The following is a 121,896-nucleotide window of genomic DNA, read 5'->3' as shown; positions in this document are numbered from 1 at the left end:
ATGGGGGAGATAACTTGAGGGCAGGGGTTTGGGGGTATAGGAACCAGAACTGAGGGTTCAGCAGGAGGTTTGGTGATCTGAGCGCAATCCGAGGGTGGAGATTCTCTGGTGTGGGAGAGGTGGCTCTGGGAAGATGGGGGAGGATTGGGACCCAAAGCTGGGTTGGAAGTCTGATGCCTGGGCTCTAGGTGAGTTCCTGAGACCTAGGGAGGTCTCGGGGAGGGAGTGACCCTGGAAGGAAAGAGGAAGCGGGTCTCAGATTTTCTTAGATCAGTTTCTCCAAGTTCCTCCTCTCATCTTGGCTCGGGGCCCGCCACTCGCCTTTCCCAGAACAGACCCCGCTTCTGAAGTGCAGTGTTTCACCATCGGGCAGCTCCTATTCCTGTGAGTGAACTCTCCCTCTCCGCCCACTTCTCCCGCATCCCACTGTCGCCTCACTCCTCCCGAGAGGCTACTCTCGGACACGCACAGGTTGCCTTCGCCCCGCCCCTCCAAGATAGGCCCCTCCCCCTACCCGGGCCACGCCTCTTCGTAGACCGTGCCCCCCGCCCCTTCCCTGGCCCACCAATCTCTCGTCCCTCCTCAGACCCATGCCTGCACCTCTTCCCAGACTCCGCCCCTTTCCCCAGGCCCCGCCCCTCCTGTCCCAGAGCAGTACCGGCTCCTGCCTTTGCCCCCCCGCCCATTCTCAGACCCCGCCCCCTCCCGGGCCAGGACCCGCTCCCTTCTCAGACCCGGCCCCGCCCCTCGCCTAGGGCCCCGCCCTTCCGCAGAGCAGGCCCCGCCCCACCCCCCGCGATTTGGTCTCCCGAGCCGGCGCGCGCGGTTCCCGTCACTAGCACGCGCGGTGGCGGCGGCGGGAAGATGGCGGAGTCCGGCGGCAGCGGTGGCGCTGGTGGCGGCGGCTTTGGCGCCGGTCCGGGCCCCGAGCGCCCGAGCAGGTGAGACCCAGCCCGCAGGGTGGACCTGCACCTGCCCCAGGGCAAGAGTGGCCTATGAGGAGTCCTGGGGGTCCTGAGAGGTGCGGGATGGCTTGGACCAGCTCGAGGATCTTTACGGGGGCTGCGGGCTTTAGGTGGCCATGGAGTACTGGGGGGACTGAGGGCTATTCATGGGGCATTTGATGGCGGCTTGGGGGCCCCCGGACCTCCAGGCATCTGCATGTGTCCTTAGGGGCCAGAGAGGGCTTTGAGGGACATGGAGATCTGAAGGGAATCCCAGGGGTTCCTGATTGTGATATGGCCATGAGTAACTGAGGATGCCAAGAGGTCTGGGAGGCAGGGAGGTCCTGAGTAGGGGCCATAGGCAATCTTGCAGTTGTTGAGGCTGTCCTGGGGACTGTGAAGAGGGGACTGGGGGAGCTTGGAGGGCTGAGGCCCAGGGCTTCCTGGAGGGTGCTGAAGGACCCTGAGGTTTCTAAGAACCTGAGGTCCTGAGGTCCTGAGAACGTGCTGAGGGGATTTGGGGTGGGTGAGGACTGTAGAAGGTTGGGAGTAGGAGGTGCAAGTGAACCTGAGGGCCTGAAAGAGACCCAAGGGATCTGGGAGAATCTGAAAGTGGAAGCTGGTGGTCCCAGTGAGTTCTGATGGGCAGGGAGGGGTCTGGGGGTTCTGGAGATCCTAAGGGGCTGAAGTGGGTCTTGGGAAGCCTGAGAATGGTTTAAAAAGCCTGAAGGTTTTTTAAAAAAATGTATGAGGAGGGTCCATCTTGGGGCTCCTCCCTCTAATCCTCTTGGGGTGTAAATTCCCACTCCCTAGGGCAAAAAACTTGAAGCAAGGTCTTGCCCTCAGATCATGGTGGAAGAATTCACCCCTTTTGGTCTGAGAGAGGCCCCCTTTATCTTTGGCCGAGTCCTAAGAATGGTTGTTTGAACCCCAGAATTGGCATAGTAACTGAAGGTATTTATATGCATTGTTCTGGGTTCTCAGAGGGAAAGAACACCTGTGTTACGATGCAAGACCTTCCTCTGTCTTTCCATTGCCCAAGGCCAGCATGGTCTAGATCTCTTCATCCAGGCCCACCAGGACAGCCTACTACCATTGGCTGGCCGAGCAAGTAATTTGGCCTTTTTCTCGCTTGTGAGCTTATGGGAGCAAATAATTTCAGCCAATGTGATAAATGATAAAGTGGTTAATACTGGTGTGTTACAGAGTCAGTCCTCGTTGTGGGGACCTGGGTGCTTGAGTTGGGCTTTAGAGGCCTGTAGTGGGGAGCAGGGAGAAATCAGTAGATTTGGGAAGACATTCTGGGGGGTAGAGTGGATAGGACTTGGTGACCAGCAGGAGGTGGCATGTAATGGACAGATAAGAGGTAACATGAACCCTAGTCCCTGCTTTGGGCCCTGAGTAAAGATAACCTGGGGCAAAACCAAGGTATAATTAGTAACATGCTGTACAGTTCACTCATTTTACCTGAACAGCTCATTGAGTTTTAATAATTTATAGAGTTATATATCCATGAACACAATCCAAGTTTTCAGAAGGTGTCCATCACCACAATGAATTCCTTCAAGCCCCTTGCAGTCAATCCTTCTCCCAGCTGTGGCCCCAGGTACACTCTGATCTGCTGTCACTCCCTGTAGTTTTGTCTTTTTAGAAATTTTATATGAATGGAATCATGTAATATTTAGCTTCTTGTGTCTGGCTTCTGTCTCCTAACAGAACATTTTTGAAGTTTCATATGTGTCACAAGTATCAGAAGTTCATTCTTTTTCACTGCTGCCTAGTATTCCATTGTACTGATGGACATGATTTGTTTGTCCATTTACTGGCTGATGGACATTTGAGTGGTTTCCATTTTGACAATTGCAAATAAAGTTGTGGTGAACATCTGGGTATGCGTCTTTGTGTGGACATACACATTCTTTTTTTAAAAAAATTTTCTTAAAAACATTTATTTTTATTTGTTTGACTACAGTGGGCCTTAGTTGCAGCATGCGGGATGTTTTAGTTGTGACGTGGGATGTAGTTCCCTGACCAGGGATGGAACCCAGCCTCCTTGCCTTGAGAGGGTAGAGTCTTAGCCTGTGGGCCACCAGGAAAGTCCCTGTGTGGACATACACTTTCATCCTCTAGGAGTGGAATGTCTGGGTCCTATGGTAGGTGCAGGGTTAAGTATTTTTTTCTTTTTCTTCAAGGTAAAATGGGTCTTTTATTTATTTGTACTTAAACTTATAAACCAACCAGTCAGACTAGGACTATTATTATCATGATGTGCCAAAATACAGAACATCTTTCCACAAATACTAGAGTGATGAACAAATAGGAGTGGTAATAAAACAGAGCAAAATGGCAGAGGAATCCATGAAGCACTCTGTGGTGCAGCCCTTCACCTTAACAACTGAGGTCCTTGACAAGCAGGGCCTTTGTATCCCAGAAAAATGTAAAAAATAGTTCATCACATCTTTGTACTTTTGTTTCCTTTTTTTGAGATTAGATTAAAAAGTACAGAATGCTTCACAAATTTGAGTGTCATCCTTGTTCAGGAGCCATGTGAATTTCAATATTGTTCCAGTTTTAGTACATGTGTTACCAAAGCAGCTCTTGTAGGTTTAAGGAACTGCCAAGTTGTTTTCCAGAGTGGCTGCACCCTGACTGTACTCCTCCCAGCGATGTGCAAGAGTTCCAGTTGCTCCCAATACCTGACATAGCCAGTCTTTAATTTTAGCCATTCTAAGTGTACGTTGGTATCTTATTTTGGTTTTATTTGCATATCCTTATTAACTCATGATGTGGGATATCTTTTCTTGGTCTCAGTGGCCACGCAGGTCTTTGATAAAGTGTCTTTTCCAGTCTTTTGTTCATTGTTTCCTTGGCTTGTCTTCTTGACTTGGACTTCTTTTCGTGTTCTGGATACAAGTCCTTTATCAGATGTACTATTTGCAACTATTGTCTCCCAGCCTGTAGCTTGCCTTTTTGTGTTTTTAATGGTATCTCTTATCGGGCAAAAGTTTTATCATCTTGAGGAGGTCTCCTTTATCTAGTTCTGCATTATGGATCTTGTTTCTAGTTTCATATCTAAGAAATTTTTTCTAAACAGAGGCATTTTCTTTTTTTTTTTAATGTTTACTTGTTTGGCTGTGCTGGGTCATAGTTGCAGCACGTGGAATCGTTGGTCCTTCATTATGGCACACAGGCTCTTTTAGTCAAACTGGGCCCCCTGCATGGGGAGTGCAGTGGCATAGCCATTGGACCACCAGGGAAGTCCTGGAGGCATTTTCTTTTTAAAAATATTTATTTATTTAATTTTGGATGTTAAAGAACCTTCAGGCTTAGTTGCTCTGGGGCATGGGGGATCTTAGTTGCCCAACCAGGGATTGAACCCACACCCCCTGCATTGGAAGGCGCAGTCTTAGCCACTGGACCACCAGGTGAGTCCCCTGGAGTCATTTTATTAAAAGATATCTCCCTCATCTCTCAGATGTTCATTTGCCTCCTACCATCCATCCCAATGAAAAATCTGTTGTCTGGAGCAGCTGACGCGGGGAGGGTCTTATCCCTTAGATGCTCGTGCGGGAAAAGAGCAAGAATCCTTCATATGGTGAGATGGAGATCAGAATTGGAGAGAGATTGCACACAAGATTCTCCCAAGGATCCTTCTGAGATGTAGAGGCCCTTGTAGGGTTGGTCATTTATTCATTCCTTCATTTATTCCAAACCAACCATACCAGTACATGACCTGCCTGTACCTCATACCTCTTCATCCTTCCATTCTAAGATCATGGCCCCTTAGAGGCACCTGCCTGACTCCCCTGAGCTCAGCTAACCCCGGGAACACTTTTTCTGGTCACTTTGTTGTGTTGGCTTTTTGGGGTAAAATTTATGTAACATAAAACTCACCAGTTTAAAGTGTACCATTCAGTGGTATCCAGCATATTCACAGTGTTGTGCAACCATCACCTCTGTCTAGTTCCAGAACACCTCCATCAGCCGAAAAGGACATCTTTTTCCCATTAGCAGTGGGTTGCAGTTCATTCACAAGGTCGTATGTATAAGTACTTCATTTCTTTTTATGGCTGTGTACCATTCCATTGTGTGGACATATTTTGTTTATCCACTTACTAGGTGGAAGGACGTTTAGGTTGGTTCCACCTTTTGGCTGGTTTGGATAATGCTGCTGTGCACATGCATATACAGGTTTTTGCCTGAACACCTGTGTTCACTTCTTTGGGGGTCTGTACCAGAAGTGGAATTGCTGGGTCCTGCGGCTGCTGTGTGTCCTGGAACGTGCACTCACCACCCAACACTACTTGGTGTGCTTGTTAGTGGACATGCCTTGAGGGTGGAGAACATGTCTGTCTTGTCCACTCTTGGTCTTATATGCCTGGAGCAGGGGCAGCCCAGAGGAAGGAAGTGTTCAAAAAATATGGTTGGGAGGGAGGGATGGGGCGGGACGAATGGATAAATGAGTGGAGTGTGGAAAAGCTCTCTAGGGCTTGCAGTCTGGCTGGTTGAAGTCCCTACTAGGTGGTCACATCCGTCCCTTGTCTTCTTGGGGAGACTTGTGAGGCTGCCAAGGACTGGGGGGAGGCTGGCCCTGTCTGTGAGGGTGGTTGGTTTCCCAGCCTTCCAGGTGGTGCCTGCATCTGCCTTGTTGTCCCGTGAAGGGTTTTGTCACTTGGCCAGGGGTGGGGGCGGTTCCTGTGTTTCCCTTAGCCCTTCCAACAGTCCCACAACTCGGAGAACTGTCCTTAGGAGTGATGGCGTTCCCCCCTCCACCCAGCAACACCCCCAGCATTACGTAACTTGTTTGTTCCGAGTTCACTTTTCTGCAACCAGTGGGGAGGAAAAAGAAAGAGAAAAGCTTATTCTCTTTCCTTCCTATCTCGAGGGATCAACAAAAAAACCCGTTGCCTAGTAGAGATGGTCGTTAATGACCAAGCCGAACCTCCAGGATGGACAGAGCGTGGCCGCCTTAGCTGGGGGCTTGCTGAGGGGATCCTAGCTCAGCCTTGGATCCTAGCTCCAAGGCTCCGTCACACCAACGATCCTTGTTCTGCGGCAGCCCCCCTCCCAGCTCCACCTCAGGCCTGTGACGGGAGTCTAGACTCCTAGAGAGAGAGGACGTTTGTGGGGTGTTGTGAGAAGGAGGGGGACTCTCCTGGGAGTTGCACCACCACAACTAAAATCCCGTTGCTGTGAGGAACCCGGCTGGCTTATTCAGGAGGAGCCTTCTCGCCACAGAGGCTCTGCAGATGCTGGGCCTTTGGCGTTCCTCTTTCCTCAGCCCGTCTTTCCTACAGGTGTCTGGATGGGGCCCGGTCTCCCTGACTCACGCGGCTTCTGGGGGACAAGGCAGAAGCATCTGTAGAGGGCCACGCCAGCCACAGCTGTTTCCCTGGGAAGCCATACCTGGGGTACCGCGAGAGTGGGTTTGGCACGGTTCAGTTGCGGCATCTGCTCCTGGCTTGGTGGCTTTTGCTTGTTTAAACGTCCTTCACCAGCCCTCTCTGGGTGCTCCCTAGATCTTCTCCACATATCCCCAAGGCTCTGGGAGAGCCAGCCCCCCCAACCCCTGTGTGAAAGACTGGAGATCATTTGGCCTTCTGAGAAGGTTCTTGTTCCTTTGGCCTCGTCATCTTTTCAGCTGAGAGGGAGAGGCAGGAGTCTGACCCTCCAGGGACAGGGGCTCCTAGGAGTTCTGGGAATGTGGCAGCGTCAGGCACCTCGTGAGACCCGCTTGCTTGTTGCCTGCCTTGGGCATGTCTGCAACCCTCTGGGTGTTAGCGCCTTCATTTGGGAAGTGTTCAAGGGCACCCGGCATATTGCACGTGTGTGTGTGAGTGTGCAGGTGGCAGGGTTGTCCTGCAGTCCTCGTGCCGTTAGCATTCTGTGCACGGCCCACGTGGCCACAAAGGGACCCTGGGGTGTTTGCTGGTTTTGTTACTGAGCCGGGGTGGCAGGTTGGGAAGAGAAAGCTGGTCTCTTAGTCTAGGCTGCCACACAGAATGTCATAGACTGGGTGGCTTTTAAGCAGCGGAGATTTATTTCTCAAAGTTCTGGAGCCTGAGAAGTCCAAGATCAAGGTGCCGACAGATTTGGTGTCTGGAGAGGCCACTTCCTGGTTCATAGACACAGTTTCCTTGCTGTGCTCTACGCCGTTCTCTGGGGTCACTTTATAAGGGCACTAATCCCATTCATGAGGGCCTCGTACTCATGACCTAATTAATTACCCCCCAAAGGCCCTGCCTTCTGATACCATCACATTAGACCATCACATAGGTCTCAACATATGAATTTTCAGTCTTTGGTAGTTGGCTTGAGCAGTTTGAAGGACACTCATATGTTTACTTGGTGGCCACGTAGCAGGGTCAGTGGGAGAACGGAACGCGTCAAGTCTGAGCTGCTTCTGCAGCAGCACGAGTGCAGATGGCACCACGTGAGCCTACCACTGGAAACAGAGTGGAGCCTGAGCTGGTGGGCCTTGGCAGAGTACAAGGGTGGGGGCAGTTGAGTCTGGAGCGAGGGAGGGAACGCGGAGCTGGAGGCGTGCAGGGCCGCCTCTGAGAGTGAGGCGCCCTTTCCTCACCTTCTGGCCGGCAGGGTCCCTTGAGCTCATGAAGTGAAATAGCTCTGAACACTGCACACTTCGCCCCGAATTGTGCAGCCCGATTATCTCACAGCTGGACCGCTTCCAGCCGGTAGCTGCAACCCCCAGGGGACAGCCTTCTCGTCGGCCATTCTTATGGGGTAGGAAGGTTTTATTAGCCTCCGCTATCATTGTGCCGTCTCTAGGGAGCGGGCTCAGTATCCTTAACTTTCCTTAACTGGTTATTTTTTTATTACTGATCCTCATGGGAGAGCTCAGTGAGGCCAGGTCGGAGGTTTGTGCCTGTCTCCCCGCCCACTTTAAGGAGGGGCTTCTCTGCACTCCCGCCCTGTGGTCTTTGGGCATGTTTCAGGCTCGGGGTTGAAGGCCCTGGAGAAGGGAGCAGGGAGGGCGGCTTCTCAGCACGCCCAGTTCCTTTCTCTTGCGGACAGCACTCAGCACTCATCTGGCGCCTGTTTGTTCTGCCGGCAGTCATCACCTGCCTCCTGTGTCCCCACCGCTTTGTGTGGTGTTGGACATACGGGCCCCTGGACAGAGGGTGTGGGCCCATGTGGGTTGCTCACACCCCAGCATGTGGAACTCTTGGGCCATCATTTCCCCACGGTTGCCATAAATGATCCCGAGGCCGAGTTGGAGATTCCTGTCTTCTCCAGAAGGTTCTGGGAACCCCCTTACAAATGAGGTGGACCAGAGGCTCAAGGTTAGGGCCATCAGCTTGGGGGAAGGGAGGCTCCGGAGGTGGACTGTTTTCTGGGTACAGGCAAGTGGCACGTGTAGATTCTAAAGGTGGAGGAGCCTGGCTTGTTAGGGTTCCTGAGGGCAGAGAGGAACTGGAGAGGGTGAGAGGGAGGAGGGGGAGACAGAGGCACGGGCGTAGGGTTAGGGTGAGGGGGTGCCTGGGTCAGATTCATGTTTCGGAAGGATCCTTCTGGCGAGAGATGAGCCAAGGCGGGAGGCCGTGGAGATGGTGAGTTGTGAATGGGTTTGGGGAGGATTCAAGGTGGAAAGTCTTGTGTGACATGCTGACCCACGGTGACAGCCAGGCGGGGCATCACCAGTTCTCAGGCTTCTGCCATGGACCAAGGAGTGAGTGCTGAGGGGTACCCCTCAGGCAGGAGGAGGCCCCACTTGGCTTGAGAGTCTCTGCTGTCTGAGAGCAACCGGAGGAGGCAGGGAGCAGAGACAGACATCTGGCCTGGATGGCTCAAGGTCCCCCCCCCCTCTCCTGGAAAGTCCTCACACCTCTCCTTGCTCAAGGGCTTCTGCTCTCCCACCAACCAGGACCTGGTCCTTCCCAGTTTGGTTCCCGCCTCCACTCTGACCTCCTCCTTAAGAGCACTCACCAGGCATGCACTGATTTGCTCTTTCTTCCTTTAATCTATTGACACACGGTGATGTTTCCACCTTTGAGCCACATCTAGTTCCGGCCCTTTCTTCCACCTTCTCCTCATCCTGCCCTGAGCCCCCACTGACTTGCCCTCCTGCTTCCTGTCCCCCGACTCCCGCTGGTGGCACCCTCCCAAGGCGGGCATCAGACTGGGCTGCTCCCTTGCCTGACACCTGCCAGGGGCTTCCTAACTCTCAGAACAATGTCAGAACAAAGTCCACTTCTCCACGTGAGCCCCTTGGCCCCTGCCACTGCTCCCCAGACTTCCAGAGCTTGCGTCTCCAACCGCACACTGGCACCCCTCCTGGCCTTTGACCTCGCCCTCCCTTGGCTGGAGTGACCTGTCCCAGGGCTTTGCACAGCTCCAGGGTTGCCTCCTCGGGGCCTGGCCACTCTGCCCACTGTGACCCCGCTGCCTGCCCCTTTGTTCTCTGGCCCTTGCTTGTGGTCCATTCTGTGTCCCCTGGAATGTGCGCTCCCTGAGGGCAGGGCTTCATGGTGGAGGCCCTGATACAGCCTAGCAGGTATTCTCCCCACAGTCTGCGATGGACTTGCCAGAGGAGCTGGCCTGACTGGAGGCTCCTGGAACAGCCCTCCACTCCGGCTGAGCCAGGATCACTCTGCTTCTCCTGATTTGAGTTAATGGCAGGAATGTTGTTGTTCAGTCGCTCAGTCGTGTCCGACTCTTTGCGACCCCATGGACTGCAGCGGGCCGGGCTTCCCTGTCCTCCACTATCCCCCGGAGTTCGCTCAGACTCATGTCTGTTGGGTCGGTGGCGCCATGGTTCAGGCAGAGAAACAGAAAGTCACGGGCGTGCGGTCAGGGAATCCGCCTCCATTAGAGAGCAGCCAGTGGGCAGTACCCTTGTGCATGTGCTTCATGGGGTTCACGGCCAGAGTCACAGTGCTGCGCTGAAGACGAGAAAACGTCCCGCCGCTCTCCGTGTCCAGCTGCCTGCAGGGGGAAGTGGGGGGCTGGGGCCCTCCTCCTCCTCCTCCTGTGGTAGCCGCTCCACAGCTGTGCAGACGGCTCTTAACACTTGTTAACCCCGAGTCTCCAGTCCCTTCCTCCTCCCCCGCCCCTCCCCGTCTCCCTCCAGAGAGCGCTGCTCAGGACTCTCACAGCTCATCCCCCCATGGCCAGGAGAGCGTTTCCCTAACATTCCTCTGCGGAGTGGGTTTTGGGGCGCATCCAGGGTGATTTCAGACCCCTCGCCGAGCAGCCCAGCCGTTGAGCTCTTCCCGTGGACCACCTCGCCACACACTGAAAATATTGTGATTCGGGAGGAAGTAACCGGCACCTGGGGGGAATCACAGACCTTTCCTGTGAGGGAAGCAGCTTCCGGAATTGAACACACTCGGCCTGGAGGAAATCTTGAGGGGTGGACCTCTGGGCTTTTAAAGGCCTCAAGGGGGGGTCACCCGAGGATCGAGCGCCGAAGACGTTTTCTGACGCCACAACTGCAAAATTCCACAGGGGTCAAAGACAGACGGGATCCGAGCGGGGCTGGGCTGGGCTGGGCTGGATATCCGGAGAGCTTGCCTCTCAAAGGGATGTTAGAATTTGAAACAGTCTGCTGGAGGAAGCGGGAGCAGGCAGACATGGTCACCCAGAATCTTCCACGGCTGGAGCTAAGAGTGGGGCATCTGGGGGGGTGGTGACAAAGTGCCCACGAAGCAGCAGGCATCTAGGGGGCCCACTGTAGACCCTGAGGCAGACTCCACTTAAAAAACTTCCAGGACTGTCATCGAAAGCCATAACTGTGTGCTTGCCGTGGTGGAGTCTGGTCCCGGAGGGCTTCTTGTGGTCTTTTTTCTCCCCGCTGCTGTCATGCGAGGGGTAATGGCAGCCCCTGTGCCCGTAAGGTGGGGAGGCTGGGAACAAGTGTTTATGCTCCACGTGAGTCACTTGCAGAAGCTCTGAGTGGTGTTTTCCCTGCTGAGGTTGATGGCATCGGGCGGCCCTGCAGCTCCGGCCTTAGGCATGCTTTCCGCAGTTTAGCGTTTAGAGTTGCTGAACTTTCACAGAAGGGGCACGGGGAGCTTGCTGACCTTGGCTGTGTCCTTCCAGGCAGGCGGGGCTTGGGCTGTCTGTTTGGTCACCGCTCACTGGCCCGCAGAGCTGCGAGGCATTCTCGCCTCCACTCCCAGGGCAGGAAAGCTGTGTGCATGGCAGGGAGAGATGGTAGCTGGAAAAGTGTTGACTCCACAGTGGTTTTTCCAGAGGCTCGTCTGGAGTTCAAGCCCCGGATTTGGAACTTCTGACATCAAAGGCCCCCGTTGGTTTCAGGAGCCAAAACCTCAGCTCACTGCCTTCAGTTAAAAAATAAAAGCTCATCGTTCATGTAAAAAATAAGTTCAGGGAGAATTCCAGTTTTAGGTACATTACATACAGGCCTCAGATGATTCCCCTGCAATCTGTGTCTCCCGTCCCTCAGCTCTCTGACTTCCTTCCTGGTTGGGCAAGGTGACTTTGCTTCCCACCATCCTGGCAACCCTAGGGGGAAGACAGCCTTCCATCCTGGTGGCTGCAGCGAAAGTCCCAGGGAAGGCTCTGATTGGGTCAGATGGGTCACACCCCCTCTCCTGGGACCAGGCTGGGTCCTGGGAGGCTCTGGTTGGCCAGGGTGGGTTGTGAGTCTCCCTTTTCAGCTCAGGGGTGGGTCTGCTTATCCTTACCGCTGGGGCTGAGAGTGAAGGAGGAAATCAGGGGTTCCTTATTAGAGGAAGGAAGGGATATTGCACTCCCCCACCCCAAATGAAGATATTCATGATTGGCCCCTTTTCTTGCCTAAGTCTATGCTGCTATTAGAAGATCCTTGCTGAGCCATACCTGTATCTTTGTCTGCTTGTATATGACCTAGCATCACTGGGCATGAGCATGTGCCATTTGGCAGAACTGTCCCTTTCAGAGCCTCACACCTTCCCTGCCAGGGGAGGCAGCTGGGCTGGGTCCTGAGATGTTGGAATTTTCAGTGCTGGAATCTCACGGGATTTCCCAGCAGTGTTCTGGGGCCAGGCAGTCTTGTGCCTACTTGCCTGATGTGTAGAGGGAAGAGGTTGTGCTCATTCATGTGGCCACATCTCCAAGCCCAGGGCAGCAGGGATAATGTGGGGGGATGGGGACTTACTGGGATCAGCCTCTTGTCAGTGGGTGGGAACAAAACAAGTGAAGCTTCAGCCCGAGATCTGCTTATTAGCCACCCTTTCCGCCCCTGGCATGGGGGCCCTGGCTGAGCTTTGAGGGGTCGTGGAGGCTGTAGGGAGCCCTGCCCAGGCCGTGAGGGCAAGGAAAGCCTTGGGGGAGACCTTCTCCTTCGAGAAGGCTTGGAAGGGTGGATGCTGGAGGAGCGTGGCAGAGCTGGTGGGCTGGAGAGTGCAGCATGGGGAGGAAGGGTGGAGGGGACGGAAGGAGCTGGCTGTTTGCTCAGGGCATAGCATGAGCAAAGTGTGCAGGTACGACATCCCAGAGAAAAGCCTGCTGAGGGCTTCCTGGTTGAGCCCAGTCAAGGATAACATACCCGTTCCCAGGAGTTGGACCAGGGGGTTGAGTGGAGGGGATAGCAGCAGGTATATGGGACAGGCAGAGATGGGAGTCAGGCCCCAGCCACTGCTGCCACCTAGCAGCCGTCTACCTGCCCCCTTACCCATTCATCATCTATCCGTCCGTCCATCTCTCCATCTAGCCAGCCTTCCACCCACCCACCCTTCCATCCACTCATCCATCCAGCCATCTATCCATCTGCTCGTTCGTCTAATTAATCTACCACGTCCCTCATTATCTATCATCCATCTACCCATCTATCCATCCATCCATGCACTCAGCCATCCGGCCATCTAATCAACAGGCATGACCGAGCTCTGAACACATGCTGGGCACGGTGCCAGGTGCTGGAACACAGCAGGAGACAGAGCCCACCTTGCCCTGCCTGTTGAGACTCCTGACTCAGACTGGAGGAGACAGACAGACTGGAAACGGATGGTTTACTGGATGGTGTGATGGGCAGGCAAGACAAAAAGAGCTGGGTTGGGGGGTCAGAGTGGTGTGCAGGCTTGGGTGGGGCTTTGCTACTGGTGACCTGGCAGAGTGGGGTTCCCCCCTCATAACAGCTGGGGAGTTAACAGGCTCGTCCACCCCCTTGCCCCGGCTGCCACCCAGGAGCTGTGTTCTGCCCTCCTTGGTGTCTGGCTCCACATGCACCTCCTGGCTCGGCCTTCCTGGTGAGTGGTCCCTGCTCTCCAAGCCTCAGTTTCCCATCTGCATCATGGAGATGATCAGGGGGCCATCCACCTGGGGCTGCAGAGAGGCTGACACTGACCTCTTATGTGCCGTGTAGCCTTGGGTGGGTGCTTGAACCTCTCTGTGCCTCAATGTCCCTATCTATAAGATGGGGCAGTCGTGGTGGATCCCTCTCCAGGCTGCCCACCAAGAGATGAGCTGGGACCCGGGTCGGCACTTCTCCAGCCTGCATAGAGTGGGTGCTTGCTTGCCAGGAGGGGGAGGGGGGTACCTTGTAGGTAGAGTGCTTGCTGCTGGTGAGGGAAGGGGGTGGTCTATGTGTCGCCTTGAGAAGTTGCTGAAGTTGGGCCGGTCAGGGATTGAGGAACTGCTGCCCACAGGGTTCTTTTGTCCATCAGCAGTGGCTAGACCCCACGCGTCCTGGGCTCCCTGCGGCAGCACTGAGAGGCTGGGCTGAGGCCAGAGGGCCTGAGCAGGAGGCACAGCGGGACTTGGGGGGCCCTGCACGCACTGTGGCCCTGAGGAGCAAAGCGTGGGGAGCCGCAGGGAGTCACCTTGAACGTCGGCGTCGCCTGCTGCTGGTGGGAGAGTGGGCCGTGTCTGTGGGGCTCTCGGCCACACCCCAGTGAGTGCCGGGGGAGTGCAGGGACCCACGCAGTGTGTCCCTGCCACAGAAGGGCAGGAGGACGGTGCTGGCAGCACGTTCCCCTCAGCCTGGAACAGAGCCAGCACCGAGTGAGGCCGTCTGGCGCCAGGCTCTGCGTGGGATCTCGCCAGGGTCTCTCGAGGCTGGTGACTTGTGGGGCCGCACAGACCCCCACCTCTGCTCCAAGCCCCTGGAAATTTGCTTCTTTTTACTTGCCTGGGTCTTTGGGAGGAGTCATGATGGTTCTTTTGCGGTGGACGTGGGTTCTAGAACCCATCTGCCTGCCCAGCCACGGGCTCAACCCCCAGCCTTCCTGGCTGTCACGTGAGGGCCCTCAAGGGTCACCAGTCCCAGGTGCCCGCAGGTTGCCTGGTTCCCTCCTGCCCGCACGCCCCAGCAGCGCCTCTCTTCTGTCACCTCAGCGCTGTCCCGCAGGCATGGGCAGGGAGGAGCCACGGACAGACGTGGCGGGGGTGGCCCTGCACGCTGATGCCCTGAAGGCCAGGTGGGCAGGTGTGGCCTGGCACTGCTTTGCGGGGCTCAGGGCGAGCATCTCTGGGGGTGCCGTGCTCCCAAGCTGAGCTCACAGGGGCCCCAGTTGTGCCCATGGCCTGGCTCTTGGAGGAGGCAGAACAGGTGGGAAGCCGTGATGAGTCTCTGCCCCTGCCTGGCCCGCCTGGCCTCCCGCAGGGTGCACAGATCCGCCTTGGCACTGGGCATCCTGATTGGAATTACAGCAGAAGATGTAGGAAATAACGAGCATGATGACCAGCAGGGAGAAATAAACAACATAACTGCTAATGCTGTGGAGAGCGCCCAGGCTCAGGGGCACATGGGGTCTTGGGCCCTGGCCAGATTTTCTTTCTCTCTGGATCTCTGTCCCCGCACCGTCTCTCTCAGCGGTTTGGCATCCCGGCCTGCTGGGACACTGCTTTCAGGACCTTCATCTGCTCCTGGGTTCTCCACTTGTCCACCCAGCAGCCCTGCTCCTTGGTCCGCTGCCCAAAGAGGCTGGGGCTCCAGCTCTGCCAGAGGACCGCAGGCTGCCCCTTACTGCGGGCCTGCGGCTGCCTGGGGGTGAGGCGGGCGGAGCTGGCCTGGGGCGAGTGGTCCCAGGAGGGAAGGAACTGACGTTAGCATGGGGGCCGCAGGCCAGCCTGCGCGTCTGAGGGCTGCTGCCAGGTGCCAAAACACGGTGACTCCATCCTTCGGGCTGGGGGCGCAGGACCCAGAGCTGTGAAATATTGTGGTAACCACAGCAACAGCAGCTTGCGAGTGTCTGCCTTTGGGGGCCATGTGGGACCCTGGCTCAGACGCACCTTTTATCCGTGGCGCTGCGACCCCAGGGGTCAGCACAGTGGCCTTGGCCGAGTCAGCAGTTGCAGAGGAGCAGGAAGTGGGAGCAGCCTGCAGATGTGGGGGTGGGGGGCACTCTGGGCCTCAGTTTCACCATCTTGAAGAGGACACTTGCCACACTGCCCTCCTGGGCTGTGCCCATGTGCTCTGTCAACGAGCCTGCTGTGTGAGGAGTCAAGCGGGCAGGAGAAGCGAGCCAGAGAAGCTTCCAGTATGGCTGGACAGGAGGCCAGGGGTGGTGGTGTGAGAGCCAGGCCAGAGAAGTGGCAGGCGGGTAGCCGATGCTTCTCCGTCCACAGCCCAGCCCCGTCCCCAACCCCCATCCCCCTCTCTGGTCTCTGTCCCCCATCTCTGGGTCTCTCTTTCTCTCTGGGTCTCTGTTCCCCCATTTCTGGGGCTCTCTCTTTCTCTCTGGTTGCTTTCTCTCTCCCTGGTCTCTGTCTTCTACTCTGGGTCTCTTTCTGGTCTCTGTCTCTCTCTGGGTCTCTCTCTCTCTCTCTCTGGCCTCTGTCTCTCTCTCTGTGTTTCTGACTCCCTCTCGGGGTCTCTGGCCCCCTGTGTCCCCCCCCAAGTGCAGCGTCTTCCTGCTGCTGTACCCAGGACCCTGGGGCGGAGTGGCCTGGAACTCCCTGGTACTGCGTCGGCCGGGGCGCGAGCCAACCAGCTGTGCTGCGCTGCTGCGCTCCATCGAGCCACATGGACAATAAAACCAAAATTGGCTTTGAAAGTGGAAGTGCTCTCCGTTTTGAGGGGAAGTGAGGGAATTTGCATGTCAGAACAGTATGTTAAAGGGGCAATACCGTCAGACTCTGTTCTGGCCTGAGTTTTGGGCTCCATGTGGGGGTGGGAAAGGATTTTACAAAACCCCAAAGAAATGTTTCCATGAAATTCTTTCTTGTTCTTGCCTCTTCTTTCTCTCTCTCTCTTTTTTTTTTCGGACATTCCAATGAAAAGAACTTTCCGGGGCTTCAGATCTCTCCTGTGAGCTTGGGAAACCGATCGTGGAGACCAGGGCCAGCAGGCGGGTGAGGGCAGGAGGTGGGGAGCACCCACCGTGCCGAGTGCTGCTCCTCACAGCTCTCAGTGCCCCCGGGGGGCCCGTCACTGTTCACGTGGCCCCGCACCTCACACGGCCGCCCCTCACTAGGCCATTCTGCCTTGGACTTGGGTCCCCTCAAAGCAGGTTCTGAGGCAATGGCTCTAGCCCATGGTGTATTTTGGGGTGTCGACCTCATGAACAACTAAGGAGGAAGGAAGGAGCCCATGCAGGGGGTGCTAGCCAGGATCTGGTGACGGTGCGGGCGGTGGGCTTGGCCGGCTGGGGAGGCCCTGGGATCCTGCCATGGGTGTCCTGGGGGGGCTTCCCCCACGCAGTCCCACCAGCCATCAGCCCTGGGCAGGGACACCCTTAGGGAGGCAGCCGCCGTGTCCCGTGTCATGCCTGGGCCTGCACATGCCCGAGGGCGCCCGATGACAGTGCCAGGGGGACATGGTGTGCGGGCTGGGGTCGGGACAGCAGGGGGCATGCCCTCCGTGGCCAGATCCAGGCTGAGGGTGCAGCCGGGGTGGCCTGCAGAGACGCCCTGACCCGGCTGCTGACGCACTGGCTCCGATGACTCAGCACGGGTGACCGTGGCTCGGGTGGCTGTCTGGAGGCTCGGACCAGCTCAAGGCCTGCCGCCGCCGCCTTCCTGGGGGCCGTGGCCCCACCTCGCCGCCGCCCCCTGTCTGGGCCGGCCTGAGTAACGGGCCTTCCCTTAGTCATCGGGCCCAGGCTCCGGCCCTCCCTCCTCCTGCTGCCCACCTCCGCCCAGCCACGCCTGCCTGTCTGTCCAGGCCGGCTGCCTCTCTCCCTCCCCGAGCTCCCCAGAGGCTGCGAGGTGTGTGTGGGGGTAGATGTCAGGGCTTCAGAGACAGTTGTCCCATTTCTGAGATGGGAGGAGGAAAACGGCCTCCTGAGGTGCTGGGCGCCTTGCTGGCGGCACATGGAGGCGGGCCTGGGGAGGGCGAGGCATGCACAGAGAGGGGCTGCTTCCTGCCCACGTGGCGCAGCGTAGGCTCCACACCCTGTAAGGGCAGTGCTCTGGGCTTGGTAGGGGTGTTCTGGGCTGGGGTGCCCTAAACCCCACATTGTTGTTGTTGCTTAGTTCCTCAGTTGTGGCCGACTCTTTGCGACCCCATGGACTGTAGCCCGCCAGGCTTCCCTGTCCATGGGGTTTCCCAGGCAAGAATACTGGAGGGTGTTGCCATTTCCTTCTCCAGGAGATCTTCCTGACCCAGGGATCAAACCTGCATCTTCTGTATTGGCAAGCGGATTCTTTACCTCTGAACCACCAGGGAAGCCCTATAGGAGCTTTTTAATGCTCAGAGTATGCACGGCCTCCATGCTCAGCTGGAGGGCAGCCCTTTGTACTCTCTTAAAGGGTATTTAGTTTGTTTCCCATCTCCAGCCCCCAGTGAATATCCTCAACACATCTCTCAACTTGCGCAAGTAAGTGTATCTCAGAAAAATCCCGGAAGCAGACTTGCTAGGTTGAGAAGATGAGCCATTAGAATTTTGCTAGGTCTCTCAAACTACCTTCCTGGGTGTTGACCCATTTCAAACTCCATCTGGAAATAGACAGGAGTGTCTGCTGACAGATGGCCTGCCTGATGACTCTGTCCACCTGAGGGGCGAAGCCAGTCCTTTGGCAAGCACACTTTTCTTATCATAAGTGAAGCTGGCTCTGAGGTCCTTCCAACGAGATGTGCTTCCTTTCCCATGAACCGTCAGCCCACAACCTTTGCACATCTTTCTGTGATATTGCTGGCTTTGTATTGATTTCTTGGTGCTCTTTATATATTAAGGACCACAGTAAATATATACTCAGGGACCAAGCAGCCCCAGGGTGAAGTTACCTCAGGTGTGAGATTTTTCTTCTGGTGAAAACACGCATGGGTGTACCAGTTCCCAGGGCTCAGTGGACACAGGAAATCCTCCCACCTTGCCTCACACTCTCAGAGGAACTTCGAAGAAAAAACTAAGGCCGGCTAAAAGCAAAATGGCAAAGGCTGGGTAGTGGGAGTGTAAAAATGTGTGAGGCGAGGTGTCCGTGGAGAGGCCAGCCAGGCTCAGTTGGCACCTGCCATGAGCCAGTGCTCTGTGGGTGGTTCCAAGCTTCAAGTTCCCAAGCACTTGGCCCCATTCAAAGGCCGGCAGGCAGCTTGTAGGGGTGGTGGCAGGGTGCAGCCCCCCACTGGGCCTGGCCAGCCCAAAGTGAAGCTGGGGAAAATAGGGAGTCTGCCATCCCTCGTTTCCTGGGAGGTGATGGGGGCCCGGGAGCCTCTTGGCAGCCCTCTGCCCCATTTGAGAGCTGAGAAAAATCAAGACTCAGAGGACTGAGGAATGTGCCTGAGTCGCGTGGCTGGCAGGTAGCAGGGCGGCCTCGGAGTCCTGCCCTCTGCGCCTCACTCCAGGTGCCGGGGCCTGGAGTGGCAGATGCTGGGTGCAGCCCAGCAGGCTTTTAGAGTGGGTCTGGCTGAGATGAGCTCCCGGGCTCTGGGTCCTGGCCCCGCGCTCCAGACACTGCCCAGGGCCAGGCTCCAGTTGGATGACTAGGAGGCCCTGGCAGTGCGTGTGGCGTGCTGGTGCCACCTGCACGTCACCTTTCACCCCGCAGCCCCGCTGTGCACACTGAGTGGCGTCTGTGCAGAGTGGCTCTGCCGTCCCCGGGGTCACCCAGACCAGCAGAGTGTGCGTCGACATCTTAACACCGTCCCTGGTTTGAGGTGGGCCTCTTCTCCACCGCCGGGCCCCAGGAGGGAGGTTCCCACCAGCCGTCTCTGATCCTAGGCCGCTGTGCTGTGCAGGGAAGATGGGGGCGCCTGGCCCCAGGCAGGAGGAGGCCCGTTGCGGGCTGGAAGGTGACCCCACACAGGGATGGCCCTGATGGAAGCCAGGCTATAGGGCCAACACCCAGGATGCTACCAACCCCTCTGCTCCCAGGGAGAGGCTGGGCGCCCCTGTCTAACCTCAGGGGTGGCAGAGCTGGGAGGAGAAGAAGCTGAGGACATCTCCACTTTCTGGCCTCTGCCCCTCTCTTTTCCCAGCTCCTGTTCCCTCCCACGGGACACTGACATGCCTGTTCTGGATAATTTGACCATGTTGGGCCCCCGTTTCCCTGACTGTGTGCCTGGCAAGGGCCGGCTGCTCTGTCTCATTCATACTGTGTCCTCCCAGCCTTGGGAGGGGGCCATGGGGCTGACAGAAAGCCCTGAGGATCTCGGGATGGACCCGAGCACCTCAAGGATACTTGGAGGCTCCTGTGGGACACAGTGTTGGCTTTGGCGATCCAGAGCCCATTGTGGAGTGTCGGCGAGAGGACACAGTGAGACCCTGTCCCTGGAGATGTCCTGGCCAGGGGATGGGTGCAGTTTGAGGTCCTCTGAATCCCGAGGATCCGTAATCTTCAGAATGGGGGTCACTCGCGGGTCTTGGGAAACCAAGAGAACAGAGACTTGGGTCCTAGCAGTGGCCCGTCCAGGAAGGATAGCCTGGATGCAGCAGCACTGGGGAGAGGCGGGGGGGCATCTGAGGTGGGCGTCCACTCCATTTAGCCAGGCTAGAGACTCATGGTCCTCCTGGGCCCCTTTCCTTCCCTCCTTCCACAGTCTGCACACCCAGCCTCCAGCTCCGGTTCCTGGTGCCACTGGCCCCCTGGCCTCTCCGGCGCAGATGCTCTGAGTCGCACGCGTTCCTGCCTCCGGGGACAGGACGGCTTTCCACTCAGTGCAGGTGGTGTCCCCCGACACATCCCCACACCTTTGGAGTCCTGAGCACCTTGCAGGTCTGTGGGCAGCGCTCAGGGCCCTGCAGCCCCTCTGCCCATTGACTTAGTTCACCTCCTTTCTTGAGGCTTCTAGAAGGGCCACTGAGGTGGGCAGCTTGTGTGAGTCGGGGACCTCCTGTCGGCAGCAACTGAATGCCGTGTGCTTGACCCCTGGTTGGGGAGCTGGTGGGCAGTGGGAGCCAAGAAGCCTTCTTTCTCCTCCTGCATTCTTGGAAAGACCAGTGCCCACATTCCTGGCCCTCATTTGTGGGCAGGCGTCCGTCCCAGGAATGGGAAAGCACGTTCCAGAGAGCTGGAGGCCATGGGGAGTGAGCAGAGGACTGGGGACGCTGGCCTTTGCCTGGGTTGGGGGGTGCTGGGAGAGTCCTGGGAAGGTTATTGACTCCATGGAGGCTGAGGGGCATGTGCCTTTCTTTCTTTTTTATAAGTTTGGAGTTTTTAAAAATATGTATGTATTTATTTGACTGCGCCGGGTCTTAGTTGCGGCATGCAGGATCTCCGATCTTCCTTGCAGCACGTGACAGGTGAACTTTCTTTTAGTTGTGGCATGCAGGCCTACTTCCCTGACCAGGGATCAACGTGGGCCCCCTGCATTGGGAGCTCAAAGTCTTAGCCAGGGAAGTCCAGGCCTTGTCTGTTTCTGTTGCATTTGGAGATGAAGTGATACATTAGGGCCTCCTAAACTCTTATTTTTTTTTTTTTACTTTACTGTTGTTTAGTTGTTAAATTGTGTCTGACTCTTTTGAGACTCCATAGACTGCAGCCCTCCAGGCTCCTCTGTCCGTGGGATTTCCCAGGCAAGAATACTGGAGTGGGTTGCCATTTCCTTCTCTATAAACTCTTCATTTATTGATGCATTTCTGCAAAAGTTTTCCAAGATGAAATAGCAAAGGGGACAGTGGCTAGGAGGTAGGGGATGAAGGGGAATGAGTAGGAACAATAGGGACTGAGCCACAGAGGACCTCGTGTACTGTGAGGCCCTGAAGGTCATGGCTCATTTCACACAGGCCCTGAGAAGGCTCCAAGGACCTTGAGTTTTGTTTTGTTTTTTGGGGTGAAGTTCACGTAACATAAAAGTCCCCATTTTCAAGTGTATAATTCAGTGGCATTTAGTGCTTTGACAGTGTTGTGCAACCATCATGTCTTTCTGGTTCCAGAACATTTTCATCACCCCAAAGGGAACCCTGGATGGGCAGTCACTCCCCACCCTCCACCCCCAGCCCCTGGCAACCACTGATCTGCTTTCTGTCTGTGGATTTCTGGACAATTCATATAAATGGAATCATGCAACATGTGACCTTTTGTGTCTGGCTTCTTTCACTTAGCCTGAGGTCTTCAAGTTTCTTCCCTATGGTAGCCTGAATCAGCTCCATTCTTTGTCATGACTGAGTAATATTCCATCACATGCATACACATTTCATTTATTCATTCATCCACTGGTGGGCATTTGGGTTGTGGCCACCCCTCTCCTTTTCAAAACTTTATTTTTATTGTAAGACAGCCTTTGCCTTGTGCATCCTCATTTTGATGGGATGTGCCAGAATGTGTCTTCCTTCTCCCATCCCCCTAGCAAGCTGCCCCCACAGGTAAATCCATCTTCTTGAAGGGAGTTATACTTGGTTTTATTGCTTCTTTATATTGGCCCCAGGGTGACAGGAAGATCCCATGCAACCTGCTGTTTCCTCGGGTTCAGTCCTCCTGTGTCCTCCACAGCCCTGGGGCCATGAGGTTGGGACGCCCCAGTTGGTCCAGTGATCAGAACTCCACGCTCCCACTGGAGGGGGCCCGAGTTTGATCCCTGGTCTGAGCAGGCAAATGGCTACAGGAAGCAGAGTAGTGGTGACTGGGGGCTGGGGAAGGGGGCTGGGGGGTGACTGGCAATGGGTATGGGTCTGCTTTCACCTTGCTGATAGCCGTGATGGTTGCATAACTTTGTGAGTGGAGTTTATGCCACTGAATTGTACACTGCAAAATGATGACTGTTATATGAATCTCACCTCAATTAGAAAGAAAAGGATATGTGGGAGCCTCTGTGGGTCTTGCATGAAACCTCGCCTATTTCATAGGTGACAGTTGGAGTCTGTACATGTGCCTCCGCTGCCAAGGCCAGCCAGCGGGCAGGTGGCAGTCATCACTGGGACCCAGGTCCGGCTTCCGCTTCTCGGGGATGGGTTCTGGCAACTTCACCTCCACCCAGGGGCAGCTTCCTGCCAAGCCTGCTCAGGGCCCCTGGGTGGAGAGCAGATGGCTCCACGGCCGCTCAGCTGCCTGCCCACCTCTGCTCCCTCACAGCATGGCTGACAAGAACGGGGCCCTCAAGTGCACCTTCTCGGCCCCCGGCCACAGCACCAGCCTCCTGCAGGGCCTCGCCACGCTCCGCGCCCAGGGCCAGCTCCTGGACGTCGTGCTCACCGTCAACCGAGAGACCTTCCATGCGCACAAGGTGGTCCTGGCTGCCTGCAGCGACTACTTCAGGTGTGCAGGGCCCCGGGGTGGAGTGGGGGCACCGCCCGTCCCAGAGGGACCATCCCAGGGCTGTGCCTCCAGCTGCATCCAGCCCAGGATGGCTTTGAGGGAAAGAGGCTGAGGTTCGCCCATCTCTGGATTTAGAGAGAAGCCAGATGTCCAGTAAGCCCACAGGTTTTACCAGGTTTGCTGCTTGTTCAACCCTGGGGGACACGGAGCAGACAAGCCGGGCATGCCTGGGGGCAGAGGTGGGAGCCCGCTTAGCAGCTTGTGCCCTGCGAAGGTGGCAGGGCGCCATTGGGTTTTCATCCTGTCTGATGCCTGCTTGTGCCTAATGCTGTTCTGGGCCTTGGAAATTTGGTGGTGATCAAAGGCACGAGTTCTGCCCTTGCAAGCCTGTGTGCAGGCCGGGGGATGGATGGTAGACCTAGTCGGCAGCCCCTGTGGGTACCAGGCTCTGTCCAAGACGCCGTGTTATGAGTGAGGCCTTGCTGGGTGTCCGGGTCTCTCTGCCCAAAGACTCTTTCCTGAAGAGCTCGGCTGGGCAGGGGAGTGAGGGTCCCACCCAACCATTCTCACCCGTGGGAAGCTATCACAGCTCAGGGACAGTCTCCCTCATTCCCTCAGTGACCAACTGGTCAGCTTCCTCCTGCCGCCTGAGAGAGCTGGGGTGCCACTTGGGGGTGGTTCTTCAGCCCCACTTTGCCGGCCGTCTCTCAGAGTCCCAGCCCAGGTGCCCACCCTGGGTCTCATGGTCCTTGCAACTGGGGTGCCTTGCCTGGTGCGCCCCCTGGCTGCTCGCCCCATGGTCTCACAGAGGCCGTTCTGGGGAGCTGGAGCAGCCAAGCCATCTGGGGCGCCGCTTCTATTTTTATTCTGGATTTGGGGACGGGCGGGCCGGCCGAGCCAGAAATGCCCTTTAAAGGCTCCTCTGCGCTGGCACTGCAGTCCGAGAGGCCTTAAAAGGCAACGCTCCCTCCCATCGCCGTGATCACTTCTGCCTTCGATGGGCTGATGGGACTCGTGGGGACAAGAAGAAGCGGGGTCTGGGGGCTGGTGGAGTGCTGCTGCCAAGGGTTGGGTGGTGATTAGTCGGTGGCCCCCAGCTGCCCCCAGCTCGGCTGTCTCTGCTCCTGGCCTGAGCTGGGCCCACCCAGCAGGGGACTAGGGGATGCGCATCTGCCAGGCGGTGTCTGAAGTTCTCCCCTCAGGCGGCTGTCACGAATGTGTGCTGATGGGAGTTACAACTCTGATGAGGTGCCAGCTGGTCCCATGAAAGGACCCTGCCACTCTCCATCTTCTAGAACTTGCCAGGAGCCCTGAGCAGGCACTGGGGTTCTCACCCCTCTTCCTGGTAGGGGACCCTCTGGAGCCTTGTGGGGCTGGGACCCAGGGCCCGTGTGTCTCACCAGCACTCACGTGAACACCGCTTCTCGGGACAGAAGCGCGTGGCTGACAGAGCCGGGGTCACTTGCTGCTGGGGTGGGGCTCACAATGGACTGGTGTTCCTTTAGGCCATTCTCAGGGGGCTTCCCTGATCACCTAGGCCTCTGGAGATGGCACGGACTCTAGCATAGCTTCCTGACGGGCCCTCTGACCTGGGGACCCTCACCCTCTCCAACCCCTGTGACAGTGACCCAAGACCCAGGCTGGGGAAGGTGGAGCCTCCTGCCCTGGTGGGCCAGGCTGTCCGTGAACCATGGTGCATACTGCCTTGGGAGACCTTGCTTTGTCTCCGGAACTTGCCGTGGGGGAGCTCTCCCAGGGCTGGGTGTTAAGGTGGGCCAGGGGAACCTGTCCTCAGTCAGTTCAGTCGCTCAGTCGTGTCTGACTCTTTGTGACCCCATGGACTGCAGCACCCCAGGCCTCCCTGTCCATCACCAACTCCCGGAGCTTATTCAAACTGACGTCCATTGAGTTGGGGATGCCATCCAACCATCTCATCCTCTGTTGTCCCCTTCTCCTCCTGCCTTCAATCTTTCCCAGCATCAGGGTCTTTTCCAATGAGTCAGTTCTTTGCATCAGGTGGCCAAAGTATTGGAGTTTCAGCTTCAGCATCAGTCCTTCCGATGAAAGTCCTGTCCTCAGAGTCAAAGCCAAACCCAAGATTTGGTCTCCTCTTGGGGAACTGCACCCACCCCGCAGCACACAACCCATGGTCTTCACCCTCTGAGTCCTTGGGCCCTAGCACTGCTAACCTCTGGGTTAGGCTGGCAGGGCCCCTCGTGGGGAGCTGCCGTTTGTAGGAAGATACGTGACTAGGGGGTAGATTAAAAATCTTTCTTTTCCTTTCTGTGTGTCTTTGATGAACATCCAGCCTGCTTTCCCCCAACTGGTCATGCTCTGCTTGCAGTGTCCGGGGTGTAGGGGGCCAGGCCTTCCTGGGCAGCACACAGCCCCTGGCTGGCCTGAGGCCCCACGCTGTGTTTCCGACCTTCAGGGCCATGTTCACGGGTGGCATGCGGGAGGCGAGCCAGGACGTCATTGAGCTGAAGGGCGTGTCGGCCCGCGGCCTGAGGCACATCATCGACTTCGCCTACAGCGCTGAGGTGACCCTGGACCTGGACTGCGTGCAGGACGTGCTGGGCGCCGCCGTGTTCCTGCAGATGCTGCCCGTGGTGGAGCTGTGCGAGGAGTTCCTCAAGGCCGCCATGAGCGTCGAGACCTGCCTGCACATCGGCCACATGGCCACCACCTTCAGCCTGGCCTCGCTCAAGGAATCGGTGGATGCCTTCACCTTCCGGCACTTCCTGCAGATAGCCGAGGAGGAGGACTTCCTGCACCTGCCGCTCGAGCGCCTGGTCTTTTTCCTGCAGAGCAACCGGCTGCAGAGCTGCGCTGAGATTGACCTGTTCCGGGCGGCCGTGCGCTGGCTGCAGCATGACCCAGCCCGGCGCCTGCGTGCCAGCCATGTGCTCTGCCACATCCGCTTCCCACTCATGCGGTCCTCGGACCTGGTGGACAGCGTGCAGACGCTGGACATCATGGTGGAGGACGTGCTGTGCCGCCAATACCTGCTGGAGGCTTTCAGCTACCAAGTGCTGCCCTTCCGGCAGCACGAGATGCAGTCGTCACGCACCGCCGTGCGCTCAGACGTGCCCTCGCTGGTGGCCTTCGGGGGCACCCCGTACACCGACAGTGACCGTTCCGTCAGCAGCAAGGTGTACCAGCTGCCCGAGCCGGGCGCCCGCCACTTCCGTGAGCTGACGGAGATGGAGGTGGGCTGCAGCCACACGTGCGTGGCGGTGCTGGACAACTTCGTGTATGTGGCCGGGGGCCAGCACCTGCAGTACCGCAGTGGTGAGGGCGCCGTGGACGCCTGCTACCGCTACGACCCCCACCTCAACCGCTGGCTGCGCCTGCAAGCCATGCAGGAGAGCCGGATCCAGTTCCAGCTGAACGTGCTGTGCGGCATGGTGTACGCCACGGGCGGGCGCAACCGGGCCGGCAGCCTGGCCTCAGTGGAGCGGTACTGCCCGCGGCGCAACGAGTGGGGCTACGCCTGCTCGCTCAAGCGCCGCACGTGGGGCCACGCGGGCGCCTCGGTGGGGGGCCGCCTGTACATCTCGGGTGGCTACGGCATCTCGGTGGAGGACAAGAAGGCCCTGCACTGCTACGACCCCGAGGCCGACCAGTGGGAGTTCAAGGCGCCCATGAGCGAGCCCCGAGTGCTCCACGCCATGGTGGGCGCCGGCGGCCGCATCTACGCTCTCGGCGGCCGCATGGACCACGTGGACCGCTGCTTCGACGTGCTGGCCGTGGAGTACTATGTGCCCGAGACAGACCAGTGGACCAGCGTCACCCCCATGCGGGCCGGCCAGTCCGAGGCTGGCTGCTGCCTGCTGGACAGGAAGATCTACATTGTCGGGGGCTACAACTGGCGTCTCAACAACGTGACTGGCCTCGTGCAGGTGTACAACACCGAGACGGACGAGTGGGAGCGCGACCTGCACTTTCCCGAGTCCTTTGCCGGCATTGCCTGTGCCCCCGTGCTGCTGCCCCGGGCCGGGCCCCGCAGGTAGCTCCCCGGACCCCGGTTACCGGCTTGGCTGTCTGCTGTTTCTGCCAGGGGCTCGGTGGGCGCGGGTCCCCGCAGAGAACTGGGCCACCCTACCCCTGGGCCGGCCTCCTGGGGCCTGCCATGTGGGTCCGGCACCCTCTGCGCCCCTGCTTCCTTCCTGAAGCAGATTCTGGCTCCACGCCCTCAGGGGGAGCCTGCCAGCAGCGTGGCTGATGTGCTGTGGCCGCCAGCTCACACCCAATGCGGTTTTCTTGCCCACCTCGTATTCCCCCTGGTGGGTGGGAGTTGGGGTCTCCCCTCTCTCCCCTCCCTCTGCCTGGAGGTCTGAGACGTTCAGATGTGAACTCATTTGATCCTCCAATTCCCCCCCACCCTCTCTGAGTTGCATGTGTCTTTTTTTAAAAAAACACACCCCAGATCTCTGTGACACACAGGAGCAGGAGCGGTGGCTGGGAGGTGCCTGACTGAGGCACCACCTGACTGGGGCCAGAAGGGCATGTTTCTGCCTCCCCAGTGAGCCCGAGCTGCTGAGTGGGAGGGGCCCAGTGCTCATCTCCATTCCTGACCTGGGTCCTGGCACCTTCAGGGTGTGTGATCGTCTGCTTTCAGGAGGGAAAACCACAGCCACCTCCCAGAGGTGGTCCTTAGGGGCCTTAGGCCTTCCACTTGGCTCTGGGTGACGTGCAGGGCTGTAACAAGAATGGGGGTGAGGCTCCTCGTCCCCGGCCCTGTCCCATGAATGAGCGGGGACGCTGGCCTCGGAATCTCACAGCGCATCCGAATTCTGCAGGCCTGTCCCGTGATTTTAGTTCTGCCCCTTTCTAGCCCTCTGCTCCCCCACCCCCACCCTCTGTGCAGGTTGACGTGCCACCAGGCCTGTGCCCACTTGGTGCGGGGAGTCAGGCAGGCTGTGAGGCTGCTCCCTGCGAGGGATTTGTGGCATCTGTGGCCACGTTTGTTTTGGAGTCTAAACCTCAAAACCTTTTTTTTCGTTTGGTTCTCTTTTGCTTTTTCTTAAGAGGCCAGCACTGCTGTCTTATAAACGAGATTTGTACCCTCGGGGCAACTTAAAGTGTCTCTTCTGCTGCTAATGGACGATTGATGTCGTGTCTCTGTGACCCTCGCACCATGTGAAGAATTAACCTCAGACCTTAGCAGACGTCATCGCCTATTTTCCTTATATTTAATAAAAATGTTATGGTAAAAAGATGGAGTGGGCCCAGTGTTGAGCTTGTGGGGCGTGATGGCTCGCAGGTTCCTCGTGGCCTTGCGTGTCTGGGGCTTCTCTCCCCACTCCCCGTTTTCCAGCCTTGCAGAGGAGCAGGACCAGCCTTCGGCTCAGAGCCGGGGGGCAGTGGGCTTCCCAGGTGGGGCAGTGGCAAAGAACTCGCCTGCCCGTGCAGGAGATGCAGGAGACGTAGGTTTGATCCCTGTCGGGAAAATCCCTGGAGGAGGAAATGGCAGCCTGCTCCAGGATTCTTGCCTGGAGAATCCCATGGACAGAGGCTGCCTGGAGGGCTATAGTCCATGGGGTCTCAGAGTCGGACACAACTGAGCAGATGTGGGCGTGCAGCCAGGACTCCCACTTCCAGTGGGGAAGACAGAGGGCAAACCCGGCCCAGGAGGGGCAGCCTTGGAGAGACTCTGTCCATGTTGCTCCTTGTGCCTGTGGCCCAGCCCCCTGCCATCAGCCAGCCCCAGAGCTCCTGGCGGTTCTGTTTCCATCCACTCAGTCGCAGGACTCCAGGGTGGGCAGCCAGGAGCCCTCACCCCAGAGGCTGGGATAGGGGAGAAGCAGGGCGGGTCCTCAAGGAATGATCGTGTGGGCCCCAGAGCTCCGTGAATTGCCCCTAGTCCCAGCTCCTATAGCAGGCCTTGCTGCAAACCCCACTGCTGCATTGTGGAGAATGTAGTTTTCTGACAGCCTTCTGAAAGGGCCGGCTTCTGGGATCACCCTCAAAATGTATCCACAGGCCTGGTTCTCCTGTGCCATGGCCATCAGGGTCCGGGGGTGAAGCTGAGTCTGTGTAGGGGTCAGGGGACAGGGTTGAAATAGAAACTTGATTGGGAACCTGTAATGAGTCCACACTGCCAGTGGCGTAGAAAAGAGCAGCCCTCGGGGATTTACCAGAACATTCCAGCCCTTTCTCATCCCCACCCCCCAACCTGAGCTTCCCCCAAAGAGAACCCTTCCTTGCTAGAGGCACGGCCCCTTCAGGGGGGCAGGGAGAAGCCTTTGCCAGCTTCAAGTCCCCCCTAGCTCAGCTCACACCTTAGAACATCTTGTCCCCAGCGAGCTGGCAGGGGTGCCGGCACGGAGCAGGGGGTGGGCTGGGGGGCTGCCGTATCTAACCGGGTCGATTGTGCATAACCGTCTGGGCTGGTTCATGGAATGTTCCGGGGCCCCCTGCCCCTCCCTCTCCACACCCACCCACGGACCCCCCCATCCCCAAAGAAAGGAAAATTATTTTTCGTATTGTAAACTTTAAACACGAAAAAGCTGTTTTTAATTTAGCAGAAACTGGCTTGAGTCTTCACTCTCATGCACATTTGCGTTCTTCAGAGAGAGGCGGCACATGCGTGCACATAGGCACGCAGACCCTCACACGCACACCTGCACGCAGGCATCTGAGACGCTCATCCACGTGGTCCTGCTCACGCCCACAGGTAGCCTGGCTCCTAGGCTTGTGCGGTGCACCCACGTGCTCGCTCGCGCAGTTACACACGCGCTCCAGGACCAGCCTGACTCTCCTCCACACAGCACCATGCAGAGGTCTGGAGCTCATCACCCCGTCACCTCCTTCACCTTTCGCCCAGCGCAGCTCGGGCACGTAGGGACTGAGTGTGTGGAGATCCCCTCGGCTTCCAGATGTCCTGCTTCCCCGCCGTGGCCCTGGATGCGGCCGGCAGGAGCCTCCCTCCGCACCTGGGCTTGGGCTGTGGGAAAACGCCCTCTCCCGGGACGGTGGGATGGAGGCCCGAGAGAGGGAGGCCAAGTGTGACTTCTGGGGCCTCACAGTGAGCGAGGGCCAAGGGGGCCTCCGGGGAGCCGTGTGAGGTGGGAATCTGCCCCAGACCTGGCTAGCTTGGAAACGCGCCCCTGGCTTCATCTCTGAGAACGCAGCCCCAGCTCCTCTGTTCTCACGGGCTCTGGAGAGTTTGCTTCTCATGGTGGAGCCTCAGCGCACGGGTTTTATTAGGGGCACCTGGCCATGGATCCCGAGAGGCAAGCCTGAACGTTTGTTTCACAAATGAGAGCTTTGGGGGCGGGGAGGTAGGAGCAGAGCCTATCCGGCTCCAGCATCCATGGGCACGATGGGCCTACAGACCCTCGGGGCAAGAGGGCCATGAAACCGTGCTGCTGCCCACAACAAAGGCCCAGCTTAGTTCTTGGGACTGACCCGTGCTTGTTGCCATCCTACCAGTAGAGCCACGATTTGGTGCCCAGCCTCGGGGGTTAATTTAGCATTTGGCTGAGCCATTCTTGGCAACGTCTTTTGTGGGGTTGTTCTCGATCTGGGCATGTTTCCCAGTTCTGGCCAGCAAGTTTTAAGGGGAAGTCTGGGGTGGGGGTTTCTGGACATAGGAGAAGTGCTGTTGCCCCCCTCCCTCCCTTATTATTTCCTACAAGGACACAATGCCAGGAGCTTCTGCAGCCATCTTGTGGCCATGAGGAGCAAGTTAAGACACACACAGAAAGGCTGCCTCCCAGAGCCCTGAAATCATGGGGGCACCAGTCCCACCCTGGAACCTCTAACCTCCAGACTTCTTTTTATGAGAAATCACAGTGTCTGTGTTGCTTAAGATACTGGTGGTCAGATATTCTGATAATTGTAATTCAAACAGTTCCAAAATTATAAGTGTAACAGATGCTGGGGTTTCCCCATCTTATGTAAGTCAAGGTTTTAATTTGCAAGTAACAAAAACTGGCCAACTTAAATAGCAAGAACGTGCATTGGAATGCCGTTCAGTTCCTCACAAAAGTGGCAGGAAGGCTGGAAAACCAGGCTCAGAAAATGGTAGAAATCAAGAAGGCGAGGGTGATCAGCTGAAATCAAGCCAGGAAACTGTTGGTGAGGTCATTCCTCCCACCGCCACAGAATCCAGATGCCTCAAATGGCACTGCCACTGGCACTCCGCCATAGCTGCCCCTGGAAACCAGATGCCCCTGCCCCAGTGCTGTTTCTTTCCATCACTTGGAAACATGCTGTTGGTCCAGCCCATGTCCTGTTCCAATGCATTAGCTGCCCGGGGGTAGGGAAAGTTAATACATCAGTGTATTAGTCAGCTACTGCTGCTGAGTAACGAGCAAGCCCAACTCTCAATGGCATACAAACGTAAATATTTTTTCATATATCTGTGACTCAGCTTGAGGGCAGGGTGTCTGTTCTGGGCTTCCCTTGGCTGGGCAGCTCTGCTTCCAAGTGCAAGACTGTGGAGTAACTGGGATGCTCAACTCCACCTGCCTTGCATCCTCCTGGGACCAACAGCTTGTTAATCTATGTTCTCCTCCTACAGTGGTGCCAGCGGACAAGTGGGATCAGGTGAGGCCTCCTAAGACCCAAATTCAGAACTCTTGTGCTGTCACTTCTACCCATATTCCTTTGGCCAAAGCAGATAATGTGGCCAAAGTCAAAATCGGGGTTGGAGAAATATCCCCCACCTTGTGCAGTGCAGGAGGAATGCACAGCAGGGTGGCGCAGGGCAGTAGAACATGGAGACGGATGAGAAGCGGAGGCCTGTTATTTGATTGATCATACCACTGGCTTTAAACATTCTTTGCAATTCTGTGATGCTTTCAAACTGTGGTTCTGGAGACGACTCTTGAGAGTCCCTTGGACAGCAAGGAGATCAAACCAGTCAATCCTAAAGGAAATCAACCCTGAATATTCATTAGAAGGACTGATGCTGAAGCTACAATATTTTGGCCACCTGATATGAAGAGCCGACTCATTGGAAAAACCCTGATGCTGGGAAAGATTGAGGGCAGGAGGAGAAGCGGGTGACAGAGGAAGAGATGGTTGGATGGCATCACCGACTCAATGGATATGAGTTTGAGCAAATTCAGGGAGATAGTGAAGGACAGGGAAGCCTGGCATGCTGCAGTCCGGGTTGCAGAGTTGAACACGACTGAGTAACTGAACAACAGCCATTGGCTTTGGAGCCTCTATTGTCAGTGGGGGACTAAATTCCCATGATGGAGACTCCCCAGCCTCCAGATGCTGGGCCACCAGAAAGAAAAGTCAGCTGTATCTCTTCTGCAGACACTATCCCTGAGAAGGTGGGGAACCCTCCTCTTTTACTGTTGAGTAGATTGGGGCTGTAAGTGTCCCGAGCTTTTGGACAACGGAGGGGAGCTCTGTGTGGGGAGTTCGGCCGGAGCTCACCCAAGCCTCAGGGCATTGTGGGGTCACTGCCCCAGATATCCCTTCAGCATGGTGGTTACAGCAGGGACTGGACTGCTAGCGCTCCTCCCGCCCCACCATGCCCCAGAGCCATCCCCGTGGGCCCCTGCCGCTCCCTAACTCCAGCCTTCTCAGCAGCCCGCCCTGCCCTGCCTTCCACCCCTCACTCAGCCTGGGGTGGGAGGCCGAGAGGCCTGGGTCCTCATCTAACCTCTTACTCAGTTGCGTAAGGAGTGAGCTCCACGTCTGATGTTTCTGACTTCCCACCACGTTCTTCCCTTTCGCTTCATAATCAAACCTGGCTCCTGCTCTGCTTTTCAGAACTGTCTGAGGAGGGCCCGGTTTGGAAGTCAAAGACAGGCCCTGGATGGTTTTCCTCTTTGTCTTCCTGCTCCAAATGGCCTGAGTTCACCTTCAGCAATGTGGGTACCCCAGATTGACTAAGATTCCATATAAGGCAGTGCAGAAAAGCAAGCCATGAAAACTAACATTTCGAGGTAGGGTTTTGCTTCCCTAACAGTGACTGAATGCTTGCAAGGAAGCAGGCTCTGGGCTAAGTGCTTTACATGCATTATCTATTTAATCTTCCCAAGAAACTACTCTTGATGCCAAAAGCTCAGCTCCTCTACCACCAGTGCTGAATTGAATCTCCGAGACAGAGTTTTAGGTGAAGTAGAAAAGGAGAGCTTTATTACTTTGCCAGGCAAAGGGGGACACAGTGGGCTCCTGCCTTGAAAATCTACATGTCCCCACTTAGGATAGTGAGAAGTTTTACAGCAATGGTTCAAAGAGGGCGTGATCAGCTTGCGGACATTCTTCTGAGGAGTTGGTTGTGAGGTGAGTGGGAGTCAGCACCATCAGCCTTCAGGTTCCAACTGGTCTGGGGTCTGCATGCTCGAGGGCAGCATACCATCGTCTGCTGTTAGCTTCTCCCACCTGGAAGGGGTTTCAGTATCTGCAAAACAGTTCCAAAGAGGGACTTCTGTGGTGGCCCAGTGGTTAGGAATCTGCCTGCCAATGCGGGGGACATAGGTTCGATCCCTGGTCAGGGAGAACCCCACATGCTGTGAAGCAGCTAAGCCCATGCACCATACCTACTGAGCCCGTGAGCCTAGGGCTCATGCTCTGCAGCAAGAGAAGCCACCACAATGAAGAGTAGCCCCTGCTTGCTGCAAGGAGAGGAAGCCTGTGTGCAGCAATGAAGACCCAGTGCAGCCAATAAAGAAGGAAAGAGAGAGAGACCCTAGAGAGCTCCCTTACTCCTTCTGCCATACACATTGCAGCAAAAACAGACAAACTAAAACCCAGCTCAAACGTATGGTTGTGTGTATCCCTTCAAGGGGAGCCAGGACCTTGCCCCAAGCCTGTACTGTTTCCTCCCCCCACTCTTTGGTGGCGTCACACTGCATACGGGATCTTAGTTCCCCAACCAGGGATTGAACCCACTCTGAGCAGTGTCTTAATCTGGACCCCCAGGAAGTCCCTGCACAACTGTTTCTCTTGACTCTTTCTCCCTTGCCTTGCATCCCCTCCCTTTCCTAATTAACATGTGCTTGAATCTGCCTGTTGGAACTCAGGGGAGGTCATGCAGACTGAATGAAGCCTATTTCCTGTAATCAGACAAACGGGGGTCACAGAAAGACTTTTGTGTACAGGAGCCCCACAGGACCCTACTTGGTTTCTGAGGAGCGCAATTATCCACATTTCACACGGGAGGTCAGCAAGGCTCAGAGAGGTGAAGTCACTTGCCCGTTGTCACACAGTTGGAGAAGGGCTTGGGCCACACAGAAATGCTCAGGAACTTAGGTTTTAATTCAGCTTGTATCTAGAAGCTGTATGTTGAGAGGTGCTATGGTGTGGATGCAGGGGAAAGGGCATTCTGGGCAGGAAGACAGCCTGTGCAGAGGCCCTGAGGCAAGATCAGCAAAGCTGGATGGAGAGCACGAGAAAGGGAAGGGTGGGAGAGGAAGCTGGCAGAGAAAAAAGGCGGCCAGGCAGTTATGGAGCATAGGAGAGAAAACTGTTTCATGGAGGCAGCAAGAAGTAGCTTATTTGACTTGCCTCTGAGCTTACATTCAGATGTGTTCTGTAACTCAAGTGGAGCTTCTTAACAATGGGATACTCCTGATCCCTTTGGGTCAGGGCTGGCTGGAGAAGGATCCATGGCTGTGTGAGTCTAAAGGAAGGAACAGGTCTGCTTTGGGGTCAGGAATGGCTTTCTGGAGAAGGGGACATTTGAGGTGGGTTTTGAGGGACAGATAGGAGTTTCCTAGTCAGAAAACGAATCATTCAACAAACACTTCCTAATGCCCTCACTCTGCCTAGTTTTCTGTTAGCCCCGGGAATCCAGGGAAACAGAATGAACACAGATGAATATAAAATGCAGCCTAAAGTGCTCAGAGCCATCCACAAAGAACAAGCTTTAGGAGTAGTGAATTGGGTGTGTCTGTGTTCTTTCTGCGTCCCACAGGAAATTCAAGCCCTGGAGCGTATTAGCTGGGTGAACATGCTTTTAGCTTCCAATTTCTGCTCAGTCTATAGGGGCGTAGACAGTACCCGAAGACATAGCTGGCTTCAGAGAATGTGATGTTCCTGGGTCGTGAGACGCACATCCAAGGGAGGGTACGCTGTAGATAGGGCCCTCGGGGAGGGTCTGTCAGAAGAGAGCCCTGAAAGATGAGAAGGTGCCAGCCGTGAAAGGACCTGGGGAGAGAGCAGTGTGGGCAGAGGCAACAGCGCATGCAAAGATCTGGAGGTGGAACGGCACAGAAGCTGGGGTGGCTGGAGTGAAGGGCCAGGGTGTGCAAGGACCCCGCGGGCCACTGGGAAGAGGGTGGACTTTTTTCCCCCTTGAATGTGATATGGAGCATGTGATCCACCCTGCTTTACAAAGACCATGAGCTGCTCCAGAAGTCCCGCCCGGGCCACACTGCGTGGTGGAAACTGCCTTTGATGAAGGGAGAAAGTGAAAACGTCAGGGCTGGGTTCTGCCTGGGTCACCAGACACCCTGGCCTCACCCTCCTCGGGGCTGGGGGTCAGTGGAGTGGGAGGAGGGCTTGGGTCACTGTCCGGCCATTGCGCAATAAGCAGCCTGTGGCTCCCTCTGACTCATCACTAGGGTTTCGGATGGATCAAGTTACCGCCGGGGTGTGGGGTAAATGGGGGTGAGGAGGGCATGCACAGGCCCCTCACCTCTGCCCTGTAGGCATGGCCCCTTGCTGTGGCTGCTGTTAGTCCCCAAATCTTTTCTCTTGCATCTTTCTGTGCAGAAACAGGCTTAATACAGCCATATGTAAGTGATCAGGGTAACCAGCATTTTTTGAACACTTATTATGAGCCAGGCAGTTGACACATGTTAACCTCATTTAAACCTTACAAAACCTGGTGTAGAGAAGGAAGCTGATCTCTGCTGTCAGGTCTGAGTTCTAGTCCTGGTCTGGCACTTAACTTGCTACGGGCAGCTGCTGTCCCTGCTCTCTGTCACTATTTCCTCTCCAACCTCACAAGATGGTGGCAGGAACAAGAAGTCACATATAAATAGAATGCCCAGCCCCTTATCTGACTCCCAGAAGCTCCAGTCTCAGTGCTATGGAGAGAAGATGGATTTCAGATCGACTTCAGTATAAAAGAGAACGGGTACTTCCCTGATGGCTCAGTGGTTAAGAATCCACCTTCCAATTCAGGGGACTGGGTTTGATCCCTGGTGAGGGAACTAAGATCCCACATGCTACGGAGCAAATGAGCCTTTATGTCACAACTACTGAACTTACATGCTTTGGTGACTGTGCACCACAATAAAGAACCTGTGGTCAGCAATGAGACCCAGTGCAGCCTTAAAAAAAAAAAAAGAGAGAGAGAGAAAGAGTTATTGGTTCATATAACTGAAAAGGCAGGAGCATCTAGCTTCAGGAATAGCTAGATGCAGGAATTCAGACAGGGTCTCTCCCTCTGGTCCTGTTTGCTTTTGTGTGGGTTCACTCTCAGGTCACCTCCCTCTGTCTCTGTTTTTCTGTTTTATTTATTTATTTACTTTCGGCTGTGATGGGTCTTCACTGCCGTGCGGGCCTTTTCTCTAGTTGCGGTGAGCAGGGGATGCTCTGTTGCAGTGCGCAGGCTTCTCTGCACTGGCTTCTCTGGTTGCAGAGCTCAGGCTCCAGAGCACAGGCTCAATAGTTGCGGAGCCTGAGCTTTGCTGCTCTGTGGCATGTGGCATCTTCCAGGACCAGGGATCGAACCCGTGTCTCCTGCACTGGCAGGCAGATCCTTTACCACTGAGCCACCAGGGAAGCCCCGCCCTCTCTCTCTCCTTTGCTTTTGTCTGTACTTGTGGTGTGCTGCTTACAGGATAGTTCCCTAACCAGCGCTTGAACCCAGGCTGTTCAAGTGAAAGCACGGAATCCTAACCACCAGACCACCAGGGAAATCCCCAGGCCTCCTCTCTTCAAGTAGTGACCTAGAGCTCTGCAGTGAAAGTGAAAGTCACTCAGTCGTGTCCGACTGTTTGCAACCCTATGGACTATACAGTCCGTGGAATTCTCCAGGCCAGGATACTGGAGTGGGTAGCCTTTCCCTCCTCCAGGGGATCTTCCCAACCCAGGGATCGAACCCAGGTCTCCCACATTGCAGGCGGATTCTTTACCGTCTGAGCCACCAGGGAAGCCCAGGGGTCTGTGTTATCCTTCAGATCAGCTACCCAAGCAAAGACAGTGCTTCTCTTTCCCATGCTTCAAACAAAAATTCCAGACTTGTATCTCACTGGGAAAACTGGGGCACGTGCCTACCCTCATCCAATCATGATGGTCAGAGCAGTGGCTCTGATGATGGGCCAAGACTTTCAAATTTTAGGGGGAGACTTTGTAGGGAGAGTGAGCCATGAGACCAACTCTACCACAAATCAGGGACTGAAAGTTAGGAAGTGAAGGGCAGTTGGTTGTCAATACCCCAGATAGGGGGCAGATACTTAGTAGGCAAAAAGGCCAGAAGTCTAAGACAGTGCTCAAAACAGTATGAACAAGAAGGATAAAAAGAGCAATGAGGACTTGCCCAGTGGTCCAGTGGATAAGACACTGAGCTTACAACGCAGGGGGTCTGGGTTCGATCCTTGGTCAGAGAACTAGATCCTACATGCTGCAAAGAAGACCTGGTGCAGCCAAATAAATAAAAATAAATACTAAAAACAGAGCAGTGGCAGTCCCCAGTTCAGTTCAGTCCCTCAGTCGTGTCCGACTCTGCGACCCCATGGACTGCAGCACGCCAGGCTTCCCTGTCCATCACCACCTCTTGGAACTTGCTCAGACTCATGTCCATCAAATTGGTGATGCCATCCAACCTTCTCATCCTCTGTCATCCCCTTCTCCTGCCTTCAATCTTTCCCAGCATCAGGGTCTTTTCCAAGGAGTCCGTTCTTCGCATCAGGGGGCCAAAGTATAGGAGCTTCAGCTTCAGTATCAGTCCTTCCAATGAATATTCAGGATTGATTTCCTTTAGGATGGACTGGTTGGATCTCCTTGCAGTCCAAGGGACTCTCAAGTCTTCTTCAACACCACAGTTCAAAAGCATCAGTTCTTAGGACATGTGCTTGTTTCCTCCTGCTAGAACTCCAAAATTACAACTCGCTGCTGAACAACCATTGAGAGGAAAATGTTGGATCCCACCAAAAAAGATACCCCATGTCCAAGGGCAAAGGAGAAGGCCCAGCAAGATGGTAGGAGGGGCGAAGTTGCATTTAGAATCAAACCCCATACCCACCAGAGATGCTCAGAGGGCCCAAAGAAAACCTTGTGAGCACCAGGTCCTAGAGACCCCACAGAGACTGAGCCAGACCTGTGTTTGAGTATCCTGTGGAATTACAGGTCAGCAGGGGCCTGCCGGGTGCAGCAGACCTGAAACACATGGCATGTGGCATAAGCCCTCTTAGAGGAGGTCACCATTAACCCCACCAAAGAGCCACCGAGCAGACGACCCACAGACTGCAGAACAATTACACCAAAGAAATTCTTGCAGAGTTAAGAAAGTTCCAGAACCCACAACAGAGTTCCCAACCTGGGGATCTCGTAAAGGGACTGAGAACTCCCAGAAAATTTGTCTTTGGAGACCGGTGGGATTTGACCACAGAACTTACACAGATCTAGGGAAACACACTCTTGGAGGGCACAAACAAAAGTGACCCCAAAAAAGACAGACCCAGACTTGCCTGTGAGTGTCCAGGAGTCTCTGGCAGAGGCGTGGGTTGGCGGTGGCCTGCTGCAGGGTCGGGGCCACTGAGTGCAGCAATGCATGCATGAGACCTTCTGGAGGAGGTGCCATTATCTTCATCACCTCCACCATAGTTTGGTCTCAGGTCAAACAACAGGGAGGGAACACAGCCCCGTTTTTCAACAGAAAATTGGATTAAAGATTTACTGAGCATGGCCCGGCCCATCAGAAAAAGACCCAGTTTCGACCCCCCACAGTCAGTCTCTCCCATCAGGAAGCTTCCATAAGCTTCTCATCCTTGTCAGAGGGCGGACAGAATGAAAACCACAGTCACAGAAAACTAACCAAACTGATCACATGGACCACAGCCTTGTCTAACTCAATGAAACTATGAGCCATGCCATGTAGGGCCGCCCAAGACGGACGGGTCATAGTGGAGAGTTCTGACAAAATGTGGTCCACTGGAGAAGGGAATGGCAAACCACTTCAGTATTTTTGCCTTGAGAACCCCATTAACAGTATGAAATGGCAGTCCCCAGAACACTCCAAATTAAGATGTGTATGTGTATGTATTTAATGTGGACATTTCATTAAAATGCTACCAGATGTAAATAAAAGCATGTTTGGAAAACGTTGGTGTCCCCCTATGATTTCCATCAGTGTCCCCTCCAGCCATCCCTCGCCCTGGTAAAAAGTGTGCTTGTTATAAAATTACAGGTACCCCAAATTCTGCTGGCTGCCCCTCCTGATTTCTGCCCTGCCCATGCCCTAGATGGGCCCTAGAAATCCCTAGAGCCTCCTGAATATAAACTTTCGACATTGGTGGTTTTGGTCCCTCTGCTTGGGTAGGAACAAGTAGATGTCAGAGTCCCCCCCTCCCTAGGTCTCCCCCCACCCCAAGGTCATTGGGGAGACTCTGCTCTCCCTTTCACTGCTGGGTCTGGGCGGGGTTTCTGGACCTGTCCTTTAGCACCTGATGAAAAAGCTGGACTTCCTTGAGTAAAACTGGACTGGAGAAATTCACAGAGAGGAGGCCGAAGCTCTGTAGTTCCAGTTTTCCGAGCTTAAGGATCCAGAGAACAGGGACTGGAGAGGGAATAGGAATAGGGAAAGAAAGGTGTTAAGGATGACACTGGGATTTGGGGTTGGTGACTGACCACACCCCCCAAACTATGGTGGCCACAGGAGCCTCCTTTCCTAACATCATTCTCCTCTATCTGAAAGTGGCTCAGCTGCGTACGACTCTTTGAACCCCATGGACTATACGGTCCATGGAATTCTCCAGGCCAGAATACTGGAGTGGGTAGCCTTTTCCTTCTGCAAGGGATCTTCCCAATCCAGGGATCGAACCCAGGTCTCCCGCTTTGCAGACGGATTCTTCACCAGCTGAGCCACAAGGGAAGCCCACTCTTCTCTTTATCCATTACTAGTTTTATTTTCCACATCACATTTCTCTCCATCTGAAAAGTTTTTGGGTCATTTGTTGGTGGGTTTTGTTCCGCTCTCCTCGACTGTGCACCCTATGAGGGCAGGGACCACGTCTCCTTGCTCATGCCGTTTCCCCAATATGCTTGGCATACATAGGCATTCAATAAATGAATGAATGCATGCATGGATGAGCAATGCCCTGAACTGGTGTCTGAGCTGAACTGGTCCGAGCCGAGGCTCAGCCTCGAGAGCTACCTGTCCTTGGAGTGGGTGCTTGCTCCAACCTGGTGACCTGGAAGGATCTGCCTCGAGGAGTCACTCTCTTGGGGGGGTCCAGGGCCCCAGTCCGCTCCCGGACCATGGCCAACAGCCAGACAGCCGCTGTCCAGCGGGCCAGGAGACGGCTCACTGCGCCTGCGCCGAAGTCCTCGCCCGCCCTCTCCTACCTCCCCTTCTGGCCTCTGAGCTTGCCGCCGGAGCGCGCGCATGCGCCATCGCCCCCGCGTCGCGCGCCTCTCCTGTGCGCACGCGCCGCTCTCACGCTCGCCGATGCGCCTGCGCACTGCCCGCCGCCCGCGGGTCTGGTCGGCGCTTGCGTGGAGGCACCGGCGAGTGGGGGGGCGAGGAGGTGGAGGAGGAGGAGGAGGAGGAGGAGGCGGCGGCGAGAAGATGGCGACTTCGAACAATCCGCGGAAATTCAGCGAGAAGATCGCGCTGCACAACCAGAAGCAAGCGGAGGAGACAGCGGCTTTCGAGGAGGTCATGAAGGACCTGAGCCTGACGCGGGCCGCGCGGGTAAGGGGGCTTCCCTCGTCGACCCCTCTGGGCCGGAGAGGGAGGGAGGGGGCGCATGTCCCGCGCGTGCACGGGGCGGGGGGCGCGCGGCGGGGGCGGGGCGCGCGGCGGGGGCGGGGCTTGGCACGGCCCAAGGAGACAGGTGTCCCCACGCCCCGGGCGTCGTGGGCGGGGACAGGTGCCCCCACATCATCGATACCTGAAGGGGTACAGGTGTCTCTCCATCGCCGCTACCTGAAGTGGGGGACAGGTGTCACTACATCGCGGTTACCTGTATGAGCAGGAGCCTCTGCATCATTACTAGTTGGAGGAAACAGGTGCCACTACATCATTATTACCTGAGGGCGAAGGTGTCCCCACATTGCTACCTGATAGGTGCTTTTGTATCACTGCTCCCTAGGGGAGTGATACTGAGGTGCTTGAACTGGGTGCTGCTTGCAAGCGTCACTGTTACCTGGGAAGCTGGGATAGGTGCTCCTGTATCATTGGTACCTGAAGGGGACAGCTGCCCCCTCACCCTTGCTCCCCGAAAGGACAGGTGTCTCCACATCATTGTCATCTGTGCACTCACTCCCTGAGTGCTGGGGGAAGGACAGATGCCCCTACTTGCAGACCTGAGGTGGGATAGGTGTTTCTCCCTTCTGGATATCTGAGGGAAAGGTCTGGCGCCTCGCGTGTGGGGACCTGAGTGGGGTCAGGAAGGCCGATTGGACTCAGTCTTGGAGCTTGGAGTGGCGACAGCTGCCCCTTCCCCAATGCAGCCCATATGGTGGGGACCAGGTGTTGTTCCTCCCACAAGGACAAGGGACAGCTGGCCACAGATGGCCCCTGGCCCCTCAGGACCGGCGTGGAGGGACAGTTCTTCGTCAGATGGCAGGTGCATTTGGTGTGCAGGGGCAGGCCAGATGGCCTGCCAGCCTCGCCTGGGGAGCCGCTGTGGGCCTGGAGCAGGGGCTTGGTCGTGGCTGGGCTCAGGGGCCTGGCTCTCCTTCTGGGCCTCAGCTTTCTGGCGACCGCCACAAAGTGCAGACTCCTTGGGTCTCGGTGGCCTCCTTTGTGGAATGTGTCTTGCAAGCCCTTCCTGGTGGTTGAGGGAGGGGAGCATGCTTTGCACAGGTGGCAGTAAATCTCTGCTTTGATCCTGTGGAGGGATGGGACCTCCATGCTGCACCCTGGGGCCTTGGGGAGGGGTTGAGTGGGAACTACAGACACCTGCTTCACTGGTTTCTGGATTTGGCATCTGAGTTGACTGTCCTTGGGCTTCCCTGCTGGCTCAGATGGTAAAGAATCTACCTGCAATGCAGGAGACCTGGGTTCGATTCCTCGGTCGGGAAGATCCCCTGAAGGGAATGGCTATCCACTCCAGTATTCTTGCCTGGAGAATCTCATGGACCGAGGAGCCTGGCAGGCTACAGTCCATGGGGTTAGAAAGAGGCGGACCCGGCTGAGCAACTAACATGTGACCCTTCTAGGCAGATCCACTGTACCTTTGTGATGTGAGCCTCAGTCTTTGATTCCTCGGGTGGGATTTGGGGGTGATGTTATTTTTTTTTTAATAAGTTGCTTGTTTCTCTTTGAGATCATGACCTTAAGACTAAAATGTGTATCTCTATTTCCATGCATTTATTCAGCACCTATCAATTGGGTGCTCTCTGTCGGGCAGGTCCTGCCTGGCCCTGCTCCAGGATGTGACTGGTGAATGAATGAATGACAGTGTGCAACCTGAGTGTCCTCCATGCGTCAAGATTTCTAAGGATAGGAGCGTCCACTTTATCTTGTCTCCAGCATGCAGTGCGTCCTAGGGTGCAGTAGGTGTCCAGTGTATGTGGTATGACAGGAAGAAGGGGCTACACTGATTTGTGGCAGTCTTCAGGTTTCAGCTGTAAGGTTGGAAATGAATTATCGTTGAAAACATTTCTTTAAAATAACAGGTTTTTCAAGATATAGTTTGTGTATCATATAATTCACTTATTTGAAGTGTATGGTTCAGTGGTTTTTAGTATATTTACAGAGTTGTGCCATCATCACCGCTGTCTAATTTCGGAGCGTTATCATCACCCCCATAAGAAGCTCCTCACCCATTAGCAGTCACTTTTCACTTGCTGCTCCCCCAGCCCCCTTGCAGCCACCAACTTTTCTGTTTTTGTGGATTTACCTGTTCTGGACATTTCAGATAAATGGAATCACACCAGATGTGGCCTTGTGGATCTGCTTTCTTTCATTCAGTGTTATGTTTCTGAGTTTCATCCACATTTTAGCATTATTGGGAAACTTCTTTCCTTTTTATGTGCTAAGTCGCTTCAGTTCTGTCTGACTCTTTGCGACCGTAGCCCGCCAGGCTCTTCTGTCCGTGGGATTCTCTAGGCAAGCATACTGGAGTGGGTTGCCATGTCCTCCTCTTCCCTTTTTACGGCTGAGTAGTATTCCTGGGTGTGGACAGACCACATTTGTTTATCCATTTATTGGTTGATGGATTTAGAGATTCTGAAATATAAGTTTATTTTGGCTGCACTGGGGGTTCGTTGGGGCCTGAGGGCTCTCTAGTTGTGGTGTGCGGACTTTGTTGCCCCATGGCACGTGGGATCTTAGTTCTCTGGCCAGGGATTGAACTCACAGCCCCTGTATTGGAAGATGGCTTCTTAACCACTGGACCATCCGGGAAGTCCCTAGAAAAGCTTTTTTAAGATTTGCAGACAGCAGTTCCCTTGGCCCCTGGTAACCATTTCCCATCTCTCTGTTGGCCTCCTTTACATTGGAAGTTGGGGAGGTGGGGTGGGCTTGGGCCCTGGGCAGAGGTAAGCTTATACTAGATTTTTACAAACAGAGCAGTGCTATGTTGGGGGTAGTTCTGTCCTAGGGGACATTGGGCAGTGACATTTCTGGTTGTCTCGACTGGGCAAAGAGCTGCTACTGGCGTCTGGTGGGTAGAGAGCAGGGGTGCCGCTCAGCACCCCACAATGCACGGACAGTGATCTGGCCGCAGCTGTCAGCAGTGCCAGGGCCGAGAAGCCTTTGGTTTGGAGGAAACTCTGTGTGGGCAGGGGAGTGCGAGCTACGTACCTGGGCAGATAGTTCAAAACTCTGCACCCACCGTGGGTGGGCCATTGCCTGTGCCTGAGACTGGGCTGGGCAGGCTGGTTCCCACCCATTCCCGCGACTGCCTGTGGCGCGGTACAGCTGCAGCGTGTGGCGCAGGGGAGCTGGCCTGCTTGGGGCGGGTCTCCTGCTGTGCACCCCCCGTGGCCGCAGCCTGCCGTGCTGCCTCCACCTGGGTCAGCGCCAGGAGCTGCCCCGCGCCTGCAGACGGGCGGGGCGCGGCGCAGCTGGGGCCTCCTCTCTTGGTCAGCCCGTCCGCTCCCGGAGCGAGTGGCACCACTTGTGTTGACCCCAAGGGCTAGGTCGGGTCGGGGGACGGGGAGTGAGGTCCACTTGCGAGTAGCAGGGTAGAGGGGTGAGTGCATGAACCTTCCTTCCTCATCCTTGGACTTGGGCAGCCTGATGTGCAGGGAGGGCTGTGACACTCTACTGTGTGACTTAGTGCGGGTTTCTTAACTTCTCTGGGCCTCAGATTCCTGATCTGTGCTTACTGCACAAAATGACATTTTTACTTGCCCAGCATATCCCAGAGACAGTGCTGGGTTCTAGGGTGGTTGCTGTTCAGTAGCTAAGTCATGTCCAGTTCTCTGTGACCCCAAGGACTGCAGCACACCAGGGTTCCTTGTCTTTCACTAGTCTCCACTATCTACACTCGTGTTCATTGAGTCGGTGATGCCATCCAACCATCTCATCCTCTGTCCCCCCCTTCTTCTCCTGCCTTCAGTCTTTCCCAGCATCAGGGTCTTTTCCAAGGAGTCAGCTCTTTACATCACGTGGCTAAAATATTGGCGCTTCAGCTTCCAGTGAATATTCAGGGTTGATTTCCTTTAGGATTGACTGGTATGATCTCCTTGCTGTCCAAGGGACTCTCCAGGAGTCTTCCCCAGCACCACAGTGGGGCCAGCAGCATATTGAGGCACATGAGGACCATGTGCTTGGAGAGGCAGCATGGTTTTAGCATGGGACAGGAGAGACTTGCTCCAATAAACAAGGCAGATGCTCTCAGAGAGAAGCAAATCCATGTGCTAGGAATGGCTAGGGCGGGAGGCTGACGCTTGGACAGTGAGACAGAGCCCCCCATGCCGGGGAGGGTTGTCCCTTGGGAGGGAGGCAGGTGCAGAGACCCAGAGGTGAGAAGGGCTTGGAACAGTTGAAGCTGCATGTTGAGAGACAGGAGAGATGAAACTGGCCCCTGAACGAGGAGCCCTGGGAAGATTTGTGATGGTCAGCGGCCTGATCCTTTGCTTGTTTTTGTAGCAGTTTTATTGAGATATCATTCCTAATATGTTCCGACCAGTCATTGAAGCTGTACCATCCACTGGTTTTTACCATATAAAGAGAGTTGTATAACCATCACTTGTCGACTTTAGAACGTTTTCATCACCCCAGAGAGAAACCCCGTCCCTGGGACCTCGCTGGCTTTCCATTGGTTGGGACTCCACACTTCCAATGTGGGGGGCACAGTTCAGTCCCTGGTCGGGAAACTAGGATCCCACATGCTGCTTGGCACAGCCGAAAAGGGAAAATAACAATGAGAATAAAAAAAAAAGAAAGCTCCATCCCCACTGGCAGTCACTCCCCAAGCCCCTGGCGACCACTGATCTGTTCTCCATCCCTTTGGGTTTGCATGTCCTGGACATTTCAGAGAAATGGAATCATGCAAGATGTGGCTTTATGTGTCTGATGTCTCAGACATAAACTCAGCATGTTTCTGAGGTTCATCCATGTTGTGGGGCATATCAGTCCTTCCTTCCCTTTTAAAAAATAGTGGTAAAACATGCAAAATATACATTTACCGTCTTAGCCGTCGTGAACAGTTCGGTGGTGTTATGTGCTTTCTCCACCATCTGTTGCTTTATTAGTCTTTTAAAAAAAATTATCCATCTCTGGCCGCACTGGGTCCTCGCTGCGGAGTGTGGCTTCTTGCTGTGGTGGTTTCTCTTGTTTTGCAGCCTGGGCTCTAGGCACGGGCCTTCAGGAGTTGTGGTGCACGGGCCTAGTTGCTCCGCAGCATGTGGGATCTTCCGGGACCAGGGATCAGACCCGTGTGCCCTGCATTGGCAGGCGAATTCTTTACCCCTGGGCCACCAGGGAAGCCCTGCTTCAGTCCTCTTTAAGGTGAATAATACTCCATTGTGTGGAGACGCCATGTTTTGAGCATCCATTCGTTCATCAGGGGACGCTTGGGTTGTTCCTGCCTTTTTGGCCATTGTGAGTAGCGCCGCCATGGGCGTTCCCGTCCGATCGCCTGTATAGACGTAGGTCCTCCTTTCCGTTGGGTGTCTGTACCACGGGGTAGAGTTGCTCACTCAAGTGGTAACTCTCCATTTGATCATTTAAGGGTGCTTCGTGTCTTGCAAAGATGGCCAAGAGCTGAACAGGCAGGAGAGGTGAGAAGGGAAGCAGGCAGATGGTGAGAGGCCGCTGGTAGCCTCGGGTTGGAGAATGGAGAAGTTGGCCATGGCAGTGACCCAGAACAGTGGGTATTAGTGATATTTTGGCAGCAGAGGTGACTGAATGTGTGGGTGGATCGGATGTGGGAGGTGAGGGCAGGGGATGTGGGCAAGTCGCCCAGTTGCCAGCGGCTCAGGACACAGGAGGCTCTGCCTGTGACCGATCACTGAACATCCCGGGGAGCAGCGCCTGGGCCAGAAAAAGCCTGCCTGCAAAGCAATCCACGGGGACCCGGCTGGGGCCACTGGCTCTTGTGCCGAAGGCGGGCGTTCTCTGGGTCCTACCCTGTAACGGGGGTGGCTCTGCACAGGCTGTTGGGAAACCAGGCCCCTGGGCCTCAGCCACCGCGCAGTGGTGTCTTGGGTTAGCTGAGTGTAGAGGCCGCCCCCAGTCCTGGCCTCCGTCCTGGCTTTGGCACTGTTTGCCTCTGTGCCGGCTGCTTCGAGTGTCTGGTGCCATCTGCAGCCTTGACACACACACGCATGCACGCAGGACTCGCCGAGCTGCTCTGTGGAGAGGATGGGATGCACCATCGCCCGCCTCCAGAAGGCCGCGGCAGTCTCCTTGCTCTCCAGCTTGTGAGCTGCCTGCCCAATAGGGGGTGGAATGGGGGCCTTGAAGAAGATAGGCCCCATCCTGCCCTCCAGAACGTGTGAAGTGAAGTGTTAGTCACTCAGTCGTGGCCGATTCTTTGTGACCCCATGGACTATATAGCCTGCCAGGCTCCAGTGTCCATGGGATTCTCCAGGCAAGAATACTGGAGTGGGTTGCCATGCCCTCCTCCATGGGATCGTCCTGACCCAGGGATGGAACCCATGTCTCCTGCATTGCAGGAGGATTCTTTACTGTCTGAGCCACCGGCAGAGCCCAGTAACCTGTGAGTATGACCGATTTCTGAAAAAAGCCTCTGCAGATATGAGTCGAATAAGGATCTTTAGATGAGCTTGTCCTGAATTTAGGGTGATCGGATGACTGGCACCCTCAGGAAAAGAGGAGAAGACACAGACTCACTTGGGAGAGGCCGTGCATGATGGAGGCAGAGATTGGACTGTTGCAGCCATGAGCCAAGGATGCGTGGAGCCCCCAGAAGCTGAAAGAGGCAAGACAGGATCCTCCAGAGGGATTGTGGCCCTGCTGACACCTCAATTCTGGGTGTCTGGCCTCCAGAATTGTGTAAAAATAAATTTCTTTTGTTTTATGCCCCTGCCTTCTCCCCATTGGCAGTCATTTATGATGGCAGCCCCAGGACACTTTCCCCTGGGCTGCAGAGTCTGAGTACCTTGCGGAAGCTGCCTTGAGGCAGTGGGCCTTAGGGGTCACCTGCAGATGTGCATGCTTGTCTTTCTCTGGCAGCTCACTTGGTCATGTTTTCCTCAAGGCCTCAAGTGGACCCGTCATTTCACCCATTGTCAGGCACTGGGGCCTCTCACTCTGAACTGGGCCTGGCAGTGACAGGGGACAAGCCGGAAAGACAACAGCAGGAGCATGGGCCCTAGGGCAGGAGGGGGTGTCGAGTGGCAGGTGGGATCTTAGTTCCCTGACCGGGCATTGAACCTGTGCCCTCTGCATTGGAAGAGTGGAGTCTTAACTGCTGGACAGGCAGGGAAGTCCCAGGAGAGGGCATCTTGTTGTCAGGAAGCTGACCAAGAGTGCAGTCAGAGTGTGGTAGGGGATGGGAATTCCCTGGCAGTTCAGTGGTTACGACTCTATGAGCTTTCACTGCTAAGGGCCTGGGTTCAATCCCTGGTCGGGGAACTAAGATCCTGCAAGCTGCCCAGCATAGCCAAAAAAATAAATATACATATATATATTAGAGTGTGGCAAGGGTGCAGGATGAGGATTTTGGGTGGGTGGGTCACGTTTGCTCTTTGCAGGCTTGGTTCTTGCTCCACGCTGGGCACTGGGTGGTTTTTGCTCACCCCCTCTCGCCCCCACTGCCAGCCCATGGAGTAGAGGTGTCTTCTTTGCCTGTGGGTCAGTGGGGCCACTGAGGCCCAGAGCTGCATCCCAGTTGGGAAGAGACAGGACTGGTGTTCAGCCCTGGGATGAGCATGTATGATATGTCTGAAACAAAGAATTAAGAACACACACTGGAACCTTCTGTTGCTCACCAGAGTCTACTTGGCCCCACTTGGGCCATGGTTTCTCTGGACGATGACTCAGTTTCTCCAGCCACACCCACATTTCTCTTTTGACTTGATCCCTGGAATCCATATTTCCTGCCATTAGTTGTCCTTGCCTTGGAGGCAGCAGCCTTGGGACACTGTCACATACACCTCTGTGCAAGGCCTGCGGCTCTTCTCCCCGTGAAGGCTACAGTCCAGATCAGGCTGGTTGCCAAAGTCTCTGTGGCCGACACGGGACACACTTATAGATAAGTTTGTCCACGGGACACACTTATAGATAAGTTTGTCCAGTGGTCATTTGGAAGGAGGCTGTCTTTGGGGAGCCCTGGTTCTGATCTGACCTTTCCACTCACACATCCTCGGGGGACTGATGAGTGGCCCTGCCCGTCTGGGGTCCTGTATAGAGAACCCTTCCGAAGCTCATGGCCAGCCCAGGCCCTCAGAACTGTGCAGAGTAGTGACTTTTTTTTTTTTTAATAAAAACTAAAACAAAACAAAACTGTAGTGGCCCTTGCCTTCTTCTTTTTAAATACGTATATATTTTTAATTTAGTTAGTTGGCTGCGCCGGGTCCTAGTCGTGGCACTGGGATCCTCAGTCTTTGTTGTGGCACCTGGGATCTTTAACTGTGGCGTGTGAGCTCTTCGTTGTGGCATCGAACTCAGGCCCCCTGCACTGGGAGTTCCGCATCTTAGCCAGGGGACCACCAGGGAAGTCCCAGAGTGACCTTTAAAAAAAAAAAAATCCTGAAAAAAAATCCAGGTGAAATTCACATGAAATGAACCACTTTAATGTACATTTCGGTGGCATCTAGGACATTCACAGTGTTGTGCAGCCATCACCTCTTTCTAGTTCCAGAACATTCCCGTCACCCCAGAAGGAAATCCCGTCCCCATGAGCAGTCACTCCCCACCCTCCCCTCCCCCAATCTGCCTTCTGTCTCTGTGGATTGGCCCTCTTGCATGTAAATGAGTCGTTACAGCACGTGGCTTTTCCTTTCTGGCTTCTTCACTCGGCGTGATGCTTCTGAGGTTTACCCACACTGTAGCTTGTGTCGGAGGGTCATTCCTTCCCGTGGTCACGTGATCATTCAGCCATGTGGGTGGACCACCCTTAGTGTGTGGGTTACCTGTTAGTGGGTTTGCGGGCTGTTTCCACTTTCTCGCTGTCACGAATGGTGCTGCTGTGAACGTGTGTGTGTGTAAGTGTTTGCACAAGCCCCTGTTTTTACCTCGTGGGCATATGCCTGGAAGTGGGATTGCCTGGCTTATTGATTGACTAGGTGGTAGCCGCAGGTCAGGATGTGTAGTGCTAGGAGGACCCCTGTGCTGGGGGTAATCCAGGAATGCTTCCTGGACCTGCAGTAGCTGTGGAACCAGACGTGTCTGTGGCTGGGTGAGGGTCAGGCACAGGCGCCCAGGGCCTAGTTCCAAGGCCAGGCCACCTTCTCATTTCCTTGACTGGGACCCACTGTTAGAAATCTGTGTTTCAGGACATACCGGCAGCCACTACCAAACATACAATTGACACAGTTTTCTCCAAGGAGCCCAGCCCTCCCTGTGTGTATGGAAAATTAATATAATCGGGTCCCTTCTGTTTATTATAAAATGCCAGCAGGGACCTACTAAATTGATTTAATAACCTGTTGATCCAGGGTTCAACAAGCTATGCCTGTTTTTTGTAAAGAAAGTTTTATTAGAACATGGGCACGCCCATTCATTTATGCCTTGTTTGTGGCCGTAGAATCATTGCGGTGGAGGCCGCGGAGGCCTGTTGACCCGAGGAGGTGCAGATAGCCACCATGTGTCCCTTCAGAGGAGTTTGTCGGCCCTGGGCCAATGAGTCTCACCCACAGTTTGAGCCCCACTGACCTAGAGCGACAAGGAAGGTTGAGAAGGCGGTGGGCAGTGGTTCTGCCACTCTCGGGGGTTGCTGAACCACCTCAGAGCTAAAGGATGCGGATTCCTGGGCTCCCCCAAGATCCTGTTTCTGCAGGTTCTGGTGGGGCCCTGAGTTCTGAGTGGGATCTGAGGACCCTGCCACTCAGGCCTTGCTGGGAGGCCCAGGCAGCGGGCTCACCAGGGCTTTGCCAGGCCTCCATCGCATGGGAGAGCGGGCTGTCTGGCCTCGGTGAGTGCTGTGGTGGTCACTTGGTCCATGCGGCCAGGGAGGGTCTGCCGTCACTCCCTAAGGCTGGCCTGGGCGTGGTGTCGGCGCCTCTCCTTGACACCGCGGGCCTTCTGGTCCTGGTTGGGGTTACAGGGTTGCTCAGGTTGCTCCGGGCCCAAGCGGGCCCGCTGCGGATGTCATAGAAGGCTGTATGCTGGCCCTCTGCTGTCGTTGGCACCGGGAGCATCCCAGTTTCAGCTTGGTGGTATGGTCTCCCTTCCGTGTGGTCCATGAGAGGGTCGGGATGCAGAGTCCTTGGTGTTGGGCATTTCTTTTTAAACAGGGACCTTTTGGAAAACGTCATGTGCCTGTCAGGGCTGGGGTCTGGCCTGGGGAGACTGGCTGGACGCAGTGGTGTGTGTGCTAACCGCTCAGTCGTGTCTAACTCTGTGCGACCCCGTGGACCGTAGCCTGCCAGGCTCCTCTGTCCATGGGGGTCTCCAGGCAAGAATACTGGAGTGGGTTGCCATTTCCTTCTTCAGGGGAATCTTCCCGACCCAGGGATGGAGCCCAGGTCTCCTACATGGAAGGCAGATCCTTTACCGTCTGAGCCACCAGGGAAGCCCAGTAAGAGCTCACTGGTGGGGGGCATAGAAACGGGTCCCACAGGGTGCGCGCCCCGGCCGTCTCTGCCTCGGGGCTTTTGGTCACATTTGGGGACGTTTCGGGTTGTCACGGCTCGGGGCAGGGTATGCACGTGGCCCATGGTGGGTGGAGGCCGGGGGCGCCGCTCTGCACTGGGCAGCACCCACGAGGCCCCTGATGTCAGCAGCGCTCAGGCGGAGAAGCCCTGCTCCTGTGCCCCCCATGCCAGGGCTGTGCAGGCGCGAAGGGGTTGGCAGAGGCCCCTGGTTCCCTGAGGTGCACACCCCAAACCTGGCGCCCTGACAACACCTAGGTGACCGATGGCCTCCTCCTGGGTTTATGGAGCGGCTCAGGGAGCGAAGGTCACAGAGCATTAGAGGCGGGAGAGCTGGGATCTGACCCCAGTCGGACAGACCCAGGCCCCAAATGTTTTCTTTTTTTTTTTGGCCACATCTTGCGGCATGTGGGATCCTAGTTCCTCGATCAGGAATCACTTATCCCCACCCCCTTACATTGGGAGCACAGTCCCAACCCCTGGACTGCCAGGGAAGTCCCCCACCCCCTTACACGTTTTCTCCTGTCTCATGTGGCTCCGGGTGTTGGCCCACTGGTCCGGGCAGGGCAGAACCTTTCAGGCTGCTGGAACCCTGTGTGTGGAGGGGACGGCTGGGGACTCTGCATGGGCAGAGGGCCTGGGCAGAAGGCAGGGGCGAGGGGGAAGAGGACCCCAGGCCAGGCCCTGAGGGTGGGCCATGGAGTGTTATGGGAGTTTCCAGCAGGATGGCGACGTGAGTGACACGAAGGTGTGGGAGTGTCAGGGGCCAGACTTGCTGGAGCCCGGACGTGAATGCCTAGCAACTTGTCGAGGTCCCTCCGAGATGAGCCCGTGGTTTCCCCTGGCACACAGAGGAGGAGCCAGGGCCTGGCAGGGCACTGGGCAGTTTGCTGGGTGTGGAGGTGCTGGGATTGACCCTGGGTCTGAATCCGGGGCTCACATTTTTCTTAAGGCAGCCATTGAAGACTCTTGTCCAAGGCTGAGCTTTGAGTCATATCCATCTGTTGAGGACCATGGAGGTTTCCCCTGGTTTTTTGCAAATCAGGGGTTCATTGTGTTCCCGAGGAGGAAGCCCCAGCTATACTTGATTTCCATCTGGCAAATAATAAATATTGACTCTGACTCCTCGGCCCGGGAGGCTCGTGGGGGCTCCCTGTGCCTGTCCTGCTCTGCGTCTGTCTCCGTGGCCCCTGCAGCAAGGAGGGGGTGCAGCACCCTGGACTTGGTCATGGTGAGGACAGAGGGATGGCCAGTTTGGGCCAGTTCAGAGGAAATAATGGGGGCTTCCGTCTGTGGCTCAGCAGTAGAGAATCTGCCTGCAGTGCAGGAGATGCGGGTTTGATCCCTGCATTGGGAAGACCCCCTAGAGAAGGGAATGGCACCCCACTCCAGTACTCTTGCCTGGGAAATCCCATGGACAGAGGAGCCTGGCAAAGCTACAGTCCATGGGGTTGCAGAGAGTTGGACATGACTTAGTGACTAACCAACAACAAAAGAGATAATGAAGACAGGGTTTATTCAGAGGTGAGCAGCACGGAGGGTGAGGTGGGGCCTCTCCGGCGTGATGGGGGAGCCGAGGAGAAAGGGGGGGATGGGGAGCCTCAGCTCACCTTGGAGCACGTTGGATGGGTTTCCCCACATTTCTGGCTGGAGTGTCTCTGACCCCCTCTCCTCGCCTCCCTCCCTCCACCACATCCAGCCCTGTCCCAGAGCAGGGGTCTGCCCTGGGGTCTCCCGGGGGTCCGCCCTGCCCCGGCCAGGTGTGGCTCTGCTGCTGCTGGCTGGCTGGGGGTCCAGGTGTGCAAACACGGAAGCCACGCGTGCCTCGTGGGCCAAGGATTCAGAGAGAGTCAATATTTATTATTCGCCAGATGGAAGTGAAGCGTAGCCAGGGCTTCCTCCTCAGGGTTCTCAGCTGGGCACGGAGGAGAGAAAACGCCTGGGATGGCGGTGGCGAGGGTGCGCGGTGGGCATGCCGCTGGGTGTCTTCCTGCCTCTCCCGGGTGAGTTTGGACCTGGGGGTCTCTGGGAGTCACGGTGCTGTCTGCCTCCCGGGATTGTGGTGACACTGAGCTGGGTTAACCCGTGGAGCGTGTCTGGAATGGGACTTGCACATCGGCCCTCGCTGTCGCTGAGATTCTGGAGGCGTGTGTGCGGGGAGCGCGTGGCAGCACCCACCGGGCACCGGGTGGTCCAAAGACAGGCATGCAGGAGGCGCTTGGCTCGTGCTCAGCAGGTGCTCTGCAGGCAGTAGTGGACAGCCGACAGGCACATAGCAGGCCCTTGGCAGGCGCACAGGGTGTGCCCAGCAGGTGCCCAGCAGGCTGCAGGCAGATAGACTCAGCCGGCCCCGAGTGGGGACTCCACAGGCACTGAGCAGACGCTGGACTGTGGCCTCTCCGAGGGCAGGCCTATCACTAGTTCATTCTGGAATCTTCTCGGTGCAGCTGTCCTCTGAAAGGGCCACTTTCCACCACACCGTCCAGCTTCTCCCCTTACGTTGTGGGAATGTGGCGTGAGGTCCTGTTTCCCCCGGGGAATGTCTGTGTACCAAGGTGAGGGGCCACGGAGCCAGGCGGATAGTGAAGTCTTCCCGGAACTCCAGTGTTTCTGCACAGTTTGAGGGAGAAACCTGGAGTTTGTGTTGACCGTGTACGATGTGTTAGGGGTGGACTGGCAGACCCCCGTGGGTGCTGGAGGGAGGGCCTGGGGCAGTGTGGTGCCTGTTTGACCCTGGGTCGGGGGACATGGGATGCATGGGCCCCCAGTGAGGTCTCCATGCAGGGGCCAGGGCCTGGACTGGAAAGTCGATGCATTCAGTCAGTAGTCACTGAGCACCTACTTAGTACTGAGCCCTGGGGATACCCGACAGAACAAGTCACCTGGGATCCCTGCCCTCGGGAGGAACCATGCCAGCAGCTAGCCGGTCCCCGCCCTGAGGTCACGGCTGTGCGAGGGAAATGGGCTGGGGGTGGGGGGGCCCTCTGGGGGAGATGGCATTCGGGCTGAGCCACAGGGCACAGGAGTGAACCGTGGAGGTGGGGGAGGCGTGTGAGGCCCGTTGTTAGGGAGAGTCTGGCCCAGCTGCGGGCGATGTGTCATGAGCCCCCGTGATGGGTCAGAGTCTGGCGGCGGGGTGCTGCAGGAAGGCGGCGAGCAGGGCAGTGACATGTGATGTAGTTTTAGCCAAGACCCCTCCAGCCACCAGATGGGGACAGGCCTGAGGAGAGTGAGGGCAGGGGCTGCAGGGGCCTGGGAGGGTACTGTGTGCTAGGGATGAACACCCAGCTCCTTTCAGACCAGAACTTGCTGACTTGGCAAAGTTCTTTCACCCAAGAATCAGGAAGCTGATTCCCAAGGGGGCTGACGGGGGAGGTTTATATGAAATCGCTTTCACTTCATGTTCTGGTGGCCCCCTGTAATGAGGAAAGGCATTTCCACAACAGATAAGAGACTTGAGTCCTAATTTCATATGTGAAATTCCTTCCTCTCTGTTGGGCGGTCCCATGCTGATAGCCCAGAGCTCACAAGGGTTTCATCCCAAAGCCGGGGCCTGGCCTCCTCTCCAGAGCGGTGAGTCTCTGCTGTGGACGATCTTTTCCCCCAATGGCTGTGTAGCATTTGAGCCTCCATCCCTGGGTCCAGCCTGGGAGTTCGGTGGTCCCTCCTGAGCTGCCCTGCTCCTGCAAGGATGGTCACCCAGGGAGAAGCTCCAGGAGAGTTTTTGCAGACTGCCCTTCCTGGCCAGCTGGGCTTGCAGGGATGCACCCTGTCGTGTTTTTTGTTTCTTTTTGTAAATAAAAAAAATAAATTGTTTATATATCAAAACTTTGATGAGAATTGAAAACAGAAAACCCTGAGCACTCTGTTTGCCTCTGTGCATCTGACGCAGCTCACCTGGGCGCAGAGGGTGGTTGGGTGCGTGCCAGCTGGTCCTTCGCCCGGAAATCTCAGGGAGGAAGTGTTGGCCTAGCCAGGCAGAGTGCCCAGGGCTGGCTCTGCAGGGCTGGCTAGTCCTCGGGCTGGGGACACGGGGAGGTGGCGCATGCCCCACCAAGACCGAGAGCCGTCCGCCCTACCGGAGCCCCTGAGGGGCTGCGGTGTCCTGGTCCAGGCCGACTGAAGAGCCTCTTCCACTTTAGAGGTCAAGTTCAGTGTTTCTCAAGTGACTTGGAGAGACAAAAACTTGGGCGGCCCTCCTCCATGGGTCCTTTTGTACCTGGGAGCCCTGTGCTGTTTTGATCGCTTCTGTTGTCCCAGGCAGGAGGGCTTTGATGGCTGTAATTAGGATGGGAGCAGCTCATTACATCATCACAGACTCAGTGCACAGCCTCCAGAGAGATTTATGGGCCCAGCGGCCTCGGTGCTGGGGAGATGCTCATTTTGTCCCTGTAGGCTCAGCGCATGCAGATGAAGGAGCCCTGAGGGTCAGTAACAGGGGCCTGCAGGGATGGAGGGGGTCACTTGTGCCCAAGGGCCCATTTTCTCCTTCCCCATGCAAGGCTAAAGTGGCTTTTCTTGTGGCTCAGAGCCCTGTCTCTGCTGGCTTCCCCCAGATGACACCTCCTCTTGTGCCTCAGTTTCCCCCATGTAGACTTGTACAGGTTGGATGACGTGCCCACCCGAAGCACTTGACCTCACACCTCGTGGGCACCAGGGTGACCTGGGGGGCAGCTGTGGGGGCAGGGTCTTGCCCTTTGCCCCCACATGCCCTGACTAGACACGTGACAGGCGCCAAGAAACAGCTGAGAAACTGTCTATTCAGTTTTGTTGGGGCTGGAGCATTCATTTTTTTTCACTTTTGAGAGAGTCTGATTTTGTGTTGTTTATTTTTAAAGGATTTGTTTATTGATCTGCGTCAGGGCTTAGTTGGTCCATGGCATGTGGGATCTTAGTTTCCTGACCAGAGATCAAACCCCAGACCCATGCATTGCCAGGTGGATTCTGTGTCTACAGCTTTACTTTTGGCTGCGCTGGGTCGTCCTTGCAGTGCACAGGCACTCTCTAGTTGCGGCGAGCGGGGGCTGCTCTTGGTTGCGGCGCACCGGCCTCTGGTTGCGGTGCTTCTCTTGTTGCGGAGCATGGACGCTTGGGCCTCAGTGGTTGCAACTCTCAGGCTCCAGCACATGGGCTCAGGAGCTGTGGTACACAGGCTCGGTTGCCTTGTGGCACACGGGGTCTTCCCGGACTGAGGATCGAACTCCATGTCCCCTGCATTGGCAGGCGGATTCTTAACCACTAGAGCAGCAGGGAGGTCCTCTGTTCTCATATTAAACACTTTCTGTCTCTATGAATTTGACTACTCTAGAGACCTCATGTAAGTGGACTGACTCGGAATGCTTGTCTGTTTTTGTGACTGGCTTGTTTTCACTTAGCATAATGTCCTCAAAGTTCATCCGTGGTGTAGTACTGTGTGTCAGAATTTCCTTTCTTTTTAAAGTTGAATAATACTTCATTGCATGAATGAACCTCATTTGTTTATCCGTTCATTCTTCAGTGGACACTTGGGTCGCTTGCACCTTTTGGCCATGGTGTGAAATGCTGCTGTGAACACGAATGTACAAATGTCTGCTCCCATTTTGAGGGGTTATATGCCCAAAAGCAGGATCACTGAATAATGTGGTCACGCGATGTTTAGTTTTTTGAAGAACCTCCATACTGTTTTCCACAGGGGCTGTGCCTTCCTGCCAGCAGGGGGTTCCAGTTGTTTCGCGTCCTCACCACCACTTTTTGTTTCGCAGCTTTTGATTACAGCCATCCTGTGGGTGTGAGGTGGCGTCTCACTGTGGTTTTGATCTGCGTTTCCCTAATGATTAGCAGCGCTGAACATCTTTTCACGCACATGTTGGCCATTTGTACGTTTTCTTTGGAGAGAGATCTATTTGGGTCCTTTGCCCATTTTTTTTTATGTGAGTTTTAAACGGACAGCATTTTCGTTCATTCCTGTGCTCGCTGCAGAGCGACCCGCAGCACAGGTCTGGCTGCCGTTCGTCGCCACACAGTTGGTCCTTTCACCTATTTGTCCGCCCCAGCCCCTTTTCCCTCTGGAAATTGCTGATCATTTCTCTGTGAGTTTTTGTTTTGTTTGTTCATTTTTTTTTTTTTTAAGATTCCAGATACGCGTGAAATCATACAGTATTTGTTTTTTTTCCATCTGACTCATTTAACATAGCATAACACTCATATCCATCTATGTTGTCTCAAATGGTGAGACTTCATTCTTATGGCTGAGTCGTGCTGTGTACATATAAATACATATATATAAAACATTTTCTTTATCCATTTTTCCATCAATGGGCACTCAGAGTGTTCCCATATCTTGGCCATTGTAAATAGTGCGGAAATGAACATAAGAGGGCGTATATCTTTTCAAATTCTTTGTGTGTGTGTTACTTTGCCCATTTTTGAATTAAGTTGTTTTTTGCTGTTGAGTTTTTAGAGTTCCATGTATATATTCTGAATATTAATCCCTTATCAGATACTTGATTTGCAAGCATTTTCTCACATTCCATGGGAATGGGGCCTTTTCACTCCATCGATGGTGTCCTTTGATACACAAATGTTTTCAATTTTGGCGAAGTCCAATTTATATATATTTTTCTTTTGTTGACTGTGCTTTTGGTGTCATAGCCAAGAAGTCATTGCCAAATCTAACGTTATGAGACTCTCTGTTTTCTTCGGAGTCTTAGCTTTTATAGTTTTTGTTATAAAGTTATAGTTTTATAGTTTTAGCTTTAGGTCTGGAATCCATGTTGAGTTAATTTCTGTATATGATATAAGAATTGGTTTAGCCTCGTTTTTTTTTTGCATGTGAACATCCAGTTTTCCCAGCACCATTTGTTGAAAAGACTGTTCTTTCCTTATTGAACGTTCTTGGCAACTTTGTCAAAAATCATTTGACCGTATACGCGAGAGCTTATTTCTGGGCTCTCTCTTCCGTTCCGTTGGTGAATATGTCTTTATGTCAGTATCACACTCTCTTGGTTGTTGTAGCTTTGCAGCAAGTTTAAAAATCAGGAGACTTCCCTGGTGGTCCAGGGGCTAAGACTGTTGTTCCCAATGCAGGGGGTCTGGGTTAGATCCCTGGTCAGGGAACTAGATCCCACGTGCCGCATCTAAAGATTTCTCATCAGCAGTGAAGGTCAAAGACCCCTCACGCCGCAACTAAGACCTAAAGCGGCCAAACGAACAAATGTGTGTGTGTGTTACCCACTCAGCCGTGTCCGACTGTTGGCGACCCCATGGACCAGCCCACCAGGCTCCTTTGTCCATGGGATTCTCCAGGCAAGAATAATACTGAAGTAGGTAGCTGTTCCCTTCTCCAGGGAATCTTCCTGACCCAGGGGTTGAACCCAGGTCTCCTTCATTGCAGGCGGAGTCTCTACTATCTGAGGCACCAGGGAAGCCCCAAATAAATAAATAATTCTTAAAAAAAAAAATCAGGAAGTGTGAGTTCTCCAACTTTGTTCTTTTTAAAGATGCTCTTGGCTATTTGGGGTCTCTTGAGATTCCATATGAATGTTACAGTGGATTTTTCTATTTCTGCCAAAAACATTGTTGAGATTTTTATACGGGTTGCATTGACTCTGAAGGTTGCTTTGGGTATCGTTGCCATCCTAACGATATGAAGTTCTACTCCCCTTCTGCCGGCTGTGTGACCCAGGACAATCACATAACTGGCCCCTGTCAGTTTCTCCATCAACCCCCCTCAGATGTGCTGTGGAGGGGGTCAACCCTGTCAGTGTGTGAATAGCCATTAGGACTGTTTCTGCACACACTGTGCCTGCCAATTGCCCTGAGGAGCTACTGACTGAGAGGGAGCAGAGGTTACTAGAACATGAGGCCAAGCCAGGAGGGCTGCCTGGAGGAGGAGAGCTCTGTGGTAGGACAGGAAGTGGGTAGGGAGTGACTGTCTGAGAGGAGGAGGAACGGCATGTCCTGAGGCATGGAGGTGTGGAGGGGGATTGCCTGGAACATGACCATGGTGAGAGGGAGGTTTGGGGGCCCAGGAGCTGTGGCAGAGAAGTGACCACCAGGCCAGCCACAGCTGGGAGGCCGAAGAGAAGAACACGACCGCCCTCGGGTTTCTGGCTGCTGCACGGGAAAGGTCATGGTGTCGTCTGCCAGAGGCAGGAGGCGTGGGGGAGTGGAATGGAGTGTCTCGGGGGACGCGAGCCTGGTGAGGGGTGCTTGGGGTGGAGGAGGGTCCCGTGAGCATCACGAAGAGCATTCTGCAGGACCGGGTGGCACGCTGGTGTTGCCAGCTGACTCGGCATCCAGGGCCTCCCCAGATGGGGCGACCCGTGAGAAGCAGGGGCCCTGAGTCCTTAAAAAGTCATGTGGGAGGGAGCTGGGAGGAGACCGTAGGCTGGAGGCTGGGGGAGGAGTGAAGCAAGGCGGAGGAGGTCCCCTCGCAAGGGCAGCCACGGGCATCAGGCTGGAGAGGTGACCCTCCCCCATCCATAGGCCTGCTCTGAGCCTGCATGGTGCTGGAGGTGCTAGGCCCCAGCTGCTCCTGGTGTAGGGGGCCACGTGGGGCTCAGTGGTGCCCTGAGTGAAGTTTGCCCAGGGAGTGGGTGAGGGCTCCCCTAGCAGAGGTCACAACAGCTGCAGAGGCTTGGCATGGGGGGAGGGTACACTTGAGAAGGTGGGGACCAAGGAGACAGGATCCTGAGAGCGCCCGTCCTGGCCTCGTGCTCCTGAAGGCACGTGGGACTTCATCCTGAGGGCGGTGGCAGGAAGCCTGCAGTGAGGGGCACAGCCGCTGGAGCAGGGGACCGGCAGGTGACTGGCCTGGAGACCCCTGGAGCACCTTCCTTCTTTCTTTCAATTTATTTTTATTTACTTGCTTTATTTGGCTGCTCCAGGTCTTAGTTGGGCTTCCCCAGTGGCTCAGCGGTAAAGAATCCGCCTGCAATGAGGGAGCCGCAGGTTCGCTCCTTGGGTTGGGAAGATCCTCAGGAGGAGGGCATGGCAGCTCACTCCACTCATTCCGGTATTCTTTCCTGGAGAAGCGCGTGGACAGAGGAGCCTGGAGGGCTGCTGTCCGTAGGGTCACAGAGTCGGATATGATGAAGTGACTTGGCGTGCAAACATGTGGGTCTTAGTTGTGGTATGAAGGATCTAGTTCCCTGACCAGGGGTGGAACCCGGGCCCCCTCCATCAGGAGCTCCGAGTCTTAGCTACTGGAGCACCAGGGAACTCCAGGGGCCCCTGTCATAATTGTTCAAGGAGCAGTCGCGTGGCCTGAGTTGGGATCTGGGTGGGAAGGAAGGAGATGTTGGGAGGAAGGCTGGCCAGCACCTGCATGGGGAGATGAGCAGGACAGACAGAAAGAGCCTGGTGGCCAGCCAGGGGTTCTGGGTGAAAACTGGGGGGCGCCCATTTGCCTGTTGACACCCGGCTGGGACCTGCTGGGAAGCTGCAAGTGCACCCAGGGGTGCCAGCTGCGGGCGCTTGGTCCCTGGGCAGGTGAGTGTCCGGGTCCCGCCTGCCCTGGGCAGTTTTTCTCCTGCCTCCACGACCTCTCATCTGTCCACATGTCGCCGTGGGCCCCGTCCTGGAAGGGGGCTGGGGTTGGGGGTCTGAGGCCCTCCTGCCCTGTGCCCTGCCTGCCATGGCAGGCCGGTCTGCTCGCCCCTCACCTGCCTGACTGACTCCTCTGTCCGTCTCCTCCCTGCCTGGCACTCTGCAAGGGGAGACAGCTCAAGTCATGGCTTTATTTGTTTATTTAAAAATCTTAATTTATTTTCTGGCTGCGCCACATCTCAGCTGCAGCCTGTGAACTCTCGGTTGGAATCTGCAAATTCTTAGTTGCGATGTGTGGGATCCAGTTCCCTGACCAGGGATCGAACCTGAGCCCCTCTGTCGGGAGCGTGGATATTAGTCCCCGGACCACCAGGGAAGTCCCAGGTCACTGGCTTCATTTAGTACTGCTTGTGGCTTCTCGTCACACTCAGAGTGGGATCCCGTGAGGCTCCGAGCCCTCCTCCCCCACCGGCTCGCTCAGGCCTGGCCTGTCCCCGTGTTCCCTTTCACACTGCCCCCCCCCCTTCATGCTCACCCTGACCCCAGGACCTTTGCACTCGCTGGGCCTCCTGCCTAGAGTGCTCCTCCCAGCTCCAGTGTCACCTCCTTGGCCACCTGCTCCCCCCACCCCCGCCCCACTTCCTGCTTGTTTTCTGCAGGCCACCCCTCGTTCAGAAGTTCTCAGCCTCTGCCCAGCCCAGGGCCAGGAGTCCCCCAGGACCTCTTTATGTTGATGAGTGAGCGCGTGAACCACAGAGTTCTTCCCAGGCAGCTTCCCTGCCTGTCACCTTTCCAGTACCCTTGTTCGACGGGCTCCCCGTATTTCCAGCTGCCTGCTTGGGCCTCCTGTTTTGCAGGCCCCGGGCAGTGCCTGGTGGACCCTCCCAGTGGGCTCTCCCCCAGGAACCCCTGGCTCTTGAGCAGACATGGACCTGGGCCTGGTTGCTGGCCTCTTGTCTTTGCCACTGTCCCCTCCCTGGGGCCTTGCCGACCTCCCGGTGTCCACTCTGGCTGGAGCCACTAGTGGTTAAATGCTGGACAGGCAGCAGTGGATTTCCAGGGGTTTGGCTCAGGGTGAGGCCTGCATTCCGGGCCTCGCCTGGCCCACCTGCAGCCTCCTATCTCTGTACCTTCTTGCCCCAGTTGGCCTGGTTCTGGGGTGGGGTGGGGTCTTCCTCCCTCCAGGCCTTGGGTCAGTCCGTGCAGCTGCTGAGCTGGAGGGAAGGACAGCAGGGACAAGCTGGACTTGGCAGCCCGGGTCTGCAGCCAAGTGGGTGACCTCAGGCTGGCTGACCCCTGAGAACCCAGGCTCACACGTGGGGCGTGAGGGGGCCCATGCTGCCCCACGTCCCGGTGCGGGGAAGTGACGGGGCCCATGCTGCCCCACGTCCCGGTGTGGGGAACGGCCCTACACTGGCTGATAATGAATCGTGAGCCAGAGTCCAGACCCCAAGTTGTTGGCGCTTTCAGCGTTTCAGGAGGAGCCAGCAAATATCTGATGTTTAAGTTAATTTCAAAACCAAAATTTAGAAGTTGGCCAGTACTTTGCATTTTTTGAAATGCTTCTTAGACCCCAGGAAGGCCGCAGCTGTGGCCGTGGTGCTGCTGCCTGCCAGGTCACAGGCTCTGACGTGGGCCGAGGTGCCCCAACTCCTGGAGTGGGTGCCCAGCAGGTCAACCGTGGGCTGCCCTGAGACGGGGCAAGCCGTGGCCAAGAAGCCGCGTGGCCCAGGGTCTCCGATCGGCAGCCTGTGTTTCTCTTCTGTGCACACGTGTGGGACCGTGGTGGGACCGTGTGGCTTCCCAGTTACATGACTCTGCTCTGGGCTGCGCCGTGGTCCTTGGTGACCACCTCCCTCCCCTCCGTGGTCCTGCAGGCGGGGGGTCGGGACAGGCGCCTCTGGGTCTCATCCACCGCTCACCTCCTGACTAACGTTCCTTTTGCTCATTGCCAGAGCCTTGGGAACGCTTTTCTTCTCTCTTGTGTATTGTTTGATTGTGGTGAAAGTCACATCACGTGAAATTTACCATTTTAGAGCACACAGTTCAGTGGCATTCAGCACATTCGCGTTCATGCAGCCGCCACCTCTGTCTGTCTGGTTCTAGAATGTTTCATTACTGCAGAAAGAGACCCGTCCCCAAGAGAGACACCCTCTCCTCCTTCCCCTCGTCCCCCAGCAACCACTAATCTGCTTTCTGTCTCTGTGGATTTGCCTGTTTTGGACACTTCATATAAGTGAAATCCTACGGTACGTGGCCTTTTGTGTCTGGCTTCTGTCATTGTTTTCTTTAAAATTTTTTTTTAATTGAGGTGACACTGGTTTATAACCTTACGTAAGTTTAATGTGTACAACATTATATTCCTATTTCTGCCTTCCCCTGTAGTTTGTGAACCTGCAGAAATTTAGTTACCGTCCAGTGGGTTGATTCCCGTTACCCGTGTCTCCCTCCCCACTCCCTTCCTCTCTGGTAACCCCTGCTCTGCTCTCTGTATCTGTTTGGTTTTTGTTTGGTTATTTATTTATTTTATATTCCACGTGAGAGTGAAGTCATATGGTATTGGTCTTTCTCCATCTGGCGTATTTCACTTAGCATCATATCCTTAAGGTCCGTCCGTACTGTTTCAGATGACCGCATTTCCTTCTTTTTTGTGGCTGGGTAGTATTCTGTTGTATGCATACACCACAGCTTTTTTTATTCATTCATTCGCTTGTTGATGGGAGCTTAGGTTGTCTGTATGTCGTGGCTGTTGTAACACTGCAGTGAACTTACAGTGTGGACATGTACGTGTATCTTTATTAACTGAAGTGTGGTTGACTTACAGCATTGTGTTCGCTTCAGGTGTACAGCACGGTGGTTCAGTTAAATTTCATACACTGAATTAGTGCTTTCAGATTCTTTGGATAAATGCCCAGAAGTGGAATAGCTGGATCATAAGGTGCTTTTACTCTTAATTTTAAAGAATATTTTTATTTATAGGCTCGGCTGCGCCGGGTCTCAGTTGTGTCACACACTCCTCCGTCTTCGTTGCGGTGTGCGAGGTTTTTTAGTGGAGCTCTTAGAATCTAGTTCCCTGACCAGGGATCGAACCCAGGCCCCCTGCGTTGGGAATCCTAGCCACTGGACCAGAAGGGAAGTCCCTATTCTTAAATTTTTTTTTAAAGAAACCTCCATACCGTTTTTCATAGCGGCCGTACCAGCTTACCCTGTACAGTGCCTGAGGGTGCCCTTCTCCCCGCATCCTGGCCAGCACTTTTCATTTCTTGCCTTTTTGATGATAACCATTCCGACACGCGTGAGATGAGATCTCACTGCAGTTTTGCATTTCCAGAGCTGGTGATGGACAGGGAGGCCTGGAGTGCTGTGATTCATGGGGTCGCAAAGAGTTGGACACGACTGAGCGACTGAACTGAACTGAATGGTTAGGGATGTTGACCATCTTCGCATGGCCTGTTGGTCATCGGTGTGTCTTCTTTGGAGAAACATCTGTCCTGCTGCCCGGCCCATTTTGAAACTGGGCTCCTTTTGCTTTTGTTGTTGTTGATGTTGTTGTTTTGCTGTTGTGTGAGTTCCTTATGTGTTTTGGATATTAACCCCTTAGCAGATACACTGTTTGCAAGCGTCTCTTCCCATTCTGCGGGCCATCTCTTTGTCTTGTTGATGGTTTCCTGTGCTGGGCATAAATGTTTTAGTCTCCCGTAGTCCCATTTGCTTATTTTTGCTTTTGTTTCCCTTGTCTATCTAGAGACATAGCTGGAAAAGTACTGCTAAGACTGATATCGCAGAGTGTACTGCCTATGTTTTCTTCCAGGAATTTTATGGTTTCAGGTTGTACATTTAAGTCTTTAATCCACTTGGAGATGATATTTTGTGTATGGTATGAAATGGTGGTCTGTTTTCTGCATGTGGCTGTCCAGTTTTCCCAGCACCATTTATGGAAGAGACTATCCTTTCTCCATTGTATCTTCTTTGCCCTTTTGTCTTTTTTTAGACATTACATTTTTTTTTAATTAGTTTACTATTGGCTGTGCTGGGTCCTTGTCGCCGCGTGCCGGCTTCCTCTGGTTGTGGCAGGTGGGGTGTGCACAGGCCTCGCACTGCGGCGGCTTCTCTTACCGTGTGGCCCTGGCTCTAGAGCGCGTGGGCTTCCCTGTTGTGCGCGAGCTTAGTTGCCCTGCGGTATGTGGAATCTTTCTGGGCCAGGGATCGAACCCCTGTCTCCTGCCTTGGCAGGTGACTCCTTAACCACTGGACCCCCAGGGAAGTCCCGCTCCTTTGTCTTGATTGTTCATACACGCCAGGGTTTGATTCTGGGCTCTCACTTCTGTTCCGCTGGACTGTGTATCTGTTTTTCTGCCAGTGCGGCGACATGGTGTTTCTGAGTTTACAGCGTGGTGTGGCGTGTGTTAGTGCTCTTCCGCAGCACGGGTGAGTTGAATTTGTTTCTCCTGTCACCGGTCAGTGGCCGCGTGTGTTGTTTGCGCCTTTTGGTGATCGAGACTGGTGCTGCTCTGAACATGGATGTACAAACTTCTGTTTCAACACCTGAGCTCTGATCTTTGGGTCATGTGGTAATTCTCTTTCATTTTTGAGGACCCACCAGACCGTCTTCCAAGAGCCAGTTGGTTTTGCAAAGCACCCTCTCCATGTTCTCTGTTGCACCCTAGCTTGGGAGCTATTTTATATTATTTTATATTGTGGAGGTTTGAGGTGTTTGCTTGCAGCTCTGTAACTGTGAGGCTCACTGCTAGTTTCTCCTAGCTCAGTGTCTGGGGGCTCGTTGCAGGCTGGGATTCCTGCCTTAGTCCATCTGGAATGTTCCATTTTTATGTGAAGACATAAAGGCCCAGAGATGTTGCATAACACACCAGGCACAGAGCCCCAGGGCGTGGGCCAGAGCGGGGAACCCCTTCATGCACACCTAACTGCAAGCCCAGGGAGGTGCTCCTGGACGCCCGTGCAGCGCTGCCTGCGAGTGTGGAAACCCACCCTGAAAATAGCAGCCACGTGCCTCCAGTGGGCAGCCCATGCTGCCTGCCTCCCCTTACTCCCAGGCCCACCCAGAGGCAGCAGACTAGCAATGCTCACTGGGGTTCACACAGTAACCCCCTCTGGTCCCCAGGCAAGCCACACATACCTGGGAAGCAGGGAGAAGGAAGGGGTCAGGGGTGCTCCAGAAATCACAGGCATCATATTGGCTCCATCTTTAGGAAGGTGGCCTAGGGCCTGTGCAGACACGGTGGGGTCTGGGCAGCTTCACAGTGCGGACCTGGAACAAGTTCAAAGCGAAACTGATATTCTGTGAGCAAACAGGAGCAGCCTCTCCTCCCCTGGTCGTGTTACTGCTGGCGGGCCTGTCCCACACGCAGCAGAAGGGTCTCTGCAGAGCTTTTGTGTTCAGGATGGTGGGTTAGGAATAGGGTGTTGTTCGCGCATCTGGAAGGCGGAGATGGCCTCGGGGGCACCCCCTGCAGGCTGCCTCCTGTTGCCTGCACCTCCATGCTCCCCTCAGTGCCTCTCTAGGGCCTTTCCTGCTGCTGCTGGGCTCTGGTGCCTTTATTCTCCCGCTGGAGGTGACCTTGGGGGGCCCCTGAGAGTCTCCAGGAGAGTCCAGGTGCTGCGTTTAGTAGCCTCCTGTTGCTGTTCAGTTGCTCAGTCGTGTCCAGTTGTTTGTGACCCCATGAACTGTGGTATGCCAGGGCTCCCTGTCCTTCAGCACCTCCCAGAGCATGCTCAAACTCATGTCCATTGAGTCAGTGATGCCATCCAACTGTCTTGTCCCGTCATCCCCTTCAGGTTTCTTGGGGCCACCACAAGAAATAACCACAAACCTGGTGGCTTAAAACAGCAGGAACTTATTCTCTCACAGTTCTGGAGTTCTGGAGGCCAAAAGTCCAAAACCAAGATGGTACTCAGGTTGGTTCCTTCTTTGGGCTCTAGAGGAGGATCCTTCCTGTCGGTTCCAGCTTCTGGGGGCGTCAGGAGTTCTTTGGCTTGTGGCCACAGCTTTCCAAACAGCATCTCCTGCTTTCACATCCCCTTCTCTGTGTCTGTGTTCTTTCCTCTCTTGCTCTCTCTTTTTTAAAACATTTGTTTGTTTGACTGCCTTGGGTCCTGGTTGCAGCATGCAGGATCTAATTCCCTGACCAGGGATCGAACCTGGGCCCCCTGAATTGGGATTGCGGAATCTTAGCCACTGGACCACCAGGGAAGCCCTCCCTGTTCTCTTATGGGGACTGCCGTCACTGTTTTAGGGTCCACCCCACTCCAACATGACTTCATTTTCACTTGACGACATCTGTAATGACCCCGTTTTCAAACAAGGTCACGTTCCAGGTATGTGGGTTAGGACTTGGACATCTTTTTAAGGGACACAGTTCAACCCACAGTGTGTGTGTGTGTGTGTGTGTGTGTGTGTGTGTTTGTGTGTGTGTGTGTGTGTGAAGTCGCTTCAGTCGTGTCCAACTCTTCGCTACCCTCTGTCCCCTCTGTCCATGGGATCCTCTAGGCAAGAATTCTGGAGTGGGTTGCCATGCCCTTCTCCAGGGGATCTTCCTGACCCAAAGATCGAACCTGTGTCTTTTTCGTCTCCTGAATTGACAAGCGGGTTCTTTACCAGTAGCACCATCGGGGACGCCCTCAGCCCACAATGGAAGATAAGGAATATATGAATGTGGCTTAAAGACCAACACCACAGTGAAGACCCTGGACCCAAATGCAGAGCCCTGGGGGCCACACCTGTGCTCGCATCCTTTTCACATCTAGGGTATTTTCCTATCCAGGATAAAGTGCTGTTTATGTGTGCAGATAGACCCCCAGGGCTGGCCTTCCTCTGAGTTGGCTAAAGGGCAAGTGTGCCCTGCTCTTCCCACCCTGCTCAGTGCTGTAGTAAGTTCCCTGGTTGAGTTTGGCGTGGGTTGGTGTTCCCTCCTGCTGCGTTTTGCGATTTGCTGCTGTTTGGAGCTCCATTTGCATTCTCAGCTTGAGGCCTGTGCAACTGAGCTGGTGGGAGTGGTGACCCCAAGGGCCAAGCCCCCTGCTGGCCTGTGGGTGGGGAGATCCTGGGGGCTCCCAGCAACCTCTGGGGGCTCCACTGTGTGCAGAGCGCCCACTCCCACCTTCACGGGAGCAGGACCCGGGGCTGAGGGTCAGTGCTGGAGGTGGTGCTGACCCATGGCTCCCGCAGAGCGGGGGGCAGGGGCAGGTGTGTAGGGGCAGTGCCCACGTGCTGGGAGAGGTTGTTGCCCAAGGTCAGTGTCAGAGGCCGGGTGAGGAAAGGCACTCTAGGCCCTACCTGCTCGGGGTGGGCAGTTTGGCGTGACTCTGGTGTCCCCCTGCACAGAGGCTCGGGGGCTGCAGGGTTGATTTGGGGCCCCAAGCAGGAAGCTTCAGCATTTGTGGGACCAGAGGTGGGGGGGTACTTGGAGCTGGGTGTGGACAGAGGAGGTGAGGGAAGGGGAGGCGGGGAGTGGCAGGGCCTGGCGTGCTGTTGCTGCAGGTGTGGGAGCGAGATGGGGCGTGTCTCAGGTGCAGTCCTGGTGGGAGGGGTGTGAGTGTGTGCACAGGTCCGTGTGCACCAGTTGGTGAGCGCACACGTGTGTGGATGGGTGGGCACACGTGAGTAGTGTGGGTGAGTGTGCATGCACGTGTATGCATTCAGTGCTGGGTGTTTGTGGGTGCATTTCTGTGAGCCTGTGCATGCAGATGTGCGTACCTGCTTCTGCACACATGTGAGTGAAACACGTGTTTGTCTCACCTGGATGATTGTGCGGCCCTTCTGGGAGGGGGGCGGGCACTGGGCTGGAAGTCGTGAATGTGGGAGGCTTTGAGGGAATCCTGATAAGCGTGAGATGGAGGCTGAGAAGACGCTGCTGGATTTGGGACTTGGGGGTCCAAGTGGGCTTCAGTCAGGGGCCAAGGGGAGGGCTCCTGCCTCTTCCCAGCCTCTGAGGGGTGGCCCTGGGGGCCAAGCGTGGCCCTAGGGCCCGGCTCCGGTCTTCTCGGGACGGTGACGAGGATCAGGGCTGCAGCCCCATGCCACGTGCAGGGGTGGGGCCATGGCCGACTCCCGAGTCCAGCGGCTGGCCTGGCCTTGCCCTCGTCAGCAGCCCCCTGTGACCCCAGGGGGCTTGGAGGCCTGCAGACTCTCCTCCTGTCCTGGGCCCAGTAAAGGAGGCAGGGCCAAGGGTTGGGCCAGAAGCAGATCAGGACTCTGAGGTGAGGCTGGGCTTCTGGGAGGAGGGGGCTTGGCCTGTGACCCCACCCAGGTTGGGGCACAGCTCTTCTCAGAGCTGGGGGGTTGAGCATGGACAGGAGGAGGGGCTGGACAGACAAAGGTTCCGAGGGGAGAGGCACGTGGCCATCCCAGGAAGCAGAAAGAAGACCCTGGTGGCGGGGCAGGGAGAAGGTGGCATGGCGGGGCCAGGCCTGTGACAGGTTCAGGGTCCATTTTCATGGACTGATTGATTATTGGTGATTTTGCATAATGTAAGATTAGCCATCTTCAAGAGAACAGTTGGATGGCTTTTAGTGTATTCACGGTGCAGCCACCACCTTCTAGTCCGGAAGCATTCCCATCACCCCAGGAGGAAACCCCAGCCCCCTGAGCGGTCCCCCCGACCCCCTGCCCCAGCCCCAGGCAGCCGCTGATCTGCTTTCTGTGTCTGTGGGTTTGCCTGTTCTGGACATTTCATATGAATGGACTCAGACACTACGTGGGCTTCGAAGGCTAGCTGCTTTTCACTCAGCATGGTGTTTTCGAAGTCCACTCGCGTCGTAGCCTGTGTCAGCGCCCTCGCTCCTTTTACGGCTGAGTGATAGTCCATCGTGTGGATGACCCTGTTTTGTTTATCCGTTTTCTCATCCGTGCACCCGGGAGTTGCTGCCACCTTTTTGGCCGTCGTGAACACGTGTGTGCAAGCGTCAGTCTTCGTTTGACTGGGGTGTGTGCCAGGGAGTAGAACAGCTGCCTCCCGTGGTAACTCTTTTTTAGCTTGTCCAGGAGCCGCCGAACCGGGGTCGGCTTTGATTTCTAAATGGGATGGCAACCTACTGGCGTGTTTAAAACAGGAGCGTGACGCGGTTTGAACTGAATTAAAGCAGGAAAGAAAGGTGCTCTTGGTGGCAGTGATGCAGGGGGGCTCCGGGTGGGGGGTTGGGGAGGAGCTGGTGGGGCGTCCTGGTGTGGGGGGATGTGGGCGGGGGCTGGGGCGGGGGTGCGCAGGGGCCCTGCTGGGGACGCCGCTGGGGCTTGCTCCTGGAAGCGACAGGGGGAGAGGGACAGAAGCCGTGGAGACTTCCTGCTCCCTGTCCACCCCCGCCTCCTCGGCCTGCACTCAGGCCTCTCCAGCCCGTTGCGGCCGCCTCTCTGGCCTGACCATCTCATGACCTCCCCATCGTGTCTGCCTGCCCAGTTGCTTGTCCCCACAAGCTTGAGGGGGACCCTTGTCACCTTTCTGGGCCTGTGTCTTTGCGGTCTTCTCCCTGGAGGGCATGGCCCCTGGACACCACGTCCGCCAGGCCAAGAGTGTGGCCTGAGGGCAGTGGGGCAGTCCCGGGGCTGACCCTGCCCATTTTCTTGGGTGGAGTGGGTGCCACCCAGGGGCCTGCTGGCGGCTGGAGGTCTTAGGGGCTCAGGCAGGGCCCGAGGGGCACCGGGTGGGCCTGCAGAGGTCCAGGATCTTGCCTCCCGGACCACACAGCGACATGGAGTGTTGTTATGTAACTCCAGAGTTGTGCTATGTCTAAAAAAATGGAGCATAAAAGCTATTTTGGGCCCGTGGTAATGAGGGCATCTTGCTTTTGTCTTATCTTCCTGTGGCCCCTGCCATCCTGGGCGGGGAGGCAACGTTGAAGGAGCTGCTTGGGGGAGGCAGTTTCAACCCAGAACCCGAGTTCTGCATGGAAGCCATTTTCAGAAGTCATTTGTTTGGCATCGGCCCGAAGCAGCTGCTGGCGGCTTGCCCTGCGGCGCCCGGGATCCGGGTACTGACCCCCACGGCGTGCAGAAGGCCGCGCTCTCCCCTGCAACCAGGGCCCCACTGCCCCGAAGCGGCTGAGGCACCTGTGATAAACTCAGCCTGAGGTTTTCATGGCAGACTGGGCAAAGGCAGGCGCGGGACCCATCGTGGCCCATCCGAGTGTAAAGTCAGGCTCTTCTCCACACCTGGGCCGAGGGGCTGCTTGCTGAGAGGCAGCCCCGGTCTCCAGGGGCCGGCATCCCGGCTGGGGGTTTGTGTCCTCCTGTTGGTGATGAGATTTAAGGTTAAACTGCAGGACTTTTCTGGTGGTCGGGTGGCTAAGACGCCACACTCCCAGTGTAGGAGACCCCGGTTCAGTCCCTGGTCAGGGAATTAGATCCTGCAGGCCACAGCAAAAGATCCTGTGTGCTGCCGCTAAGAGCCAGTGCAGCCAAATAAATGATAGCTATTGTAAAAGATTCAGTTGCAAAGGGTCCATTTTTCCGGCTACAAACAGAGACACGTGTTCACATGTTCTGGATGCAATGTGCGTTCAGGGTCAAGGTGAAGAAGCTCTGAGTTCCAGAGTCCTCTCTCTCTCTCCGTGTACAGCACACGTGCACGAGTGGAACCTCAGCCTTATCTGGGTGCGTTTATGATAGCCTTGGGGCTGTTATAACAGAGCACTACCACCCAGGTGAATCAAGTGCAGAAATGGATCCTCTCGCGGTTCTGGAGGCCAGAGGTCCCAAGCAGGGCGTGGGCAGGACTGTGCTCCTTGCGAAGGTTCTTAATTGGGGGATCATTCTCGCCCGGTCCAGCTGCTGGCGCCGTCAACGTTCCTGTGTTGTGACTGCGTCACCCCAGCCTCTCCGTCTCCACACGGCCTGGCCCCTCGTGTGTCTGTGTCACTTCTCATCTCGCAGAGACACCAGTTTGAGACTGTTCCTGGCGGTCCAGTGGTTGGGACGCCGCACTTCCACTGCAGGGGATTTTGCGTTCAATCCCAGGTTGGGGAGCTAAGATCCTACATGCTGCACAGCGCAGCCAAAAAAATTTTTTTTAATGGGAAAAAAAAAAAAGGATTCTGGGACTTCCCTGGTGGTTGGATCCCCGATTGGGGAGCTGAGATCCTACATGTCAAAAAAAAGAAGACATCTGTCATCGGATTAGGGCTTATCCGACTCAAGTATGACCACACTCTAACTGAGGACATCTGCAGTGGCCCTGTCTCCAGACAAGGTCACGTTCCCAGGTTTCCAACATTAGGTTGCAGACGCGTGTTTCAAACCGTTGGTCCACAGTCGTGTCCAGCTCTGTTGGACACTACCCAATGGACTGTACCGCCAGGCTCCTCCGTCCATGGGATTCTCCAGGCAAGAGTACTAGAGTGGGCGCCCAGCCCTCTTCCAGGGAATCTTCCTGACCCAGTGAACCCAGGTCTCCTGCATTGCAGATGGATTCTTTATAATATGAGCCACCAGGGAAGCCTGTATATTTGGGGGACGGGGGACACAATTCAGTTCATAGCAGCCCTCCACCAGGTAGGTCCACTGGCTCTTGGTGAGGTCCCAGTTTCCTGAGAGGTACAGTGACGTTGCCTGTCCTTACAGTCAAGTGCTGGGGGCGTCTGGGTCCCAGTGAGGCCGAGGGTGCCCAGGGGTGAGTGGGGTCTTCTGTCTTTGGGCACAGAGCTGGGGGTCTGTGTGCGTGTGCTGTGGACCCCTGGTGTCCCTGTGCAGGCTCGCCGTGTCCCAGCACGAGGTGCTTCCCTGTGAGAACCATCCTGACCCCTCCTCCATCCTGCCAGGGAGGCACGCCCAGCCCCATGCTGTGGATGAGCAGACTGAGGCTGAGAGATTATGCATTTGCCTGTGGTCTCTTGGCTGGAGCATGGCAGCCCACAGGTTTGGGGCATGAGGGGATTGGCACAGAAACAGGCTGTCAGCCTTATGACAACCCTCGTGGGGTAAGCTGAATGGTGTCCTCCGAACACGTATGTCCAAGTCCTAACCCCTGGAACATGTGACTATGACCTTCGGAAAAAGGATCCTAGGAGGTGTGACTGTGTCAGAGATCTTAGGATCGTCCGGAGTTGAGGGGGCCCTGAATCCAGTGACTAGTGTCTTTTTAAGAAGGCCATGTGAGGGTGGAGGCAGAGATGGGTGCGATGGATCCATAAGCCAGGGAACACCAAGGACTGCCAGCAGCTGTCGGTTTTTAAACTGAGGTGAAGTTCACAAAACATAAAATTCACTTGTTTTTTTTTTTTGCTGCACTGCGCAGCCTGTAACATCTTAGCTCCCCAAACAGAGGTGGAACCTGTGCGCCTTGCAGAGGAAGTGCTGAGTCTCGACCACTGGACTGCCAGGGAAATCCCCAAATTCACCATTTTTAAGTGAATAAAACGGCATTTAGTAAATGCACAGTGTTGGATGGCTGTCACATCTGTCTAGTTCCAGAACATTTTTATCATCTCAGAGGGAAACCCGGCCCCTGTTAGCAGTTGATTGTTGCTCCCCACACCCCTCTGGCAGGTCCTGGTAACTGCGGATCTGTTTTCTGTCTCTCTGGATTCACTGCCCCGGACGTTGCATGGAAGTGGAGTCTCGCACGCTGCGGCCTTCCGCGTCTGTCTGCTTTCACTCAGCCTGCTGGGAAGGTTCATCCTCGTCACGTCCCGTGTCAGCGCGTCAGGCTTGTTTATGACTGAGTAGTATTCCATGGGGCGGCTGGAGCACGTCTGTTTTTATCCCTTCTTCGGGTCGGTTGTGTCCACTTTCTGGCAGTTGTGAGCAGTGCATCTGCCCTTAAGTCTCCCCACTCCTGGCTCCGTCCTCCACGGTGCTCCTGCCCCTTGGAGCTCAGGAAGTACCCGTGGCGAGGAATGGAGGAGAAAGCCCCTGGGAAGGGCGGGCGTGCACGTTGCTGGGGTCGTCAGGTGCGGAGCTGGGTCTGGGCCTGGCTTGCCTGACCTCCTGGGACATGTGGCAGCGCCCTCCTGACAGTTTCAAGTGTCAGGAGTTCCTGGCGGTGTCGGGTTCAGGGCAGTGCTCCCAGCAGTGGGCTTGGTGCCTGCTGTATGGAGGAGCCCGTGGGGAGCTCTGGAAGGCCAGGGGCGCGTGCTCGTCCGCTTTGTCTCTTGCCTCAGGGCCCTTTGTGGCTGGCGGTGTGCGGGGGTGGGGTGGGTGTCCTAGAGAGCCCTGTGCCCTGGATGGTCAGAGGGGCCTGTGAGCAGGAGGCGGGTGGTGCCTGATGGAGCTAGATGGTTTCCTCCTGGTCTCTGTCCCCTCGGAGCCCCCCAGGAGTCAGGTTGTGAGTCATTGCACCCAGGGTGATAGGTCCAGCGTGGCCCAGAGGGAAGCCCGGCAGGCATGTGGGCACCCTGGCCACATCATCAGGGCCCCCTTGTCCCCTGGCAGAGTGAGAGCCCGAGGTGACAGAGCAGTGACAGCTGTTAGACTGAGGTGGGCATATGTGGCATGCTGATCTTTGGGCTGGCTGGAGTTCAGGTTCATTTTCAAGTTGAAAGAAAGAGGTAATTGGTCACCATCTGTGCGTAGGGGAGGGGCTCAAGGTCTGCCCCCGCACACACCCCCCCCTCCCCCAACCCGGCCTCCCCTGGGAGCAGGAGATGCCTGCGCCTGTCCTGACTTGGGCCGGCCGTGGCTCCTAGTGTCGTGGGGCTGCTGAAGCAGGTTCTGCACGCTGGGGGGCTTAAGCCAGCAGTTTATTCCCTCACAGCCCTGGAGGCCGAAAGCCTGAAATCAAGGTGTCAGCAGGCGCGTGGTTCCCTCTGAAGGTCTGGGGGAGGAGTTCTCTGGCTTCGTCCAGCTTCTGGTGGCTCCATCACTCCTTGGTTTTGACTGCATCTCCCCGGTCTCGGCCTCTTCTCCCTGAGACCTGCTCCTGGTGTGTCTCCTCTTCTGTCTCCGCGTTTGTTGGCCGTGCGGGGTCTTAGCTCTTCTGTCTCCGTGTTTGTTGGCCGTGCGGGGTCTTAGCTCTTCTGTCTCCGCGTTTGTTGGCCGTGCGGGGTCTTAGCTCTTCTGTCTCTGCATTTGTTGGCCGTGCGGGTCTTAGTTGTGGCAGGTGGGATCTAGTTCCCTGACCAGGGATCGAACCCAGGCCCCCCTGCACTGGGAGCACGGAGTCTTAGCCACGGGACCACGAGGGAAGCGCCATCCTCTTCTGTCTCTTGTAAGAACGCTGGCTGTTGGATTTAGGGCCCACCTGGATAATGCAGGAAGACCTCTCCATCCCAAGGTACTTAATTCCATCTCTAAAGACCCTCTTCCCAAATGAGGTCAGAGTCTCCGGTTTCTGGGGTGAGGATGGGAACTTAAGTTTCTAGGGGCACAAGTGGGGCCGCCACCTGTGCCCAAGCTGACCTGCGTCGGGGGCTGAGGCCACACCTGGCTGGGATGCGGGAAGATGCCACTTAGGTCTTGCTGTTACCATCTGTCTCCGCTGCCCTTGTCACTTAGGGGCTTCTGACCCTAGTGCCCACCCAGCATCCCCTCACATCACCCCAGCACGCTTGCTCCTCCCACAGCCTTCTGGGGGGCCTGCCTGGAGCTGGAGGTGCCCCCCTGCGCCCTCCAAGGACACCGGGCAGGCGTCTGTGAGCTGCCACTTGTGTGTGAGGTCACGCTGGCCGGGGCTGGAGCTCTCAGGGGCTGCCGCTGCGGGGCCGAGTTCAGTGTGGGGCTCACGGGAACACAGGACCGTGTGACTTTGGGGTCAGAGAGTGGCCCCACCCCCTCAACTTCATCTTTAATCTTTAGTTTTTTAAAAATAAGTATATTTATTGTCACTTTGAAAAACATTTACTTAGTTCTTTATTTGGCTGCGCCAAGTCACAGTTCCAGCATGTGGAATCTAGTTCGCTGACCAGGGATTGAACCCCGGCCCCCTGCACTGGGATTGTGGAGTCTTAGCCACTGCACCACCAGTGATGCCCCCCAAGTTCACATCTAACCAGAAACTGTGAGTGGTACCTTGTTTGGAAACAGGGTCTCTGCCCCTCTCGTCCCGTCCAGAGGGAAAACGAGGAAATGAGTGGTGCTGCCGTTCTCTTGCCCTGTGACAGTGCTTCCCAGCCGCTCTTGGCCTGAACTCCCAGGTCTTTATTAATTATTAGCCCACTAGTTCATTCTCGGGCTTCCTCGACGGCTCGGTGGTAAAGAACCCGCCTGCCAGTGCAAGAGACGTGGGTTCGATCCCTGGGTGGGGAAGATCCCCTGGAGGAGGAAATGGCACCCCGCTGCAGTCCTCTTACCTGGGAAGTCCCATGGACGGAGGAGCCTAGCAGGCCACAGTCGACGGGGTTGCAAAGAGCCAGACACGACTTGGTGACTCAACAACGAAGACAACAAAGAACCTCATCAGGTCAGCGTGAGGCCATCCTGGAACGGGGTGGGCCCTGAATCCAGGGACGGGTCCTTAGAGGAAGGTAGAGCAGAGTCACACAGGGAGAAGTCCTGTGAAGACAGAGGCAGAGATCAGGGTGACCTGGCTCCAAGCCCGGGGGCAGCAGGGACTGCTGAAAGCCCCCCGAAGCAGGAGAGGGGCCTGGGGCAGATTCTCTGTCCTGAAGGGTCCCACCCCGCTCACACCTTGAATTACGACTCGTGGCTTCCGGAACGCTGAGGGAGTACACTCCTGTTTTTTAGGCCACCCCGTCTGTGGCCATTTGTTAGGTCTGCCCCAGGAAGCTTGTGTCGTGCCTCAGAGGAGGGGGTAGACATAGAGGGCCCTGGGGTCAGGGTTCCCGCCCCCATAGACGCCCCCCTCCCACTGGGCCCTGCCGCCCAGTGCGGCCACCAGGGCTCGGGAGCAGGCACTGTCCGGAGTGCCCCCCTCTTTCTGTCCTTTTGTTGTTAGTTACCAGGCAAGGAACTTTATCAACCTTGTTCCAAACTTCATTCCCAGGCTTCTTCAGCTTTAGTTGCGCGGAACGAATTGTGGATCAGCAAAACCAGAAGAGAACTGCAATGTCTAAGGGATTTGAACTTAAAAATATCAGAAATCTAGATCTTATCAGCTCCAGAAATTGAGTTATGTTAGTTAGACCACAATCAGAATAGAAACGGGCAGCTCTTCAAGCCTGATCTGCTTTCGAAATGCTCTCCATTCTACTGGTCTCACTCTGGGAAGCCCCTCTGGCCTCCAGTCTCCCTCCCACCCAGCCCCGAGGCCTCCCCCAGACCCTCCGGCTGGGCCAGGGCCGAGTAGCCCCCATGGAGGCGAGAGAGCTTGCTGAGGTCACAGGTGCAACCGGTGCACTTGGCCGTCTGGGAGGGGCCTCAGCTCAGTGTGTGCGGGGCTCGGCCGCCTGCCTTGGGGGCTGCTCAGCCAGGTACTGGGGACGTGGTGCCCGGACAGATGGGCTCGGGGACGGCGCTCACGTGTAGGTCCTCCTGGGCCTGTGGGGTAGTCGGCCTCCTCTCCCACGGACACCGGGCTGTGGAAGCAGGGAGAAGCGTCTCCAGTTGTCCTGCTGGCACACTGGGCTTTGTCTCCGCACTGCGTTTGGGCCTGTAAAGTGTGGCTCCCCTGCGTCCCACCTGGGGCCCCTCCCACCTCTCCAGAGCCTGTCGGGGCGTGTACAGGGCAGTGTTGGGTGAGCAAACACGGGCCCTCCAGCCTGCTGCACACGGGCCCCCTGTGGGCCTGACCGTGACGTGCTGTGGCCCCAGATCAGTGTGTGGTGCCGGGGCTGGCGGCCACCACACTGCCCAGGCCCCTGGCCAGAGGCAGGCGTGTAGTCCTGGCAGAGCTCTGCGCCCCCTAAGACCCCACATCCCTGCGGCCCTGTTCAGTGCAGCCCCTCGGACCTTGGGGTGGGGTTGGTGTAGAGTTGGGGAAGGACACCTCGAGGACCTCCCAGGAGGAGCGTGTTTCAGGGAGAGGCTCTTCTGCAGCCCCCAGTGTGCCGAGACCTCCCCGATCCAGCCTGTCAGGGCCACTGTGGTGGACCTTCCCCTGGGTCTCCACCTGGGCATTCATGGCCTCCTTGTGCCCTCCTGGTCTGGGCATCAGTCCTGCCCTCCTCACCGCTCTGCAGTGACGGCCCACCACAGCTGGCCTGGCCTTCTCTTCCCTCTCTGCCTGGGCTTCCACTTCTGTCCTTAATATTCCCTCTGCCTGGACACTTACTAGATCAGTCTGCACCGTGGACTGTTAACTTGAAGGTTCCCATCATCCAGCCTTCCCCGATCATCCATTCTCGAGGTCCCTGCCTCTCCCAAGCTGGGCTCTGAGAGGCCCTGCCTCCTCTCTGGGCCCCCAGAGTTAGTTTCCTGAGGCTGCTACAGCAAAAAACCTTAAACCGGGAGGCTTGAAGCCACTGAAGTCTCTTCCTGGGCATGTATCCAGAAAAGATGAAAACTCTGATTTGAAAAGATACATACTCCGCAGTGTTCACAGCAGCACTGTTTACGATAGCCAAGATGTGGAAGCAGCCCACGTGCCCAGTAACAGATGACTGGATTAAGAAGATGTGGTGCAATTATACAGTGGAGTATTACTCAGCCATAGAAAAGAATTAAATAAAGCCATTTGCAGCAACATGGATGAACCTAGAGATTATTACACTAAATGAAGTAAACCAGACAAAGATATCACATGACATCTCTTATATATGGAATCTAAAAAAATGGTACAAATGAATTTGTAAAGTAGAAACAGGCCCATAGACATAGAAAACAAACTTTTGGTTACCAAAGGAGTAGGCAGGGAGGGATAAATTAGGGGTTTGGGATTAACAGATACACACTACTTTATATAAAATAAACAACAAGGACCTACTCCTGATTCATAGCACAGGAAACTGTATTCAGTGTCTTGTAATAACCTACAGTGGAAAAGAATCTGAGAATGGATGTGTGTGTGTGTGTGTGTGTGTGTGTGTGTATATTTATTTGTATAACTGAATCACTTTGCTATACATCTGAAACTAATACAGTAAGTAACTAAGTAAGTTACTGTACTAACTAGTACAGTAAGTCAGCTGTATTTCAATAAAAGCTGTCTGCTTTGGGGAAGAAATGAGTTTAATAATGATGTAAGAATTCAGTAATAGTGGGACTTCCCTCACAGTCCAGTGGTTAAGTCTCTATGCTTTCAGTGCATGGGGCACGGGTTTGATCCCTGATCAGGGAAAATCCCACATGCTGCGTAGTGCAGTTAAAAAAAAAAAAAAAAACCAAAGGATTAAATACTACCAGAGGTTCCCCAGTGGCTCCTCAGTAAAGAATCTGCCTGCATTGCAGGAGCCATAGGAGACTCGGGTTCGATCCCTGGGTCGGGAAGATCCCCTAGAGGAGGGTATGGCAACCCACTCCGGTATTCTTGCCTGGAGAATCCCATGGGTGGAGGAGCCTGGAGGGTTACACTCCGTGTTATTGTAAAGAGTCTGTCACGACTGAAGCGACTGAGCATGCAGAGCACACATGCAAACAGAGATTCAAAACAAAAACAGGAAAAAACAAAAACCAGAAGTCTACTTCGTCATGGTTCTGGAGACAGGAAGTCCGTGGATCCAGATGTGGGCAGGGTTGGATCCTTCTCGGAGCTCCGAGGGGAAATCCATCCCAGGCCTCTCCCCCAGCTCTGGGGGCTGCTGGTAAGCCTTTGAGGCCCCTTGTCTGCAGCTGCGCCCCCCGATGTCTGCCTCCACCTTCACCTGGCCTCCTTCCTGCCTTCCGTGTTCTCTTCCTGTAAGGACACCAGTCACTGGATTTAGGGTCTCCCCAAATCCAAGATGACCTCATCTCAAGAGCCTTAACTAATTACAACCGCAAAAACTGTTTTCAGACAAGTCTCCATCCTGAAGTTCCATATGGGCCTACAGCCCGAGTTGAGGGGCTGAGCGGATTCACCCCAGGCTGGTCCTGCGCCTTGGTGCTGCCTCACACATGCCCCTGGTGAGCAGGCACATGACTTTACATTTAGGCCGCTGATTGCAGAAACGCCAGCTGTGGTTTTCCACCCATCATGTCTCTCTTGTCAGCAGCCCCGGGGACAGCACGCATCTCTTGTCACCTGTGCCTCACTGACTTCCGGCCTCTCCAAGCCCAGGCCCAGAGAAGACCCTTCTTTGCAGGCCACCCCATCCTGTAGCCTGGGGGCTTCTGCTGGAAGAGTCCTAGGCTCCCTGGCTTTGCCTGGGCCTGCCCAGCCAAGGGTGATCCCAGAGGACGCAGGGTGTGGGGCGATTCTGGGCTTCCCAGTTCCAGATACAGCTGTCGATGGTCCCTTCCTGGGGACGAGAGCTGGTCCCCTAGGCGCTCACGGAGGCTGGGCACGCAGGGCCCCAGCTGTCAGGCTGGCTGGCCCACCAGCCAGACACAGGCCAGCTGCTTGCCTGTGACAGGGGGCTGTGGGCCAGATTGCGGCCCCAGATTGCTGTGTGGAAGCCCTAGCATCCAGCGTGACCAGAGGTGGAGGATGGGGCTTTGAGAGGTGCTTGAGGTGACGTGAGGTCATAGGGAGGCATCCTGAGTCCATAGGGCGGATGTTCTCTTAAGAGGGGGAGAGAGGGAGACTTGCCCCTGAGCACACCCCGAGGAAAGGCCACGCGAGGACCCTGGGCCACAGCGGCCGCCTGCAGACGGCGCTCACCGGAGGCCGTGCTGGCAGCCTCCTCCCAGACTCCAGCCTCCACAACTGTGAGAAATAAAAGCCGCCCATTCTGTGGGATTTGGTTATGGTGGCCTGAGCTAATACAGAGGGTTATTTTGATCCTTGGTTTTTTTTTTTTTTTTTTTGCCTCACCACATGGCACGTGGGATCTTACTTTCCCAACGAGGACTCGAACCCTCACCCTCTGTGTTGAAAGTGCGGAGTCTTAACCACTGGACTTCCAGGGAAGTCCCCGGAGGGTTATTTTGGAAGGAAGGGGTCAGGAAAAGCTTTTTGAGGATGTCGTGTTTGAGCTGAAACCCAAAGAATGAGAAGGAACTCCGTGGAAGGTTCCAGAAAAGGGGGCGATGGGTGCAAGGGCCCAGAGGCGGGAGGCATGGGAGGGCCTTCTGGGCCACCAGGAAGTTGCAGTTCGCCAGGGCAGGAGTCTGGATCGTACCCGAGGCCCCGTTCCCTTTTCAGGCGGCCTCCGAGCTAGCCTGTCCTTCCCCCAGGGCCTCAGTTTCCCTACTTGTCAAGTGGAGGGGAGCCCTCTCCCTCTGAGGGCTGCTTCAGGGTCCCGCCCAGAGTGGGCGCCTGGCTGGCGGGCCGGGGGAGAGGCCCCCAGGCGCCAGCTGTGCTGCACTCAGACCTCGAGGGACCCTTCCTCCTCCCCAGCCCCAGCGTCTGGGCTCAACAACCGCCACCGCCGAAGGAAACAAAACGAGCTCACAGCGGACCCTCTGATTCCGCCAGGGTTGGGGATTTGGCAGCGGCAGCCGAGGCTGATTAAAGGCATTCCGAGGCACACTCGGTGTTTGTGTATCTGGTTCTGTATTTACACTTTGGGAACGAGCGAGGAGGCAGCTGGGGAGTGTCTCCACCGGCCAGGGGCCGGGGGCTGGAGTGACTCAGCCTGGAATCCGAGCTCGGCCACATGCCTGTGACGCTTTCATTCATTCCCTGATTCATTCATTATTCCTTCCTGTGCTCAGCAGACGTGTCATGAGAAACTCCAGTGTACCAGGCACACTTCGGGGGGGTCAGCCTGGCCTTGCCCCACTGTGGAGCCCTCCCTTGGAGTGGGGGCCCATGCTGGGGTGGGGCTGGGGTAGCAACAAAGTTAACAACAGTGAGTTTTTATTATTTTTGGCTGCATTGTGCCTTGTGGGATCTTAGGTCCCCAACTAGGGATTTTTTTTTTTTTTAATATATTTATTTGGCTGCACTTGTTCTTAGATCCTTGACCAGGGTTCGAACCTGAGCCCCCTGCCGTGGGAGCAGGGAGTCTTAGCCATTGAACCACCAGGAAAGTCCCCTTAACTGGTGACTGAAACAGGGGCCTCGGCAGAGAAAGTGTGGAGTCCTAACCATCGGAGTGTCAGGGCATTCCCAATGACAGTGAATTAAAAATGAACTAAAAACTGAAGTGGAAGAGAGCAACCTGTAAAATTCCTAGAAGGAAGCAGTACAAGTACAAGCACAGAATTGGACCCTGTCAGCGTTGAAAACTTCTGTGCGTCGAAAGACTGTCAAGAGAATGAAAAGACAGAGAAAGAAAGTATTTGCAACCGTAGAGCTGTGCATGTGTGTTAGGTCGCTTCCGTTGTGTTCCGGCTCTTTGCGACCCTATGCACTGTGGCCCACCAGGCTCTGATAAGAGGTTAAGATTCCAGATGTTAAGCTGCATTATAGCACAGGGAGCTCAGCTGGGTCCTCTGATGACCTAGAGGGGTGGGATGGTGGGGTTGGGAGGGAGGCTTAAGGGGATATAGGTATACATATAGCTGATTAACCAAGGGCTTCCCTGGTGGCTCAGACATTAAAGTCTGCCTGCAAAGCAAGAGACCCGGGTTCGATCCCTGGGTCAGGAGAAGAGAAATGACAACCCACTCCAGTGTTCTTGCCTGGGAAATCCCATGCAGAGGAGCCTGGCAGGCTGCAGTCCATGGGGTCACAAAGAGTTGGACACGACTGAGCAACTAATACTTATAGCTGATTGACATTGTTGTACAGCAGAAATGAACACAATATTGTAAAGCAGTTATACTTCAATTAAAAAAAAAAAAAAAGACCTAGAATATATATTCAATAAGGAAAAAAAACATGCAACTCGGTGTTTAAAAAGGGCGAAGGACTTGGCATTTCTCCAAAGATACACAAATGGCCGGTAAGCACATGATAAGATGCTCAGCGTCAATAGTCAGGGAAATGAAAATCAGAGCCAGAATGAGGTACCACCTCCCACTCGTCAGGATGGCTGCTGTCAAAACAGCAGAAATAAACCAGTGTTGGTGAGGACGTGGGGGAATGGGAACCCTTGTGCACCGCTGGTAGGAACGTACAATGGTGTGGTAGCTGTGGAAGACAGTCTGGTAGTCCCTCGATAAGATAAATATGGAATTACCATATGACCCAGCAGTTCTCCCTGTAGGTGTGTTCCTGAGGGGTTTGAAAGCAGGGACTCAGGCAGGTGCTTGTACACGCATGTCCACAGCAGCATAGTCACAGTCGCCAGGAGGTGGGGCGACACCCGGCCATCAGCAGACGAACGGATAAACGCAGCGTGGCCCATCCATGCGGCGGAATGTTGATTCAGACATAAAAGGAGTGAAGCTCTGACACAGCGCGGATGAACTCTGAAAACATGCCAGGAGAAAGAAGCCAGACACAGACAAATAGTGTGTGGTCCCCTTTGTGCGTGTTAAAGTCACTTCAGTCGTGTCTGACTCTGCAGCCCTTACGGACTGAAGCCCGCCAGGCTCCTCTGTCCATGGGATTTCCCGGGCAAGAATACTGGAGTGGGTTGCCATTTCCTTCTCCAGGGGATCTTCCCGACCCAGGGATCGAACCCACATCTCTCATGTCTCTTGCGTCGGTGGGCTGGTTTTTTACCAGCAGTGCCGCCTGGGAAGCCCAATCCCCTTTGTATGAAATGTCAGGAATAGGCAAATGCAGACAAGTAGGAAGCAAGTTGGTGGTTGTGGGGCTGTGAGGGGGCTGAGGGGCGACTGTTAATGGGCACTGGGTCTCTTTTGGGGTGATGAGAATGCCCTTGACCTAGCTAAAGGTGATGATCAGACAGTACTCTGGTTGTACTAGATGACACTGATTTGTGCACCTTAAAATGGTTCATATTCTGTTGCGTGACTTTGATAAAGAAGAAAGGAAAAAGTTTAAAAAGAGAAAAAAGCGCCCTCAGGCCTTCCTGGTTGGGCGCCTGTGCCAGCGCAGCAGTCTGCCTGAGCCCCAGGTGTTTGTTCCCAGGGTGGGCAGCAGAGGTGTGGGGAGAGACAGGTCGTCCGGCGGCTGTGGTGAATGCAGCCTGGGAGGGCCTGCCTCCCCTCCTCAAACTCTCGTCTGGTGCTGGAGCAGCTGAGACCGGGCAGCCTCTTGGGGCCGGTTCCTTGGAAAGAATCTGCAGGGACACAGCCAGACAAAAGTGGGGCACAGGCACCCGTGGGGAACGCTGGCTGTGGAAAACGCAGCTGCAGCTCCACGAGATTCAGAGTCAGATCCTTTCAGGGGCTCTCGGGGCCTCCCTCCAAAGGCCCCTCTGGCTGCTGGAACGCTTGGAGAACCTGGCAAAGCCCGGGTCCCTCCCTTCCTGGGGACAGCCTCCAAAAGTGGCCCCTCCAAAGGCCCCTCCGGCTGCTGGAACGCTTGGAGAACCTGGCAAAGCCCAGGTTCCTCCCTTCCTGGGGACAGCCTCCAAAGTGGCCCCTTCAATGGCCCCTCTGACGTCAGCCACCTCCTGAGGACTCCTCCTTGGGGAGCCCAGTGGGCGGGGCTTCAGGCCAGGGTGTGAGAATCCCCTGGGGTCCTGCTCAGCACTCAGGTCCCCAAAGGGTGGTGCCCTCTCGATGGATTTGCTCTCCACCTCCCTCTCATGAGTGGTTCTTTGCCCGTGTGCCCGGGAAGCTGTCTCTTCATCCTTGGGCCTCAGTTTCCCCAGAGACAGGGTGCTGTGTCCCACGTGGGCACGGGAGGCACACGGTCCCGCCTGGGGTTCCGAGCACACTGAGTCATCGTTCTTGCACGCACAGGTTCTCCCAGCGTCCAGTCTCTCAGTACCCACAGGGATGCCATGCCGCACTGTTGTGCCAGGGTCCTCGCAGGGCTGACAGTCTGATGGCAAGAGTTAGACCTTGAGTGGCTTTGGAGAGTGAGCCGTGGAGGTGACCCCACAGAGGAAAGGTGCACCGTGTTGGGCCGGCCCAGCGGGAAGAACCTCTTGGAGGAAGGAGTGCCAGTGCAGAGGCCCTGAGGCAGCCCCCTTGGTGGGCGAAGTGCGGTGACTCGTGGGGAGCAAGGGGCCAGATAGTGCAGGCCTTTGTGGCGAGAGGGGGAAGCAGGTCTGCTCAGAGCTCGAGGCTCCTCCCGGACCCTCTACTGTGGCCCCCACGCCTGCCCTGGCTTCGCAGGACAGAGCTCAGCCTTCAGCGTGACCACTCCCCTTAATCTCATTAGGAGGCTGGCCAGTTGCCATGGTGGTTGTGATGGGCCCGAGCAGGGCTGGCTCCTTCCAGACAGCGAGGCCTGGGAGGAGCTGACAGATGGGAATTCATTGCATCCTGTGGGGTCTCAAAGGATTGGGACTGCCCTGGGGAGGTGATTGCATCTGCCATGCCTCTCAGGGCCACTGGCCTGTGATCGTGCCCAGTAAGGGTGAGGACACAGAAATGGGATACACGCCTTGCAGGGCAGCTCTGTCCCCGTGGGGTCCCTCCAGCAAGGGGGTTGGGGAAAGCTGGAGAAGTCGCCGTTTCCCCACCGTTCTGTAGGGGCAGTGGGAATGGGTGTTGGGGGTCGGTCCTGACTCAGGCTGGGTCAGGGACCAGAGGGGCTTTCCTGCCTAAAAACAAGGGCCCCAGGGCTGAGGCAGGACTTGAGGTGGCCTTTTAAAGAATCTGCTTACTTTCTGGCCGTGTTGGGCCTGGGTTGCAGCGCACGGAACGTTTTGTCGCAGTGCGTGGGGCCTTTGGCTGTGCTGTGCGGACTCAGTAGCTTGCGGCACGTGGGCTTGGTTTCCCCGAGGCACTTGGCACCTTAGTTCCCCCGACCAGGGATCAAACCCTCAGCCCAGCGCTGCATGCGTGTGTGCGGGCTAAGTCCTTCAGTCAGATCCGATTCTCTGTGACCCTGTGGCCTGTAGCCCGCAGGCTCCTCTGTCCATGGGATTCTCCAGGCAAGAGTACAAGAGTGGGTTGCCATTTCCCCCTCCAGGGAGGATCTTCCCGACCCAGAGATCAAACCCACGTCTCTTATGTCTCCTGCATTGGCAGAGGGGTTCTTTACCACTAGCACCACCAGGGAAGTCCCCCTGAGGAGGCTTTTTACAGTGAGACTCGTGCCGCATCCCCGCCTCCATAGAGCCGACGTGGTCGAGTTGATTCTCTGACTCGAAGCTTCCAGACGAGGTGGTGTGCTCTGATCTGTGATGTGATGTGGCCTTTGTGATGCTCTGTGGTCCCAGCCGCCCACTGGTCCACAAGGTTATCCAGGAGTCAGGTTCCAGGAGTGGAGTCTCTGCCCTACTTGGCCACTTCTGAGCCGGGTGACCCTAGGCCGTTCCTTTGCCTGCTTAGCCTCAGTTTTCCCATCTGGAAAGTGGAGTATGCTGGGAACCCTCTCAAAGGTCCTGTCTTCGATTGAGTTGTGTCCCCTCAAAAGATATGTCCACATGCTCACCCGTAGCCTGGGAACGTGGCCTTACTTGGCAAGAGCACTTTTGCAGATGTAATTAAGGGTCCCAAGATGAGACGATTCTGAAATAGGATGGGCTCCAAATCTAATGACAGGTATTATTCTGAGAGAAAGGAGAGGGGGTGTGAGACACAGCCACAGAGGGGAAGGCTGTGTGGAGACGGAGGCAGAGGTCGGAACCACGAGCCAAGGATGCCCGGAGCCCCCTCAGGCCGAGAGAGGCCGGGGGTGGATCCTCCGTCTGTGGTTCTGGAAGGAATCAACTCTGCCCGCACCTTGATCTTGGACTTCACCTCTGGACTTGTGAGGGAGTGAATTCCTGTTGTTCTAAGCCACCCACTTGATGGGAATTTGTTACAGTCAGCCCAGGATACTTAAGACAGGGCATTTGTGATGCTTAAATGCACTGATACAGAGAAGGGCTCTGTGCCCCATGGTGGCGGGGGGCTCTGGGGTGCCATCTGCGGCACATGGGGTGGGGAGATGCTGAGCAGAGGAGAGGCTGAGGTCAGCGCTGTGCTTCTGGTTGTCTGGTGTGGCCCCACCGGCCCCGTCTCAGACCCTAGGGTGTGGCCCCACGGGCTTGGCTGATTGGTTCACACCTGAGAGCAGGAAGGTTTGAGAGGCATGAACTGGACTGTTCTGGAAAGATCTGGGGCTGCAGAGTGCTGGTGGGAGGCCAGGCCAGATATATGACAGCACGCCTGGGGCCCCGTGTGGCCACATGCAGGGTCAGCACCAGACACACTGTGCCTGGCAGACCGTGCATCCCGGGTGCCCACCTCCTGGAGGGGCAGGAAGGGGACGGTAGGCAGGGTCTCGGGTCAGGCATTTGTTTGTTTTGTTTCAATACTGAATTTGTTTATTTGGCTGCACTGAGTCTTAGTGGCGGCACACAAGATCTTTTCTTTTTAGTATTTATGTATTCTTGGTCCCACCGGGTCTTCACTGCTGTGAGCAGCCTTTCTCTAGCTGCAGCGAATGGGGGCTGCTCTCCATTGCAGCGCACACACTTCCCACTGCTTTGCTTCACTAGTCGCAGCACACAGGTTCAGCAGGTGTGCGTGGGCTAAGTTGCTCCACATGTGCGATCTTCCCAGGCCGGGGATCGAACCCGTGTCTCCTGCACTGGCAGGCGGGCTCCAGATGGGGATCTTTAGTTGCGGCATGCGGGATCTTCTTTCCCATCACTTCATGGGAAATAGATGGGGAAGCAGTGGAAACAGTGTCAGACTTTATTTTGGGGGGCTCCAAAATCGCTGCAGATGGTGACTGCAGCCATGAAATTAAAAGACACTTACTCCTTGGATGGAAAGTTATGACCAACCTAGACAGCATATTTAAAAGCAGAGACATTACTTTGCCAACAAAGTTTCGTCTAGTCAAGGCTATGGTTTTTCCTGTGGTCATGTATGGATGTGAGAGTTGGACTGTGAGGAAAGCTGAGTGGCGCAGAATTGATGCTTTTGAACTGTGGTGTTGGAGAAGACTCTTGAGAGTCCCTTGGACTGCAAGGATATCCAACCAGTCCATTCTGAAGGAGATCAGCCCTGGGATTTCTTTGGAAGGAATGACGCTAAAGCTGAAACTCCAGTACTTTGGCCACCTCATGCGAAGAGTTGATTCATTGGAAAAGACTCTGATGCTGGGAGGGATTGGGGGCAGGAGGAGAAGGGGACGACAGAGGATGAGATGGCTGGATGGCATCACCGACTCGATGGACGTGAGTCTGAGTGAACTCCGGGAGTTGGTGATGGACAGGGAGGCCTGGCGTGCTGCGGTTCATGGGGTTGCAAAGAGTCGGGCACGACTGAGCGACTGAACTGAACTGAACTGAACTGTGGGATCTAGTTCCCTGATCAGGGACCGCACCCACCCCCTTGCCTTGGATGCAAAGAGTCTCAGCCACTGCAGCAGTAGGGAAGTCGAGGGCCAGGCACTTTGGATCATGCAGATGTGGCTAGACAAACCGAGGGGCATATGGGGAGAGTCTGGGTCAGTGGTGCTCTTACTGTTGTGATTCTCTTCCTTTTAACTCAGTGGAGGAAGAGGGTAGCTTTAGAGGAAGCTGGGTGGGCGATTCGGGAACTCCCTCTACCATCTTCGCAGTTTTTCTGTGAACCTAAACCTTTGATAATGAAAATGGAGGTTAAGAGCAACAACAGTGAGAATTCCCTTGCACTCCAGTGGTTAGAACTCTGTGCTTCGAATGCAGGGTTAGAGAGGCAGTCTCTCGTTGGGGAACTAAGATCCGACATGCCTTATAACAATAGCAATAACAACAAAGCCATAGGCCAATGTGAAGGTGACTTGGGGGGCCTGCTCCTTGAGTGGGGTGTCAGGGAGGCCCCTCCAGGGTGGATGTGGAGGTGGAGCTGTCACAGGCGGCTCCCTCGGGTAGGGGGAGCACAAACTCAGGGTGCTTTGGGATTGGATGTCTGGAGGGAGTGAGGAATGGGGAGACCAGAGGGCAGGGAGGCACCTGTGAAAGTGAGTGACAGGGCACCTGCCCACCCTCCGCATCTGGAGTGGGGTCTGCTCTCACAGTGGGGGAGCCTGGTCTTGGACCCCAGGCTGTCGGACCCTTGGGCCAGAAGCTAAGGGGGAGCCAGAGAGGCGCAGCTCCTCTGTGCCAGCAGGTCTTGTCCAGGCGTCACCACCCTGCCGTGCTGCCTTCCGCCAAAACCCACAGGAACGGGGCAAGGGGAGGGGCAGGCACAAGCCTCAGGGCAGCAGGGGTTGTGTCAGTGTCCTGAAAGGTTCTTGCGTGGCCTCCAAGTGGGGCTGTCACCTGGCTCGTGGAAGTCTGCTCCCGAGCGTGGGAGCCGTGATGTTCGTTCACTCGTTCACTCGGTTACTCACCCCGAGTTCTTGTGCTCCTTTGTTCCACCAGCAGGTGCTGCTGAGGGTTAGACCCTGGCTTGGATGCTGGGTTTATGGAGAGGTTGGGGGTAGGGCAGGAAGTGCCTTCAAGAACCTCTCTCTGGGCAGAGGGATGCAGGAGGAGGGACTGTGGTTTGACGGGGGAGGAGGCCTGAGCTCTGTGTCCAGCAGTTGGTCAGACCCTGCCCAGTGGCATCACTCTCTTGTCCTCCTTGGGCACCCTTGGAGGCACCAGGCCCATGGGTGGAGCCCAGGCTGGCACCTCCCCACCCCAGCGTCTGCTTACTCCTGGGGTTTCCTGGCCAGGCATGGGACAGCAATCAGCCCCTGCGAAAGTTCAGGGCCCCTTAAGACCACCTTCACTTCTGACACCAGCTACAGAGACTGAGGGTTCCTAATACTATACTGGGACTTCCCTGGTGGCTCAGATGGTAAAAAGCCTGCCTGCAATGTGGGAGACCTGGGTTCCATCCCTGGGTCAGGCAGATCTCCTGCAGAAGGAAATGGCAACCCAGTCCAGTGTTCTTGCCTGGAGAATTCCACAGACAGAAGAGTCTGGAGGGCTGCAGGCCATGGAGTCACAGAGTCAGACACGACTGAGCGACTGAAAAAAAAAACAACACTACACTCAGCTCAATGGTTCACTGGAAGGACTCAGAAGTCACTGAAGACCTTCCTACTCATGGTCATGGTCTGTTTCTTAGGAGTTCTATCTATTCGTTTGTTTTTATTTACAGCTGCACTGGGTCTGTTGCTTTGCGTGGGCTTTCTCTAGTTGTAGAAGGCGGGGGCCCTTTCTAGTTGCCGTGCCTGGCTTTCTGTTGGGGTGGCTTCTCTTATCGCAGATCATGAGCTCTGGAGCACAGCACACGGGCTTACTTGCCCTGTGCCGTGTGGGATCTTCCTGGACCAGGGATCCAACCCATGTCCTCTGCATTGGCAGGTGGATTCTGTAACTACTGGACCGCCAGGGACACCCTCGGTCATGGTCTGCTACAGTGAGAGGATGCAGGTCACAGTTGGAATGGGGCAGTGGCCAGCAGACTTCCGAACACAGCTGGAGGACTCCCTTCCCCGTGGAGTCACGCGGACAGCGCTTGCTTCTCCCAGCACCAGTGTGTGGTGGCACGCCCGGGGCTGGCAGCCATGGGTCTCCCCGAGCCTTGGGGTCCAGGGTTTTTCCTGGGGTTCACCATTCAGACGCAGCCCCAGCAGAGGAAGAGCTGAGAACCTCGGTGGCCTGAGCCCCCCACCCTTGCCCACACTGTTAGCAGAGATACCCAGTGTGGCCTGGGGCCCTAGGCAAACAAGCACACTTTTCTGTGGCAGGACCTTCACTTCCCAGGAGCTGGGAGCAAAGGTCAAACAGCCCTGGGCCAGGTTAACTCTTTAAAGTGAAAGTGTTGGTCTTTCCAACTCTTTGTGACCCAGTGGACTATAGCCCACTAGGCTTCTCTGTCCATGGGATTCTCCAGGCAAGAATACTGGAGGGGATTGCCATTTCCTTTCCCAGGGGCTCTTCCCAACTCAGGTCCGACCCAGGGATCAAACCCAGGTCTCCTGCACTGCAGGCAGATTCTTTACCAGCTGAGCCGCCTGGGAAGGCCTGCCTGTGGTGCTCCACGTACAACCAAGAATGAGTACGGGGGTTCTCCAGAGGCAGGGAGGGGCCCACACTGGGTCCACTCCGGAGGCCGTACCGCAAAGCCTGACATTCCCGCAACAAAGTGGGTGGGGTTCGGGGGCCCCTGTGGAAAGGAGAGGCTTCAGCCAAGATGGCTTGGAGGGCCAGTATTATTGCAGACACACAGCCGTGAGCGGTGCGTTCCCCTTCTGGGCTCCCTCAGCCCGGAAGGTGTGATGTGAGCACTTCCAGTATCACACGCCTGGTGTTTACGCGCACACACACACTCAGTCTGGACAGCCCACTCTATGGGAGGAGAAACTGAGGCCCAGGAGGGGGCTGCAGCCTCCAGGGCCAGGTGGTACTTGAGCGGTGGGGATAAATGTGGGTTCCTGCCCTGTGGCTCAGACACAAGAAGGGCCTGGGGGGCGGGTCTCAGGTCCAAGGACACCCGAGCCCACCCTGCTTGGCCTCGCCTGACCCCTCCTGACCAGGGGCTGGCCTGTTTCATCCTGCGTGCCCCCGGGCCCTGGGGAGGAGGGACCCAGGGTGTTCATGGCAAGCATCTCCAGCTTTTGGAGTCAGGGTCTGGGTCCAGCAAATGCCTGAGAGCCACCCGTGGAGGAATGGAGCGGGGTTAGGCTCCCTCCCGGCCCTGCCGCCCTTCACAGGAAACAGCTGTTTACCTGGGTGAGGTGCTCGGCCGGGCCAGCGGCCAGTTCCTGAGCTTCACTTCCACCTCCGGTGTCCAAGGCCCCCCAGGAAGCTGGGGCTGGCGTGGGAGAGTGGGGCGGCGTGGGCGGCCAGCGCGCGGCGCGCTGCCAGGAGCTGTTTGTGAGGGAACGTGAGCTGCTCTTGTTGTGTACACAATGTCGACCCTAGCAACCATCCCAGCCGGCCGGGGCGGACGCCCACCCCTCCCCTGGTGCCCAGCGGCCGCCCCTCTGTCACGGTACTGCATCCCAGGGCAGATTGATGGGCCTCGGGGACCTGCCCGAAGGCCACCGGTGGTGTCAGCCGGGTCAGGAGCATCTGCTATTCCTGGCGAAGTGGAATGGATGCTCTGGCGAGGGAAGGCCAGGTCCCAGCCCTGCTCGGAGGCAGCTGTGACCGGTCAGGGAGCCCCGGGCTCTTGATTCTGAGTCCTGGCCCAGGGGACAAATCCACATGTGAGTGAATGGCAGAGGACTGTGCAGGGACGTGGCCAGCCCGGATGAAGGCTCTCCAGTGGGTGAGACTGGCGGGACAGGCAGAGGGGGCCTGGGGGCTTGGGCCAGTCTCCTTAGAACTCAGGCAGGATCTGGCAGGCCAGCTCATGCTGTACTTTGAAAAGCCAGCGCTGCACTTCAGAGCCGGCCCCTCTGATTCAGACCAGTGGAAAGACAATTTCTCCCGTGTCCGGGCGTAAATTCGCAGCCTCTGGCCCGCGCCCCAGGAACACAGCCTTTGGCGTGATAAGAAATGGCTCCCCCGGGTGGGTGAGGGGCCTCCTGCTCAGGCTTCCAGGCTCCAGGTCCACTTGATACTCTTGCTTATTCACCAGTTGTTCGAAGCAGCCGGTGAGGCTCCCTCAAGTTCACGGAGGCAGCACCCTCCCGGATGGGGAGGCTAGTTTCCCTGCCTGGGGTGGGCCACCTGGGGCATCTTGGGTCTCTGATTCTGCTGGTTCATGGCTCCTTTGAGAATCTGAGTCACGGGAGTCCCACATCCTCTGCGCCTGGTGTCTCGCGTGGGGCCCTTTGGGAATGGCGCTCTGCAGGGTGTGCTCCGGAGGTGTGTTCCCCTTCCCCCACTATAGCTGTCAGCTTCTCTGTTGCAGCTCCAGCTCCAGAAGTCCCAGTACCTGCAGCTGGGCCCAAGCCGTGGCCAGTACTACGGGGGGTCCCTGCCTAATGTGAACCAGATTGGGAGCAGCACCGTGGATCTGCCCTTCCAGGTGAGCCCCCCTCCCTCCCCCACGCCACCTCCCCCCTGGGGTGTGCTCCAGGCCGGGCCCCACCCTGTCCACTGCACGAGAGTGCCTGTATACCAGCCTGTGAACGTCGGGGATTCCCAGGCAATTGCTGCCCCCTGTCCCCCTGCCACACATTCCCCCCGCCCCCGCCGCCCACTCCTTCCCCTAGGATGGCCTGGCCAGGCCTCGCCTGGATCCCCCCGCCCGTCCCCTGTCAGCAGACCCGCAGTAAGGCCAAGGTCTGGTGGTGAGCATTTCGGCAGCCGCTACACCTGTTGGCCGGCTGTGCAGCAGCGGGAACCGCTCAGGGCCTCTGGGGCTTGGCTCCGTCCCGCTTCACTAATCCGCACGCCCAGCAGTTCTCAGAAGGACGCCCCGCGGCCTGACCCCACTTGTCTGCAAACGTTTCTTGGCAGAGACGCACACAGCGCGGCTCCCGCAGGCCGCGTAGCTGCCGCACACATCCTTATCGTAAATAAGAGATAAGGCCCACCGCCCGCCTCTTCCCCCGGGCCCCGTCCCTCGACCCTGATCTGCAGTGGAAGTGGGGGCATGGTGGGCCCAGGAGCCAGGCCGAGAGCTGCCTGCCCCCGCCCCCCCAGCATGGTGTCTGGGCTTTGCAGCGACAAGTCCACTGAGCAGCCACACACCTGTCCCATGGCTGGGACAGAGCCCCAGAAACAGCCACGTCCGGGTGTGTGCTGACAGGCCAGGCGGAGCTGGGTCGGCCCCGCAGGGAGCTCAGTCCCGTTCGTTCCCCAGCTGTGCTCCTCCCACACCACTGTGGGGATGTGACGGGGCCCCGGATCCCACGGGCTGGCTCAGGGTCCGGCTGGCTCAGCTCTGAGTCCCCAGGGCCTCCTCCGACGGCCTCCACGTCAGAGCACATGCACCAGGCGGTCTTGCTCATCTTGGCCAGGGCCCCTCCTTGGTGGGTTTTCTCCCCTCCTCCCTGCTCGCCCCTTCCTCTGTTTTCCCCATCCCTTCCTTCCTCAAGGTTTGTGTCTCTCTGGGCACCCCAAGCTTGGCCCAGTCTGGGGCTACCATAGGGCCCCCGAGAGGGGTTTCCTGCTGGGGGACCAGGCGAGGCAGGAGTGTCTCAAAGTCTCGGTTCTTTGCATTTTCAGCCCAGCGGATTTCTGGGGGAGGCTCTGGCAGCGGCTCCTGTCTCTCTGGTAAATGAGCCCCTGGGCTGAGGTCTCGGCATCCCTGGCACGTGCGCGGGCGCTAGGTACTCCTGTGCGGCCGCCCTTGTGGCCCCGTGGGAGGTGTCCCCTCTGCCAGTGGAAGCAGATCCGCCCTGCACCCCCTGGTCTGGGGAAGTGCGTGTGGGCGCGTCCAGAGACCCCTGCCCTGGGGATCCGAGCATGCGCGCCGACGCTGCATGGGTTCGTTCCTGTGACACACGCACACACGTGTGCTCAGGTCCTAGACTTGGCCTGGCGAGTGGGGCTGTGGCTGGTCTGAGCTGCTCTCTGCCTCTGGCTCTGCTTCAGCTGCCTCAGTTTCCCCTCTGGGCTTCCAGACATCTCTGGGAGGAGATGAACGGCCTGTGCCCTCTGATACCCATGCCTGGATGGTGAGGTCGCTGCCGTCTCCCGGGCCTGCAGCCTTTTGGAAGCAGAAACACATAAAGACCCAAGCTGGCAGGGTCCAAGAAAGACAGGTCCCCGGGCGCCAGGGAGAGCAGTCAGCCCCGAGTGCTAGCTGAGGTGTTTGGACAGGTGGGGCAGAGCAATGAGGCCGCCAGGAGCAGTCTTCCCAAGGAAATTGCTTTTTGCCTGGCTGCGCAGAGAAGAGAGAAGGGCCCAAGGGCCCGATGGCTGGGTAGGGGCCGGTAGCTGCATCCAGAGCTAGGCTACGGCTGCCAGTCTTGCCCCCATCAGATGGTGTGGGGGCCCCGTGGCGCCAAGGCAGGCAGAGAGCAGGCTCCTGGGGACCTCCGGGGCGGGAGCAGGGCCTGACCGGGGGCCTCATGCCAGCCCCAGGTTCTGGAAGGGAGCCCCGTCCGGCCAAGCTGTGGGCCAGGGCTCCGGAAAGTAGCGCCTGCACTTGGCTCCCGGTGGAGCTGGGACAAGGCCGTGGGGGAGGGTGCGCGGGGGTCGAGCCTCAATCAAGACCAGCCCCAGGCTCGCCGAGGAGCCTCCGGGGAGCCAGAACTTGGCCAGGTGGGCCCCTGACGTCCTGGGCTGGAAGCCCTGGGGCTGTCTCTTGGCAGGCCCCTCCAGGGATGACGTAGGTGGGGAGAGGAGGTCGGCCAGGCCCGGAGAGAGAGGGCGGAGGCCCGTCTGCACCTGGCGAGGCTGGAGGGGGGCCCTCTGCACCCTGGCACCCCAGCCGGCACCGGGCCCCGAGCTTGCGCCGCTCTGCCTGGCCCGTGCATGCCGGCCGCACTGCACGCCTGCCGCCCCGGAGCCTGGGACCCCCGGCTCGCCGCTGCCCCCCCCCCAACAGTGCTCGGAGGCTGGGGGCAGGGGCCCCAGAGGAAAGGAGGCCCATCTGGAATAGCCGAGGGTGTCTCCAGAGCTGGGCGGTGGGGGCTGTTGGGGGGACCTTGAGGTCAGATTCTGGGGGGTCAAATCTCGGATCACAGCAGATAACCGTGGTGTGGGTTCCTCTCTTTTCTTGTTCCATCTCTTCCTCTCCTCCCTCCCCGCATCGGTCCCCTCCCCACCCCCAGACACCCTTCCAGTCCTCAGGCCTGGACACCAGCCGAACTACCCGGCACCATGGGCTAGTGGACAGAGTGTACCGGGAGCGTGGCCGGCTGGGCTCCCCGCATCGCCGACCCCTGTCAGTGGACAAACACGGAAGGCAGATATCCTTTTCCCAGAGGATGTGGGCAGCGGGGGTGGGGGGTGGGGGTTGAGGCGGGGACCGCTTTCAGCTGACAGAGCGGCCTGCTACCCACACCATGATAGAATCAGAGCTGCTCCAGTCTTCCAGGGCTACTGGGCAGCACCAGGAAGGGCGTACAATCACATGGCAACCCCAGAAGACTTCCTGGAGGAGGCAGTGCAAGCTGAGGAAACTTTAGCCAGGCGGGGGATTAGGGGACAGGAAACAGTGATACGGAAGAGACCCCTGGAGCACACAGCCTGAGATGAGTTGGGAGGGTGCACTCAGATGCCTGCCTGGGCAGGGGGGCCCAGGAAAGCTGTGAGCCAGGCATCCACACATCAGGGCCATGGTGGTGAACCCTCCGGGGGCCACACGGAGGGCAGCCCAGCCGAGGCAGGGGGGTTGAGGGGGATCTGAGCCTGAGCCAGACCCAGACAGATCAGAGGGAGGCTATCGGAAGACACAAAATTTGCCTTTGCACCTTGGCCAAGAAGAGAAGACTGTCAAGAATCCCCCCATCCAACCCCCCACCGACTTGGCTGCCCCTTGGTGCTTCGCCAGCCAGCCTCCCCCGCCCCCAGCGTCCGAGTGGCTGCTCCTGGGAAGCCCAGCTCTCGAGCACAGAGAAGGCTGTTCTTTCCTGCCTCTTGTTTCCACGGGCTGGGGGAGCCTGAGCAGATGGGCCCCAGACCTAGCGCTCGGGGCCCCGGGAGCCACCCCGTCAGCCCAGAATTAAGAGTCAAGGCCGGGGTCAGCTGAACTAGACTCCCTGCAGCCCCCCCGCCCCCACGGGCCCCTGTTTCACGGCTGAGGCCTCTCTTGGAAGGGGCGCAGCCCGCACGTGCGCTTGCAGGGGGTGAGTGCTGAGTGCTAGGTGGACGGGGCTGCACCCTGGGGGCTGCTCGCAGCCAGGCAGGAAAGGCCCCCCGCCCCGAGGCCCCAGCTGTTCGCAGCCTCCCAGCAGCCTGGCTCCTTGGGCTGGCCCATTCAGGGTTCCCGGGGCTCAGGGAGGGCTTGAGCCAGCAGCACCATCCCCTTAACTCACATGCACGTGGACAGCTGCCCATATGGCACCGTGTACCTCTCGCCACCTGCGGACACCAGCTGGAGAAGGTCAGTGACCCAGAACCAACCCCCAGTCCTCTCATTGGAAGCAAAGCAATACTTCCATCATGGTTGTACTTGGAAAACCAAGATGTAGTCCCTTAAAAATGGCAAAACTTAGAAGCATCCAGAAGTTGCTAGAAATCAGCTCTATCCCTGTAACAATGAGGTCACAGTTTTGGGGTCTTCCAGGGATTTTTTTTTTTTCCTTTCTCTGATTTATGACTTTCTTTTTCTTTTCTTCTTAACCAAAGTTGGGATTGTATGGAATATCCAGTGTCGTCACTTTCTTTATTTCATTTAATGTGCCATTATGATTGTTTCCCACATTCCCAAAAAGCCATAGAAAATGTGATTGGAAAGTATTATATATTACTAGAAAATTAGGGAAATACATAAATACATGCAGAAGATTAAAAAAACCCATAATGTCATCATCTAGGGAGATACAGCAACGACAATGTAGCTAATACAAATGTTTACAATAACACAGTTGATAGTTGGACACGAGTGTTAATGTACCTGGTGCTTCCCAGGCGGCTCTAGTGATAACCTGCCTGCCAGTGCAGGGGACGTAGGAGACGCAGGTTTGATCCCTGGGTCAGGAAGATCCCCCGGAGGAGGGCATGGCATCACACTCTGCTATTGCTTGGAGAATCCCCACGGACGGGGGAGCCTGGCCGGATACAGTCCATGGGGTCGCATGGAGTCAGACAGGACTGAAGCTGCTTAGCACATAGCCATGTGCACACACATGAATATACTTTAATGACACAGGCGTGTATTCTTAAAAATGGTTAAAAAGGCAAACTTTATTTTAGTACTTACACACAGAAAAATACACGTAGGTGATTTCAGGAAACAAAGATCAAAAGTAAGCAAGCTGTTAAAAAAAACCCACAAAATATATGTAATTGAGTAACACAGTTAAATGCCCACCAAGCACGTAGTCATTGCCTAGGTCCTATTTCAACCGTCACATACGTTAACACATTACTGACCAGGGGATTTCTACAGACGAATGCCTGTGGCGTTGATAGTGTCTCCAGTCAGTAAGGCGTCAACTGATGTAAGACACTCAGAGCTCCATAGAGTCGGGGCTGTTACTCTCCCCGTCTTTAGGCACAGAGGTCAGAACACTTGCTCAGGGACACACAGCTGGTGCAGGGGGGTCAGGATCCCCCAGCGCCTCACTGCTCACCCAGCCCCAGGGTCAGAGACAGCCCCGCCCTTTGTCATCTGCTCTTGCCCCTGAACCAGGTTTCCTCCGCCTCACTCTCAGCATCTGGACATTCCTGTTGGGCGCACATGGCTCTTACTCTCACCCCCACGTTGGCTGTGCAGCTGGTCCTGCCCTCTGTGTGTCTGCCCAGCTTCCCAAGGCTGCCTCTGGTTTCTTAGGCAGCCTCCCTCCAGGCCTCTGCAGCTCAGGGAATACTATGTCATTGGGGCAGAGACTGGAGCCCCTCCTGGGTGCTGGGCAGCATTGGGTTGGTTGGAGCAAGACCTTCCTTGGCTTATTTGTCACTGGTAGGGGACTCCGTGATGGCTGCTGTGGGACTGGCAGGCCCGCTCTCTTCAGGGTTTCGGCAGGAAGGCACCACCCTTTGCCTAAAGCTGAGACGCCCATCCGAGGGGCAGGGACGGGCAGGGGCTTTGTTGTTCTTCAGGGTTTTGCTCAGGTCTCAGCTCACAAAAATGTCCCACAGCTGTCACCCTCTTCTGTCGTGTGGGTCCCAGATGGAGTGGAGCCAAGATTACCCCTTTGTCCCCTCTGGGGCTGAGGCTCACTGTCTCTCTCCTCTCCCCAGGACCAATTCTGACTCCGCCCTGCACCAGAGCACGATGACACCCACCCAGCCAGAGCCCTTTACCGGGGGGTCCCAGGACGCGCACCAGAAAAGAGGTATCGGCAGAGCCCACGGGCACTTTTCCTAGGGTCAGGCAGGTCCAGTAGGTGGCCACTGTGCCCTCATGGTCACAGACCTAAGAAGGAAGACTCAGCCAATGCCTGAACATGAGGAGTTCAGAGAAACTTTCAGAGATGGCACTGCTTCAGCTGGATTTTGAGGGATGCGTAGGGGTTTTCTGGGCAGAGAAAACAGTCCCTGTGAACTCACACTGGCTTCTGTTGATGGACTCAGGGTAAGACCTCACAGTCTAGGGGTCCTTGCAGATTCTTTCAAATGTTGGGAGCCGCAAGCCGAAGCAGAAGGGGCTTTTATCAGCTCATGACCAACAGTTGGGGCTAGTTGTTCATCTTCAGCTACCATTCAATCCCTGGCTTCACACTGGATCGTTTCCTGGCTCTGATGCTCAGAACCCGCTTGGTCCCTAAGGTCCATCCTGAAACAGTGAGTGGAAGAGAGGCCAGTTGTTGCCTAACTCTTGTCCAGAGCCTCCTTTACAGCTGGGTCGTGCACACACCTTTGTAGCTGGGGCAGATCTGTACCCAGGCCCTGGTCCCTCCTTGGAGCCAGGCGTGGAGGCAGTGTCCTTGGGACCTTCCAGGGAGGTACACAGCATCTTAAAAACTGGGGCAGCGACACCCAGAGAGGGCAGTGTGATGCTGTGAGGCCAGCCCTCAAAACCCACGTGGGCCTGACCTGCTCCAGGACCCTGAAACCAGAGAATGAATCATGTACGCCGATGTCCAAATGCTTCCCACTCTTTTGGTAGCATTTCACTGTGCGAGTATGTGAACACACTGGGGAGATTGTGCTGATAGGAGGAGGATGGGCACCAGAGCTTCACCCCTCGGCTGGCAGGCACCCTGCTTATGTGAGCTTTCCAGCTCATTGGGCACCAGCAGCGAGATCGCGGAAGGGAATGTCTCCATAATAAAGCGAGGATTCCAGACTCCTGGGGGGATGAGAGTGCACCTGTCGCGGCCCTCCTGGTCCTGATGCTGGAGGGAACTTAGAGAGCACGGTCTACCCTGAGGGAGGTCCCCGCAGAAGCTTGGGCTTTTGGCGTGGACAAGTGGACTTTGCCCTCCCAGGGACTCTTTGTGACCCCTGGCAACTCCTAGTCCTGTTGGCCTTGGGGTCAGGGGCGGGAAACATAACACCTCTCCTGTTCGTCTAGGAGGGGCCCAGGCAGTAACAGAGTCTAGGATTAGCCTGGTTGTCTTCCCATGCCCTCGTCTAGGTTTTGAGAAGGAGGAATTAACCCGTCTGGCTAGGTTCCTAATTCCGCTATTCCAGGTGAAAAGCAACCTTCAACAGGCATAAAGAAATTGGATCTCATAAAGTGTTTACTCTCACCTTGCCTGAAAGGTTTAAGGAAAGGGGCTTCAGGTACAGCTAGTTCCAGGGCCTTGAGTGATGCCTTCTAGCCCCTTCCTCCCCTCCTTCCCCCCCTGGGACTGGTTAGCACTGCAGGTCTTTCATGGGACCGTAGCTGCCATGGTGAATGGACCTCAGCCTCTGCTGAGCTCTGTGGCTTGGTGCCAAGACCCCAAGAGGGGCCCAGTCTCTGGGTGCTAACAGCCCAGGTGACCGGTGGCCACAGGGCTGCAGGTGGGGCACATGAGGCAAGACAGCCACTCCTGGGAGAGACGCTTGGCGGTCCTCTGCGGCCCGAGGCCTCTGAAGCCTGAGTAGACCACACACGCCCTGAGCTCCAGCGCTTTCAGTTTCATTTCTTTTAAAATCACAGGTCCTCTGATTTTTTTTTAACTTTTCTTTTAAAAAATGAAGCTCTTTTGTTCTTTAGTACAATCCCCAGTAGTTACTGTTGGGGCAGTTACAGTCATGTCACGGTTGTGGCTCTGTGTGTCGGGGACCACCTGGTACCACTGCGAAGCTGCAAAGATCCCTTTTCTGCTTCTCCTCCAACCCCACCCCACCCCAGTCTTGCTGTTAACGGTCCCGGGTATGGAGGAGACCGCGTCAGAGACGGACAAGAATCTTTCCAAGCAAGGATGGGACACCAAGAAGGTAAGAGCCTAAGCGCTTTTAAAAATGGTTTCCCTTCTTGATCTTTTAAAAATTTCTTTTTAGAAGCACAACCCAAGTGAAGATGGTGAAATAGTATGTTGGGGGAACATCCCCTTTCCTGAAATGTGAACCTCATTCTTTTTTTTTTTTTTTTTAATTTATTTTTTTGTGTGTCCCAGCATGCAGGATCTTAGTTCCACAACCAAGGATTGAACCCAGGCCCTTGGCAGTGAGAGCGCAAAGTCCTAAGCACTGGACTGCCGGGGAATTCCCCAAACCTCATTTAGCTTTAACCAGTTAGGCCTTGAATGCTAATGGAAGGCCTGTTAACACTGGGAAAAACCATGTAAAGAATTAAAATCCATGTTCACTTTGATAGCATGTATTAAATTGGAACAATGCAGAGAAGATTAACATGACTCCTGTTCAGGGATGACAGACAGATTCATGAAGCATTCCATGTTTTTACATGTACTGGTGAATGTTAACTACTAACTAGACTTATTATGGTTATCAGCACAGTATATACAAATATCGAATCATTACATTGTACACCTAAAACTAATATAACATTATATGCCAGTTATATCTCAATTAAAAACGAAATGGAAGACAGGGAGGTTAGGTGATGTGCACAAGCTTGTGAAGATACTTAGGGTTTAGAACCTATACTACCTAATTCTTAGCCTGTGGTCATTCTCCTAACCCATGGTGTTGGATAACTATGGTCATTTGTCGTCTTCTTTAAACATAAACTTCCGTTTATTTGCACAATAATTGGAGTTTTTGTTGCAGTACAGAGTCTGCTTGGAATTCCCAGTTGGGTTGAGATTTCTGTATTATTTCTAGGTCCCGAAACAAATTTCCCAGTTTCCGCCTACAAAAAGATCTGGTGATAAGATAGAATTTGTGCCGTGAATAGATTTCAAAGAATTTGAATAGAACAAAAATGCGTTTAACACTAAGGCGATTTTGAATGTAAAAAAAAAAAAAGAATTGACACCTATTGCTGGTCAAGCTGCAGTGAAAGGGGGCAGCAACTCAAACCGCTCATCCCTTCAGGGGGATGATGAAGCAGGCAGCACTGCGCTCAGGAAGGCGTGTGTTCAGAGCCTCTGAATCAACTGCAAACAGCCTGAATGTTTGCCAGTGGGGGAGTTATAAGGAAACTGTCCTCAGGCCCTCGGGTAGAAAGCTGTGTGTGCGTGAGTTGGGATCTAAAGGCGTGAGAGACTTGTGAGATAACTGGTACGCAGAAAGAGGAGGATGAAGCTGCTTAGAGAGGCAGAAGATGCACAGAGACGCCCACAGATCCCTGGGTGTGCTGGGCCAGGCCCTGGGGAGACGCACGTGCGGCTGTGGCCAGCGCTCTTGACCCGGTCCGCATGTTCCAGTTTTGCCTGAGGAACACATGTGATTTTCCTACTCGGTAAAAACCTTTGAAACTCTTAACAACCCAAAGGAAAAAGTAACTGAAATGTCCAGTTGCAGAGAGGTGCGTCAGTAAGGGGAACGGGGTCCCTGCACCTGCCCAAGTGTGCTGCTGCTGCAAAGCCAGCGAAGATAGCAAGAGTCACGACTGGGGAGGGAAGGAGCCCCAGCATCATGGGAGTGAGAGGAGGGTGGCAGAGCCCAGCATCTGGGGGAGACTCCTTTTAACTGCCACTCGAAACTAAAGGATACATCTGTGAGGATGTCAGGAAAGGAATTCCTGTGGATTCGTTGGGGGTGGGATGGGGGATGATGGGTGAATTCTTCGTACTGTTTAGAAATCCATTAGGATCCCATAACATCCGTGGAATGCGTTTGAAAAGACTCTTTAGAAAAAGTCATTGTCAAAGTGCTTTGCAAAAAATAATCTGGTAATGAAGCGAGTGTTTACTCACGGAATTAAGGAGCCTATGGCCAAGTAGAAACCCGTTCCTCTGGCATTCCCTGCAGGGGCTAAACGCCTGGTGGTCACATGCCACCCCTTCGGTGCCCCAATCACTGCCAGTTGGGCCTTCCCTCGTCCCCACCCCCCAGCTCACTGGCTGTGCGCATGGAAGGCAGGCCTAGCCCTCTGCCGGTGTGTCCACGTTCTTGTCTGATAATCCTTAAAGAATACGGGGAGTGTGTGCCTGAGGGCCTGAGAGGCAGAGACGAATAGGGGACATGACTCAGCCGAGCCCTCTGCTGGCATGCGAGGTTCTGCCCAGTCATGTCCGCTGCCAGGGGAAGAGAGTCCCTTCTTTGTCCTTGGACGAGAGTCTAGGGACCCTGCCTGGAGCCTGTGGTTCTTGGATGGCGATAGTGTCCCCCTTCACAGAAGAGGAAGAGGAAGCAGAGCTTCTCTGGGACCCTCTCCCCGGGGCTGGTCTACAGGGCAGCCACCGTGTCCGTCCCCGGGCAGCGTGGGCCAGGGAGCACACCGGCAGCAGGGTCCCCTTGGGAATCACAGCTCAGGCCCCCACGCCATGTGAAGCAGGTCAGCAGGGGGCGTGGTCAGCATCTTCCGTGTTCTTTGTGGCATCCGGTTTGAGCCTCCTGAGGCTTCTCCATGTGATGTCCTTCCTTGCCACGGACAGAGGGACTCTGAGCAGTGGAGCCTCTGCCACCAGAGCCCTGCCTGCTTTGATTCAGGAGTGACATAGGGTGTTAGCCTCCAGGCACCTGAGTGGGTTTTCAGTGGTCCTGCCCCCGCGCTGGCTACCAACAGCCATGGTACAGCCCCAGGGGATTCGGATGTGAAGAGTGGACAGGATTCCTCTACTTCCCCAATGCCTGCTCTGACGGGACCACACCACCCCCGGTCCATGCGCACCTTACCAGGTGGAGTGAAGCCGGGAGGGGCTGTAGGAAAGCCATCTCCACACAGTTCTTGGTTTTGCCCCGGGTGTGTCTGGGGCAGCCCCTCCTTCTGTTCTTTGGGGCTACATATTCTTTATCCGAGACTAAACTTTCTTCTTTTTTAAAATTAATCTGTTGAATTTTGGCTGTGCTTGGTCTTTGTCCCTGCATACAGGCTTCTCACTGCAATAGCTTATCTTGTTGCGAGGCACAGGCTCCGGGGCTCATGGGCTTAGTTGCCCCATGGCATGTGGGATCTTAGTTTCCAGACCAGGGATCGAACCTGTGTCCCCTGCATTGCCACTGGATTGTTAGCCACCTGACCACTAGGGAAGTCCCAGTAAACTCAATTCTTGTGGAGTACTTCTTAGCCCTTGTAGGGAGGTCAGCCATACTGTGAGGGGTTGCAGTGCATGTGAGGAGGCTGGCTCAGGCTCTGCTGTCTTCTCTTTCAGACGGGGCCCAGGCCCAAGTCCTGCGAGGTTCCTGGAATCAAGTAAGTCTCAGCAGGGCCCACCCTGTGTGCCCAAGGCCACCAAGGGCTGCTTGGTCTTCCCGTCTGCTCATGAGGCCACACCTCCTGATAAGGGCTCTGTGCCGCTGGCGGCCACCCAGCAAGCCCCACGCTGGGGGACACTCCTACCCCTGCCTGCCTGAGATGATGGAGCCCCTTCCCCAGCCCCCTTGCACCTCAGACACACCCCGTTCCTGGTCAGTGGGAAGCCCCTCCCCCCAGCCCCGAGCCACCAGCCACTTCTCAGTTTCCACTGGAGGTGCTGGTAGCTGTTTCTCCAGCAGAGCAGCGCCTCACTGTGGGGTGTCATTTTGCACCTGCTGATTTTTTTTTTTTTGCAACCAGCTTTCTCCTGCCCCCACCACAGCTTCTGGGGGAGAATAGGCCAGCTGCCATCCTAAGAGCTCACCTCCCCCTCTGTCTGGCCTTTCCCCCCCAGCATCTTTCCATCCGCCGACCAGGAAAACACTACAGCCCTGATCCCCGCCACCCACAACACGGGGGGCTCCCTGCCTGACCTGACCAACATCCACTTCCCCTCCCCCCTCCCGACCCCGCTGGACCCCGAGGAGCCCACCTTCCCCGCGCTGAGCAGCTCCAGCAGCACCGGCAACCTGGCAGCCAACTTGACACACCTGGGCATCGGTGCTGCCGGCCAGGGTAAGCCGGCCGGGCGGCGGGCACCCCTGCCTGACAGGGGTGCCCCTCCAGTGAGGAGGGCATGCACGCATGTGTGAGTGAGGGCTGAGCCAGCTCACGGCGGGTGGAGGGCCCTGGGCGCCCCTGCCCAACAGGACTGCCCCTCCAGTGAGGAGGGCGTGCGCGCATGTGTGAGTGAGGGCTGAGCCAGCTCACGGCGAGTGGAGGGCCCCGGGCGCCCCTGCCCGACAGGACTGCCCCTCCAGTGAGGATGATGTGCGCGTGTGTGTGAGTGAGGGCTGAGCCAGCTCCCGGGGGTGGAGGGCCCCAGGCGCCCTTGCCCGACAGGATGACACGCGCGCGTGTGTGTGTGTGTGTGTGTGAGTGAGGGCAGAGTCCACCGTGGGGATTTGGGGCTGCCAGGCCGACCAAAGGGGAAGGGCATCTGGGCAGAGGCCCGGGGCCGGGAAGGCGCATGACCCCAGGGATTAGAGCACAATTCTTACCGGGTGTTGGGGGCTTCAGGGAGTTGGGGTAGCCCAGGCTTTCCCCATGCGCCCCCCTGACCTGCTCTTCGTCCCGCCCCGCCCACTCCCCTCCCCCTTCTCATCTCCCTGCCCTTCCCGTGCCCCACTGTGACTGACAGCCTAGGCCACTCCAGCCCGGCCCCCTCCCCATACTGCGCAGCCACCCATCCCTGAGGACATCTCAGGGTCCCAGTGTCCCAGGAACCCTCAGTGCCACCCTGGCCCTGTCTGTCCTGAGGACTCCCAGCGGCACCGTCCCCCTGTGACTTAGACAGGACCCCAGACTCCCCTCTCTGGCCCCCACGTGCTGGGTCCCCCCACCCCTCCCCCGACCCAGAATGGCCATCAGCTCACCACTCTCCTTTGCTCAGGCCCCCGGGAGCCCCCTAATCCTGCTCCCCACCCCGACTCCTCGCCAGCCAGTGAGCTTACACAGGGCACCCTGGCACATGCTGCCCCTCCCCCACAGACCCCCCTCCTCCAGGCTCCTCACCCCATTCCCTGCTCAGACACCCGCTCTCCCTTCTGCAGGTTTCCTGACCCCCTGCCCATGACCTGCCCCTTCTCACACCCAGTGGCTTTTCTGCACACACCCAGCTGCTGTCAAGTCACTGCTTTGCTCTCATCATTCCCTGGGCTGGGCCTTGTTCTCACACATCCTTGCTGTGACCGCTGTACCCATGCTGACTGTGGGACGTGTGGGTTTGCATACAGGGAGAAGGGGCAGTCCCCCAGCAGCCTGGACAGGCAAGAGGGGCCATGGGGACTCGCATGTGTCCCCACGTGTGTTGGGACTCAGTGGTTGATAAGCACCACCTCATCATGCCCTCCTCAGCCTGGAGCCACAGCCTGGGCCCCATGCTCACCTGGTCCACAGACCCACAGCACCTCCACCCCGTGCTCCCCCTGCTGGGCGGTGCCACACAGAATTTTCTGAGAATCACACACTCAGATTAATATTGGCCGCAATTCCTCTGGGGAAGCCGACTGTAAAGAATGGGCAGCAGCCCCTGGGCCAGGGCGGAGCCCCGTGGGCAGCTGTGCAGAGAGGTTTCAGGGTGAAGTGGGCCAGCCTTGGAGCCAGGTGGAGTTGGGAGTGAAGGAACCCGGAGCCCTTACTGGCTTTGATGTGGACAGGGCTGGGGGCAGGTGAGGGTTGCTGAGGGCGGTGCACGCTCCCTAGGTGTTCAAGCGAAAAGCTGGCTCAGCCATCAGGCAGAAGACACTTGCCCTGGCCATGCCCCGTCCCCCTCTTCCAGGGAAGGCCCAGAACACAAAACAAGCAGTTTCAGGGGACCCCAAGATCCTGGGCCCGCCAAGAGGCCAGTGGGTGGGCGGTGTCCACAGGCCTGTGCAAGTGAGAAATTGGAGGGTCGCCTCAGGGGCTGCTAGGGAGGGCCCCCCCACGCCAAGTCACTGTTTCCTGGCCCCCATTTTTCTCCTCACGCCTTGCAGCAGCCTCCAGAGCACCACCCCCTCTGCCGGAGGGTCCTTGGCAGCCCCTCCCCCACCCGCAGCCCCAGCGGCCGCTTAGGAGCCACGCACTTCCAGCCCGAGCCGAGTCTAAACAAGCACAGGAAAACACAACACATGTGAAAACCATAGATGCAGGACCGAGCACAGACCCCAAGCGGGGGCCCAGACCCCAGCCTGCCTGGCTTGGCGCATCAGCCCAGTAATGTCTGACATGTGTTCGGTTGTTTGCGAACCTGCCACTCCACGGCAGCTTGCCTGGCCGGGGCCTCGTTTTCCCGGCGCGTTTTACATCAAGCAGAGCCGCCACCCGGCCCCTGGCACACATGGAGCCCGCCCCCTCCCCCTGCCTGCCCAGCCCACCCTGCAGTCAGGACGAGGAGGAAGAGGGAGGCCCCTCTCTCTCCTTCCACGTTTGCTAAAGTCGTTTCCTGGGCGTGGGAGGTGGGCAGGCTGGGGTCCTTCCTCGCAGCACACCTCTGGGGCCAGCCAGCCCCGCACAGAGGGCTTGCATGCCGCCGGGCCAGGCTCCCGCCACCTGGCCTGCCCTCCCCTGGCAGCTCTCCCTGCCCACGCTTGGCCTCCCTGCCAGCTGGCCCCACTTCTTTTCCCAAAGGTGATCCAGGTTGTCCGAAGGAATTCGGCAGCAAGGCTTCCCTCGGCCCAGCCGGTGTCTCAGGGGTGGTGCCTGCCCGCCTGTGAGGCCCGGAGCTCACTGCAGCCAGGCAGAGGATTAAAAACCTCCCTTGTGTTCAGCACAGACGTTAGAGGCGGGCAGCCTAACCGCCCAGTGTGTTTTGGCTGGCCTCTGACTGTGTGTGATGCTTTGAATGGACATTCAAACACGCATGTAAAAACCTGGATTTCAGTCCTCACTGGAAGAATCAGGCCCAGTGTGGTGGGCCAAGGTCCTCCACCTCAGAGGGACTCGAGCTCTCCAGTTGGCGGCAGGCCTCTCCTGGCCTTGTCGCCCCTCCAGCCTACTCACCCCTGGCATCTGCCTCTCGTGCTTATCAGTTCCCGACATCCACGCCTGCTGTGGGCTGCAAGCATCCCTTGGCCTGCTGGACGAGTGGAGCGCTGGATGCTCAGAGAAGACAAGGGAGCAGTGCAGGGTCCCGACTCCAGGGTGCCCTCAGCGGGCGTCTTCCAGACGCCACCCACCTAGGCCTCTGTCGACGGCTCCCTTGACTTTGCTGTGTTTGCAGCAGCCTGATTCTGGGTCCAGGGTCTGTGTGGAAACTGGCCCTCAGGGGCTTTGCTGCAGTGTCAGCCCCCGCCCCCCACCTCAGTGTCCAGCTGAGTGGAGCCGCCAGGGCATCTGAGAGGGAAGTGCAGGCATGACTGGGCTCGCCCAGCACCGATGACACGGCCCCAGCAAATAGCTGCCTCGGGGTGGAGGGAAGGCTGCCTGTCATCTCCCTTCCGGAGTGTGTGCAGGCTGTACCCTCGTCCACCCTTGAACTTGCCACCTCATCCGCTGGAATAAAGTTGATCTGATGCCCTCCGCAGGCTGGGCCCAGCTCCCCTGGTGAGTCAGGCAACTTCACCTGGCCTTGATTGCAAGCCAGACTCTCTTCCAAGCCTGCTCAGCACCTCACTGGGGCCTCACGGTGAACTGGAAGGGACAAGGAAACCAAGTCGGGGGGGCATCAAGCCTGGCCCCCAGGGCACCCCTCCTGCTCCCAGCGTCAGGGGGCCTGTGCTTTCCTGGCCCTGTACCCCAAGATCAGCCAGCAGGCCTCAACTGCTGCCAGACTGAACCTGACCTCTCTTGGCTCCTTCACAACAGACACATCAGGGGTCAGCTTGCTGGGGGAGGAAGCCAGGGTGAGGGAAGGAAGGGGCGACCTGGAGTGCCCCAGCAGGAGCTCCGGCAGGAAGAAGATGAAGTAACTGAGTTTCCAGTTCGGTCACTAGTGGGGTTGGTGCTGCAGTGTGGCAAGTGCATGGGAGGCGGCGGAGAAGGTTGTGGATGTGCCCCTTGCTGGGACGGGCCAAGAGGAGAGCTAGCCGAAGGAGCAGTCCTGGGGAGGGATGAGGGTGAGGAGAACGATGAGGTTCAGGAAGAAACTGCAGTATCAGGCAAGACCAACTTGGTTTTGGAGCTAATCAAATGCAAGCTATTTTAGGCAAAAAGAAAAAGGAGGGGATTCATTGTCTCCTGAAACCAGGAAGTGCCAGCATGGCTGCCTCTGGGGCTCACGTGCTATTTCTGCCTCTCAGCTCCCTTGTGGTTACCCCTCACACAACTCTGAACCTTCCTTCTTGGAATTCCATCAAAATCCCCTGGGCAGGATCTCATTTGGCCAGCCTGGTCAGGTGTCCATCCAGGGGACAATCGTGTGGTAGCCCAGAGTGGGGGAAGTGCTGATTGGCTGGGCCTATGGGACACGCCCCTTCCGGGGGGATGGCAGGATCACTGGGGAGCATGTTGCCAGCACTGGAGGTGGGAGCCCCTGCAGCGCTGGGGGAGCCTCCCGTCAGGGTACTAGGGCCTCAGAGGGGGCTCCCCGGGTTTGGCGATCAGGATGTGCCTGCTGGTACCTGTGAATGAATGGGCTGTCCTCGGCAGTGACCCTTCGTGTGTGAGTGCCTCCTGCCCTGGCCCCAGTGGCTGGCGTCACACCCACCCTCTCCCTTTCAGGGATGAGCACGCCCGGCTCCTCACCGCAGCACCGGCCGGCCGGCGTCAGCCCACTGTCGCTGAGCACAGAGGCGAGGCGGCAGCAGGCCCAGCAGGTGTCGCCCACCCTGTCCCCGTTGTCTCCCATCACTCAGGTGCGAGGGCTCAGTGGGGCAGGGGAGGTGGGCCCGAGTGTGCCTCTCTGGGAGGCCTTATGCTCCTCCCAGGGAGCAGAATTCTAAAAAGCTTCCTTTTTTTTTTTTTTGTTTTTGTTTTTGTTTTGTTTTTTTGTGGTCAAATTCTCAAAGACATGGGGAATGTAGAAATCAAGTGGCCTGGAGTCCCCTGGGTCCATCTCGGCTGATAGATTGTGCCCGTGTGACTGGCCATTCTTCAGTATGCTAGTCTCTTCTTTAGGATCTCATTGGCACGTCCCAACTCTCAAAATACAGTATTGAGAGTCTTTTTCTGTTAAAAGAAAACCTGGTAAAATACTTTACCAGGTTTCCTTCACCTGCTTCTTTGGTAGATTGTGTCTAGGAATTGGTCCGTTTCATCAAGGTTGTCCCCTGTGCTGGCACACAGCTGTTCATAGGCAGTGGCTGTGCGTTAAGTCACTCAGTCGTGTCCGACTCTTTGCGACCCCATGGACTGCAGCCCACCAGGCTCCTCTGTCTGTGGGATTCTCCAGGGAAGAATACTGGAGTAGGGTGCCATTTCCCTTCTCCAGGGGATCTTCCTGACCCAGGGATTGAACCCTTATCTCTTGGGTCTCCTGCAATGGCAGGCAGATTCTTTACTTACTAGCACCACTTGGGAAGCTCGTTTGTAGGCGGTGTGTGTGAAACTCGCTCAGTCGTGTCTGACTCTGCGACCCCATGGGGCTATACAGTCCATGGAATTCTCCAGGCCAGAATACTGGAGTGGGTAGCCTATCCCTTTGCCAGCTGATCTTCCCATTGCAGGAATCGAACCGGAGTCTCCTGCATTGCAGTTGGATTCTTTACCAACTGAGCTATCAGGGAAGCCCACTCTTTCATAATCCTTTTAATTTCTGTAAAGTTACATTCCCCCTTTCCTTTTTGATTTCCACAGTTGGAATCTAATCTTTTTTTACTTAGCCCAGGCTCCTGGAATACATTAGGAAGTATTCTCTCCTCTTGTGTTTTTTGAAGAGTTTGAGAAGCATCTATGTTACTTCTTGGAATGTTTGGTAGAATTCAGCGTAGGTGCCACAGTCTCGACGGATCTGCATTAGAAAGCTTGTGGTGCCTGATCTGACTTCTCCCTTGATACCAATCTGCTCAGACTTCCTTTTCCAGATTCTTGGGTCCGTTTTGGTAGTTTTTGCGCTCTGAGGAGTTTGTCCCTGTTGACTGTTTTATAATCCCTAGTAGATAACGTTTGTTTGTTTGTTTTTTAACATGACCTTGTTGATCTTATCCACCTAAGATGAAATTTAACAATAGTTCTGTTAATACATCTTCCCATGCCTGGCCTGGGCCCTTTTCCCCCACCAGGTTAAGAACCTCTTATCCAGTTCTTGTTCAGATCAGGAGCCAGAGCCGTGGATGGTTCCTGATGCCACTGCCTTTGGTCTCTCCATCTGGGGGACCCCAGCCTCGTCTCCCTTCCCCGCCACGCGCCACCCCTGAGGCCTGCCTTCTTCTTTTGAAAACTCCTCTCTGTTCACAAACTGCCTACCGGCTAATGAGAGGCCAGGCTTTCTGCTTAGTGTTTATATCCTGTAGTTCCCGGATGCTTCCAGTCTCCCTCAGAAGGCAGGAGCCCTTGCCTGCCTGGGGAGCTGCCCGTGTAGATGGAACTTCCCTCTGGTTGTTTTCCTCTTTCCAACTCTTAAGAGCCCAGAGCTGGTCATTGCCCAGTGACCACGCCAGTGCCTTCCTCACCAGCCTCCCCTTGGCTGCAGGTGGTGAGGGTGTTCCTGCCCCTTACAGGACTCCACAGGGGCTAGGTCCTGGCTCCCCACTGAGCTCCCCGAGTGTACGCCCCGTGCCTGCCTACAGCGGGGAAGCTCCAGCTCAAAGGGGCAGAGGAGGAGAGGATTCTAAGTCTGCAGATATGGAAACTGGTGCCCCCTATTGGCATGCGGGGAGAAAACCTCGCTGGGGGCAGGCCCACCGAGCTGCAGCCCCGTCCTCTGTGGGCCCTGGGGGAGGCCTTCCTGCTCAGCCTTTGCTGTCCCAGTCCAGGGTCGGGACACCCTCTGGTCTGTCCATCACTTCGCTGCCACGCACACCAGGCCGTGGGGGCCCCCACCTCTGAGCGTGCCTCCTGCCTGACGCCCTCCTCTCCCTCCAGGCCGTGGCCATGGACGCCCTGACTCTGGAGCAGCAGCTGCCCTACGCCTTCTTCACCCAGGCGGGCTCTCAGCAGCCGCCGCCGCCCCAGCCTCAGCCCCCGCCGCCCCCACCGCCGGCCTCCCAGCAGCAGCCGCCCCCGCAGCCCCCGCAGGTGCCTGTCGGCCTCCCCCAGGGCGGCTCCCTGATGCCAAGTGCCAGCCTGACACGGGGGCCCCAGCTGCCCCCGCTCGCGGTCACAGTACCGTCCTCTCTCCCCCAGTCCCCCCCAGAGAACGCGGGCCAGCCACCGATGGGGATCGACATTGCCTCGGTAAGGCGGGAAGGGGCCTGGCTTGGGGCAGGGGGGCTTGTGCAGGAGGAACCTGGGGGCTGGGGGGAGCATCAGGGCTCCTGGCTTTATCTGCAGCCACCTCGAGGCTCTGCTTTGAGGCCAGCTTGGCCAGGGGTCGGAGCAGAGGCAAACGCTGTCTGCGGCCAGGGGCTCAGTGAGGAATCCTGCCTGAAGTCCTCAAGCCAAGTTTGTCCTCCCCACAGAGATGGGGAAACTGATTCATGAGCAGGGTCAGGTGCCCCAGACTTCATGCAGCATGGGCCACCTGTGTCCCTCTCCCATGGGCCTGGATCCCCCCCTCAGCCCTTCCCACCCAAGGCTTCCTCAGAGGTGGGGAGCACACAGCTCGCAGGAGCTAGGGAATGGACTTCCAGGAGCCAGAGTGATGGAGATGACCTAGGAGGAACAGAAGGGGTGAAACTAGTTCTGCGGTTCTTAGCGCATAGTGCTCTGGGCCCAGGGCCTGCAGCTCAGCCCGTGGGACCCTCTTGCCTGGGACCAGGCTCGGTAACAAATGCTAGCTTTGGGGGCGGTTTGATGGCACCTGCAAACCTTCCTGTGTGTTCAGACTTTTATCCAGGTTGCCCTGGTGGGAAGGGAGTGGTCACAGCTACCTTTGGCCATATTCAGAGAAACAGACGCATGCTGGGGGCCCAGCCAGCCCTCCCTGCTCACTTGGCCCATGGCCACCAGCCCCAGGGTACGTGTCATCAGAACACCGTGTGTTCTGTAAAGAACAAGCCCTCCTGGGCCGGACAGGGCCAGCAGGTCCCTGAACAGGGGGCGGCTCACATGTCCAAGCCGCTCTGATCCCTCAGAGGGCAGACCTCAGGGGTCCCCGGGATGGGACTGCACCCAAACCTTGCCTTTGGCAGAGACACAGCAGTTCCAGGGGAGGCTCTGACAGTGGAGCTGCCCGGGGCACCCAGTCCCATGACACTCTGCAGTGGCAGAGCCTAGCGGTGGAGCTGGAGGGACAGTGGAGGCACGGGGTGTCCGAGCCAAGCTCTCGGATCAGGACCCCGTGGTGGGGTAATGCACCCACCACCCCCACGGGAGCTGGCGGTCTCAGGGCTCGGCCTCCAGGGGCAGCCTGTGTGAGCTTCTGCACACCCGCTCAAGCGAGGAGAATGTCCCTCTGGTCATTTTCATCTTCCCAGCCCCGAGAAGACCTGAGCTAGTCACTGCCAAGCGACCATGCTATGTCTCGGACACTCAAGCCTTGCTACCGGAACCTCCTGCCCTATGGGGCTCAACCCCCATTCCAGACTTCTCAGGCCACAGAAGAAACGAAGGAGACGTAGTTCTTAGGGGGCCCTGCGCCGGCCAGCTGGGTCTCATTAAACGGCAGGTCAGAGAGGTCAAGCAGCTTGCTGAGAGACACGCAGCAGGGCTGCCCTGGGCGGGACCAGAGCAGGGACTAGATTCAGGTCCTGGCCTAGCGGGTCTTGGCCCCCAGGGTTCTGGTGAGACGCCAAGACCCTTTGTCATTCAAGTGAAGAGGTGACTGCCCTTTAGAAGTCTGTGCATAACCCAGAGGGCTGGTCCCAAGCAACATTGGTGATAGGGACCCCCGGGCACCAGGACCCCTGCTCTGCACCCAATCCTGCCATCGCTCGAGGCCTTCCCTGCCCGAGCGTGTGTGTTGGTGTGTGCATGGCTGTGCGTATGTGTGTGTGGGTACTGGTGTGCCTTCGTGTGAGTGCTCTAAACCCGCTGAGTAGAGGCCGACCCCTCTGCCCTTCCGTAGCCCCCCAGGGCAACTCTGCGAGGCTGGGTTCTGGACTGACCATGTGCTCCTACCCCTCCCAGACTTGGGTTTGGAGGCCGGGCCCCTTTACGGCCCAAGGCTCAGGTGCCCTCCTACAGATGCCCGGGTATTCTGCTTACCTGAGGGGTGGGGACCTCGCCAGGTGGCTGGGCTGGGAGCGGCCAGGCCCGGGGCCCTGCGAGCGTCCTGACCTGTCTGTCATCGCAGGCACCGGCTCTGCAGCAGTACCGCACTAGCGCCGGCTCCCCAGCCAACCAGTCTCCCACCTCGCCCGTCTCCAATCAAGGCTTCTCCCCCGGGAGCTCCCCGCAAGTAAGGGACGCCGCCCCCCTCCTCCCCCAAACTCCAGCCTGGCTGGCGCCCCCAGCGTGGCCCCTGTGCACCTGTACAGCATCTGTGCCTCCTGTCTCACCCCACGCCATCTTGTTCACTCCATTGGGGTGGGGACTGGTGAGGCGCAGCCACCCTACGCGGTGGCCAAGGAGCAGGCACCCTCCCCCCGGAGCCGTCACTTTGCCACAGCACCTCTGGAGTCTGTGCTGAGCCCCTGTTCAGGGTGGCAGGCTCCCCATTCACGTCAGTGGTGTCGGTGCCAGCTTCACCCCAGGGTGCGGCTCGGAGCAGGCTTCCAGCAGCCTGTGCTCTGTCCCTGCCCATGTCTTCCCCGAGACCTCGTGCTTCCAGGCTTCTGCAGGTGGGGGGATGCTCCCCGCGCTTTGGGGAACAGCTGAGTGACAGCCAGCCTGTGCGGGGGCTCTGCTCCTCAGCGCCCTCCACCCCTCGTGAAGGTGTGTCTCTCACCTCCAGGCCTCCAGCCTGGGAAGCTTCTCTGAGTGGCCTGGCGGCCTGTCCAAGGTCCTCGTCCTCTTCGCATGGATGAAGAGCCCAAGGCTCACCCTCGACAGCAGGCAGGGCTGGAGCGTGTCCGTCAGATTCAGGTTTCCCTTCATACGAGGCAGCGCAGAGGACCCTGGCCCCTGACACACACACACACACACACACACACACACACACACGTTCCCGATCCCTGACGCACACACAGAGGTTCCCTCACACACACACACACACACACAGAGGTTCCCGATCCCTGACACACACACGTGCACACACAGAGGTTCCCTGACACACACAGGTTCCCGATCCCTGACGCATACACGCATACACACAGAGGTTTCCTCACACACACACACACACACACACACGTTCCCGATCCCTGACGCACACACAGAGGTTCCCTGACACACACACTCACACACACACACAGGTTCCTGATCCCTGACACACACACATGTGCACACAGAGATTCCCTGACACACACACAGCACAGGTTTCCAATCCCTGATGCACACATGCACACACACAGGTTCCTTGACACACACACACACAGGTTCCTGATCCCTGACACACACAAAGCACAAGTTCCCTGACACACACAGACAACACAGGTCCCCAGTCCCTGCACATCACAGGTTCCCTGACATATGCAGAGCACAGATCCCCAGTCTCACACATGCACAGACACAGAGGACCCTGATCCTTGACACACACACAGGTTCCTGACCACACGCACACACAGGTTCCCTGACACACACACACAACACAGGTTCCCTGACCACACGCACACACAGGTTCCCTGACATACACACACAACACAGGTCCCTGACCACACGCACACACAGGTTCCCTGACACACAGGTTCCTGATCTGTGACACACGTGCACACACACACACAGCTTCCCTGACACGCACAGCATAGGTCCCCAGTCTCACACATGCACACACACCTTTGCAGGTTCCGCAGAATCCCCCTTGGTGCTGCTCCCCCTTTGGCTGCATTCTGTTCAGAACCTTCCATCAGAGAGGGGGTTCCCGAAAAGCTGACGTCTGGGCCCAAAGCTTCTTGCCATAGCAGTGAAGCCTCCCCAGGACCCTGCCACCCCATCCCCAAAATGTCACCAAGTCAAGAGACTTCAGGAGTCACTGCAGCGCCCAAGGACGTCTCACCCTCAGCCAGGGCTTTCCTTCCTGGGCAGAGCAGGAGTTGTTCTTTCAGGCAGGGCCGTGGGGGGCATGCCCCGCTCTCCCCGTCTGCCAGGCTCTCAGTGTGCCCCGAGCCAGGCCCTACATGTCAGGACAGTGGCCTTCCCCTTGGGGGGACCGGAGGCTGTTCTTGAGGCTCACTGACACAAGAGGGCCTTTCGCTCCACCAACCATGGCAACCAGGGGCTGGGACTCTCCCCCGGCTCTGCAGAAGACAGGAAAGGCGCAGTGAGCTCAGGGCGTGCCGAGGGCCAGCCTGGTGTCTGCGCGCTCCCCGGCCATCCTGTGGGCTCTGTGCACTTGTGTCTGGTCTCGTCACGTGAGCTGGAGGGCTGTGGGAATGAGAGACACTGCTCCAGGCAGAAGAAGCCACGGCGGGCAGCCTGCCTGGGCTGGTCTCTGAGTAACGGCCCTTCTCATGCGTGAGGTGGCAGAGGAAGGTTACAGTGGAGTGGATCTCTCTTGGGAGAGGTTCGCCTGGACCAGAGCGGTCCATCCTGAGCAGAGAGCATGTTGCTGTCTCATCAAACCCGTGTCTGTGTGTCTGTCTGTCTGTCCATCCATTGTGCGCCGGCGGGGAAGAAGGCTGCCCTTTCAGATGTGAAGATGGCCCTGGGAGGGCTCTGCTTGGGGGCAAACCATGGCAGAAGGCAGACGGGGCTTCCCACTGAAGCTGGATCTCAGAGGATGCGTTCATCAGCCCCCTGGGCCCGGGTCAGCCCCTACCTTCCCGGCCCAGCCAGCATCTCCCCTGGAGGCACGAGGCAGCCGGCTTGCCACGCCTGCCCTCGCATGGATCTGTCTAGCTGCTGCCGGAACCTGAGGCAGCTGGGATTGGGCCCGTTCCGTTCCCTCCCTGCTTCCTTCTGCGCAGACCTTTCTGGCAGACCCTTGTGGCAGCTTTACACGAGAAGCTGGGGTCTCCTGTGTGTGCGCTGGGGCTCTCTGGGGCCAAGGCCATGGGCGCAGGGTCAGGTGCCCCGGAGAGACATGCCCCCGGCCTCAGCCGAGGTGGTCACCTGCCGCCTCCAGCAGCCTCGCCACCCCCTTTTCCAAACCTGCAGCTGGCGATTTTTAGGGCAGAGGTGGCCTTTTGCCACGTTAGCTTTTCTCCCTTCTTGCTCCGTTAGCGCTTTTAACTCTTCTGTGGTGTTTAGTGGCCTGTCCGTCCCCAGGAGCCGCCCCGCCTTCCACCTGGCTGGCTGTCCCTTTTCTGTGGTCAGCCCACTAGACACTCAGAGTGGCTGCTGGTTTTGTGACCAACTCTTCTTTGCAGTAGAGGCCTGAGAGTCAAGCTTTGGCAGTTGTCGGAGAACATGGGGACCTTTCTAGAACAGGGCGCTCCAAGGGAGGAGGTCCAGGGTCTGTGGTCTGTGAAGACTGACCTGGATGCGCGCTGGGCTGGGGACTTGCTTTCCCAGGTCTGTTGGCCTGTGCTGTGAGCTGACCACGCACACAGCTCCGCCTCTGCTCCCCTCTGCGTCCCCCCAGACTCTCCTGCCACCTCGCTGGCAGCATCTCAGGAGTGGGCAGGAGCTCCCTGCACCTTCTTTGGTATCTCCGCTGCTTCTGAGGACCCCCAGCCCCCTGCTCCTTTCCCAGCAGCCCCATCCCTCTGCCCCAGCTGGCGTTGGGCAAACAGGAGTGGGGCTTTCTGGTCTCTCAGCCGTGGGGGCCAGGGGGCAGGGCCTTCTGTGTGCCTGTCTCGTCCTACTCTGTGAAGCCTTCCTGCCCGCGTGTGTGGCCTGCCTCCTGTCCCGTGTCTCCCATGTCTGACAAGGTACTTATCGCATCCTAGACACCCAGAGACCCTCCCGCCCTGCCCCAATCACACACTTTCCTCTGGGCTGTCACATGGGGTTCCTGGACCCTGTGGCCCCTTGGCTTCCATCTGATGAAAATGGGCTCACAGAGAGGAGATGGGATGGCACTTTGAGGGAAGTTGGGGTGCAAAGGCCCCCCAGGATCAGGTGGTGGAAAGGAGCAATCGTCCTGAGGTTAGGCGTGCACCCCTCCATCGCAGGGGGCATGGGCTTTCCCAGGAGCCCTGAGATGGACGGGGTCAGCTTCTCACATTCCGAGCATCTTCCAGGAAGTTCCAAAGGCCTCCCCTTTCTCCCAGCCCAGGCCAGCGGTGAGGTCCTGGGGGAAGGGTCTGGGTGCAGCCCGCCTGTGGGCACACCTTCCCACCGCCCCTGACAGCCTCACCCCCTGCCTGGCTTGGGCACAGCGCCCCCGACGGCCTCACCCCCTGCCTGGCTCGTGCACACCGCCCCCGGCGGCCTCCCCCGCTGCCTGGCTCGGGCACAGCGCCCCCCGACGGCCTCCCCCCCTGCCTGGCTCGGGCACAGCGCCCCCCGACGGCCTCCCCCCTGCCTGGCTCGGGCAGCCCTGACGACAGCGGGCCTCTCTTTTGTCTGCAGCACTCTTCCAGCCTGGGCGGCGTGTTTGGGGACTCATTCTATGAGCAGCAGATGGCGGCCAGGCAGGCCAATGCTTTGTCCCACCAGGTGAGCGGGCGCCCACCGCAGACGCTCGCCAGACCCCGCCCACTCCTCGGCCCGCTCCCCGGGCTGCGGCGGCCCCGGCCCTGGAGGGGGTGGCTTGGCCTGGTCCCCCTGCGTCTGCACCCTTCACGAAGAACGAGGCCACCCACAGAGGGGGAGGAAGGGCAGGCGGTGGACGCTGGCGGGGACGGGCCGTGGCTGTGACAGCAGTGCCCTGGTGTGGGCCGTGCACGTGGGTTTGCCGGGAGGTTGCACTGGCTTTGCGTGGACCCCGGGGTGGAGGGGGTGTGTGCATGGGAAGGGTGGACTGCTACTCAGAGCTGTTCACTCATTTCACCAACCATCCATCCATCCATCTCCACACGCTCGGACAGGGCCGTGTGCTGGCCAGCCCAGGCAGGTTCAGAGACGGGGAGACCCGAAGGCAGGGCGACTTGTGCTTGGCAGCCCCGAGCATGAGTGTGCTGGGCGTCCCGTGGGGCGGGAGGGCCGGGTGGCCACAGGCAGGCCGGCCAGCGTTGGGGGAGCTGGCTCACACCCCCGTGCTTCCTCTCCAGCTGGAGCAGTTCAACATGATGGAGAACGCCATCAGCTCCAGCAGCCTGTACAGCCCAGGTTCGACGCTCAACTACTCCCAGGCGGCCATGATGGGCCTGACGGGCAGCCACGGGAGCCTGCCGGACACGCAGCAGCTTGGCTACCCCAGCCACAGCAGCATCCCCAATATCATCCTCACAGGTGAGGCCCCCCGTCAGGGCGTCTTCGGGGTGGGTCCTGACGTCAGTGTCCCCGTGGGAGCCTAGAGGGAGATGGAGCCCTGCCTCAGTGCAGACCCATGGAGGCCAGAGCCCCACCTTGACTCCCTGCGGAGCTTGCGGGGTGCAGGCCGGGGTGCACATGCTGAGCCCGGACTCAGTCCAGTGTCCCGGGTGCAGAGTAGGGACGGGACGGAGCCACTCACTCACCTCGCCCTTCACCCCTTGCCCAGCGCGTGTGCCCCAGTAGCTGAACATGCCCAGTGGGATTTGTCCTGTGCAGCCAACAGACACATAAGAGCTCACACATACTGTGTTGGGCATCCCCAAGCAGCCTAAGCACAGTGCCCGGGCACACACACACACTGCTTGGGCACACGCATGCAAACACACAAGTGCCCCGGCACGCGCACGCACACACGCACACATGCACACAGTTCCTGGGCACGCACGCACACATACACACAGTGCCTGGGCACACGCACACGTGCACACACACACAGTGCCCGGGCACACACACGCACGCACTCACACACACAGTGCCTTTGCACACTCATGAGTGCGTGCACACACACACTGCCCGGGCACACTCATGTGCACGTGCACACACACACTGCCCGGGCACACACACGCACGCGGGCACACACACGCACGCACGCACACACAGTGCCCTTGCACACTCATGCGCGCGTGCACACACACACACTGCCCGGGCACACACCCATACGCACGTATACACAGTGCCTGGGCACACACACGCGTGCACACACACAGATAGTGCCTGGGCACACGTGTGTGTACGCGCACACACACACACGCATGCACGCACGCACACAGTGCCCTTGCACACTCATGAGCACGTGCACACACACACACACACAGTGCCTGGGCACGTGTGCGCACACACACACGTCTCCACCCAGCCATGCTCAGACCTTCCAGTCCTCTCCCCACCCTTTGTCATGCCCCTAAAGGTTCTTGGTATTATCAAAGAAGAAGCAGTTTCCTCATAAGCCAGGGCTGACTTGGGGTTGAAGATGAGACCCTTTCTGCAGTCCCTCTGGCATCTCTAGGATGGGAGGGTTCTCTCTCCAGAGCCCCCCACAGCCTGGACTAGACCCAGGGCCACCTGCCTGGACCCAGGGTCTGCAGGAGATACTCTTGAGTGCAGAAGCCTTGGCCTTGGAGGTTGTATGAGAGGATCAGGCCTCTGATTGTCCAGTAGCCCAGAAAGACCAGAACTTACGTGTTCATTTGCCAGAGTGGGAAATGGAAGTCCATGATCTCACAGGAGCCCAGGTTTGAACCTGGGTCTCTGTGGAGAAACCTGGGCTTCCCTCCTGCCCACAGCCAAGTCCCCGATGCACACAGAGCAGACTGCCTGGCAGAGTTGGAGAGGTCCCCTGCTCCCTTCAGGTCATGCTGAAGTTTGTGTCACAAACCTCATCCCGGGCGTCCTGGCCTTGGCACCCCGACATGTGGGCTGGCACCACGCTGTGTACTGTGGGGTGCTGAGCAGCGTCACCGCATCCCCAGCCTGTACCCCGACACCAGTAGCATTCCCTCCAGGAGTGACAACTGAAAATGTCCCCAGACACTGCAGGTGTCCTTTGCAGCACAGACCACTCAGGCGAGCTTCCTGGTGCGGCCTGAGCGTCGACTGGGGCTGTGGAGGTACAGAGTGGGGGTGCCGGGGGCCAGGGCAAAGCTGAGACTTTTGTGTGTACCCCCCACCCCAGTGACAGGAGAGTCCCCTCCCAGCCTCTCTAAAGAACTGACCAGCACACTGGCCGGGGTTGGTGATGTCAGCTTCGACTCTGACAACCAGTTCCCCCTGGACGAACTCAAGATTGACCCCCTGACCCTGGATGGACTGCACATGCTCAATGACCCAGATATGGTCCTGGCCGACCCGGCCACCGAGGACACCTTCCGGATGGACCGTCTGTGAGCGGGTCGCGTGGCACATGGCCGCCCAGCCCCCGGCTCTGTCACCCCGCCGGCCAGTGGTCCCGATGGCATCACCCCGAGCCTGGGGACAGCGGCGCTCCGTCCCTCGCAAACGGCTGGGCTTGTGATTCTGAGCTTGCAATGCCGCCAAGCGCCCCCTGCCCACCCCGCCCCGGTCGTTCACCTCCCGCGTGAGGCCGCGCGTCGTCGCCCCCGCGGACCCTCCCTGCTCTCTCATCCCCTGTAAGATGCGGAAAGCATGCTGGGCAGGGCTCCCAGCCTCGGTGGGCACCATGCTCTGCAATGGTGGTGGGCTGAGGTACATCTTGCGACTGTTGTCCAGCTCTCACTGCCTTCTTTGTCCCTGGGCCCCCTACCTGCCCGCACCCCCAGCCCTTGGATAGGTAGCGAGCCAGCCCCACCCTGCCAAAGGGAGAAAGTGCCAGAGAGAGGGGGGCGGACGTGAAGCGAAATAAACACTATTTGGACTGCTGTCTTTTATATTTCTGTGCACACACAGAACGCTAGCATCCATCACATGGAGGTGGGATGCGAACATGTGAACAGCATGGGAAGCAGCTGAGTCTCCTCCAGGGTCCCTGCCTCGCCTGCCCATCCCCCACCCTCCGGCCAGGCCCCTTTGCGGCCACCTGTGCTGTGAAACCCCCACCCCAGCCTGTCGGGGACTCATGTGGAGGCAGATATTTCTGGGGGCGGGGTGCAACTTGTTTCCATCTTTCTTTGTACTGTGGTCACTGTTACTATTATTTAATGAATGGGCTGGGGAGGGGGTGGCCAGGGCATTTTTTGTTGTGTTTCTTTTCGTTTGTTTCTTTTGGTTTGTATTTACATTTTGGTTGTGGATGAGTAACTGACTCCTTCAAGCCAACACTTGCCTGAGAGCATGTTTTTTTTTTTTAACTCTAGAAATCCAATCTTGTAATACTTGTGAGCTAACTGGAAGCAGCCTGCTGCCTGCCCAGGTCTGAGCTGCATCTCCTGTCTTTTTAGTTTTGCTCCGTTATCCCAAACCAGAAGGACGTGAGGTTAGGCTGGACTGGGCGGACACCCTGGTGAAAGCTGGCGGCAGCGGCCGGAAGTGCCTCGCCTCCAGTCCCATAACCAACTTCCGGGAAGGAGCCCCGGCTTGCATTAAGGGTCTCCTGAAGGTGCCAGCCAGTCCTCAGGGCGGGTCCATCCCAGACCCCATGGCTGGCGGCAGCTGCGGCCCCTCTGCTCTGAGGCGCCCCAGTGATGAGCCTGTCCTCAGCAAGCCCGCCCCGAGAACCAGCCAACATTCATCCTCTCCCACCATCTCTTTGGTGGCCGCTCCCGGCAGGGTTGGCTTTGGAGGCAAAGAGCAGTGTGTGTTTCAGAGGCTGGTTTCCAGGTGCTTCTCAAAGTGCCTCAGGAGGCCCAGGTGACCATCTGTCGGGCTCACTGGTGCGCCAGAGGCCGGCCATCAGCCCTCCAGGCCCTGCGAGCGGGCAGCAGGGCAGGCTTCGAATTCTGCTTTGCCCTGGAACCGGAGCCTCTGTTTGGTTCCTTCCAACACCGCATCTTGAGTTCTTACTTGTTTCTCTGCCTGCCAGCCGGGCTGGCCCCTCCTGCCTGGTGCGTTTCCACCTCCATCAGGGTCTCCGGA

The 121,896-nt window shown here is 56.7% G+C and overlaps 3 protein-coding genes, 1 long non-coding RNA gene and 2 other non-coding genes across 41 annotated transcripts; 3 read left to right on the top strand and 3 right to left on the bottom strand.

Annotated features, from left to right (window-relative positions):
• Window positions 1-774: 774 nt before the first annotated feature.
• On the top strand, window positions 775-27,702 carry KLHL26 (kelch like family member 26). 7 transcript variants are annotated; one of them, XM_086408314.1, is made up of 4 exons: window positions 811-941; window positions 19,828-20,003; window positions 22,299-22,481; window positions 24,913-27,702. In XM_086408314.1, the coding sequence occupies exons 3-4, from the start codon at window positions 22,300-22,302 to the stop codon at window positions 26,492-26,494; spliced, it is 1,764 nt and encodes a 587-aa protein (XP_086264440.1). In that variant the 5' UTR covers window positions 811-941; window positions 19,828-20,003; window position 22,299; the 3' UTR covers window positions 26,495-27,702. The 7 variants fall into 7 exon arrangements, with proteins under 7 accessions (XP_086264438.1, XP_086264443.1, XP_086264445.1 ...); XM_086408318.1 differs by having other exon boundaries at window positions 820-941; window positions 25,015-27,702; XM_086408315.1 differs by having other exon boundaries at window positions 826-941; window positions 19,828-19,951.
• Window positions 3,440-3,542, bottom strand: LOC147368078 (U6 spliceosomal RNA). The gene has a single exon (XR_015168741.1). It is a non-coding gene; the product is annotated as a U6 spliceosomal RNA (small nuclear RNA).
• Window positions 27,703-32,559: 4,857 nt separating the features above from the next.
• LOC147368076 (uncharacterized) lies at window positions 32,560-40,401 on the bottom strand. 4 transcript variants are annotated; one of them, XM_086408321.1, is made up of 5 exons: window positions 39,969-40,401; window positions 39,068-39,180; window positions 35,670-35,731; window positions 34,778-34,845; window positions 32,560-32,853 (listed from the first exon to the last, which is right to left on the bottom strand). In XM_086408321.1, exons 1-5 carry the CDS (start codon window positions 40,015-40,017, stop codon window positions 32,756-32,758), a joined length of 390 nt encoding a protein of 129 aa, XP_086264447.1. In that variant the 5' UTR covers window positions 40,018-40,401; the 3' UTR covers window positions 32,560-32,755. The 4 variants fall into 4 exon arrangements, 2 of the variants coding, with proteins under 2 accessions (XP_086264447.1, XP_086264446.1); XM_086408320.1 differs by having other exon boundaries at window positions 39,778-40,039; XR_015166452.1 differs by lacking the exons at window positions 34,778-34,845; window positions 39,068-39,180; window positions 39,969-40,401 and adding an exon at window positions 38,093-38,225.
• CRTC1 (CREB regulated transcription coactivator 1) lies at window positions 40,166-120,744 on the top strand. Of its 24 annotated transcripts, none has more exons than XM_086408299.1 (16): window positions 40,166-40,317; window positions 91,945-92,061; window positions 93,207-93,254; window positions 94,760-94,897; window positions 95,972-96,033; window positions 97,836-97,930; window positions 99,880-99,965; window positions 103,250-103,290; window positions 103,748-103,968; window positions 108,595-108,728; window positions 110,896-111,048; window positions 111,157-111,207; window positions 113,207-113,311; window positions 117,463-117,549; window positions 118,104-118,284; window positions 120,041-120,744. In XM_086408299.1, the coding sequence occupies exons 1-16, from the start codon at window positions 40,192-40,194 to the stop codon at window positions 120,250-120,252; spliced, it is 1,857 nt and encodes a 618-aa protein (XP_086264425.1). In that variant the 5' UTR covers window positions 40,166-40,191; the 3' UTR covers window positions 120,253-120,744. The 24 variants fall into 24 exon arrangements, with proteins under 24 accessions (XP_086264425.1, XP_086264415.1, XP_086264430.1 ...); XM_086408289.1 differs by having other exon boundaries at window positions 119,652-120,744; XM_086408304.1 differs by lacking the exon at window positions 93,207-93,254.
• Window positions 75,595-76,821, bottom strand: LOC147368075 (uncharacterized). 4 transcript variants are annotated; one of them, XR_015166456.1, is made up of 3 exons: window positions 76,696-76,821; window positions 76,197-76,285; window positions 75,595-75,729 (listed from the first exon to the last, which is right to left on the bottom strand). It is a non-coding gene; the product is annotated as an uncharacterized LOC147368075 (long non-coding RNA). The 4 variants fall into 4 exon arrangements; XR_015166457.1 differs by having other exon boundaries at window positions 75,601-75,729; window positions 76,176-76,285; XR_015166455.1 differs by having other exon boundaries at window positions 75,631-75,768.
• On the top strand, window positions 100,329-100,432 carry LOC147368074 (U6 spliceosomal RNA). The gene has a single exon (XR_015168736.1). It is a non-coding gene; the product is annotated as a U6 spliceosomal RNA (small nuclear RNA).
• Window positions 120,745-121,896: the final 1,152 nt, after the last annotated feature.

Source organism: Bos grunniens, chromosome 7 (genome assembly GCF_055505025.1).
Source record: "Bos grunniens cultivar Pamir isolate PY7600 chromosome 7, Bosgru_T2T1.0, whole genome shotgun sequence".
Lineage (NCBI taxonomy): Eukaryota > Metazoa > Chordata > Mammalia > Artiodactyla > Bovidae > Bos > Bos grunniens.
This window is presented reverse-complemented; position numbering and strand designations above follow the sequence as displayed.

Coding starts and splice junctions, on each gene's coding strand:
- KLHL26 (XM_086408312.1), top strand. CDS start 865: ATGGCGGAGTCCGGCGGCAGCGGTGGCGCTGGTGGCGGCGGCTTTGGC. Junction 942..22,298: donor GGCCCCGAGCGCCCGAGCAG/GTGAGACCCAGC, acceptor GCTCCCTCACAG/CATGGCTGACAAGAACGGGG. Junction 22,482..24,912: donor GCCTGCAGCGACTACTTCAG/GTGTGCAGGGCC, acceptor TCCGACCTTCAG/GGCCATGTTCACGGGTGGCA.
- LOC147368076 (XM_086408320.1), bottom strand. CDS start 39,883: ATGGTCCGGGAGCGGACTGGGGCCCTGGACCCCCCCAAGAGAGTGACT. Junction 35,732..39,067: donor AAGTCCAGCTTTTTCATCAG/GTGCTAAAGGAC, acceptor TTTTTTTTTAAG/GCTGCACTGGGTCTCATTGC. Junction 34,846..35,669: donor GTGCACAGTCACCAAAGCAT/GTAAGTTCAGTA, acceptor CCTTCATCAAAG/GCAGTTTCCACCACGCAGTG.
- CRTC1 (XM_086408285.1), top strand. CDS start 40,192: ATGGCGACTTCGAACAATCCGCGGAAATTCAGCGAGAAGATCGCGCTG. Junction 94,898..95,971: donor TGGACAAACACGGAAGGCAG/ATATCCTTTTCC, acceptor ACTCACATGCAC/GTGGACAGCTGCCCATATGG. Junction 96,034..97,835: donor GCGGACACCAGCTGGAGAAG/GTCAGTGACCCA, acceptor TCCTCTCCCCAG/GACCAATTCTGACTCCGCCC.